The sequence below is a fragment of the Desmodus rotundus genome, chromosome 2 (assembly GCF_022682495.2).
Source record: "Desmodus rotundus isolate HL8 chromosome 2, HLdesRot8A.1, whole genome shotgun sequence".
Taxonomy (NCBI): domain Eukaryota; kingdom Metazoa; phylum Chordata; class Mammalia; order Chiroptera; family Phyllostomidae; genus Desmodus; species Desmodus rotundus.
This window is the reverse complement of record NC_071388.1, coordinates 109,582,812-109,726,990: the sequence shown is the minus strand read 5'-3', so window position 1 is coordinate 109,726,990 and position 144,179 is coordinate 109,582,812. Positions and strand designations below refer to the sequence as shown.

Genomic DNA, 144,179 nt, shown 5'->3' with positions numbered 1-144,179 from the left:
GCTCCTCAGATCAGCTAGGTGTTTCACTGGCATTGAGGGGAAGTGGACTCTGCTCCCACCTATCTTGCCGCCATCTTCCCGTCTCCAACTCCTTGTTTTGTTTTTTAAGTAATTATTTTTTTATTATTTGTTCTTTTAATACCTTCTTCCTCTCTTTCCTTCTTTCTTGTTCTACTCCTTTCTCTCCTTTTATATCTCTTCTTCCCTCTGTCTTTTTTTTTTAATCCCCACAAGTGAGACAATAAAACCTGGAACTGTGAAAAGACCAAAGTTGGACCCAAAGAGGGGGCATCCCAACAGTTGAGACAGTGAAACAAATTTCACTTGGCTACTCCAGAGAACTTGCCAGATATTGCATATCTGCAATATTTTTTTCATTATTCTTACATCACTCATTTTATTAGTATTTTTGTATCTCTCTTCTTTCTGTTTAGTCTTCTTTGCTTGACTGGGTAATTTGCATTGTTTGACTGGTTTCCACTTTTTCTCTCTTTCACAGTATATTGTTAATTAACTGTCTTTCACTTCACTTGGGTTCCATTAACACACTACTCTAGGACCTCTACTCACTATTCCAGCTATCCAGATCACATAGATTCTGTCATATGATTGTTGCTTCATTACTATTGTAAATAATAGCTCTTCCATACATTTGTAAATACTACACAGAACTTCTCCTAGATCTCAGCCCACTACACTGTTTCCTGAATTTTATTACTGTGTGGTTAAATCTGCTCTCTCACACATTACACCTATTTTCTACCCTTTACTCTCACTTTGCCTCATACATTGACCTCCCACAAGCTCACAGTTTTCTGGATCCAACTCACAATCCTTCCCCCACACACACACCACAAGAGTCTTATCTTCTTTCCACTCTTTCTAAAAAGTGGCTAGGTAGGTGAATTTCCATGGTTAACACTATACATATCCAAAGGATCTCCTATCTATTATCTAAGGTCTGGTACTTTAAATATCATATAACACACTCCTGCTCTCTTAAACCATTTCACCTTCCCCCTACAAACTACCATAAAAAAGAGTAGGTAGGAGCCGTGAACACCAGGATATTTCCTGTAAGAGGAAACCCACCAAAAAGGTAACAATGAAAATTAAGAACAGGAGAAGTGAAGGAGGGAGTGGAAGACACACTAACACAACCCAGGACATATATGGAAATACAACTAAATAGTGAAGAAATTACTAAGAACAAAAAAATGAACAAGAGCAACAGAAAAATTTCAAAACCTTGTAGATACAAAAGAACCAGATCCAACACCACCAGCCCACACCTGCACAACAGAAAACAAGAGAAGGGGGACAGACTGACCCTCAGATAACCAGCTGGTAGGATAGACCCACCAAAGAAAGACCCAACAGGAACCAAAAACCAAAGACATACACAGAGACAACATAAACGAAAGCCCAAGACAGTAAGATCGGAAGATCAAGGAGACTGTAACACTGAATCTCACAGGTGTTCCAACAAAGAAGTTCACACCATAAACCCAGGGGGACAAAACAGAGCAACTTAGGATCAGAGGCTAACAGGAAGAGTCTCACAAACAATGGGAAGACAAAGAAACAAGCCCCAGATGAAAGGAAAGGAGGAAGTCTCAGAAACAATGCTAAATGAAAAAGAGGCAAGTCAACTATCAGATACTGAGTTCAAAGAATTGGTTATAAGGAAGCTTAATGACCTCACACAGAATTACCAAAAACTACAGGGAAACTACAGTGAACTCACTGAAAACTATATTAACATGAAAAAGGAAATAGAAACTATCAACAAAGACCAAGAGGAAATGAAGAATACAATTTCTGCACTGAAGAACACAGTAGAAGGAATCAAAAGCAGGCTCCATGAAACAGAAGATCGGATCAGCAAACTGGAGGACAAGGTAGAAAAAAACACCTACATTGAGTAAGAAAAGGAAAAGAGGCTCAGAAAGCATGAAGAGGGGTTAAGGGAAATGTGGGACAATGTAAAATGAAATAATATCCATACAATAGGGATACCAGAAAGAGAAGAGGAAGACCAAGGAATAGAAAACCTGTTTGAAAAAGTAATGATGGAAAATCTCCCTAATCTCATGAGGGAAAAAGTCACCCAAATCCAGGAATCACAGAGAGTCCCAAGCAAGAGGAACCCAAAGAGGCCCACTGCAAGACACATCATAATTAAAATGGCAAAATTCCAAGACAAAGAGAGGATCTTAAAGGCAGTAAGGGAGAAACAGGAAGTAACATACAAGAGAGCCTGGAAAACGTTACTACCTGACTTCTCAATGGAAACGCTTCAGGCCAGAAGAGAATGGCAAAAAATATTCCAAGTAATGAGAACCAGAGGACTGCAACCAAGGCTACTTTACCCAGCAAAGCTCTCAATCAACATAGAAGGCCAAATAAGGAGTTTCCGAGAAAAAGAAGTCTAAGAGAATACACATCCACAACACTAGATCTGCAAGATATGTTAAAAGGACTACTTTAAGGAACGGAAGGAAAAGAGAAAGAGAGGAAAATAGGTACAAAAAATCAGCAATGAATAACTACCTATCAATAATAACCTTAAATGTAAATAGATTAAATGCTCCAATCAAAAGACACAGAATAGCTGAGCGGATAAGAAAGCATGACCCACACATATGCTGCCTATGTACCCACCTCGGGACAAAAGACCTACACAGACTGAAAGTGAAGGGCTGGAAACAAATTTTCCAAGCAAACAGACAGGAAAAAAAAAGCAGGGGTAGCAATACTCATATCAGACAAAATAGACTTCCAAAGAAGGGCCATAAAGAGAGACCCAGAAGGTCACTTCATAATACTCAAAGGAAGAATCCACCAAGAAGACATAAACATTGTAAATATATATGCACCCAACATAGGAGCACCCAAACAAATAAAGAAAATCTTGGAGGACTTCAAGAAAGATATTGACCGCAACACAATTATACTAGGGGATTTTAACACCCCACTGTCAAAAATGGACAGGTCTTCCAAACAAAATATCAAAAAGGATATTGTGGCATCGAACTAACCAAGGAGGTAAAAGACCAGTACTCAGAAAACTACACAACACTGAAGAAAGAATTCGAGGAAGACACAAACAAATGGAAACATATACCGTGTTCCAGGTTTGGAAGAATTAACATCATCAAAATGGTCATTTTACCCAATGCAATTTGTAGATTCAATGCAATCCCTATTAAAGTATCAATAATATATTTCACAGATACAACTAACATAGCAAAAATTTGTATGAAAACATAAACGACCCTGAATAGCTGCAGCAATTTTGAGAAAGAAGAAGAAAGCAGGAGGGATTACAATACTTGATATAAAACTGTATTACAAGGCCACTGTAATCAAAACAGCCTGGTACTGGCATAAAAACAGGCACATAGACCAATGGAATGGAACAGAAAGCCCAGAAATAAACCCAAGTCTCTATGGTCTATTAATATTTGACTAAGGGGGAAGAAGCAGAAATTGGAGTAAAAATAGCCTCTTGAACAAATGGTGTTGGGAGATCTGGATAGATACTTGCAAAAAAATGAAACCTTACCACCAACTTACACCATATACAAAAATAAATGCACAGTGGAGAAAAGACTTAAATATAATTCATAACACCATAAAAGTACTAGAGGAAAACATTGGCAGGAAAATCTCAGACATTCCACACAGCAACATCTTCACAGACATGTTTCTTCAACCAAAGAACATAAAGGAAAGAATAAACAAATGGGACCTCATCAAAATAAAAAGCTTCTTCATAGCTAAAGAAAACATCATTAAAATGAAAACAGAACCAACTGTATGGGAAAACATATTTGGCAATTATACCTCAGACAAAGGTCTGATCTTCAAAATATATAAAGAACTCACACGACTCCATTCCAGGAAGACATACAACCCAATTAAAAAATGGGCACAGGACTTGAACAGACACTTCTCCAAGGAAGACATACAGAGGGCCCAGAGACATATGAAAAGATGCTCAGAATCACTAGCCATCACAGAGATGCAAATTAAAACCTCAATGAGTTACCATCTCACACCAGTCAGAGTGGCTAACATAAACAAATCCACAACCCAATGTTGGAGAGGATGCAGAGAAAAGGGAACCCTAGTGCACTGTTGGTGGGAATGAAGACTGGTGAGGCCACTGTGGAAAACAGTATGGACTTGCCTCAGAAAACTAAAAATGGAACTGCCCTTTGACCCAGTAATTCCACTGCTGGGATTATACCCTAAGAACCCTGAAACACCATTCCAAAAGAACCTGTGCACCCCAATGTTCATAGCAGCACAATTTACAATAGCCAAGTACTGGAAGCAACCTAAGTGCCCATCAGCAAATGAGTGTATCCAAAAACTATGATATATTTACACAATGGAATTCTACGCAGCAGAGAGAAAGAAGGAGCTTTACCCTTTGCAACAGCATGAGTGGAACTGGAGAGCATTATGTTAAGTGAAATAAGCCAGATGGTGAGGGACAAATGCCATGTGATCTCACCTTTAACTGGAACATAATAAATAGAAGAAAAAAGGAAACAAAATATAACCAGAGACATTGAAGTTAAGAAGAATATAACAATGGGCAGGCGGGAGTGGGGAGGGGACAGTGAGGAGAGGAGATTACAGGAACTACTATAAAGGACACATGGACCAAATCAAAGGGGAGGGTGGATGTGGGGGAGGGAGGGGAGTTCAGCTCGGTTGGGGTGGAGGGATGGGGAGAAATGGCACACAACTGTAATTGAATAACAATACAAAATTAAAATTTAAAAAAAAAGAGCAAGAACTTGAACTTTTTCTGCCCAACATTTATCAATACCTCAGCTATAGAGCACAATATTTAGGGACTTTTGCCTGTCAATCTCAGCCTATTTATTTATTTTTATGTACTTTATTTTTTTAGAGTTGGGAAGGGAGAAGTAAAGAGAGGGAGAGAAACATCAATGTGTGGTTGCCTCTCATGACACCCCCCACCAGGTACCTGGCCAGCAACCAAGGCATGTGCCCTAGACTGGGAGTCGAATTGGTGACTCTTTGATTCGCAAGCCAGCACTCAACCGCTGAGCCACACCAGCCAGGGCTATTTATTTTTTTTAATACCAGAACTCACAAACTGGTAGCCCAAAGTGTAGGTTGGTCCTCAAGAGTATTTCATTTTGTCTTTATAGAATTTTTAAGTGTGACTAATGACTAATGTCCTTACCCAATCCGGCATTCCCCACAACTCCCTGTTGTCACACTCTAGGCATAGATATTGTTACTGCCTGCCACATCCTAAAGGCCTTTGTGTTTAGATACCTCCTACTTAGATACTCTGTATGTTATCTTCAGAGTAAGTCCAAGATCAGACTGCTTCATGCCTGGCTATCATTGTTTTGGCACTTTATGAATATGCCTTTATTGAACAGAGTTGAGATGAGGTATGCAGGACATGAGGTATGCAGGAAAAATAGTCTGGTAAAAGGCACTCTCCCCTGTATTTGTGTGAGGGTGGTTTTGGTAATCTGGTCCTTGGAGTGAGGGCCTTATGAGCTTTTAGAAGAACCCACTGGAGACATTGTACCAACAATGTCTGTCCTCATGGAATTCCATAAATCCTGTAAAGCTGACCATGTCAATGATTGCATTTTCCTCTTGGGTTAGTGCTCAGAATCATACAGAACTACAGTTTTGGTCCATCTCCAGAAAACTATCTGAAGATATATTTTAGGTAAAAAAAATATTTTTCTGCTTTTATCACTTTCCATTTTCTTCACTTCTTTTTCTGTATGATTGAACTGCAATGTATCTTTCTAATCCACTTTTTTAAAAGAATGTAAATTTAAAACAGTGCTATTAAATAGTCTACTAATTGATGTCCTGGGAGCTATTAAAAGGACATAGCAGGTGAAGAGTAGGAAAAGACACTAAACCTTATCAACACCTAGGGGAGAACCCAAAGCCTTACAAGGGGCCCAGCACCACAGTAGGTGCTCACTGTACATCTATTAAACTTTTTAAATTACTTATTAAATAAATAAATAACCCCCCAGAACTAGACATAGCAAGAGTTGTCTCAGACAGATCTGGCTCACAGTAAGAAATCAATAAATGTTTGTTGAATAAACAAGTGAATAGGTAAATGAACAAGTGAATATGCAGGGCAGTGAAGGTCTGGAACTTGGAACTGATGAACTATGCAGACTTACAGAACAGGAAGTAACAGCTACATCACTATGACAAAGGTAAGTCCATAGGAGTAACAACAAGTAGACAAGAGATTTTCATGCACTTTCACATAAAACCAGCCCAGGACAGGCAACACCCAGCACAAAACTGGAACAGCGGGGATGGTGGTAGAACCAGAACAGCAGAAACCTTGACCAAGCAAGCCCAATCTCAGTACTTCATCACTTCCTTACACCTTGCTCAATGCAGTTATCATATGGAATTACTTTCCTTAGATTTGGCCAACAGTTTCTCTGAAATCTTCCAGAAAAGTTATACCAAAGTTGTTATGGCAACACTATCAGTTCAGAATTTCCCAAAAGCTCCCTGTTCCAACTGATGATGATGTTCTCCTGAGACATTAAATAATCCTAAAATTTCTGAACACCCATAGCATACAATATCCCCATTAAATGTACAAAGTATAGCCAAACCACAAAACTTTTTAAACTCTTAGTGAAGATTATTGTGTACTCCAAAATAAGAAAACAAAACACCAAGACTGGAGAACTGTGATGGTACATGTTTGGCTGGGTTCACTCACCAGCTCTTCTATGGCAGCTTCAGGTTAACTGGGACTCACATTTTGTCTCAAAATGACCATTTATCATGTTAAGGGTCCTTTTGGAGTGTTTTGCAAATAAGTAGTTGAAACCACAAATATTAAATCAGCCAACATTAAAGGTGTAAAGTCATCCTTACTCCAAAATTAATTTCCCATACTCTCCTTCCTTTATCTCTCCTCCTCTCTCCCCCTCCCCACACTCCTTCACCCCAGCCTCAGAAGAAAAGCTGTTAATGTGAAGACATGAAATACTGAGCAACATTCTTAGCAATGCTGGAGAGGTGAGCACCTTGGAAAAGTACTAGAGATAGCATCAAAAAGAAATCAGAATACCAATCACAATTTTTATTTCCAAATTATCAACATAACTCACCTCTCACTCAAATTCATTTGTTTCTTCACTAACTTTAAAATTTATCTCACTTCATTTCCTTTCCTCCTCTCAAACACTTCTGTATCGCTCTGTCAAAAAGTGATATGAAGTGAAAATTCAGACTTCTAATATTGAATCTGAGATTCACAAATAGAGTAGTAATGGAAAAGTCTGACAGAAAACCTTTATAATTGACTGAGACAAAAATAAAGCTCCCAAATCAGCAAAAATAGTTAAATCAAAATTGTTTACACACTCAGTTATGCTCCTAGGGCCTCTGATTTGGGCTCATGTGATGGGGGATGGGGTAAGAGGGGAGCTTGACCACCTGGCTTTTGAAAGCTGCTGCCTCTGGAACACAACCAGAGTCATCATCAGTTTCCCTTTCTCCCTGCCCACTCCCTAGTCGTTACTTCCCTTACTTGTCTAATTACATCTTTAACTTGCTTTGCATTTGGTGCCATAGACTTCTGGTCTTGTTCTAGCCTGCTCTGAAAGTGGCTTCTAAAATGGTGATGTCTTCTGCTTACAAAGAAGGCCTCTTGAGGTTTATGGCCTGAGGGCTAGAAGGATCTGCTGAGAGACAGGGAAATAAGTATATTTTCAGAATACGTTTTATCACTAGTTGGTTCTGCATATAGTAACCATGACAAGTTAACCAACTTCATTAATTTATTTAAAATTCTGACTTAGAACAGTACAGTCCAATAGTAATGGGATTCCAGGCACATGTTTAGTTTTCATTAAAAAGTGAAAAGAGACTCCGGCCAAGATGGAGGAATAGGTAGACACACTGTGCCTCCTCGCACAACCAAAAGAAGGACAACAACAAATTTAAAAACAAAAACCAACCAGAACTTCCAGAAAACCAAACTCTATGGAAGTCAGACAACCAAGGAATTAAAGAAGGAACATTCATCCAGACCGGTAGGAAGGGCAGAGAGGACTTGCAGCAAAGCAGCAGCTGGAGGACCAGATTGGGCAAGGCAGATGCTGGTGAAGCGGGTGGTCCCACATTTGCCTGCAGATAAATGGGGAGGAACAACTGGGGAGACAGAACACTCAGTCTGGGGTCCCAGCTTGGGAAAATAAAACCTCAAAACCTCTGCCTGAAACACCTGTGAGGGTTGTGGCTTGGAGAGAAACTACCAGCCTCACAGGAAAGTTTGTTGAAGAGACCTACAGGGTCCTAGAATATACACACCCACCTACCTGGGAATCAGCACCAGAAGGGCCCAATTTGCTTGTGAGTAGTGGGGGAAGTAACTGAAAGCCGGCAGAGAGCAGAGCAAGCAGCACTGTTCTCTCTTGGACCCCTCCCCTACATGCAGTATAACAACACAGCGACATGGGCTTCCCCACCCTGGTGAACACCTAAGGCTCCACCCCTTACTAGTTAACAGGTGCACTGAGAAGAAAGAAAAAAAAAATGACCCAAATGAAAGAACACATCAAAGCTCCAGAAAAAATAAAACTAAGTGATGAAGAGATAGCCAACCTATCAGATGCACAGTTGAAAACACAGGTAATCAGGAAGCTCACAGAATTGGTTGAGTATGATCGCAAAATACAGGAAAAAGTGAAGGCTATGAAAAGTGAAATAAAGGAAAATGTAAAGAGAACCAACAGTGACGGGAAGGAAACCGGTACTGAAATCAATGGTTTGGAGCAAAGGGAAAAAGAAACATTGAACCAGAACCGAATGAAGAAATAAGAATTCAAAAAAATGAGGAGAGGCTTAGGAACCTCCAGGACAACTTTAAACATTCCAACATCCAAATCATAGGAGTGTCAGAAGGCGAAGAAGAAGAGCAAGAAATTGAAACCTTATTCGAAAAAATAATGAAGGAGAACTTCCTCAGTCTGGCAAAGGAAATAGACTTCCAGGAAGTCCAGGAAGCTCAGAGAGTCCCAAAGAAGTTGGGCCCAAGGAGGAATACACTAAGGCACATCATAATTACATTAGCCAAGATTAAAGAGAAGGAGAGAGTCTTAAAAGCAGCAAGAGAAAAGGAGACAGTTGATGCAGATCCCGGCCCAGAGGATCCGGCCACATTTCCCACGCTTGGAACAGTTCCCCACAGACAGTTACCTACAAAGGAGTGCCCATAAGACTGTCAGCTGATTTCTCAAAAGATACCTTGTAAGCAAGAAGGGGCTGGGAAGAAGTATTCAAAGGCATGAAAGGCAAGGACCTACATCCAAGATTACTCTATCCAGCAAAGCTATCACTTAGAATGGAAGGGCAGATAAAGTGCTTCCCAGATAAGGTCAAGTTAAAGGAGTTCATCATCGCCAAGCCCTTATTATGTGAAATGTTAAAGGGACTTATCTAAGAAAAAGGTCAAAATATGAACAGTAAAATGACAACTCACAACTATTAACAACTGAACCTAAAACAAAAAACAGTAACAAAAATGAAGTAAGCAAACAACTAGAGCAGGAACAGAATCACAGAAATGGAGATGACATCAGGGTTATCATTGGGGGAGTGGAGGAGGGATAGAGGGGGAAAAGGTATAGGGAATAAGTAGCATAAATGGTAGGTAGGAAATAGAGAGGGGGAGGTTAAGACTAGTATAGGAAATATAGAAGGCAAGGACCTTATATGTATGACCCATGGACATGAAGTAAAGGGAGGGGGTGTATGCAAGTGGGAGGGGGTGTGCAGGTCAGAGGGGAATAAAGGGGAGAATGGGACAACTGTAATAGCATAATCAATAAAATATATTTTTAAAAAGTGAAAAGAAACAGGTGAAATCAATTTTTTAAATATTTTTATTTAATCCAATATATCCAAAATATTATCACTCCATCATGTAACCAATATGGCTCCAAATATAGGGTACATTTTATACATCAGGCATATCTCAATAGGGACAGTTATTTGCATCAGAAATACTTGTTCAGTCTTTAGAGTTTGTCAAATTTACAGTTGAAAGAGTAGATTCACAAACCCAAGTTGTTACAAACACACATAAAAGTTCTCCAATAACTCATTTGAATAAAAATGTATTAGGTTTTTATTTTAAATTTAAATTAATTAGAATTCCAAATAGGTAAAAATGTGTTCAGTCACACTAGCTACCGTTCAAGCGCTCATGGCCACATGTGGCTAGTAGCTGCAGTCAGGCAGAACAAGTTTAGAGTGGGGATGCCTTTAGAGTGTACCTTTACAACTGGGCTGTGAAGTCAGTCCACTTTAGATTGAAATTCCGGTTAGCACACTATCTGGGTGATCTTGGGCAACTCAGTTAACCTCTCTGTGTCTCCTGCTTCCCTTCCAGTAATTGGAGTTAACAATGCTCACCTCACAGACTTGTTAAATGAAATTCCAGGTATAAGAGGGTCCCTGCTGTAGATATTTAATAAAGGCTACATCCCAATCATCCACTGAAACCTCCCCTCCTTCTTTTTCCAAAACCTGATTTTGTGAGTAGATAAGGCAATTAACATATAAATTAAATTTAATCAATCAGAAAGACTTTTTAACCAAGGACTGTGAATATTCTATTCAGTCTTATGAGCACCAGGAGAAGTAGGGTCATGTTAGGCCCTTTGGGCCCCTCCATTGAGCAGGTGCCACTGGAACTTAACTGTCCACTTACACATCCACTCTCCTGCACAACCCAGGAATTATCAAAATATAGTTTTTGAATAAAGGAATGAATGACCCCATGAGACTATTTGTGAAAAAGGAGTAGGGAAAGCTTTGCAAAATATGTAAACTCTATCCTAGCAGCATCTTCTACGAGTTGGGAATGATAAATTCTAAATTAGCAGAGACCCATATTGTCCAAAAAATATTCCCTAAACACTCTGGGCCACAGTATGTTCAAAAGCCTAAAGTCCTGCAAATTTTGGAGGACAACCCCCTAATTGTTTACATAATGCCATGAAATTGTTTTCCAGGACTCCAATAAGCAGCACCACCTCTCCATTTTTGTCACAGTCTGGCTCCTGTGCTGGAAAATCCTTTTCTACCTTCTTACCACATCTAATAATCCTTCAAAATTCAGCTATTTCATTACTTCCCCAGAGAAGCCTCACCTGCATCTTGCTGTTCTGCCTACCCTATGTTCACTATGTCACTTTGGGATGTGTACATAGTTCCATGTGGCAATAAAGAGTCCTTTGTTTCAGATGTTCACTGAAATGGTTGCCCCTTCTTCGAGGACATGAGTGTGAGCATCATGAGACAAGAGTTCCGCATCCCCTGTATCTAGTTCAATGTCAGGTGAAGGACTACAGGGCCAGTGTTTGGAGAACTGAACAGAATTGGATTGGATTCAAATTTTACAATTCTTGTGTATGAAATACTTAATGACTGAGGTTCAAGAACTGAGTTTTATAGTTTTATTTATGGTTTTCTAGAATTCCATATTTTTGGCATTTCATCTTTCAAGAATCAGGACTCCATATGTGTGGGACCCCAGATCCCAAGAGAAAGACATAGAGAACTGAAAACTGTCCAACCTGACAAAGGAAATGACACACAGGCCTAGGAAACACAGAGTTCAAACAAAATAACCCCAAAAGACCCAAACCAAGATATATTGAAATGCTAAAATTAAAGACAGAGAGGCAATTTTGAAGGCAGCTAAAGGGAAACACCTACTTGCATACAAAGAAAACATTAAAAGACCATCAGCTGATTTCTCAGCTGCAACTTTATAGGCCAGAAGGGAGTGGCAAGATATCTTTAAAGTGCTTTAAAAAGAGGGGCAGGGGGGAAATACAATATAAGATAATCTACCTGGCAAAATTGTCATTCAGAATTCAAGAGGAGGTAGTGTCTCAAACAAGCAAAAACTGAAGGATTTTATCACAATTAAATCAACCAGCTTTATACCAAATATTAAAAGGTTTTCTTTAAGCAGAAAGTAAAAGCCCATAATTAGAAATAAGAAAATAAACAGAATTTAAAAATCTCACAAATGTCCATACTACCCAAAACAATTTACAGATTCAATACAATTATTATCAAAATACTAATGGCATTTTTTTACAGAACTAGAACAAATAACTAAAATTTATATGGAACCACACAAGACCCCAAATAGCCAAAGCAATATTCAGAAAGAAGAACAAAGTTGGAGGTATTATGCTACCTAGCATCAAACTACATACTACAAGGCTTTGGTAATCAAAACAACAGGGTACTAGCATAAAAACAGGCACATAGATTAACGTAACAAAATAGAGAGAAAAATAAACTAAATAAACCTGTGCTTATATGGTCAGTTAATCTATGACAAAGAACACAAGAATATACAATGGGTTACAGACAGTTTCTAAAATAAATGGTGTTAGGCAAACTGGACAGATACAACAAAAAGAATGAAACTAGACTACTTTCTCACACCTTATGCAAGAATAAACTCAAAGTAGATGAAAGACTTAAATGTAAAACCTGAAACCACAAAACTCCTCAGTGAAAGCATATGCAGTAAACTCTATTACATCTCTCTTAGTAATACTCTTTTTGATATATTTCCACAGACAAAGGCAACAAAAGAAAAAAATAAACAAATGGGACTTCATCAAACCAAAAAGTTTTTGCACAGCAAAGGAAACCATCAACAGAATGAAGTGACAACCTATTGAATGGGAGAAAATATTTGCCAATGATGCATCCAATGTGGAGAAAAGGCAACCCTCCTGCACTGTTGTAGGATTGCAAATTGGTGCAACCTGTCTGGAAAATAATATGGAGCTTCCTCAAAACTTTAAAAACAGAACTACCATATGACCCAGCAATGCCACTCTTGGTATTTATCTGAATAAAATCCAAAACACTAAATGGAAAAGATATATGCACCCCTACAGGGTTTTTTTTTTGTTTGCTTTTTAATTTTATTTTTATTTTTTAAATATATTTTATTGATTATGCTATTACAGTTGTCCCATTTTCCCCCTTTACCCCCCTCCCCCCTATAAACCCCTTCCCACCCACATTCCCCCCCTTTAGTTCATGTCCATGGGTCATACATATAAGTTCTTTGGCTTCTACATTTCCTATACTATTCTTAACCTCCCCCTGTTTATTTTCTACCTACCATTTATGCTACTTATTCTCTGTACCTTTTCCCCCTCTCTCCCCCTCCAATTTCCTTGTTGATAACCTTCCATGTGATCTCCATTTCTGTGATTCTGTTCCTGTTCTAGTTGTTTGTTTAGTTTGCTTTTGTTTTTGTTTTAGGCGTGGTTGTTATGTTTATTGCAGCGTTATTTACAATAGCCAGGACATGGAGCAACCTAAATGTTCATCAATAGACAAATGGATAAAGAAGATGTGGTGCATATACACAATGAAATATTACTCAGCCATAAAAAATGATGTATGTCCAACTGCAACAACATGGATGGACCTAAAGTGTACTGTGCTAAGTGAAATAAGTGACACAGATAAAGACAAATACCATATGATTTTACTTATATGTGGAACCTAAAAAGACAAAATAAATGAACAAACAAAACAGAAATAAACTCATAGATATGGGAAAAATATGGTGATTGTCAGATGGGACTGGATTGGGGAGGTAGATGACAAAGGTGAAGAGATTAAGAAATACAAATTACCAGTTATTAAAATACTCATAAGGAATCTGGGGGGTGGAAGATGGCAGCAAGGTAGGTGGGATCAGAGCCTACATCTCCCTGTGCACAGGTGGAACACCTAGCCAATCTTCTGAGGAATGGAATGAACAGCCAGCAGTATGCCAGCATATATGAAGGTTGGAGGCCAAAATTGTACAGGACATTGAAAAACACATGGTAAGGAGATTGCTTTAGGATGGTAAGGTCCCTGGGACAAGCGTGGGGACCAGGGCAGCTGAAGCTCCTGACCCAGCACCTGCTGGTGCCTGCCACAGAATCCTTGGAAGAAAGCCAAATCAACAACTCCCTCCCCTGCCAAGCAGGGAGTATAGAGTGACACAAGAATGGACCTGGATGGTTGAAGTTGCTGGAGGGAATAAAGACAAAGTGGGAGATGCACAGGGGTGGTGTTAAACCACTGAGCTTATGGATGCTGGCTGGGTCATTACCAGAGAAATTGGGGAGCTGGGTGATGCCTAGAGAATGGACAAGTGTTGGGCCATGATGGACCCTGACCCAAATAGTCTCCAGTCTGACTGGAAGGTTGGGCTGTGTGAGAGGCCAGGCTTATTAGGAGTGGCAGACTTGAACAGGATAATATTGTTCAAAACACAGGCTATCCATGGCTGTTTAGGGAACTCTCCTAAAGTAACTGCCCTGGCTGCCATGGCCAAGCCCCCAAGCCATGCTGCCACCATCGCAGCCACAGCCTCGGCCATGTACCCACCCCTGCCACCTCAGCCTTGGATGCATGCCTGCTGTTGCTGCAGCATCCACAAGCATGTCTCCGCCCCCATGCCTTAGTGGAAGGCCCACATGCACACCCACATCTGTCCCCGCCATTGCCACACCCCCATCCTGCATGGCCCCACTGGCTCACTAAGAGGAAGGAGGAAGCCCTCCCAAAAGAGGAGAGCAGCAGGACTCAGGGAGTTAGCAGTCCCCAGAAAGATTTAACTCAGTGGTGGAGCTGAATTATCCTGAAGAGACTTTGAGAGTTCCTAGCACCTATGACAGCAAACACTGAGAAGGTGGTGTGTGAGGTGGCCCTTATTAGTACACCTCAAACACGGCACAACTGGTAGATTGAAGGCATTTGCTTGGTGCAGACAGGCAGTGAGTGCCTAGCAGTGAAGAGAGGAAATGGGCTAAAGGCTGGGCAACTGTGAAGAGTGTAGCCTAGACCTGGCCCCATCTTCAAAAAAACCATAGGAAGGGAGAAAAGCGAAGCCCAACACACATTGGCAGCCAGGAAGATGAGCAGAACTCGCTTTAATGGTTAAAACTCAGCAAGATGCTACCAAGTGAGGCCACTGCCTTTTGACCCAGCAATTCCACTGCTGGGATTATACCCTAAGATCCCTGAAACACCAATCCAAAAGAAATTTTGCATTCCGATGTTCATAGCAGCACAATTTACAATAGCCAAGTGCTGGAAACAACTGAAGTGCCCATCAGTAAATAAGCAGATCAAAAACCTATACTACATTTATACAATGGAATTCTACACAGCAGAGAGAAAGAAGGAGCTCCTACCCTTTGTGACAGCATGGATGGAACTATGCTAAGAGCATTATGCTAAGTGAAATAAGCCAGGCAGTGACGGACAAATACCATATGATCTCACCTTTAACTGGAACATAATCAACAAAAGAAAAAGAGCAAACAAAATATAACCAGAGACATTGAAATTAAGAACAATCTAACAATAGCCAGAGGGGAAGGAGGAGGGGACAGTGGGGGGAAAGGTTTTCAGGAACTACTATAAAGGACACATGGACAAAACCAAGGGGGAGAGTGGAAGCGAAGGAGGGAGGTGGGATTGCTTCGGGTGGAGGGGGATGGTGGGGGGGGGAAATGCAGACAACGGTAATTAAAAAACAATAAATTTAAAAAATGTTTAAAACGACAACAGGAGATTCTTTCTTTCATTCCTTCTTTCTTTCCTTCTTTTTTTCTTTCCTTCTTTTTTTCTTTTTTCCCCCAACTGAGACAATAAAACCAGAAGCTGTGAAAGGACCAGAGTCAGAACCAAAGAGGGAACACAAGGCTAATCCCAACAACTAAGACAGTGAGACAAATTACACTTGTATTCCAGAGAACTTGCATGTTATTGTTTATTTGTATTATTATTTTTTTCATTATTTTTACTTCCATTATTTTATTAGTATTTTTTACTCCTCTTCTTTCTATTTAGTTTTCTTCATTTTGCTTGTTTAATTCCATTGTTGGTTTTCCTTTTTTCTGTTTCATAGTGTATTTAATTTTCCTTCTTTCACTTCACTTGGGTTCTAATAGCACACCACTCTAGGTGGTGTACTTCCTATTCTTGTTATTCAGAACATATAGTACCTGTCATATTATTGTTGTTCCATTATTATTATAAATAATTATTATTCCATATAATTGTAAATACAACACAACACCCCTCCCGGATCTTAGCCCATTTCACTATCTTCTGGAGGTACTGTTCTTCTGGAGCTTTTGTTACTGTTCTGGTTAACTCTATTCTCTAACACACTATGCTTATTTTCCATCCTTTACTCTCATTATATCTCATAATCTGAGCTCCCACAAGCACTCTGTTTTCTGGATTCAGCTCACAAGACTTTGACCCTCTATCAAGAGCCTTATCTCTTTTCCACCCTTTCTGAAAAAGAGTCAGTTGGGTGAAATATCATGGTTAACACTATACCTAAACAAAGGATACCTTATCCCTTCTCTACAAGTTGGTACTTTAAATCCCATAGAACATACTCCCACTGTCTTAATCCATTTTACCTACTCCCTTGAACTGATCACATAAAAGGGTAGGTGGGAGTTGTGAACACCAACATACTTGCTGGAAGAGAGAAACCAACAACAGAGGAACAACCATCAGAAAATAAAGGACGATTGTGAAAAAGTAAGTGGAAACCACACTAAATTCCACTCAGGACCAATCTGGAATTACAACTAAATGGTGGAGAAATTACTCAGAAAAAACAACTGAAAAATAGTGAGAGGGAAACCTCATAACCTCAGAGAGATGGAAGAACCATCTTGGACAAACCTGTCTGCACTTGAACAACAGCAAACAAGACATGGTGGGGAGAGTGACCCACAGTCAAACAGCTGTTGGAAAGGACCTACCAAAGAAAGATCCAAGAAAAATAAAAACTTGAACACATCCATGGAACCAGCATAAATGGCAGCCAACAACAGCAAGTTCAGGAGATCAAGGAGACATCACCACTGAATCTCACAGGTCCCCTCCATAGAAGTTCACACCACAAACCCAGGAATACAGAACAGATGAATTTAAGAAGCAGAAGCTAACAAAAAGACACAAACAATGAGAAGACAAAGAAAAAAAACCCTAATGAAAGGAGAGGAGGAAGCCTCAGAAAGAATGCTAAATGAAATAGAGGCAAGTCAACTATCAGATATTGAGTTCAAAGTAATGGTTATAAGGAAGCTCAATGATCTCACAAAGAATTACTAAAAACTAAAGGGAAACTACAATGAACTCACTGCAAAATATATCAACATGAAAAAGGAAATAGAAACTATAAATAAGGATCAAGAGAAAATGAAGAATACAATTTCTTTTTTTTCTTTTTTTTATTATTATTCAACTACAATTGTCTTCATTTTGTCGCCATCCTGCCAACCCACACGAGCGAAACCCGCCTCCCTCCCCCACCTCCACCCTCCCCCTTGATTTGGTACATGTATGCTTTATAGCAGCTCCTGTAAGGCCCTCTCCCCACTATCCCCTCCCCACTCTCCTCTGCCTATTGTTAGATTATTCTTAATTTCAATGTCTCTGGTTATATTTTGTTTGATTTTTTCTTCTATTGATTATGTTCCAGTTAAGAGTGAGATCATATGGTATTTGACCCTCACCGCCTGGCTAATTTCACTTGGCATAATGATCTCCAGTTCCATCTGTGCTGTCACAAAGGGAATAAGCTCGTTCTTTCTCTCTGCTGCATAGAAATCCATTGTGTAAATGTAACATAATTCTTTGATCCACTCATTTGCTGATGGGCACTTCGGTTGCTTCCAATACTTGGCTATTGCAAATTGTGCTGCTATGAACTTTGGGGTGCATAAGTTTTTTAGATTGGTGGTTCAGGGAACTTAGGGTACAATCCCAGCAGTGTAATTGCTGGGTCAAAGGGCAGTTACATTTTTAGTTTTCTGAGGAAATTACATAATGTTTTCCACAGTGGCCTCACCACTCTGCATTCCCACCAACAGTGCACTAGGGTTCCCTTTTCTCTGCATCCTCTCCAACATTGGTTTGTGGATTTGTTTATGTTGGCCACTCTGACTGGTGTGAGATGGTACCTCATTGTGGTTTTAATTTGCATCTCTCTGATGGCTGGTGATGCTGAGCATCTTTTCATATGTCTCTGGGCCCTCTGTATGTCTTCCTTGGAGAAGTGTCTGTTCAAGTCCTTTGCCCATTTTTTAACTGGGTTGTTTGTCTTCCTGGGGTGGAGTCATGTGAGTTCTTTATATATTTCAGAGATCAGGCCCTTGTCTGATGTATCATTGGCAAATATGTTTTCCCATACTATTGGTTCTCTTTTTATTTTAATGCTGTTTTCTTTGGCCATACAGAAGATTTTTATTTTGACGAGGTCCCATTTGTTTATTCTTTCCTTTATGTCCCTTGCTTTAGGGGATGTGTCTGTGAGGATGCTGCTCCATGGAATGTCTGAAATTTTCCTGCCAATGTTTTCCTCTAGGACTTTGATGGTGTTACGACTTATATTTAAGTCTTTTATCCACCTTGAATTTATTTTTGTGTATGGCATAAATTTGTGATTGTTTCATTTTTTTGCACGTACCTGTCCAGATCTACCAACACCATTTGTTCAAAGGTGATTTTTGCTCCATTTTATGCTCCTGCCTCCTTTGTCAAATACTAATTGACCATAAAGACGTGGGTTTATTTCTGGGCCCTCTATTCTGTTCCATTGGTTTATGTGCCTGTTTTTATGCCAGCACCAAGCTGTTTTGATTACAGTGGCCTTGTAATACAGTTTGATATCACGTATTGTGATCGCTCCTGCTCTGTTCTTCTTTCTCAAAATTGCTGCAGCTATTCGGTGTCATCATGGTTGCACATAAGTTTCTGAAATGTTTGTTCTACATCTGTGAAATGTCATGGGTACTTTAATAGGGATTGCATTGAATCTATAAATCACTTTGGGTAGTATGGCCATTTTGATGATGTTAATTCTTCCAATCCATGAGCATGGTACATGCTTCCATTCGTTTGTGTCTTCCTTCATCTCTTTCTTCAGTGTTGTGTAGTTTGCTGAGTACAGTTCTTTGACCTCCTCGGTTAGGTTTATTCTTAGGTACTTTATTTTTCTTGTTGCTATATCAAATGGGATTTTTTTTCCTGATTTCTGTTTCTGCAGTTTTGTTGTTGGTATACAGCAATGCTTTAATTTCTGAGTATTGACTTCGTATCCAGCTGTTTTGCCAAATTCATTTATTAGGTCGAGTAGTTTTTTGGTGGAGGCTATAGGATTTTCCACGTACACTATCATGTCATCTGCAAACAGTGACAGTTTCATTTGCTCCCTTCCAATTTGGATGCCATTTATTTCTTTTTCTTGTCTGATTGCTGTGGCTAGGACTTCCAGTACTATGATGAATAGGAGTAGTGAGAGAGGGCATCCTTGTCTTGTTCTTGATCTTAGTGGGAAAGCTCTAATTTTTTGTCCATTGAATATGATGTTGGGTGTAGGTCTCTCATATATGGCCTTTATTATGTTGAGGAATGCTCCCTCTATTCCCACTTTGTTGAGGGTTTTTATCAGAAATGGGTGCTGTACCTTATCAAATGTTTTTTCCACATCTATTCATATGATCAAGTGGTTTTTGTCTTTGTTTTTTTTTATGTGGTGTATTATATTTATTGATTTGCAAATATTGTACCATCCTTGCATCCTTGGGATGAATCCCACTTGATTATAGTGTATGATGTTTTAATGTATTGCTGGATGCGGTTTGCCAATATTTTGTTGAGGATATTAGCATCTATGTTCTTCAGCAATATTGGCCGGAAGTTTTGTTTCCTCGTTATGTCTTTATCTGGTTTTGGGATTAGGATGATGTTGGCTTCATAGTTTGGGAGGCTTCCATCTTCTTGAAATTTTTGAAATAATCTGTGGAAGAAGGGACTTAGCTCCTTCTTAAATGCTCTATAGAATTCTCTTGTGAAACCATCTGATCCAGGGCTTTTGTGTGTCAGAAGCTTTTTGATTACTGTTCAATTTCATCAGGTGTTACTGGTCTGTTCCAGCTTTCTGCTTCTTCTTCATTGAGTTTTAGAAATTTATATTTTTCTAGAAATTTGTCCATTTCATCTAGGTTTTCAAATTTCTTGGCATACAGTTCTTTATAGTAATTTCTTACAATCCTTTGTATTTTGGTAGTATCAGTTGTAGTCTCTCCTCTTTCATTTCTGATTGTGTTTATTTGGGTTCTCTCTCTTTTTTTCTTCATGAGCCTGCTTAAGGGCTTTACTATTTTGTTTATCTTTTCAAAGAACCAGCTGCTGGATTCTTTGATCCTTACAATTGTGCTTTTAGTCTCTATGTCATTTAACTCTGCTCTGATCTTGGTTATTTCCTTCCTTCTATTTACTCTGGTTGTCTTTTCTGTTGTTCCTCAAGTTCTTGTAGGTGTACGGTTATGCTGTTTATGTGAGATGTTTCTATCCCTTTTAGGTAGATGAACTTCCCTCTCAGGACTGCGTTTGCTGTGTCCCATAGGTTTTGGGTTGTTGTGAGTTCATTTTCATTTGTTTCCAGAAAGGTTTTGATTTCTTCCCTAATCTCATTCTTCACCCATTCATTGTTTAATAGCATACTATTCAATGTCCATATTTTTGAGTGTTTGGTGTTGTTTTCCTTGAGATTTGTTTCTAGTTTCAGTCCCTTGTGGTCAGAGTAAATGCTTGATATGATTTCCATTTTCTTGAACTTGTTGAGCCTTGTTTTGTGCCCTATAATGTAGTCCATCTTTGAAAATGTTCCATGTGCTTTTGAAAAAAATGTGCATTTTGCTTCTTTGGTATGGAAAGCTCTTTATATGTATCAGTCAGGTCCATTTCATCAAGGGCGTTGTTCAATGCCACAATATCTTTGTTGATATTTTGTTTGGAAGATCAGTCCATCTTTGACAATGGGCTATTAAAATCCCCTACTATAATTGTGTTGCTGTCAATATCTTTCTTGAAGTCCACCAAGATTTTTGTTATGTATTTGGGTGCTCCTAGGTTGGAACCAGACCTGCCTGGTTTCAGAAGCTGTAACCCCCCATGGTTAAGGCTGAATCAAAGTTGGGACCATAAGCCACTAAGGAGACAAAGCTTATCTCCCTGGCAGGTTTGCCACATCTGCCCACTTTACCCTGCTTGGCCCTGAGCTTGACCAGTTAGCCATTGATGGGTAAGATTCCTCAAGGTAGGAACAGCCTAAGACAGGCATTGGTCACCAGGAATAAACACACAGGGAATAACTTGGGGGGCTAAAGAAAAAGGGGATGATGGACCCTCGCCCCTCGGCTTTGAAGTAGCCTGAGTCCTCATTCTTTCTGCAAAAAGTCTCCTAATCTCTTGGCTGCCTTACTTCCCTTGCCTGACTTAAGCCTGAAACAATAACAGAGGGCAGTGCAGTCTTGTGCTGGAAGGGGCGGATTCCCTGGGGAATCGGGCCTAAGAAACAAATGCATACAATCCTGTGAAACCTACTTAATTTATTACCTCAGATTAAAAGATAAGGGTCCAGACCTGAGATGAGTCTGGTGCTCAAAGTTTTATGGCCCTTTAACTAATTGATCATAACTCAGAATAAGCCCTCAAGGTTCTCTACAAGTTATGTATTGTTTAACCCTTACTGCCTGACAATGATGGATGAGCTTTATCTGTATTCCTGTGGGAATGAACCTAATAAAAGCCCATAGAGGAAAAGGCTCAGGGCCCTTCCCATTTGAGAGATTGCCACATTTCCTCCCCAAGCAGATCATGTCTTGGTAGACTTATTCTTCATCCATGGTGGACGCAGGGCTCAGACATAAAGCTCCGCAACATGGGAGCATATATATTTACAATGTTTATGTCTTCTTGCTGGATTCTTCCTTTGAGTATTATCAAATGACCTCCAGGATCTCTCTTTATGGCCCTTCTTTGGAAGTCTATTTTGTCTGATATGAGTCTTGCTACCCCTGCTTTTTTTTCCTGTCCATTTGCTTGGGAAATTTGTTTCCAGCTCTTCACTTTCAGTCTGTGTATGTCTTCTGTCCTGAGGTGGGTCTCTTATAAGCAGCATATGTGTGGCTCATGCTTTCTTATCCATTCAGCTATTCTATGTCTTTTGATTGGAGCATTTAATCCATTTACATGTAAGATTATTATTGATAAGTACTTATTTATTGCAAATTTTTTGTACCTGTTTTCTTCTCTCTCTTTCTCTCTCTTTTCCTTCCTTTCCTTACAGCAGCCCCTTTACCATCTCTTGCAGAGCTGGTTTGGAGGAGGTATTTTCTTTTAGACTTCTTTTGTCTGGGACGCTCCTTATTTGGCCTTCTATTTTCATTGAGAGCTGTGCTGGGTAACATAGTCTTCATTGCAGGCCTCTGGTTCTCCTTACCTGGAATATTTTTTGCCATTCTCTTCTGGCCTGAAGTGTTTCCATTGAGAAGTCAGGTGGCAATGTTTTCCGGGCTCTCTTGTATGTTACTTCCTGCTTCTCCCTTGCTGCCTTTAAGATTCTTTCTTTGTCTTGGATGTTTGCCATTTTAATTATCATGTGTCTTGCAGTGGGCCTCTTTGGGTTCCTCTTGCTTGGGACTCTCTGTGATTCCTCTCTGTGATTTGTGTGACTTTTTCTTTCATCAAATTAGGGAAATTTTCCATCATTACTTTTTCAAACAGGTTTTCTATCCCTTGCTCTTCCTCTTCTCCTCTGGTATCCCTATTATATGGATATTATTTCGTTTCATGTTCTCCTGCATTTCCCTTAACCCCTCTTCATTCTTTCTGATCCTCTTTTCCTTTTCTTGCTCATTCTGAGTGTTTTTTTCTACCTTGTCCTCCAGCTCGCTGATCTGGTCCTCTGCTTCATCAAGCCTGCTTTTGATTCCTTCTACTGTGTTCTTCAGTTCAGAAATTGTATTCTTCATTTCCTCTTGGCCCTTGTTGATAGGTACTATTTCCTTTTTCACGTTGATATAGTTTGCAGTGAGTTCATTGTAGTTTCCCTGTAGTTTTTGGTAATTCTGTGTGAGCTCATTAAGCTTCCTCATAACCAATTCCTTGAACTCATTATCTGATAGTTGACTTGCCTCTTCTTCATTTAGCATTGTTTCTGAGACTTCCCCATTTCCTTTCATTTGGGACTTGTTTCTTTGTCTTCCCATTGTTTGTGAGACTCTTCTTGTTAGCCTCTGCTTCTTAAGTTGCTCTGTTCTGACCCCCTGAGTTTTTGGTGTAAATTTCTGTGGTAGAATACCTGTGAGATTTTGTGTACAGTCTCCTTGATCTCCTGAGCTTACTGATCTTGGGCCGTGGTTTATGTTGACTCTGTGTATGTCTTTTTTTTTTTTGGTTCTTGTTGGGTCTTTCTTTGGTGGGTCTTTCCCACCAGCTGATTAACTGAGGGTCAGTCTGTCCCCCTTCTCTTGTTTTCTGTTGTGCAGGTGTGGGCAGGTTGTATTGGAACTGGTTCTTCCTTGTGTACAAGGTTTTGAGGCTTTTCTCGTGCTCTTGTTCAGTTGTTTGTTCTGAGTAATTTCTTCACTATTTATTTGTATTTTCAGATAGGTCCTCGGTTGACTTAGTGTGAATGCCACTCCCTCCTTCCCCTTCTTCTCTTCTTATCTGTTGGCATTTCCTTTGTTTCCTTTCTCGAAAAGAAAAAGGGAAAAAATAGAGGCACTCGGCAGCTAGTTAGAGAACTCTCATCAACAGCCACAGCCTCTGACACCCCGCCCTCCTCAGCACCTGGACTGTGAAATAGGATAAGCAGCCCCACCACACACCTGAAGCCGGGTTGGCGCACACCCAGATGAGTGGACTGGGCGCCCACAACTGAAACCGCGGGTGGGCGCATGCCCTGATAAGCGGCCTGGCTGTCTGGGCGCACAGACACAAAGTGCCTGGGTGGGTGTGCACCTCCATCAGTTGTCTGGGTGCCCACACCTGAAACTTCTGGTGGATGCGCACCCAGATCAGTGGCTGGCTGACCCGCCCACATCCCCAAAGCCAAGGATTGGTGTGCAACTCGATCAACAGCCTGGCTGCCAGCGGGCGACCACACCTAAAAGCACTGATTCTGAACAACTCCTACCTAGCCCCTGCACACAGAGCTCTGCAGGGCCTACTGGCTCCCTAGGAGGAAGGCAGAATGCCAAGCAGAGGGGAGCTTCAGGGCTAGGGGAGACTGCATTCCCCAGAAAGACTTGACTCACTAGGGGGCTGAACTGCCCCGAAGGAGCACGGAGAGCCCCTAGCATCTAAGACAGCAAATACCAAGAAGGTGGAGTGTGAGTTGCCCCTAACTGGTGCAATTCAAGACAGCACAACTGTTGAACTAAAGGCCTAGGCAGAGCAGAAGGACCCTGAGGAACTGGACTGGAGGCTTAAAAACTGCAAAGAGTGTGGCTCAGGAAGGGAGAAAAGTGAAACCAATCCCTCCAACCATCCCCTCCATTTCACAGAAAGGAAGACCAGCAGATCTAACCTGACCAGTCTAAAGCCAGAGAAGTTTTTTCTTTTTCTCTTCTCTTTCTCTCCTTGTTTTTCCCCATTCACCCTAAAATCCTTCTTCCTTTCTGTCCTTCTTTCTTTTTTTATTCCTTCTTCTGTCCAACTTTTACAGTTTTTATTCCTTCTTCCTGCCTTCCTTTATTTATTTTTTTTTGCTTTAATTTTTGTTAAAATTCCTTCTTCTTACCTTTCCTCAGTTCTTTTTCAGTTCCTTCTTCCTTCCATTCCTTTTCTATTCCCTTTTTGTCTCCTTCCCTTCTCATTTTTTGTTCTTCTTTCTCCTTTTCCCACATGTGAGAATAAAACCTAGAGTGCTGAAAAGACCAGAGTTAGACCCTGTTAGACCCATAAACGTCAGCTCAAGACCAGTAGGCACAAAAGATTAAAGAGACGGCACCACTAAATCCCACTGGCATTCTGCCATAGAAGTTCATACCATAAACCCAGGCAGTAAGAACACAGCAATTTAAGAAGCAAAGGCTAACAAGAAGAGTCTCACAAATAATGGGAAGACAAAGAAACAAGTCCCAAATGAAAGGAAAGGAGGAAGCCTCAGAAAGAATGCTAACTGAAAAAGAGGCAAGTTAACTATAGACACTGAGTTCAAAGCAATGGTTACCAGGAAGCTCACTGAGCTCACAGAGAACTACCGGGAAAACAGGGAAACTACAATGAACTCACTACAAACTATATCAAAATGAAAAAGTAAACAGAAACTATCAACAAGGGCCAAGAGGAAATAAAGAATACAATTTCCGAACTGAAGAACACAGTAGAAGGAATGAAAAGCAGACTTGATGAAGCAGAGGGTCAGGTAAGCGAGCTGGAGGACAAAGTAGAAAAAAACACCCAGAATGAGCAAGAAAAGGAAAAGAGACTCAGAAAAAATGAAGAGGCATTAAGGGAAATGCAGGAGAACATGAAACGTAATAATATCCGTATAATAGGGATACCAGAGGGACAAGAAGAAGATCAAGGGATAGAAAAGCTGTTTCAAAAAGTAATGATGGAAACCTTCCCTAATCTGATGAGAGAAAAAGTTACCTAAATGCAGGAAACACAGAGAGTCCCAAGCAAGAGGAACCCAAAGAGGCCCACTGCAAGAATATCATAATTAAAATGGCAAACTTCCAAGACAAAGAAAGAATCTTAAAGGCAGCAAGGGAGAAGCAGGAAGTAACATATAAGAGAGCCCGGAAAACATTGCCACCTGACTTCTCAATGGAAACGCTTCAGGCCAGAAGAGAATGGCAAAATATATTCCAACTAATGAGAACCAGAGGCGTGAAACCAAGACTACTTTACCCAGGAAGGCTCTCAATCAAGACAGAAGGCCAAATAAAGAGTTTCCCAGACAAAAGAACTATAAAAGACTACACCTCCACCAAACCAGCTCTACAAGAGATGCTAAAGGGACTGCTTTAAGGAAAGGAAGGAAAAGAGAAAGACAGAGGAACACAGGTAGGAAAAAATGGCAATGAATAACTACCTATCAATAATAACCTTAAATGTAAATGGATTAAATGCTCCAATCAAAAGACATAGAATAGCTGAATAGATAAGAAAACATGACCCACACATATGCTGCCTCCAAGAGACCCATCTCTGGAAAAAAGACTTACACAGACTGAAAGTGAAGGGCTGGTAACAAATTTTCCAAGCAAACGGACAGGAAAAAAAAGCAGGGGTAGCAATACTCATATCAGACTAAATAGACTTCAAAGGAAGGGCCATAAGAGAGACCCAGAAGGTCACTTCATAATACTCAAAGGAAGAATCCACCAAGAAGACATAAACATAGTAAATATATATGTACCCAACATAGGAGCTCCCAAATACATAAAGAAAATCTTGGAGGACTTCAAGAAAGATATTGACAGCAACACAATTTTAGTAGGGGACTTTAACACCCCACTGTCAAAAATGGACATGTCTTCCAAACAAAATATCAACAAGGATATTGTGTCACTTAACAATACCCTAGAGGAAATGGACTTAACTGATATATAGAGAGCTTTTCATCCCAAAGAAGCAAAATACACATTCTTTTCAAGTGTCCATGCAACTTTTTCAAAGATAGACCACATGATAGGACACAAAGCAAGCCTCAACAAATTCAAGAAAATTGAAATCATATCAAGAAGCAATTTCTCTCACCAGAAGGGACTGAAACAGGTAACCAATGCCAAAGGAAAAAACCCAAAACACTCAAAATCATGGAGACTGAATAGCATCCTAGTAAAAAATGAATGGGTCAAGAACGAGATTAGGGAAAAAATCAAAAACTTTCTGGAAACAAATGAAAATGAACTCACAACAACCCAAAACCTATGGGACACAGCAAAAGCAGTCCTGAGAGGGAAGTTTATAGCAATAAAGGCCTACCTTAAAAAGATAGAAATGGAGAACCAAGATGGCGGTGTAGGTAGACACACTGTGCCTCCTCGCACAACCAGAACTGACAGAAAATTGAATGGCAAGGGGGTCCAACACCAAGGAAATAGAAAATAAACACTCACCAGACCGGTAGGCGGGGCGGAGACAGGCACCAGAGTGGAGAGGACTCGCGTGGCTGTGGCGGGACTGAGACTGGTGGAGTGTGGGACTAACGGGGCAGGCAGTCCAAGCACTAGCAGACCCTGCAACCCTATATTTGTGAAGATATACCGAGAGGGCCGGACTCGGAGTAGTGGAGAGAGGGGCAGGCAGAGCAGTGGGTAGCACCCCGGGTCCCACGATCACACACAGATAAACCGGGCAAACGGCAGGGAGCGAAGCAGACTGCGCAACCCAGAGCTCCAGCTCCGGGAAATAAAGCATCAAACCTCTGATTGAAAGCACCCCTGGGGGTTGGGGCAGCAGCAGGAGAGACTCCCAGCCTCATGGGAGAGGTCGTTGGAGAGACCCACAGAGGCCTAGAGTGTGCACAAGCCCACCCAGTGGGGAACCAGCACCAGAGGGGCCCAGTTTGTTTGTGGGTATGGGAGTGAAAGACTGAAATCCACAGGAGAGTGAGGGGGGCGCCATTGCTCCCTCTCGGCCCCTCCCCCACTTACAGCCTCACAGCACAGCCACCAGCATTACCCCGCCCTAGTGAACACCTAAGGCTCCGCCCCTTAAAGTAACAGAAGTGCCAAGAACAAAAAAATAAAAAAAAAAAATGGCCCAAATGACAGAACACTTCAAAGCTCCAGAAAAAATACAACTAAGCGACGAAGAGATAGCCAACCTATCGGATGCACAGTTCAAAGCACTGGTTATCAATATGCTCACAGAATTGGTTGAATCTGTTCAAAAAGTAGATGAAAAAATGAAGCCTATGCAAAGAAACAAAGGAAAGTGTACAGGGAACCAATAGTGATGCGAAGGAAACTGGGACTCAAATCTACGGAGTGGACCAGAAGGAAGAAACAAACATCCAATTAGAAAAGAATGAAGAAACAAGAACTCAGAAAAATGAGGGGAGGCATAGGAACCTCCAGGACATCTTGAAACGTTCCAGCATCCGAATTATAGGGGTGCCAGAAGGAGAAAAGGAAGAACAAAAAATTGAAAACTTATTTGAAGAAATAATGAAAGAGAACTTCCCTAATATGGCAAAGGAAATAGACTTCCAGGAAGTCCAGGAAGCTCAGAGAGTCCCAAAGAAGCTGGACCCAAGGAGGAACACACCAAGGCACATCATAATTACAATTACCCAAGATTAAATGCAAGGACCTACATCCAAGATTACTGTATCCAGCAAAGCTATCATTTAGAATGGAAGGGAAGATAAAGCGCTTCTCAGATAAGGTCAAGTTAAAGAAGTTCATCATCACCAAGCCCTTATTATATGAAATGTTAAAGGGACTTGCCTAAGAAAAAGAAGATAAAAAATAGGAACAGTAAAAATGACAGCAAACTCACAGTTAGTAACAACCACACCTAAAACAAAAACAAGAGCAAACTAGGCAAAGAACTAGAACAGGAACAGAACCATAGAGATGGAGATCACATGGAGGGGTGTCAATAGGGGAGTTGGAGAGGAAGAGGGGGGGAAAGGTACAGAGAATAAGTAGCATAGATGATAGGTGGAAAACAGACAGGGGGAGGGTAAGAATAGTGTAGGAAATGTGGAAGCCAAAGAACTTATAAGTATGACCCATGGACATGAACTATAGGGGAGAATGTGGGAGGGATGGGGATGCGCAGGATGGAGTGGAGTGGGGGGGGGGGAATGGGACAACTGTAATAGCATAATCAATAAATATATTTTTTACAAAAGATATAAACATTTCAAACACACAAGCTAACCCTATGACTACAAGAAATTGAAGAATAACAACAAAGACAGTCCAGAGCAAGTAGAAGGAGGGAAATAACCAAGATCAGAGCAGAGTTAAGGACATAGAGACTAAAAGCACAATTCTAAGGATCAATGAATCCAGGAGCTACTTCTTTTAAAAGATAAACAAAATTGATAAGCCTTTAAGTAGGCTCATTAAGAAAAAAAGAGAGAGGATCCAAATAATCACAATTAGACATGAAAGAGGAGAGATTACAACTGATACCATAGAAATACAAAGTATTATAAGAAATTACTATGAAGAACTGTATGCCAAAAAATTTTAAAACCTAGGCGAATTGGACACATGTCTAGAAAAATATAATATTCCAAAACTGAGTGAAGAAGAAGCAGAAAACCTGACCAGACCAATAACAGCAGACGAAATTGAAGCAGTCATCAAAAAACTCCCAGAACACAAAAGCACTGGACCAGATGGTTTCACAGGAGAATTCTACAAAGCCTTTACGGAAGAGCTAACCACTATCCTGCACAGACTATTCGAAAAAATCCAAACTGATGGAAGACTCCCAAACTCTTTTTATGAAGCCACCATCAATCTAATCCCAAAACCAGATAAAGACACAAGGAAGAAAGAAAACTTCAGGCCAATATCGTTGTTTAACACAGACGCTAAAATTCTCAACAAAATATTGGCAACCCGCATCCAGCAATACATTAAAAAGATCATTCACCATGACCAAGTGGGATTCTTCCCAGGGATGCGAGGATGGTACAATATTCGCAAATCAATAAACATAATACCTCACATAAACAACAGCAAAGAAAAAAATCACATGATCATATCAATAGATGCACAAAAAGCATTTGATAAGATATAGCACTGATTTCTGATAAAAGCACTCAGCAAAGTGGGAATAGAGGGAGCATTCCTCAACATAATAAAGGCCATATATGAGAGACATACAGCCAACATCACACTCAATGGACAAAAACTTAGAGCTTTCCCACTAAGATCAAGAACAAGACAAGGATGCCCTCTCTCACCACTCCTATTCAACATAGTGTTGGAAGTCCTAGCCACAGCAACCAGACAAGAAAAAGAAATAAAGGGAATCCAAATTGGAAAGGAGGAAATGAAACTGTCACTGTTTGCAGATGACTTGATAGTGTACATGGAAAATCCTATAGACTCCACCAAAAAAACTACTCGACCTAATAAATGAATTTGGCAAAACAGCTGGATACGAAGTCAATACTCAAAAATCAAAGGCATTCCTGTACACCAACAATGAAACTGCAGAAACAGAAATCAGGACAAAAATCCCATTTGATATAGCAACAAGAAAAATTAAGTACCTAGGAATAAACCTAACCGAGGAGGTAAAAGAACTCTACTCAGAAAACTACACAACACTGAAGAAAGAAATGAAGGAAGACACAAACAAATGGAAGCATGTACCATGCTCATGGATTGGAAGAATTAACATCATCAAAATGCCCATCCTACCCAAAGTGATTTATAGATTCAATGCAATCCCTATTAAGGTACCCGTGACATATTTCACAGATGTAGAACAAACATTTCAGGAATTCACATGGAAGCATAAATGACTCCGAATAGCTGCAGCAATTTTGAGAAAGAAGAACAAAGCAGGAGGGATCACAATACCTGATATCAAACTGTATTACAAGACCACTGTAATCAAAACAGCCTGGTACTGGCATAAGAACAGGCACATAGACCAATGGAACAGAACAGATAGCCCAGAAATAAACTCAAGTCTTTACAGTCAATTAATATTTGACAAAGGAGGCAGGAGCATGAAATGGAGCAAACATAGACTCTTCAAGAGATGGTGTTGGGAGATCTGGACAGCTACATGCAAAAAAATGAAACTCGATCACCAACTTATGCCATACACGAAAATAAACTCAAGATGGATAAAAGACTTAAATATAAGTCATAACAGCATCAAAGTCCTAGAGGAAATCATTGGCAGGAAAATTTCAGACACTCCATGCAGCAGCATCCTCACAGACACATCCCCTAAAGCAAAGGACATAAAGGAAAGATTCAACAAATAGGACCTCATCAAAATGAAAAGCTTCTGCATGGCTAAAGACAACAGCATTAAAATACAAAGAGAACCAACAGTATGGGAAAACATATTTGCCAATGATACCTCAGACAAGGGCCTGATCTCTGAAATATATAAAGAACTCACACGACTCCACTCCAGGAAGACAAACAACCCAATTATAAGATGGGCAAAGGACTTCAACAGACACTTCTCTGAGGAAGATATACAGAAGGCCCAAGGACATATGAAAAGATGCTCAGCATCACTAGCCATCAGAGAGATGCAAATTAAAACCACAATGAGTTAACATCTCACACCGGTTAGAGTGACCAACATAAACAAATCCACAAACAAATGTTGGTGAGAATGTGGAGAAAAGGGAACCCTAGTGCACTGTTGGTGGGAATGCAGACTGGTGAGGCCACTGTCGAAAACAGTATGGAATTACCTCAGAACACTAAAAATGGAATTGCCCTTGACCCAGCAATTTCACTGCTGGGATTGTACCCTGAGAACCCTGAAACACCAATCCAGAAGAACCTATGCACACCAATGTTCATAGCAGCACAATTTACAATAGCCAAGTACTGGAAGCAACCTAAGTGCCCATCAGCAAACGAGTGGATCCAAAAACTATGGTATATTTACACAATGGAATTCTATGTAGCTGAGAGAAAGAAGGAGCTTGTACCCTTTGCAACAGCTTGGATGGAATGGAGAGCATTATGCTAAGTGAAATTAGCCAGGCGGTGAGGGACAAATACCATATGATCTCACCTTTAACTGGAACATAATCAACAGAAGAGAAAAGGAAACAAAATATAACCAGAGACATTGAAGTTAAGAATAATCTAACAATAGCCAGGGGGGAGTGGGGAGGGGACAGTTAGGAGAGGGGATTACAGGAACTACTATAAAGGACACATGGACAAAATCAAGGGAGAGGGTGGAGGTGGGGGAGGGAGGTGGGTTCAGATGGGGTGGGGTGGAGGGATGGGGAGAAAAGGCATACAACTCTAATTGAATAACAATAAAAATTTTTTTAAAAAAGAAAAAAGAATACAAGGATTAATAAATAACAACACAAGAATAAACTCCGTTTTGTATACTTACAATTATAAATTCACTTTTGCCTCACCCTGTATTTCTATGCCTGTACAGTGTTCATTCACATTAGACGCATATATAATTTCACCAGGAGAATTATCAGGGAGGTATTCTTTAAAATGTTAGCCCAAGATGGCTCCTTTATAATTGATATATGCAGAAAAATGCACCAAAATTATATAAAGTAGAAGACCAATGCATGGCTAACAAGGTATTAACTTCATTATTATAATAAATCATGAAAATATTATTGTCTAGTAGAATGGAAAGTTTAGCAGGTACCCAAGTTAAACCTTTTACGTTCAATAATGGAAGGATTCTGAAGAGACAAATTGTTTTATTAGGAAACTATAAGAAAGATAGCAACAATATAAAAATCACTTTATATATCTTCATTGGTTATTAAAAATTAATATAAGAATAAATTTTGAGAAAAGTTCAAAGGACAAATACAACTGTTATTATTGTCAGGCAAAATGAAAAGGTTAAGAAATATTTTTGAGTTCAACATCAAGTTGTGGGTGTACAGGCCTTGTCTTGGGATAGTTGTCTGCCTTTGATATTGGTGGCTTCTCACCCTCAAAAAGTCTTTAATGTCCCTAGTAGGTGGACATACATGTCAGAGGCTAGAGTAGATATGTGTCCATTAATGGTTAGTAGGTTTTTAAAAATGAGACATGTGAATCCATGAGTTAATTTCTTTAAGTTTAGCTGCATGTGGATTAGTATATCTAATAAGGTCCATTCTATAAAGTTCAGAATAGTCTTTTATTTGATGTCTTTTCCATTAGACAGAATATGGTTTTTGTGCTTTGTCTCCTAGAAGTACACTGTAAAATAGACCAGTTACTAATTTATCAATTTCTTTAAGCTGGTTAATAAGCCCTGGACAATGATGCAGAATGTCTCCTTTTAGTAAGGTTGGTTTGTATGCTCCTTCATCTTCGTGTGTAGGGCAACCAATGACTATTTCATAAAAAGAAAGACTGCATTTACCAAAAGGAGTCGATCTCAGGTTGAGGAGAACTCAAAGGGCTTTTGGCAAAAGGAGATTAGAAGGCTCAGAAATCTTAGCTAGTTGAGTTTTGATTATACCATTGGTATGTTCCACGAAACCAGAAAAATGGTAGTAATAAAATCAATGGGCTTTTGGCAAAAGGAGATTAGAAGGCTCAGAAATCTTTGCTAGTTAAGTTTTGATTATACCATTGGTATGTTCCATGAAACCAGAAAAATGGTAGTAATAAAATCAATGAAAATGCTGTACGATAGGCTAAATGTTACAGATGGATTGCATTATTTGCTCAGTGAAATGTGTCCTTTGGTCACAATGTAATTCAGAGGGAATTCCTCAACTCGGAATTATTTTTTTTAAATAACAATTTATCTATCATTAAGACTGTTGCTCTCCTGCAAAAAAAGTCTCAACCCAATGAGATACACAAATCATAACTAACACATACTTGTGTCCTTGAGATAGAGGTGTTTGAATAAAATCTAATTGCCATACTGTTACAGAGCAGAGGCAGGGGGTGGTTCCTTCACGATAAATTATTACAGAAAGGATTCCCCCTTTCTGTCTCTGGAGGTTCCTTCCCCCACGCCCACCTGCTAGGATCGCAATGACCGCCGCCAGAGGAAAGACGTCTCTCAATGCCAGAGACTGGTGAAAAGGAAAGGAATTGTTTATTTAAAAGTTACACAAACTTAGAATAATGACCTAATGTCTTCAATAAGATACTAAAGTCCTCTAGAATACCCACAGATGCACCGTCCTTCCCTCTCCCTGTGCCCAGTCTGGGGTACCGTGTCTCAGGAAAAGAAGTAGAAGTCCGTGATTCAGGCTCCTGGCACCATCAGCTGTGTGGCTGCTGCAATCTCCAGTTAATCCAAAGCCATGTGGCACCTTCTCATGGCCCACCAGCAAGAGTCCTCTCTCCCCTTTCTCTATGGCTGCAAAGTCTCTCCTGCTGCCTAAGCCGCGTGGCAAGAAGAAGCACTCCAAAACCTCGTGGTCCTCTTCCTTTCCCTCAGAACCGCGTGGTCCTTTTCCCCACTTCAGAACCTCGTGGTTCTCCTCTTTTACTTCAGAACCACATGGACCTTTATCTATCTACTTGCTTCAGAGCCTCGTGGTTCTCCCCATTTACTTCAGAGCCTCGTGGTTCTCCCCATTTACTTCAGAGCCACATGGTCTCCTCTCCATTTACTTTGGAGCTGCGTGGTCTCCTCTTTCCTTCCCCAAAACCTTTTGGTCCTCCCTACTACTATGGAGCCGCGTGGTCTCCTCTTTTTCTATGGCTGCCGGGCCTAGGTTTAAATCCGAGTGCCCATCTTCCTTTGCAGCCCCATTTCTGACTCCTCCTACAGTCAGCTACACCTGCCAGCATCCCCGTATTCTTCCAGCTTTACTGGGCTGCCATAGTAAGTCTGGGCAGGTGTGGCCCCATGGCATGGAGCCAATCATCTCCAAGCTCTCACGCAGGCCCTGTAACCAGGGGGAGTTGCTTCCCAGTCCCATCTTGGGTGGAATTTGGTCCCTCCCCCTGGCTCAAAGCATGGCCACAGCTACCCAACACATCCATGAAACCAGATAAAGGTTATAGATACGTTAAATGACTGTGCCAGGGGTTAGCTGCAAAGCTCTTGCTACCCAAAACAGCTCTGAATGGCCCTGTTTCATGTGTCCCATCCCCCTCTTGGCTCAGGCCTGTGGGGGTGAGGACATCCAATACACATTTTTCTAATATTTCCTGGACACCCCGAGTCCTGGACCCCATTACAAATCCCTTCTTGGGGCCCTCCTCTTGGCTGCACCCTGCTTCAATACCTCAAATGGACATAAAGGAAATGGGAAAAGTCCTTGGGGCCCATGGAATGGTTTTCCTGGGCTATATTTTGGACAGATAGAACATCTTCTATACACTTTCTGAGCTATAGTGTGAGAAAAATTCCATTAGCATTGTTTACTGTATGCAATTATCTTTTGAGGACCTCAATGTGTTACCTTCATGTAAGTTGAAGTATACATGATTAAGCCCCTAAGGTAAGAATGGTTTGTGAGTGGGTCTGTCTCACATTTGTTTGTCTGGGTCAAATGTTCTCCCACTTTTTTTTTTTTTGCCATTATCCTCTTTTCTTTTTCTGTAGCTGTCCACTGGAACTGTAAAAGGGAGAATTTTACTGATTTAATAGGAATTACAGAACATTATCAGTCTGGATAATTTGGCTGCATAGTGTTATAATTACAAATCATAATTACATTAGACAAGATTAAAAAGAAGGAGAGAATCTTAAAAGCAGCAAGAGAAAAGGAGCCAGTTACCTACAAAGGAATGCCCATAAGACTGTCAGCTGATTTCTCAAAAGATACTATGGAAGCAAGACGGGGCTGGGAAGGAGTATTCAAATTCATGAAAGGCAAGGACCTACATCCAAGATTACTGTATCCACCAAAGCTTTCATTTAGAATGGAAGGGCAGATAAAGTGCTTCCCAGATAAGGTCAAGTTAAAGGAGTTCATCATCGCCAAGCCCTTATTATGTGAAATGTTAAAGGGACTTTTCTAAGAGAAAGAAGATCAAAACTATAAACAGTAAAATTACAACAAACTCACAATTATTAACAACCACACCTAAAACAAAAACAAAAACAAACTAAGCAAACAACTAGAACAGGAACAGAATCACAGAAATGGAGATCACATGGAGGGTTATCAGTGGAGGAATGGGAGGGGGAGAGAGGGGGAAAAGGTACAGGGAATAAGTAGCATAAATGGTAGGAAGAAAATAGAGAGGAGGAGGTTAAGAATAGTATAGGAAATGTAGAAGCCAAAGAACTTACACATAAGTCCCATGGACATGAACTAAAGGGGGCGAATGTGGGTGGGAGGGGGTGTGCAAGGCAAAGGGGAATAAAGGGGGGAAATGGGACAACTGTAATCGCATAATCAATAAAATGTATTTTTAAAAAAGTTATGTTACATTGAGTTAAAGTAGTATTAGGCACAGGAAGCATGAGTACTTTATAACAAGTTCATCTACTGACAGAGATGTGTTGAGAGTCATGAGAGTTGAGTAAAGATTCCACAGAATGAGGGACACAAATAGTTAGAGAAGAGTCCATGACTATTTCTTCTGTTTCTTTGCATAATATGGGTGTAATAGAGATGGCCCTCATACAGAGAGAGAATATTTTCTTTGGCTACTGAGTTTTATTGTTAGCTACAATATCCTAGAGATCTATGAAGATATGAGTTAAAACTCCTAACGCATTTCTTTTATTCTGTGTGTGAAAAAGAAGCCAGGAAGTTTATAATTAGGATGTCCCAGAGTGGGACTTTTAGGTAATTCTTTTTTAGAACTTCTACTTCTTATTTTCCATTGGTTTTCCATTGATTTTGATGATGTTGATCTGATTGTAATAAAACATATAAAGGCTGGATTGTGAATAAACAATCTGGAACCCAAATGTGACAATTTCCAGTCAGATCCAATACTCATATAAGTTGCTTTATGGGTTTTGGGGGGGGAGTTTGGGGGGAGCTTTTGGAAGAGAAAAGAATGGGATTTTCTCTTTTTTTAAATTTTTATTGTTATTCAATTAGAGTTGTATGCCTTTTCTCCCCATCCCTCCACCCCACCCCATCTGAATCCACCTCCCTTCCCCACCTCCACCCTCCCCCTTGATTTTGTCCATGTGTCCCTTATAGTAGTTCCTGTAATCCCCTCTCCTCACTGTCCCCTCCCCACTCCACCATGACTATTGTTAGATTGTTCTTAACTTCATTGTCTCTGGTTATACTTTGTTTCCTTTTTTCTTCTGTTGATTATGTTCCAGTTAAAGGTGAGATCATATGGTATTTGTCCCTCACCTTCTGGCTTATTTCACTTAGCACAATGCTCTCCAGTTCCATCCATGCTGTCCCAAAGGGTGGAGCTCCTTCTTTCTCTCAGCTACATAGAATTCCATTGTGTAAATACACCATAGTTTTTTGATCCACTCATTTGCTGATGGGCACTTCGGTTGCTTCCATTGCTTGGCTATTGTAAATTGTGCTACTGTGAACACTGGGATGCTGGGGTGGAGGGATGGGGAGAAAAGGCACACAACTGTAATTGAATAACAACAACAACAACAAAAATATTGGGATGCATAGTTTGTTTTGGATGGTGTTTCAGGGCTTTGAGGGTATAATGCCAGCAGTGGAATTTCTGGGTCAAAAGGCAGTTCCATTTCTAGTTTTCTGAGGAAATTCCATACTGCTTTCCACAGTGGCCTCACCAGTCTGCATTCCCACCAACAGTGCTCTAGGTTCCCTTTTCTCCATATCCTCTCCAACGTTTGTTTGCTGATTTTTTTATGTTGGCCACTCTGACCATTGTGAAATGGTACCCCATTGCGGTTTTAATTCGCATCTCTCTGATGGCTAGTGATGCTGAGCATCTTTCATATGTCTCTGAGCCCTCTGTATTTCTCCCTTGGAGATGTGTTTGCTCAAGCCCTTTGCTCATTTTTTAATTGGGTTTTTTGTCTTCCTGGAGTGGAGTCATGTGAGTTCTTTGTATATTTGGAGATCAGATCCTAATCTAAGGTATCATTGGCAAATGTGTTTTCCCATACTGTTGGCTCTCTTTGTATTTTAATGCTGTTTTCTTTAGCCATACATTTCTTTTTCTTTTGATGAAGTGTCATTTGTTTATTCTTTCCTTTATGTCCCTTCTTTAGGGGACATGTCTGTGAGGTTGTTGCTGCATGGAATGTCTGAGATTTTCCTTACAATATTTTCCTCTAGAATTTTATGGTGTTACAACTTATATTTAGGTCTTTTATCCACCTTGAATTTATTTTTCTGTATGGTGTAAGTTAGTGATCAAGTTTCATTTTTTTTTTATGTAGCTGTCCAGATCTCACAACACCATCTGTTGAAGAGGCTATGTTTGCTCCATTTTATGCTCCTGCCTCCTTTGTCAAATATTAATTGACGGTAAAGACTTGAGTTTATTTCTGGGCTCTCTGTTCTGTTCCACTGGTCTATGTGCCTGTTTTAATGACAGTCACAGGCTGTTTTCATTACAGTGGTATTGTAATACAGTTCGATATCAGGTATTGTGATCCCTCCTGATTTGCTCTTCTTTCTCAAAATTGCTGCAGCTCTTCTAGGTTGTTTATGGTTCCGTATAAATTTCTGAACTATTGGTTCTATATCTGTGAAATATGTCATTCATACTTTAATACAGATTGCATTGAATATATAAGTCGTTTTCGGTAGTATGGCCATTTTGATGATGTTAATTCTTCCAATCCATGAGCATGGTACAAGCTTCCATTTGTTTGTGTCTTCCTTAATTTCTTTCTTTAGTGTTGTGTAGTTTTCTGAGTACAGGTCTTTTAACTCCTTGATTAGGTTTATTATTAGGTACTTTATTTTTCTTGTTGCTATACCGAATGGGATTTTTTTTCCTGATTTCTGCTTCTGATGTTTCATTGCTGGTGTGTAAGAATGCCTGTGATTTCTGAGTATTGATTTTGTATCTGGCTGTTTTGACAAATTCATTTATTATTTTGAGCAGTTTTTTGGTGGCATATATAGGATTTTCCATGTACACTCTCATGTCACCTGCAAACACTGACAATTTCATTTGCTCCTTTCCAATTTGGATGCCTTTTATTTCTTTTTCTAGTCTGATTGCTGTGGCTAGGACTTCCAATACTATGTTGAATAGGAGTGCTGAGAGAGGGCATCTTTGTCTTGTTCTTGATCTTAGTGGGAAAGCTCTAAGTTTTTGTCCATTGAGTGTGATGTTGGCTGTAGGTCTCTCATATTTGGCCTTTATTATGTGGAGGAATGCTCCCTTTATTTCCACCTTGATGAGTGTTTTTATCAGAAATGTGTGCAGTATCTTATCAAATGCTTAATTATGCATCAATTGATAGGATCATGTGATTTTTGTCTGTGCTTTTGTTTATGTGGTGTATTATGTTTATTCATTTGTGAATATTGTACCATCCTTGCATTCTTGGGTTCAATCCCACTTGATCGTGGTGTATGATCTTTTTAATGTATTGCTGGATGAGGTTTGTCAATTTTTTTGTTGAGGAGTTTAGATTCTATTTTCATCAGCGATATTGGCCTAAAGATTTCTTTCTTTCTTATGTCTTTATCTGGTTTTGGAATTAGGATGATGTTGGCTTCATAAAAAGAGTTTGGGAGTCTTCCATCTTCTTGAATTTTTTGAGATAATCTGTGGAGAATGGGGGTTAGCTCTCCCTTAAATGCTTTGTAGAATTCTCTTGTGAAACCATGCGGTCCAGGGCTTTTGTGTGTCAGAAGCTTTTTCATTACTGTTTCAATTTCATCAGCTGTTATTCGTCTGCTCAAGCTTTCTGTTTCTTCTTCATTGAGTTTTGGAAGGTTGTATTTTTTGTACAAATTTATCTATTTCATCTACCTTTTCACATTTCTTGGCATATAGTTCTTTGTAGAAACTTACAATCTTTTGTATTTTGGTGGTATCCGTTGTAGTCTCTCCTCTTCATTTCTGATTGTGTTTATTTGGGTCTCTCTCTTTTTGTCTTGATGAGCCTGCTTAAAGGCTTGTCAGTTTTGTTTATCTTTTCAATGAACCAGCTCCAGGATTCATTGATCCTTAGAATTGTCCCTTTTGTCTCTATGTCTTTTAATTCTGCTCTGATCTTGGTTATTTCCTTCCATCTACTTGCTCTGGGCTGTCTTTGTTGTTCTTTCAGTTCTTGTAGGTGTAGGGTTAGTTTGTTTATTTGAAATATTTCTATCTTTTTTAGGTAGGTCTGTATTGCTATGAACTTCCCTCTCAGAACTGCCTTCACTGTGACCCATAAGTTTTGGATTGTTGTAAGTTCATTTTCATTTGTTTCTAGAAACTTTTTGATTCCTTCCCTTATCTTATTCTTGGCCCATTCATTGTTTAACAGCATGCTATTCAATCTCCTTGAGTTTAAGTGTTTTTGAGTTTTTTCCTTGAGTTTGGCTTCTAGTTACGTCCATTTGATCTAGGACATTGTTCAATGCTGCAATATCTTTGTTGATATTTTGTTGGAACGATCTACTCATTTTTGAAAGTGGGGTGTTAAAATCCCCTACTGTAAAAGTGTGGCTATCTAAATATTTCTCAAAGTCTTCCATGATTTTCCTTATGTATTTGAGTGCTACTATTTTGGGTGCATGTATATTTACAATGTCTATGTCTTCTTAATGGATTCTTCCCTTGAATATTATAAAGTGACTGTCTGGGTCTCTCTTTATGGCCCTTTTTTTGAAGTCTACGTTGTCTGGTACGTGCATTGCTACCCGGCTTTTTTTTTCCTGTGCATTTGCTTGGAATATTTGTTTCCAGCCCTTCACTTTCAGTCTGTGTAAGTCTTTTGTTCTGAAGTGGGTCTCTTCTATGCAGCATATGTGTGGGTCATGATTTCTTATCCATTCAGCTATTCCATGTCTTTTGATTGGAGCTTTTAATCCATTTATGTTTAAGGTGATTTAAAAATATATATATTTATTGATTATGCTATTACAGTTGTCCCATTTCCCGCCCCCTCACTCCACTCCATCCTGCCCACCCCCTCCCTCCCACATTCCCCCCCTATAGTCCATGTCCATGGGTCATACTTATAAGTTCTTTGGCTTCTACTTTTCCTACACTATTCTTACCATCCCCCTGTCTATTTTCCACCTATCATTTATACTATTTATTCTCTGTACCTTCCCCCCCCCCTCCACCTTGCACTCCCCTATTGACAACCCTCCGTGTGATCTCCATTTCTGTGGTTCTGTTCCTGTTCTAGTAGTTTACCTAGTTTGGTCTTGTTTTTGTTTTAGGTGTGGTTGTTACTAACTGTGAGTTTGCTGTCATTTTTACTGTTCCTATTTTTTATCTTCTTTTTCTTAGGTAAGTCCCTTAACATTTCATATAATAAGGGCTTGGTGATGATGAACTTCTTTAACTTGACCTTATCTGAGAAGCACTTTATCCGCCCTTCCATTCTAAATGATAGCTTTGCTGGATACAGTAATCTTGGATGTAGGTCCTTGCCTTTCATGACTTGGAATACTTCTTGCCAGCCCCTTCTTGCCTGTAAGGTCTCTTTGGAGAAATCAGCTGAAAGTCTTATGGGAAGTCCTTTGTAGGTAACTGTCTCCTTTTCTCTTGTTGCTTCTAAGATTCTCTCCTTCTGTTTAATCTTGGGGAATGTAATTATGATGTGCCTTGGTGTGTTCTTTCATTGCGTCCAGCTTCCTTGGGACTCTCTGAGTGCCTGGACTTCCTGGAAGTCTATTTCCTTTGCCAGATGAGGGAAGTTCTCCTTTGTTATTTGTTCAAATAAGTTTTCAATTTCTTGCTCCTGTTCTTCTCCTTCTGGCACCCCTATAATTCGGATGTTGGAACGTTTCAAGATGTCCTGGAGGTTCCTAAGCCTCTCCTCATTTTTCCAAATTCTTGTTTCTTCATTCTTTTCTGGTTGGATGTTTCTTTCTTCCTTCTGGTCCACTCCATTGATTTGAGTCCCAGTTTCCTTCGCATCACTATTGGTTCCCTGTACATTTTCCTTTGTCTCTCTTAGCATAGCCTTCCTTTTTTCATCTAGTTTTCAACCAAATTCAACTAGTTCTGTGAGCATCTTAATAACCAGTGTTTTGAACTGTGCATCTCATAGGTTGGCTATCTCTTCCTCGCTTAGTTGTATTTTTTCTGGAGCATGGAAGTGTTCTGTCATTTGGGCCTTTTTTTTTTTTTTTTTTTTTTTTTGTCTTGGTGCATCTATTACTTTAAGGGTCGGAGCCTTAGGTGTTCACCAGGGCGGGGTAACACTGGTCGTTGAGCTGTGATGCTGTACGTGGGGGAGGGGCCGAGAGGGAGCAATGGCGCCCGCTTCACTCTCCACTAGACCTCAATCCTTCACTCCACTACCCACAATCAAACTGGGCCCTTCTGGTGCTGGTCCTGAGTGGATGGGCCTGTGCATGCCCCAGGCCCCTGTTGGTCTCTCCAACGACCTCCCCCACGAGGCTCGGAGTCTCTCCTGCTGCCTCCCCAACCCCCACGGGTGTTTTCAATCAGAGGTTTGAGGCTTTATTTCCCCGCACTGGAGCCCTGGGTTGCGTGGTCTGCTTTGCTCCCCGCCGTTTGTCCGGTTTATCTGTGCGTGAGTGTGGGGCCGCGGGGTCTGCCCGTGGTCAGACTGCCTGCCCTGTTGGTCCCACACTTCGCCAGTCTGGGTCCCGCCATGGCACCTCGAGTCCTCTCTGCCCGGGCTGCCTGTCTCCGCCCCTCCTACCGGTCTGGATGAATGTTTATTTTTTATTTCCTTGGTGTCGGACTTCCTTGCCATTTGATTTTCCATCAGTTCTGGTTGTGCGAGGAGGCGCAGTGTGTCTACCTATGCCGCCATCTTGGTTCTCCTTAAGGTGATTTTTGATAGGTACTTATTTATTGCTGATTTTTTGTAGTTGTGTTCCTCTCTCTGTCACTCTTTTCCTTCTTTTTCTTAAAGCAGACCCTTTAGCATCTCTTGCAGAGCCAGTTTAGTAGAGGTACATTCTTTTAGAATTCTTTTGTCTGGGAAACTCCTTATTTGGCCTTCCATTTTAATTGACAGCCTTTCTGGATAGAGTAGTATTGGTTGCAGGCCTCTGGTGTTCATTACTTGGAATACTCCTTAGCATTCCTTTCTGGCTTGGAGTGTTTCCATTGAGAAGCCAGCTGCTATTATTATTGGGGCTTCCTTGTGTTTTACTTCCCGTTTCTCACTTGGTGTCTTTAAGATTCTCTGTTTGTCTTGGAATTTTGCCATTTTAATTATGATGTGTCTGCAGTGCACCTTTTGGGTTCCTCTTAATTGGGACTCTCTGTGATTCCTGGATTTGTCAGATTTGGGAATTTTTTCATCATTATTTTTTCAAACACTTATTCTATTCCTTGCTCTTCTTCTTCTCCTTCTAGCATCCCTATTATATGGATATTATTATGTTTCATGTTGTCTTGTAGATCCCAAACACCTCTTAGTTCTTTCTGAGTCTTTTTTCCTTTTCTTCCTCTTTCTGTGTTTTTTTCTACCTTGACCTCCCCCCTCACCAACTGATTGAATCCTCTGCTTCATCTAGCCTACTTTTCATTCCTTCTACTGTGTTCTTCAATTCAGAAATTGTATTCTTCATTTCCTCTTGGCCCTTGTTGATAGTTTCTATTTCCTTTTTCATGTTGATACAGTTTGCAGTGAGTTCATTGTTGTTTTCTTGTAGTTTTGGTAATTCTCTGTGAGCTCATTGAGCTTCCTGATAGCCGTTGCTTTGAACTCAATATCTGATAGTTGACTTGCTCCTATTTCATCTAGAATTTTTTCTGAGTCTTCCTCTTTTCTTTTCATTTTGGGTTTGTTTCTTTGTCTTCCCACTTTTTGTGAGACTTTTCTAATTAGCCTATGCTTCTTAAACTGATCTGTTCTGGCTCCCTGGGTTTATGGTGTGAACATCTATGGTAGGAAAACTGTGAGATTCAGTGGTGCAACTCCTTGATTTCCTGAATTGCTGCTCTTGGGCTGTTGTTTATTTTTGCTTTCTAGATGTCTTTGGGTTTTGATTGTTGTTGGGTTTTTCTTTGGTGGGTCCTTCCCTCCAGCTGTTTGACTGTGGGTCACTCTGCCCACCACATCTTATATAAAGTTGTCTGAGTTCAGACAGGTTGTGCTGAAGCTGGTTCTTCAGTCTGTTCAAGGTTTTGAGGTTTCTTTCTCACTGTTGTTCAGTTATTTGTTCTGGTAATTTCTCTGCCAGTTAGTTGTAATTCCAGTTTGATCCTGGGTGGAGGTTAGTGTGACTTCCACTCATTCTTTCACCTTCTTCTGTTATTATCTGTTGGTGCTTCCTTGTTGGTGGGTTCTGTCTTCCAACAAGTATACTAGAGTTCAGAGCTCCCACCTACACTTTTAGGTAATCAGTTGGAGGGGTAAGGCAAAATGGATTAATACAGTGGGAGTGTATTCTATGGGATTTAAAGTACCAACCCATAGAGATGAGATGGGAGATCCTTTGGATATGTATGGTGTTGACCATGATATTTCACTCAAGTAGCCACTTTTTAGAAAGGGTGAAAAGAAGATAAGACTCTTGTTAGAGGGGGGAAGGATTGTGAGTTGGATCCAAAAAACAGTGAGCTTGTGTGAGGTCAGATTATAAAATATAGTGAGAGTAAAGGATAGAATATAGGTGTAGTGTGTGAGAGAATAGAGTTAACCACAATAGTAACAAATTTCCCAAGACAGTGAATGGGCTAAGATCCGGGTGCTGGGTATTATTTACAATTGTATGGAATGACAATTATTTACAATAATACTGGAACAATAATAATATGACACAATCTATGTGATCTGAATAACAAGAATAGGAAATACATGACCTAGAGTAGTGTGCTATTGGAAAACCAGTGAAGTGAAAGAAGGAAAAATAAAAATACACTATAAAAGAGAGAACAAGGAAAACCAGTCAAACAATGTAATTAAACAAACACAATGAAGAAAACTAAATGAAAAGAAGAGAAATAAATACTAACGAAATAAAAGAAGTAAATATAATGAAAAATAATAATAGTACAAATAAACAATAACTTGCAACTTCTCTGGAATAGCAAAATGGAATTTGTCTCAGTTTCTCAGTTGTGAAGATCCCTCTTTGGATCTGACTCTAGTCCTTCACAGCTCCATGTTTTATTGTCTCACTTGTGGGATAAAAAAAAAAAGAAAGAAAGAAAGAAAGAAAGCCTCCTGATATGTTTAAACCTGCCGAGGGAGTTCTTCTGGTCTTCCTGGATACAGCAGGCTGAGGGGCATTGGATTTCACTTATCTCCCTTCCTGCGGTTTTGCAAGGATGGGAGCCAGGTCTGGGCTACACTCTTTTCAGTTGCCCTGCCTCCAGCTCAGTTCCTCAGTTTGTTGCTGGGCCCCCAGGTCCCCCCTGTGCAAGGTCTACACCTTTACTCCACCAGTTGTGCTGTCCTTGTGGTGCACCAATTAGGGGCAACTCACACACTACCTTCTTGCTCTTTGCTCTCCTAGGTGCTAGGGACTCTCAAAATCTCTTCAGGTTAGTTCAGCTTCCCCACTGAGTTAAGTCTTTCTGGGGACTGCTAACTCCCTGAGCCCTGTTTCTCTCCTCTGCCTGGGACACCTCCTCCATCTTTTAGCAAGCCAGTCCAACTCCACAAGGCAGGAGCTCTGCAGTGGCTACTGGGGAGGGTGTGGGCACACACCTCTGGTGCAGTGGTCGGGGGTGCTTGCAGATGGGGCTGGGGTTGTGGGCAGGCAGCCTCTGCTGCTGCAGCACAGCCTTGGGGCAGTGGGGTCAGGTGCGCACCTCTGGGGCCCCAGGCATGGGTGGGCTCCTTTTCCAGGTGTCACCTGGCTCCCCAATTTCTCTGGTAATGACCCAGCTGGCATCCACAGTGTCAGTGGGTGGATACAGCCCCTGTGCATTTGGCACTTCATCTTTATTCTCCCCAGCAACTTCAAGCATCCAAGTCCACCCTGGTGTTGCTCTATCCTCTCTGTTTGCAAGGGAGGGAGCCATTGACCTTGCTCTTTTCCAAGAATCCTGCAGCAGGCCTGCAGGGGTCAGGCCAGGTGCTGCAGCCACCCTGATCCCCACGCTTGTCCCAGGGATCTTATCATCCCAAAGCAATCTCCTTACCATCTGATTTTTCAATGTCCTCTACAAGTTTTGGCTTCCAGCCTTCATATACACTGGGATAACATAGGCATTCAGTCTGTTCCTCAGAAGACTGACTAGGTGTTCCACCTGTGCACAGGGGAAAGTGGACTCTGCTCCCACCTATCTCTCTGATAAGATACCACATTCATTTATGATAAAAACACCTAGCAAAGTAGGAGTAAAGGTAGCATACTTCAACATAATAAAGGCCATATATAAAACACCTAGAGCCATCATCATATTCATAGGCAAAACCTAAAAGCTTTCCCACTAAGATCAGGAACAAGCCCCAGTTGGTGTGGCTCAGGGGATTGAGCATGTGCCTGTGAACCAAATGGTTGCCAGTTCAATTCTCAGTCAGAGCACATGCCTGGGTTGTGGGACAGGTCCCTGGTAGGGGGCACATGAGAGGCTACCACACATTGATGTGTCTCTCCCTCTCTTTCTCCCTCACTTCCCCTCTCTCTAAACAAATTAATAAAATCATTTTTTAAAAAGATCAGGAACAAGACAAGGATTTTTGCTTTCACCACTTCTGTTCAAATAGTATTGGAAGTCCTAGCCACAGAGATCAGACAAGAAAAGGAAATAAAAGGCATCCAAATTGGAGAGAAGAAAGTAAAACATTCATTGTTTTCAGATGACATGATAATATATATAGAAAACCATACGGACTCAACCAAACAGTGAATTTGGCAAAGCAACAGAATACAAAGTCAATATTCAGAAATTGGAGACATTTTTCTACACCAACAATGAAATATCAGAAATAAAAATCAGGAAAAAATTCCATTTTATATAGCAAACAAAAATATAAAATACATAGGAATAAACCTAACAAGAATATAAAAGGCCTGTACTCAGAAAACTACACAACACTGAAGAAAGGGATTAAGAAAGACAAAAATAAATGGAAAAATATACCATGTATTTGGATTAGAAGAATAAACATCATCAACATGTCCATGTTACACAAAGCAATTTATAGATTCAAAGCAATCCTTATTAAAATACCAAATACATATTTCTCAAATACAGAAAAAACATTCCAAAAATTTATATAGAACCATAAACAACCCAAAAACAGTCTCAGCAATTTTGAGAAAGAAGAACAAAATAGGAGGGATTACAATACCTGACATCAAACTACATTACAAAGTCACTGCAATCAAGAAAAGTCTGGTACTGTTACAGAGCAAGACGGGGGGCGGGGGGGGGGGTTCCTTCACGATAAATTATTACAGAAAGGATTCCGCCTTTCTGTCTCTGGAGGTTCCTTCCCCCCACGCCTACCTGCTAGGTTCGCAATGCCCGCCGCCAGAGGAAAGACGTCTCTCAATGCCAGAGACTGGTGAAAAGGAAAGGAATTGTTTATTTAAAAGTTACACAAATTTAGAATAATGACCTAATGTCTTCAATAAGATACTAAAGTCCTCTAGAATACCCACAGATGCACAGTCCTTCCCTCTCCCTGTGCCCAGTCCGGGGTACCGTGTCTCAGGAAAAGATGTAGAAGTCCGTGATTCAGGCTCCCGGCACCATCAGCTGTGTGGCTGCTGCAATCTCCAGGTAATCCAAAGCCATGTGGCACCTTCTCATGGCCCACCAGCAAGAGTCCTTTCTCCCCTTTCTTCCTGGCAAAGTCTCTCCTGCTGCCTAAGCCGCGTGGCAAGAAGAAGCACTCCAAAACCTCGTGGTCCTCTTCCTTTCCCTCAGAATCGCGGGGTCTCTTTTCCCCACTTCAGAACCACATGGACCTCTATCTATCTACTTGCTTCAGAGCCTCGTGGTTCTCCCATTTACTTCAGAGCTGCGTGGTCTACTCCCTATTTACTTTGGAGCCGCGTGGTCTCTTCTTCTCCCCCAAAACCTTGTGGTCCTCCCTACTACTTTGGAGCCGCGTGGTCTCTTCTTACTTCAGAGCCGCATGGTCTCTTCTTTTCTCCCCCAAAACCTTGTGGTCCTCCCTACTACTTTTGGAGCCGCGTGGTCTCTCTTTTACTTCAGAGCCGCATGGTCTCTTCTTACTCTATGGCTGCCGGGCCTAGGTTTAAATCCCAGTGCCCATCTTCCTTTGCAGCCCCATTTCTGACTCCTCCTACAGTCAGCTACACCTGCCAGCATCCCTGTATTCTTCCAGCTTTACTGGGCTGCCATAGTAAGTCTGGGCAGGTGTGGCCCCATGGCATGGAGACAATCATCTCCACGCTCTCACGCAGGCCCTGTAACCAGGGGGAGTTACTTCCCAGTCCCATCCTGGGTGGAATTTGGTCCCATCCCCCTGGCTCAAAGCATGGCCACAGCTACTTAACACATCCATGAAACCAGTTAAAGGTTATAGATATGTTAAATGACTGTGCCAGGGGTTAGCTGCAAAGCTCTTGCTACCCAAAACAGCTCTGAATGGCCCTGTTCCATGTGTCCCATCCCCCTTGGCTCAGGCCTGTGGGGGTGAAGACATCCTACATACATTTTTCTAATATTTCCTGGACACCTTGAGTCCTGGACCCCATTACAAATCCCTTCTTGGGGCCCTCCTCTTGGCTGCACCCTGCTTCAGTACTGGCATAAGAACAAACACGTAGACCAATGGAACAGAATACAAATTCTAGAAAAAAACCCAAGTCTCTGTGGTCAATTAATATTTGACAAAAGGGAGAGAAGCATAAAATCGAATAAAAATAGCCTCTTGCAAAAAAATGAAACTCAACCACCAACTTACATCATACACAAAAGTAAACTCAAGATGGATAAAAGACTTAAATATAAGTTGCAACCACATAAAAACCCTAGATGATAACATAGGCAGGAAAATCTCATATTGCATGCAGCAATATTTTCACCAGTAAGTTCACTAAGCAAGGGACAGAAAGGAAAGAATAAACTGATTCTGTGTTGTGGCTGCAATAGACAAATACACATGGACTACAGAAATCCTGTGGAGAAAAAAGGACTGTGTGGCTGCTCAGAGAGAGGGCCCTGAGACCCCCGCCTGGACAGGCTTCTATTGTTTTTCTAGGCACATAAAGGATGGTCCTCATTTACTATGCACATATTTGTTTTGGGTGGTTACCTTTTACAGACAACAAAGGAGAGGATGTTGCTAAATACATCAAAGAAGGATATTTGCAAATGTAAAGGGAAAAGTGGTTGAACTGGTTATACTCCATACTTGGGAGGTTTAGCTCAGATTTTAGGAAGTTAAAGATACTCAGTAAACATTTGCTGCCTCTATTCAGGGTGAGGGAGTTTTAGTAAGAGCAAGTCTCATAGCGTCTAGGTACAATGCAGGCCTAATTTCCCACGGGAGAACTTATCTGTGGGTGTGGGTCCTGCCACCCAAACTTCTCTCCCCACTGGGTTTTCCAAGTGGGGGCTGGCCCACATTTCCCACACTTAGAACAGTTCCCTATAATAAACAAATGCAATCTCATCAAAATAAAAATATTTTGCACGGCTAAAGAAAACATCAGCAAAATGAAAAGGGAGCCAAGTGTATGGGAAAATATACTTTCCAATGATGCCTCGGAAAAGGGTTTGATCTCCAAAATATGTAAAGAACTCACATGACTTCACTCAAAGAAAACAACCAACCCAATAAAAAAAAATGGGACTTGAAAAAATGACTTGAACAGACACTTCTCCAAGGCGGACATTCAGAGGGCCCAGAGACATGAAAGTATGCTCACCATCACTAGCCATCAGAGATATAAATTAAAACCACAATGTGATACCACTTCACACAGGTCAGAATGGCCATCATAAACATATCAATAAATAATAAGTGCTGGAGAGCTTGTGGAGAAAAGATAATCCTATTACACTGTTGGTGGGAATGCAGACTGGTGCAGCCACTGTGGGAAACAGTATGGAATTTCCTCAGAAAACTAGAAATGGAACTGCCCTTTGACCCAGCAATTCCACTGCTGGGATTATACTCTAGGGGTTCTGAAATACCAATTCAAAATAACCTATTCACCCCAATGTTCATAGCAGCACAATTTACAATAGCCAAGTGCTGGAAGCAACCTAAGTGCCCATCAGTAAATGAGAAGATAAAAAAATGCTACATTTACAGAATGGAATACTACACAGCAGAAAGAAAGAAGTAGCTCCTACCCTTTGTGACAGCACGGATGGAACTGGAGAACATCATGCTAAGAGAAATAAGCCAGGTGGTAAAAGACACATACCATATGATCTCACCTATAAGTGGTACCTAATCAATAAATCAAACAAGCAAACAAAATATAACCAGAGACATTGAAATAAAGAATAAGCTGAGAGTAACCAGAGGGGAGGAGGACAGGAATAACAGGGGAAAGAATGGGAAGTGTCATCAAGGAACATGTATAAAGCACCTATGGACCAAGTCAAAGGGGGGAAGGATTGAGTGTTGAGCTGTGGAAAGTGGTGGCTGGAAAATGGAGACAACTGTACTTGTACAACAATTTTCAAAAGAAGGAAAATAATTAAAAAAAAAAAAGTTCTGTCATGGAAACTGCCCCCCCAAAATAATAATGTATATATGTGTTATGTGTATATTACCAGGAAGCCCAAGTCAGAGGACTCCCCCTCCTCAATTCTTGCCATGTTTGTAAGAGAACAATTCAGGCAAGAGACAAAAACATATAGTGGAATTGAGATAGAGAATTTATTTATGAAATACACTGAAGCATGAAATTACAGGCTGATGCAGTCACCAGCAAGCAGTGTCTTTGGCATTGTGGCTGAGACGAGACAAATTCACATGGACTACTGAGTCCTGTGGAGGAAAAAGGACAGCACAGCCACTCTCTCAAAAGGAGCATGCCAACCCTTGCTTTGACAGGCTTTTATTGGCTTAATCTTCATAAGAACACAGGGCATGAACAGCTTATCAATCATTGTCAGGCAGTAATAATCAAATAGATAACATTCAAAGAACTCTGAGGGCTTATTTTAAGTCAGGGTCAGATAGCTAAAGGACCATAAAACTTTGGGGAAAACAAACTCATTTCATGCTTGGACTCTTATCATTTAAATTGAGGATATTAGCAAAGCAGGTTTCACAGAATTTTATGCATTCTTTCTCAGGCCTGATTGCCCCAGGGAACCCACCCTTTCCAGCACAGGGCTGCACCCACCTCCAGCATTGTTTCAGGCTTAGGTCAAGCAGGGGCCAGGAGATTAGGAGACTTCTTGCAGACAGAATGAAAACTCAGGCTATGTCAAAGCCAAGGGGTGACGGTCCATCACCCACTTTCTTCATAGCCCCCCAAGTCCTTCCCTGAGGGACCCCTCATGACTGTGCCTGTCTTAGGTCATCCTTCCTTTGAAGAATCTTACCTGTCATTGGTAACCAGTCATCCACCTAGGGCCAAGCAGCGTGAAGTAAAGTGGACAGAGGTGGTGCCCCTGCCAGGGACATACGCTTTGTCCTCTTAGTGGCTTAGGGTCTCAAGGTCTCTCACTCAGCTTTAGTCATGGGGGGTTACAGTCTCTGAAACCATGCAGGGAGGTTCCCAACAACAGGCAGTCACCCAGCTACTCTTAATACCCCACATATAGAGGAAATAAAGTTGTTAGTAATTTTATTAGTAAATTTGTTACTACATTTGTTCTGTGTACTTGAACCAAGGCTACAAATAGGCATCAGCTAATCTGAATTCCCCAACTATTGGGGTTCAGGGGTTATACACTTTACTCAGCTTCTAGGTTCCTCCTCCTTCTTTCCTTTCTGACCTTTGGATTAATATACAGTTATAAAGACTTTCTTTCTCAACTACTGAAATTGCTACGGAGGCTTCCTTTCCCAGCTAGAGAAATAATTACAAAGGTTTTCTGTGGAAGTGATATACACAGAATTTCAAAGGCTCTCCTTCTTGTGCTATCAAAGTTCTGCTTGTGATTCTCAGAACACCTGGCAATCTTATGGGACCAGGCTCAGGACTGCTGGGTGAATGGGTAAGACATGTCTTCCTTCTCCTTCCTGTCTTAATTTACTACCTATCCTACCTTAATTTTCCCCCTTAAGCATTAGGGAACTTTGGAACAATGACTCCTATGGCTACTTCATGCTGTTGAGGGACATTGAAACTTCTCTGGGTTCCATCTGCTTGCTAACTATTGGTCAGAGGCAGAGGAAGGTGTTGGCCCATGGTCCATGATAGATGTCCAGAGCCTGGGGTTCCAAGAGTTGATAGTAATTGTTGTACCTTGGAGGTGAAAAAATTGAGAAGAAGGTTGGTGGAGTGGAGCACCTGGGAATTTATTTAATAAGGGTTAAATTCAACAGGAATAGAAAAAAATTTTCTGGGGAAGGAGGCTGAGCATATTGACAGACTGGTAGAAAGAGTGTCAGAACTATGAGAAAGACAAATATATTAAGTGCTAGTTATAATGTCACTTATCTGTAACAGGCTTTTGTTTTTTTGAGGAGTTTAGGATCCTCTACCAGCTCATAAGAGTAGGTAGTATTGTTCTGCTCTTTTGGAGTATCCTTCTGAGTAGAGGGGTTGGGCACTCTGGGACTAGAGAAAAGAATGTGTAAAGTAATATCCATCTTACAGGCAACCCAAGGGAGGAGTGAGATTTCTGTTTGTAGCCTTTTCTGCTACTCCTAGGATGGTGTGAGGATTGTGAGGAGAGTGGTCTGGAGAAGGAAGGACGGAGTAGGTGGCCTTAGTATCCAGTAAGAAAGCTACTGTCCTACATGCCACATCCATGTGTACCCTAGGTTCCAACACAGTAACGGTGACCTCTTGAGGTGAGGCTGACCATGGCAGGCAGCTTTAGTCCTGTGCAACCATTTGCAGAGCAAGTGCAGATCCCTGCCCAGGAACCCTTTAGCTTGAGAGACAGAGTGCGGCCCAGTGGCCTGTCTCCTTGTACTTATAGCATGGTTCCTGAAGTGGCTTGTCATGGTTCCAACACTTCTTAGCCCAGTGCTTCATCTTTTGGCACACATGATACTTTGTGTCCTTTGGAGCAATCCATGTAGAACCTGCAGGATGTGCATGAATGTCCTACAAGTGTGGCTAAAACTTGTGTGTGTCTAACCTCCTTCCTTTTTCCTTCTACTGAGCCTTGGCTTCTCTCTCTTGATCCTCGCTGTAGAAGATTGTATTGACTGTGGTTAATATTTTATTTAAGGGGACTCCAGGTTTCTGGATAAGTTTCTGAAGTTTTCTCCTAATATTAGAGGCAGATTGGGTTAGAAATTTACCTTTTAGTATGACCTGGCCTTTATATGATTCTAAATCCAGGTTGGTGTGTTTGATAAGTGCCTCTCTTAGTCTTTCTAAAACTGTGGTGGAATTCTCAACCAGGCTTTGGTTGACAGCAGAGACCTTGAAATAATTAATGGCTTTTTGTCAGCCTGTCTTAAGGCCTGCTTTAATGCAAATTAGAAAGTAATCACTCCTCTCCTTTTTTCACTTCCTCAATTCCTTCCCTTTTGGTTCCTTCCTTCTACACAATACCTTTTCCTTTTGGCTAGGAGCCATTGTAGTCACATTCAGGGTCTGCCAGTGGAACTGCTATCTCTCCTGTGTAGTATTTGCTATCAGATAGGTCTAAGTGATTAGCAAACTTTCTGGCTTCCTTTATACCTTCTCCAGTTCAAGATCTGATAAGGTCTGCCCCAAGGTAATTATAGTATCTTTCCAGATTAACTTCTAGGCTAGAGGAAGGTATTGAAATGCATTTATGAACTTATCTGGAAAGAGAGTGAGAGAGAGAAAGAGAGGGAGAGAGAGAGAGAGAAGGGTTTGTATACTAGCTGTGGACCATGCTCTCCTGCAACCTCAATCAATGGTAAAAGCTTAGTCAATGGAGATGATCTAGGGCTGGGAGGTATAAGGGTTTCTAATTGAGTTGGAGGTCCCAAATATGTCAGTAATAATGAAGATATTGAAAGTGCTTCTTTTTTTAAAAAAATATTTTATTTATTTATTCTTAGACAGAGGGGAGGGAGGGAGAAAGAGACAGAAGCATCAATGTGTGGTTGCCTCTCATGTGCACCCTATTGGGGACCTGGCCCGTAACTAAGGCATGTGCCCTGACTGGGAATCGAATTGGTGACCCTTTGTCTCACAGGCCTACGCTCAGTCCACTGAGTCACAACAGCCAGGGTGACAGTGCCTCTTCTAATGGGGTTTATCCTAAAGGTGGGGATGTGGACAGGAAGGTGCCAATGGAATGGCCACTAAATAGCATTGTGGTAGGAGTTAGATTATATTGTAGTATGGATTCCTCGTGCCCCTCAAATAGAAGAATACCTACATGTAGGGGATTTCTGATTACCTTCCTATTCATTTGTAAAAGAGATCAAGTTGGTAGCTTATGTGTAGTGGCCGGGATTCCCTATCAATTACCTGATTGAAGCAAAGAAATGTTGTAAAAGAAGTCAAATTGTGTCCAGCTGGAAAACATATAGCCCAGTGGAGTGCTGCCTGGAATGAACTCCTGATTTCCCATCTGGAAGGAAGAATCACCAAAGACATTGGAGATCCCAGCATCCTGGGCTCATAACCTGAGGGTTTGGGATCCCAGTACCCAAGATCCTGAGTATACAGAACAGACATCTCTTTTATGGGCGAACCCTTTCAGGGATGAGGGTGTTTGTCTCTACCTTCCTTTGGCTGATAAGACTGAGTTTACTAATCTGCAGGATCTCCACAGTCCAATGGGCAATTCTGGGAGCCCGAGAGGCTCAACTGAGGGGAGAGGAAGAAGGTAAAGGTTGGAATGTAAGAAAATGCTAGCAGTGTAAGGTGTAGCACCAGTATTAGGATATTTCTCCTTTGTTCTATTCATGCTTATGTTGGAAATTAGAGATCTGATTTGAATGCATTTAATTTGGAAAATTAAATGGAGGTCTTAGCTTTTTCATTTGTCATTAAAATTATGTTTACTATTTATCTATGTGCCTTTCCTTTTCTTTCATTCTTCCTAGTTATCCTCATTTCTGTGTCCCTTCTTCAGTTTCCTACTCCAATGTCCTTTCTTCCTGTACATTTCTTTCCTTTGTCCTTCCTCTCCTTTTTTCACTTCCTCAATTCCTTTCCTTTTTGTTCCTTCCTTCTACACAATCCCTTTTCAACTTGCACAGACACTCTTTGAGTTACACAACCCCCTTGCAACATACACAATCCTTCTGTAACTTTCCTAGTACTTTCTGCAAGACACAACATTTTTTTAAAATATATATATTGATTATGCTATTACAGTTGTTCCATTTCCTGCCACCCTCACTCCACTCCATCCTGCCCACCTCCTCCCTCCCACATTCCCCCCCTATAGTTCATGTCCATGGGTCATACTTATAAGTTCTTTGGCTTCTACATTTCCTATACTATTCTTACCCTCTCCCTGTCTATTTTCCACCTATCATTTATGCTACTTCTTCTCTGTACCTTTCCCCACCCCTCCAACTCCCACTCCCCTATTGACAACCCTCCATGTGATCTCCATTTCTGTGGTTCTGTTCCTGTTCTAGTTGTTTGCTTAGTTTGCTTTTGTTTTGGTTTTAGGTGTGGTTGTTAATAACTGTGAGTTTGCTGTCATTTTTACTGTTCCTATTTTTTATCTTCTTTTTCTTAGGTAACTCCCTTTAACATTTCATATAATAAGGGCTTGGTGATGATGAACTTCTTTAACTTGACCTTATCTGAGAAGCACTTTATCCGCCCTTCCATTCTAAATGATAGCTTTGCTGGATACAGTAATCTTGGATGTAGTTCCTTGCCTTTCATGACTTGGAATACTTCTTGCCAGCCCCTTCTTGCCTGTAAGGTCTCTTTGGAGAAATCAGTTGACAGTCTTATGGGAAGTCCTTTGTAAGTAACTGTCTCCTTTTCTTTTGCTGCTTCTAAGATTCTCTCCTGTTTAATCTTAGGTGATGTAATTATGATGTGCCTTGGTGTGTTCCTCCTTGGATCCAGCTTCTTTGGGACTCTCTGAGCTTCCTGGACCTCCTGGAAGTCTATTTCCTTTGCCAGACTGGGGAAGTTCTCCTTCAATATTTGTTCAAATAAGTTTTCAATTTTTTGTTCTTCCTCTTCTCCTTCTGGCACCCCTATAATTCGGATGTTGGAATGTTTCAAGATGTCCTGGAGGTTCCTAAGCTTCTCCTCATTTTTCCGAATTCTTGTTTCTTCATTCTTTTCTGGTTGGATGTTTCTTTCTTCCTTCTGGTCCACACCGTTGATTTGAGTTCCAATTTCCTTCGCATCACTATTTGTTCCCTGTACATTTTCCTTTGTTTCTCTAGGCATTGGCTTCATTTTTTCATCTGGTTTTTGAACAGATTCAACCAATTCTGTGAGCATCTTGATAACCAGTGTTTTCAACTGTGCATCCGATAGGTTGGCTATCTCTTCTTCACTTAGTTGTATTTTTTCTGGAGCTTTGAAGTGTTCTGTCATTTGGGCCCAATTTTTTTTTTTTTTTTTTTTTTTTGGTCTTGGCGTGTCTGTTACTTAAAGGGGCGGAGCCTTAGGTGTTCACCAGGGCGGGGTAATGCTGGTCGCTGAGCTGTGATGCTGTACGTGTGGGAGGGACCGAGAGGGAGCACTGGCGCCGGCTCCACTCTCCACCTGACCTCAATCTTTCACTCTGCTACCCACAATTAAACTGGGCCCCTCTGGTGCTGGTTCCCGAGTGGGTGGGCTTGTGCACACCTTAGGCCCTTGTGGGTCTCTCCAACGACCTCTCCTGTGAGGCTAGGAGTCTCTCCTGCTGCCGCTCCAACCCCCACAGGCGTTTTCAATCAGAGTTTTGAGGCTTTATTTCCCCCCACGCTGGAGCCCTCGGTTGCGTGGTCTGCTTTGATCCCCACCGTTTGTCCGGTTTATCTGTGCGCGAATGTGGGGCCGAGGGGTGCTACCAGCCACTCTGCCTGCCCAGTTCTCCACCACTCTGAGTCCGGCCCTCTCCATTTATCTGCGCGAATGTGGGGCCGCAGGGTCTGCTGGTGGTCACACTGCCTGCCCCTTTCGTCCCACACTCCACCAGTCTCGGTCTGGCCATGGCCACTCGAGTCCTCTCCACCCCGGCTGCTCTCTCCACCCCTCCTACCAGTCTGGATGTATGTCAGACTTCCTTCCTGTTTGATTTTCTGTCAATTCTGGTTGTGGGAGGAGGCAAAGTGTGTCTACCTATGCCGCCATCTTGGTTCTCTAAGGCCCAACATTCTTAAAAGATCATCAGAATTGTAAACGAATGTATATTAGAACTTTCTAGACTCTTGGAGATTTTTATATAATCTATTTATTTGCTAGAGGTTTTTTCCCATGTATTTTAAGTATGTTAAATAAGCTTGATTCACCTAAAATTTCTTTTTCATAAGAAAAAAGAATAAATCCTTGAGATCTTTCATGAGCCATTTGAAATACCTCAAAGCCATTTCTAAGTCAATAAAATGCCTTTAAAATTTAAACCTTGGAAATCTTATCAAACAAAGTAGACCTAAAGGATATATATTATGAAATGAAATTTGACTATTTAAGGTAATAATAAAAGTTATGAAACATTAATATAAGCTGACACAGAGAACCAAGATGGCGGCGTAGGTAGACACACTGCGCGTCCTTACACAACCAGAACTGACAGAAAATCGAACAGCAAGGAAGTTTGACACCAAGGAGATAAAAAAGAAACATACATCCAGACCGGTAGGAGGGGCGGAGACAGCAGCTGGGGTGGAGAGGACTCCGGTGGCAGTGGCCAGACCGAGACTGGCAGAGTGTGGGACGAAAGGGGCAGGCAGTGTGACCACTAGCAGACCCTGCGTCCCCACATTCGCTCACAGATAAACTGAGAGGGCTGGACTCAGAGTGGCGGAGAACGGGACAGGCAGAGCAACAGGTGGCACCCCTCGGCCCCACATTCGCTCACAGATAAACCAGGAGGAACGGTGGAGAGCGAGGCAGATCGCATAACCCAGGGCTCCAGCGTGGGGGGAAATAAAGCCTCAAAACTCTGACTGAAAACGCCCATGGGGGTTGGGGCGGCAGTGGGAGAGACTCCCAGCCTCACAGGAGAGGTCGTTGGAGAGACCCACAGGGGCCTAGAGTGTGCACAAGCCCACCCACTTGGGAACCAGCACCAGAGGGGCCCAATTTGATTGTGGGTAGCGGAGGGAGTGACTGCAATCCAGAGGAGAGTGGAGCAAGAGCCATTGCTCCTCCTCAGCCCCTCCCCCACATACATCATCACAGCACAGCGACCAGCATTACCCCGCCCCGGGAACACCTAAGGCTCCGCCCCTTTAAGTAACAGACGCACCAAGAAAAAAAATATGGCCCAAATAACAGAACACTTCAAAGCTCCAGAAATAATTCAACTAAGCAGCGAACGGATAGCCAACCTATCAGATGCACAGTTCAAAACACTGGTTATTAAGATGCTCACAGAACTGGTTGAATTTGGTCGAAAACTAGATGCAAAAATGAAGGCTATGCTAAGAGAAACAAAGGAAAATGTACAGGAAACAAATAGTGATGCGAAGGAAACTGGAACTCAAATCAACGGTGTGGACCAGAAGGAAGAAAGAAACATCCAACCAGAAAAGAATGAAGAAACAAGATTTCAAAAACATGAGGAAAAGCTTAGAAACCTCCAGGTCATCTTGAAACATTCGAACATCTGAATTATATGGGTTCCAAAAGGAGAAGAGGAAGAACAAAAAATTGAAAACTTATTTGAACAAATAATGAAGGAGAACTTCCCTAATATGGCAAAGGAAATAGACTTCCAGGAAGTCCAGGCAGCTCAGAGAGTCCCAAAGAAGCTGGACCCAAGGAGGAACACACCAAGGCACATCATAATTACTTTCCCAAGATGAAACAGAAGGAGAGAATCTTAGAAGCAGCAAGAGAAAAGGAGACAGTTACTTACAAAGGACTTCCCATAAGACTGTCAACTGATTTCTCCAAAGAGACCCTACAGACACGAAGGGGCTGGCAAGAAGTATTCCAAGTCATGAAAGGCAAGGGCCTACATCCAAGATTACTATATCCAGCAAAGCTATCATTTAGAATGGAAGGGCAGATAAAGTGCTTCTCAGATAAGGTCAAGTTAAAGAAGTTCATCATCACCAAGCCCTTATTATATGAAATGTTAAAGGGAGTTACCTAAGAAAAAGAAGATAAAAAATAGGAACAGTAAAAATGACAGCAAACTCACAGTTATTAACAACCACACCTAAAACCAAAACAAAAGCAAACTAAGCAAACAACTAGAACAGGAACAGAACCACAGAAATGGAGATCACATGGAAGGTTATCAATAGGGGATTGGGACAGGGAGAGAGGGGGGAAAGGTACAGAGAAAAAGTAGCATAAATGATAGGTGGAAAATAGACACGGGGATGGTAAGAATAGTGTAGGAAATGTAGAAGCCAAAGAACTTATAAGTATGACCCATGGACATGAACTCTAGGGGGGGGAATATGGGAGGGAGAGGGTGGGCAGGATGGAGTTGAGTGAAGGAGAGAATATGGGACAACTGTAATAGCATAATCAATAAATATATCAAAAAAAGTTATAGTAAAAAAATAAAAAATAAGCTGCAAAACTTTAGTTGATAGGATTGAGAGAGATAATTTTTTTAAAGTTAATCAAGCATCTGATTAACACAATATGATACAAAATTATTTTAAAAAAGAGAACCTTTATTTTTTTAATTTTTTTCACATTTTTATTGTTCAAGTACAGTTTTCTCCATTGTCACCTCACCACTCCACCCAACCACACCCATCCCCACTTCCCACCCTTGATCTTACTTCCTTGGTTTTCTCCCTGTGTTCTTTTTTTTAAAATTTTTTATTGTTATTCAATTACAGTTGTGTGCCATTTCTCCCCACCCCTCCACCACACCCCACCTCCCTCCCCCACCTCCACCCTCCCCCTTGATTTGGTCCATGTGTTTTATAGTAGTTCCTGTAATACCCTCAACTCACTGTCCCCTCACCACTCCCCCCTGCCCATTGTTAGATTGTTCTTAACTTCAATGTCTCTGGTTATATTTTGTTTCCTTTTTTCTTCTATTTATTATGTTCCAGTTAAAGGTGAGATCATATGGTATTTGTCCCTCACTGTCTGGCTTATTTCACGTAGCATAATGCTCTCCAGTTCCATCCATGCTGTTGCAAAGGGTATCAGCTCCTTCTTTCTCTCTGCTGTGTAGAATTCCATTGTGCAAATGTACCATAGTTTTTTGAAACACACTGTCTTTTCAGGTGATTCCTTAACATCCCACTTTCCCATAGAACTCACTGCCAAAGCAGGAAGCAGGAAGTGAAAGGCAAATACAAGAGGAGCTGTAGGGACTCTACCCACCTAATCTTCTCACCAGGCACTGGAGCCTCTCCTGCCAGTTCTTCAGAAAATGCTAGCTATAAAAGGGGGGTCTGCAGGATCACTGCCTCCCTTCAGCTACCAGCAGTTCCCACAACCCCAGCCTCCACCAGAGCAAAGGCTCAACCCAGACTACTCAGGTTCACACCTTGAGGGTTACTGTCCAGGTAAGTAAACTGAAGTACACATTCAGATGGCTGATTCCAGTGACTTTGCATTTCAAATTTGAACAAAAAAACATCTGCACCCTGAGGTAGAATGCAATAAGGTGAGATTTCAAGCATGTACTACAAATCATTATTGGGGTGTTGTTAGGGATTTTGGTTTGTGTTTCTACAGTGTTTTCCTGGTTTGGGATGATCTTTTATTTTTTATTTTTTTATTTTTTAATCCTCACCTGAGGACGTTTATTGATTTTAGAGAAAGAGGAAGGGACACAGAAATAGAAACACTGGTATGAGAAAGAAATATCAATAAACTACCTCCCATATGCATCCCCCTTGGGGATGGAACCCAAAACCCAGGCATGTGCCCTGACTAGGAATCTACCCCACAACCTTCTGGTGTATGAGACAATTCTCCAACCAACTGAGTCACATAGCCAGAGCAGGGAGGCTTTTTAAAATAAAATTGATGCAATTTTAGTCCCTTACATTACCATGCATCTAAGTTAACAAGTTGCCTATGTATAGAGCTGACCTTGGTAATACCAGTTGGTTAGAAAAGGGTTAAAATCAGCTCTGACTGGTACAGCTCTGTGGCTATAGTCTTGCAAACCAAAAAGTCTCCAGTTTGATTCCCTGGACAGGGTGTAACCAAACAAATGGGGGCCCATTCAAGTGGTGCTTTAGCGTATGAGCCAACAATTAGTATTGGAAGAAATAGGTTTTTATTTACAATATTCCAACCTTCTGGGGGTGGAGGGACACGCTGGAGCACTTCAGCTCGGACCTGTCCTCCCACAAGACCCAGCACTTCCTTTGCTCCCCCAAAAGCTATAAGACAAAAGCCCCAATAGTTCCCCATCTCCTTATCTGTGCTTAAGCCGGCTGCCCAAACAGTCTTGCAGCTGCTCTCTCCTTCAGGATCTGGGGTATGTTACCCTCAGCCTCTGTGTTATAGTCCAGGAAAGCATGTGCCATGTTGCACTGGATCATGGTGAAGTCCAGGAAAGACACACATTCCAAAGTGTGGATTTTCCTTATGTCCCAAGTTCCAAGAGTCCAGATAGATTCCAGATCTGCAAGGCAGCAGGTCAGTGTCTTACAAGGCAGGTTCCTTGGTGGCTTCAGAGTCAGCTAGAATGGACATGATCAGAGCAACAGCATGCCGTTCTCTCACTTACTACACATGCTGCATGACCAAATCCCAACTACAAACTTCCAAGCTGCTACATGATGGCTCTTTCTTCTCTACACACACTGCCTACATGGCTCTTATCTCACTACCTGCAGTATGACTAAATATCTCTCACGTGGTTACCTTCTTCACTATAAACCAACATGGCTGCTAGCTATTCTCTCAGCCCACATGGCAAACCAGCCTCTCCCTCTCTCTGTGTGGTCTTAGTTTAAATCCTGACCCGGAGTTTCTTATATGACCTCTTGTGCAGCTTCTCCCACAATGAGCTACATTTGCCAGTTTCCCATATTGTTTACATTCTCTCAGCTGCCACGTTAGTCAGGAAAAGCATGACTCAGTAACGCAGGGGCCTCCACCTTTCTGCCTCTGGTGCAGGTGCTGTACAAACCCCTGGTTACATCATGAGTCACCATAGATTCTGAAAGTCACATACACTCTTTTTGCCCCATGGGAGCACCACAGCTATTATCTTGTCTTTTGTTATGCAAACTATCCCAAACACTGTATCATTTCCTTCCCTCATTCCCCAACCCCCAACCATTGGCTGTGAAGGCTTTGGGGACCCCTCACTGGAAACCCTGTTTCAAGGGCACATGTCTGGGTTGCAGGGCCAGGTCCCTGACTGGGGGTGTACAAAAGGCAACTGATTGATATTTCTCTCCCTCTCTGTTTCCTTCCGTTCCTCTCTTTTTAAAAATAAGTAAATAAAATCTTTATTTTAAAAAAAGAAATGAAAAGTATTAAAATCAAACAAGAATGTCCCAGAACAGAGCCCAACAGGGAGTAATCATTCAACAGAGATTTATAGAATGCACATAAACCACTTTTTTAAGTCTTTTCTATCACTTACCTTTAATTTTACAACAGGGAAAACAAGCTGAGAGAACTCTTTACCACCTGCTTAAGTCATTAAGCACACCCTCAGGCTCCCAGTTGTGCTTCCTAGAGGTGCCCAGCATGGGAGTTTGCTGTGACTCCTCTGACTGGGACTGTACGAAATGCCAATGCAAGCCCCTTGTGGGGCCCACATGCATGGGGACAGTGTGGTCCATAACAGCCTCTCTGCAAGCTACATCCCCACCTGCCTGCAGCTCAATGAGATGAGACACCCTGAGAAACTGCATACGTAAAGTAAGGGAGCAGAGAGGGGCACAGAGAGGGCCAGCAGGCCAGGCACAGAGATATCTTCAGCTGACTCTTGTTAGAGGCAGTTAGATGTAAAGCTGTAATTACAGAGATCATGACCCTTTATTTACATTTACTCTTTGCTCATGTCTTTAGTGATCTTCCACTAATGGCATATGTGAATTGAAAAGGTTCTTTCTACATCTTGTCATTTTTATGAGCCAATTAAAAGGAACTACTCATTGCTGAATGCAACCAACTGCATGCTCATTATGCTGAACATGTGTCTCACCAATAATAATGATCATTATAACCTCCTACAGACAAAATGGAAGAAAGGAATGTAAAGCCAATGGAAGAATGGCTCTGTGCCCTGCTAGTGGCAACTGCAGGTGTGTGGTGCCATCTTCTGAACCCTCCACCCTCGATCATACAAAGGGCTCTCCTCACTCTTTGAGTTACTGTGCTAGCTAAAAATTATGATATTTTGTTGTCCTCAAGAGGCACAGCAAAGGGAAAACCATCACTTTGCTTACTTCCCCTTTTGAAAAGCCATTGAGCATGGTGCTTGCCATACATTTCCCATGCAGTCCTTACCAGACATTATGAGGTGAGAGTAGCACTCCCATTTTACAGACAAGAATCCGAAACTGTTTGTCCAACTTTAGAGACATCAGAAACACCTGGAGAGCTGATTAAACTATAGATTGCTGGCCCTAGCTGGGTGGGTCAGTTGGTTGGAGCATTGTCCTATACACCAAAACATTGCTGGTTAGATCCTCAGTCAGGGCACATACCTAGGTTCTAGGTTCTATTCCTGATCAGGGCACATATGGGAAGCAACTGATAGATCTCTCTTTCTCTCTCTCTCTCTCTCTCTCTCTCATCAGTAAATGTATCCTGGGGTGACGATTTTAAAAAAAAACATACATTGCTGAGCCCACCCTCAGAGTTTCTAATTTAGTAGGTCTGGCGTGGGTCTGAAGTGGAATCAGATCAAGAATTTGAATTTCCAACAATTTTCCAGATGAGGTTGATGCTGCTGGACGTGGTTCATATTTGAGAACCACTGGAACAGAGGAACCATATGAGCTGGGGTTTGACATAGACTTAGGTTGAAATTATTACCTCAGCATGATAATTATCTCAGTATTACCCTATTTATTACCTCATTATGATAATTGGCAGGTCGCTAAATTTACTTGAGTTTGACTCTAAAACGAAGATGAAAGCATCTACTTTGCATTGTTGCTCAGAGGATTAACAATAATGTGTGTAAAGGGCTGGAGAGGTGGGGCCTCTTGATGCTCTGCCCTAAACAAGAATGACAGCCGGAACTGAATCCCAAGTCCTGCTTCAGAATTTGGCTTTTCTCCTCTTGAAGCTTTCCTGAACCCTCTTATCCCCACCCCTTGTCCCCAAAGTCCTAGGGGACATACCACAAAATGTCACTCATGTTCTAAACAGTGCAAATCAACCAGTGTTGTTTCCTACATGTGTATCACTCCCCAGCTGAGTGTACGTCACTTGTGAGGGAAACATGCTGCATATTGCTCTACATCCTCCTCTCAATGAAGACTAACATCAACTTCCCAGGATAGTCCTATTCCCCCAAACTCCATACCCAGGGAATGGTTCCTCCTTTGTCTCCAGTTGCACCTGTGTTTGTCAAAGCACTTAACATACTGTATAGTCATCAGTTATCCACCAGCCACCACACACACAGAGACTATAAGCATCAAAACTGTAGGTCCTCAATAAGTACCTGTTAGAAGAACAAAGTCCCTAAGTGAGTTCATAAGACAGGTTTTCCTCTCTCTTGTATTTAGTAATGGAAAATTCTAGACGTAAGGAGCAGACCTAAAGCTCTCAAAGCTGGTATTGAATATTCAAGGTCACTGTAAGATATCTACACATCCCCGTTTGCCCAAGACAGTCCTGGGTTTCATCTGGACTGTCCTGTTCACCTAGAACAGTCCTATGTCCCATGTAATGACATTCTGTTTCACTCTCAAAAGTGTCCACATTTGGCCCTGGTTGGTATAGCTCAGAGGATTGAGAGCAGGCTGTGAATCAAAGGGTCACCAGTTCAATTCCCAGTCAGGGCATATGCCTGGGTTGTAGGCCAGATCCACGGGGCACATGAGAGGCAACCACACATTGATATTTCTCTCCCTCTCTTTCCCCTTCTGTTCACCTCTCTCTAAAAATGAATAAATAAAATATTTTTTTAAAGTGTCAACATTTGGAGACTAAGGTATATGCCCATTTTATCAATGGGCTAAATGAGATCTAGTGACAACACAGTTTGGGGATTCAAAAGACGGTCATTCTGACCTTCAAGGTCCCAGCAGAGCATATTTCTCAGAAAGAGAGGATTCTCTGAGGTGATTGGCAGTGACAGAGAAGTTCAGAGGTACAAACTCTCTCATCCCAATGCCTAACCCTCTGCCCTTCACATCTTTTTAAAAATAGTATTTTATTTATTTTTAGAGAAAGGGGAAGGGAGGTTGAAACATAGGCAGAGATACATCATTGTGTGGTTGCCTCTCATGGGCTTCCTGCCAGGGACCTGGTCCACAACCCAGGCATGTATCCTGACTGGAAATTGAACCAGTGACCCTTTGGTTCACAGGCCATCACTCAATCTACTGAGCCACATCAGCCAGGGCTGCCCTTCACATCTTTAAAAGAAAATGCAAACCATATACTCATCCTCACTTGTCATCTCTGAGCTAGAAAGGTCACTGAATGAAATTATGAGCTGCTTCTAATATATTAGCATGGACCATGAGCTGATGGTGAAGTCTTTCTGATTATAGTGCCTGACACCTCAAAGAAGTAAGGCACATTCATCAATGGTTTTATGTCCCCTGCCCTCTCTCCCTATTGTATAGTCTATAAATTACAGAACGGGAGAGGGATGGAGAAGGGGAAGCAGACTGCTATTTACTTGGAGCAAGTTGACCCTATCTCCACCATACATGAGACTTTTTCCAGCAAAACCGTTGAGGCAGCTGGGAATATGGGAACTTCATGTGCAGCCTGACCCTGCAGACCTGCCCAGAATTGTGCCCATGGCCAATACACCATCAGGCAATCTCCAAATGCTCAGGGTGTGTGCGCAAATGGGGGTACGGCTGGGAAAATACTGGAGAATTATAGCCTGCACCTGAGATGGCTTCACTCTAGTTTGGACAAGATGAACACACACATGAAATGGGTGGAGCAAAATCCAGTCCTTGTGGGCTTTTACTGATTGAGTAAAAACATTATGATATTCAAAGTGTGTCTTAGCTTGGACAGTTATAAGAAAATATCAGTTCTGGAGGTTGGGAGTCTAAATCCAGGTGCTGGCAGATGCCATGTCTTGTGATGGCTCACTTCTTGAGTTGTAGATGGTAACATTCTGTCTGCTGTGTCCTTACATGGCCTTTTCTTGGTACATAAGCACATAGAACAAGAGAGAGCTCTCATGTCTCTCCCTCTTCCTATAAGGACACTAATCCCAGCATGAGATTCTCACCCTCCTGAATTCATCTAAACCTAATTACCTCCCAAAGGCCCCACTTTCTAATGTCATCACAGTGAGGGGTAGGGGTTCAACATATGAATTTGGGGAGGATACAAACATTCAGCCCATACCTAAATGCCTATATTAGGAGACTATGTCATTCAATAAAATTTATCATGCACCAGCACCATGTCAGGCTCTATTCTGAGCACTGGAGATTGAGCAGTGTCTATAAGAAACTCCCTGCCCCACAGAATGCACATTCCAGTGGAAGGGCTGGAAACTGACAAGCAGCAACTGCTGCTCCTCACGTTTGTGGATTTGCAGACAAAGCAAGTCCCCCAGAATCACAGTATTGGACACCACTCCCTTCAGGCGCTGTCAGAGGGGTTCACCTTTATTCTTTTATCACCACCTTTATTCCCATCACACTTAGTAGTAGCCAGGCATGGGAAAGAAAGCTGTCAAGGTCAAGGGTGCTGGAGAGAACTTTAGGTAAACTGTCTCACCTATTATTACAACTGCTCTAGCTTTAATACCTAATAACTCTGATCTTAACTGTCAAAATTCTGAACAAAATTTCCATGTAGATAAGTCTATGGTCCCACTGGGCTTCTCGGGATAAGGCTGTTTAGCACATGACCATTACTTTGAACAGATTTGAAACCATTAATAGTTATATTATGCTCTTGGAGGAAGGTAAATTGAACAATGAGGTACACAGATGACTAACTGAAAGCCATGTAATATTTACTCTACTGAAAACCCAAGTTCTCATTCACTCTAGCCCTTTTTGTCAACATCAGGCATAGTATAGTGTTGTAGCAGATCTAAAGCTTTGGGGACTCAGGCTTGAGGTCATGCATTGACGTGGCCTTGGGCAAGTTACATATTCTCCCTGAAACTTTGTTTCCTCCTTTGTGAAATGAAAGCAGAGACCTTACAAGTTTATTGAACTACTATATACAAAGTGCTCTGCACAATACAATCACAAAACAATTGGTACTGAATGACAATGCTAATGCTATTGTCATAGTTGTTAATAACCATCACTAGTGACCATAGAAGAATAATCTTGTCCACACAATTGTATAGACATATCCCTTACAATATTATGAGCAGCATAATATAATTAATATGTATACAAGGTAACCAAAATTAATACACAGAGGTGGGTGAAGAATATTTGAATCATTTCATCATAACTCCACACTCCATAAGTGAATAACACCTTGCCTTTTAGTGTTTTTATCTACCAGTATAAACTCACACACATCAGAAATCGTACCCAGTATCAAGACTTACCAATAATTTCAAGAATATAAGTAATTGGGAGGCACAGGTAGAACAAACAGAAGTGTGGGACCCCAACATAATTCCACAGGTCCTTCCTTGCTACATTAACATGCACTCTGAGGTCTCCAAGCATTGCATGTGGCTCCATCATCTTTGTTTGTATACTCAAATTGTCATGTACTTACATGACACTTTCCAGGGAACCATGGGCCATAAATCCATAGATTTCAAGTTTCCTCACTATAACCAATCTCACACAGACCAGCTATATGCTGCTATAAACACTCCTGTCAGGTGCCATTAGTGTTATCATTAGTGGCACCACTAGTGGTTTTTCAGGTCTCTTACTTACCTTCTTCCTTTCCCAGAGCATCCCAGAGTCCCTATAAGAAATGAAAGGACTAGATTATAGGCCTCTTATCAACCATCATTTCCTCAATGTTAAAAACACATTTCACTGGTTATATGAATGGTGCTCAAGGAATGTGGCTGACTAGAAGGACTGGCAGATATTACTGCACTTGCAAAAATGAGGTGTAATGAATCATCTGTCAAATCCCATAGGCTTCACCTGTGGACTAGTGTTCCAGGCCTCAACTTAACGTAGAATTCTGTCACCTGATCAGAAAGTTTTCTGATTCCACCATCAGAATACTGTGGCCTCTGCCTCCAGGTAGAACTTTCATGCAAGGTGCTTGTTAAAGAGCCTAAGAATGGAGTATGGGCTTGACCTGAGCTTAGAGAAAGAGGTTGTAGAATTTTCTTTGTTGCTTCTAATCAATATGGCTTGATAATAAAAGTAGTAACTGTCATAGAACAAGATGTGACACTTGTTTTCATTCTAATGCACCATCTGATGGCAAAAGTGGAGGATAAGGGAGATAAAGTCCCACTGTCCACAAAACATCACATTTGCCAAAGACCCTAGAAATGATCAAAAGAACTAGCTTAGATCAGTTGGCAGGAAATTTTGGAGCCCCTGGTTCTTAGGCTGCTCTGCCACTATCTAGCTGTGTTGTCCTGGCCCAGACAATGCCCCTTCTGGCCTCAGTTTTATCACTTGGACAAAATTCTATTCAGATATCTGTTCACACAGTGATTTTTCTCTTTTTTTCTGACAGCTTTGTATCATACTAGAAGGTAATATGATTAAAAAAATAGAGAAGGAAGGAGGAAAACAGAAATTTTCTTACTGAAAAATTAGTAACAAAAGGAGAAAACTAACAATGGCTATGTGGGTATAGGAGAAGTCTGGATGGATGGGGAAGAAGCTTGTTCTTCAGTGTCCCTCTCTTGTCTTTGCAGAAGTTGAAATAAGGTACATGAGGAAATCTGAATAAGAAGGGGAAAAAAACCTACTACTATCTAGGGTGATGATATACATTATATTCTTATAGGGCCACCATATTGCTTTATTCTTTTGGCTTAATTCTTAGCCCTTTTAAAATTCACCCATGGCATAAAAAGCTCTTGCTACCACACCGTGTAAGAGAGTTATTAAAAAGAACAGGCTCTGGAGACAAGTTTAGGGGTTCAAATCATGGCCCTGCCACTTACTTGTATGTGACCTTGAGAAAGTTACTTACTCTCTTCCTGAGTCTAATTTCCTCATTTGTGCAATGAAGATCATCAATACTTTCTTCATAGGCCTTCTGGAAGTATGAGATGAAGAAATATGTGAGTTAATTAGCATAGTGGCTGACATGCAGTAAGCAATCAATAAATGTTAACTAGCATTAGTCTTTGATACTCAAATATGTTAGTCTATCAGCTCTGTTTGTTGGAAGATGACAGAAATTTAGACTTTGGTTGGTTTTAAATTAACTGAACCAAGAGTAAGTGATTTCATCATCCCTCAGTTGTTGCCTGCCTTTTCTCTAATGTCACCCTATCTCAAGATGATGTCCCCCTCCCTTCCTCCAGGGTCAACCATCCTTGCTGCAATGCCACCACTTTCTTCCTGCCTCTTGGGGCCAAGGTCCCACACATATGGGGAAGAAGCTTCACCTGGTCCAAAGTGTAGCCAGTGGCCTGCCCTTGGCTTTGACCAGAAACTGAAAGTTGTTGGAAAAACAAGTTCAGGGCACTTCACTGAGGGCAAGATGAATATGGCCGAAATCCTGTCCCTCTGAAGTGGCTGTAAATTTTATATAATCAAAAAACATGGGTTAGGGGGGAAAATGCAGACAACAAAATTGAACAACAAAATAATTCTTTTTAAAAAGAAAAGTGAACTACTATAAAGGACACATGGACAAAATCAAGGGGGAGAGTGGAGGTGGGGGGGGTTTGGCTGGGGTGGGGTGGAGGGATGGGGAGAAAAGGCATACAACTGTAATTGAATAACAATAAAAAATTAAAATTATAAAAAAAGAAAAGTGATACAAACACAGTTCTTTTAGGTGAGTAATAAAAACTTCTCATTCCCAAAAAAAAAAAAAAAGCATGGGTTAAGGACTTAATGGAAACCCATCTCTGGCTTGAAAAGCACAGTAAAAAGAGCAGTTATTGACATTTTTACTGCCTGGCAGGAGATGCATGTCTGGCCCGAGCGAGTGAATCAGGGAAGTGGATGAGATGCCAATCAATCTCTCTCCCACTAAAATGGCAGTGTCACCCCTCAGGCTGTTCACCAGGTGAGCACCATGTCTAGTCCTAGACTTACAGAATCAATAAGGACACAGCTGGACTGAAACTTGGTTGAAAATCTATGGCAGGAATTTTTTCTGTCCCTTCCCTCAAGATTTGAAGCTGCATCTCCCTAGCACATAGATGAATGTGTGTTCCTCTATAAATCATATGAAGATCACAGGAATCCCCCTTACTCCAAACACCTCTTCTACCATTAGTGTTCTCAGGTGGGCTACCTTCCCATTCCTCTTTTTTATTCACATTTTCTTTAATTCTTGTTCAAGTACAGTTTTTTTTTCCTTTTCTCCCCACCCTTCCCTACCACCCCAGCCCTCCCCTTTTAAAAATTATAAATATTCTGGAGTGATAATGAAAGGAAATATTATTTAGTGACAGAGGGTGAATTGTTTACCCCACAGTGGTGAGTCAAAACTGGTTTTGGGGAAGGGATTTGGCATTAGGTGGAATAGCAGAGATGGTCACATGCCACCTCCATGGCATCAAGTTATTGCAGGAGAAGCCAGATGACTATATTTCCCAGCTCCTTTGGCATTTGGGTGAAACTGCACACCTTGCCAAGAGAATGTTAGTAGAAGTGATATATATGTCACTTCTGAAATGACATGGTTAAGTACGAGGTGCTTGATTCTCCACACTCTTCCTCCATCTGCCAGCTGGGTACCACAAGATTTGCCTTGTTGTAGCACAAGATGGTGAAGCCAGCAGGTGGAAGTAACATGGTTCCCTGAGCCATCCTTGGAAGAGAACTGCCTGACACAGTATGGACTGTGATGGCGAGATTTGGGGGTGGTTTGCATGGTTGTTAATAACACTTCAAGGGAAAGGCATTGGCAGAGAACAGGCCTACGTGAAGTGTTGTCACAGATATGGTTGTGGGGAAGAGGGCCATGGGCACATTAGGAGAAAGAGAAGAGTACATTGCAATTTATTCATGCTATTGTCAGGAATTCTCAGACTATAGCTACCTCAGCCAAGTTATATGAGGTCATTTGACAGGAGAAACAAGAATCCAGTACCTCCAATAGAAGCTATTTTGTCAGCAAAACTATTTTCTGTACTTGGATGAGAAAAACAAACTCTTATAATATTTTTGATTGTTTCATAAATTACTTTATTGTTGTTCAATAACAGCTGTCTGCATTTTCTCCCAAACACTCTCCCCTACCCCAGCCAAACCCACCTCCCTCCCTGGCTTCTACCCTCCCCCTTAGTATTGTTCATGTGTCCTTTATAGTAGTTCCTGAAAACCTGTCTCTCCACAGGCCCCTCCATCCTCCCCTCTGGCTATCGTTAGATTGTTCTTAATTTCAATGTCTCTGGTTATATTTTGGCGCAGATCCTGGCCCACAGGATCTGCTCTTGTGGCTGTAATATACAAATACACACGGACTACAGAAATCCTGTGGAGAAAAAGGAAGGGCATGGCCACTCTCTAAGTGAGAAAGGGCAAGAGGGCTAGAGAGAGCCCGAGAGAGAAAGCCGACCCCCGCGTGGACAGGCTTTTATTGTTTTTCTGGGAACATTACATGGAGGATGGTCCTCATTTACTATGCACAGGTTCATCACAGGTGATTACCTTTTAAGGACAACAAAGGACAGAATACTGCTAATTACTTCAAAGACAAGGATGTTACAGCTTAAGGGGGAAACCCGTCACACCCCACACTTGGGTGGTTTAGCACAGACTTTAGGAAGTTAAAGATACTCAGTAAACATTTGCTGCCTCAATTCAGGGTGAGGGAGTTTTAGCAAGAGCAAGTCTCATAGCAGTCAAGGTACAATGCAGGCCTGATTTCCCACTGGAGAACCTATCCATGGACATGGGTCCTGCCCACCAACCTTGCTCCCCACTGGCTTTTCTGAGTGGGGACTGAGCCACATTTCCCACACTTGGAATGGTTCCCCACAATATTTTGTTTCCTTTTTTCTTTTGTTGATTATGTTCCAGTTACAGGTGAAATCATATGATATTTGTACTTCACTGCCTGGCTTATTTCACTTAGGATAATGCTCTCCAATTCCATCCATGCTGTTACAAAGGTTAGAAGCTCCTTCTTTCTCTCTGCTGCATAGAAATCCATTTTGTGTAAATGTACCATAGTTTTTTGATCTACTTATTTGCTAATGGACACCTAGGTGGCTTCCAGCACTTGGCTATTGTAAATTGTGCTGCTATGAACATTGAGGTGCACAGGTTCTTTTGGATTGGTGTTTTAGGGCTATTAGGATATAATCCCAGCAGCAGAACTGCTGGGTCAAAAGGCAGCTCCATTTTTAATTTCGTGAGGAAATTCCATACTGTTTTCCACAGTGGCCTCACCAGTCTGCATTCCCACCAACAGTGCACTAGGGTTCCCTTCTCTCCACAACCTCTCCAACATTTGTTGTTTGTTGCTTTGTTTATCATGGCCATTCTCAATGGTGGGAGGTGGTATCTCATTTTCGTTTTAATTTTCATTTCTCTGATGGCTAGTGACACTGAGCATCTTTTCTGGGCCCTCTGTATGTCCCCCTTAGAGAAGTGTCTGTTCAAGACTTTAACCCATTTTTAACTGGTTTTTTTGACTTCCTGGAGGAGAGTTGTGTGAGTTCTTTATATATTTTGGAGATCAAACTGTTGTCCGAGGTATCATTGGCAAATATGTTTTCCCATAGAGTTGATTCTCTTTTCATTTTAAAGCTGTTTCCTTTACCCATGCAGATGCTTTTTAATTTGATGAGGTCCCATTCGTTTATTCTTTCCTTTATGCCTCCTGATGTTGCTATGTGGAATATCTGAGATTTTCCTACTGATGTTTTCCTCTAGAACTTTTATTGTGTCAAGGCTTATATTTAAGTCTTTTATCCACCTTGAATTTATTTGTGTGTATGGTGTAAGTTGGTGGTCAGGGTTTTTTTGGGGTTTTTTTTTTTGCATGTAGCTGTCCAGATCTCCCAAAACCATTTGTTGAAGAGGCTATTTTTACTTTATTTGATGCTTCTTTGTCCTTTGTCAGATATTAATTGACCATAGAGACCTGGGTTTATTTCTAGGCTGTCTGGTCTGTTCTTATGCCAATAGCAGGCTGTTTTGATGACAGTGGCCTTGTAATACAGTTTGATATCAGGTATTGTGATCCCTCCTGCTTTGTTCTTCTTTCTCAAATTTGCTGCAGCTATTCGAGGTCGTTTATGGTTTCATATAAATTTCTGCAATGTTTGTTCTACATCTGTGAAATATGTCACGGGTACCTTAATAGGGATTGCATTGAATCTATAAATTGCTTTGGGTAGTATGGCCATTTTGATGATGTCAATTCTTCCAATCCATGAGCATGGTACATGCTTCCATTTGTTTGTGTCTTCCTTAATTTCTTTCTTCAGTGTTGTGTAGTTTTCTGAGTACAGGTCTTTTACCTCCTTGGTTAGGTTTATTCTTAGGTACTTTATTTTTCTTGTTGCTATATCAAATGGGATTTTTTTCCTGATTTCTGTTTCTGACATTTCATTGATGGTGTACAAACATGCCTCTGATTTCTGAGTATTGACTTTGTATCCAGTTGTTTTGCCAAATTCATTTACTAGGTCCAACAGGTTTTTGGTGGATTCCATAGGATTTTCTATGTACACTATCATGTCATCTGAAACAATGACAGTTTTACTTCCTCTTTTCCAATTTGGATGCCTCTTATTTCTTTTTGTTTTCTCTTTGCTGTGGCTAGGACTTGCAATAATATGTTGAATAGGAGTGGTGAAAGTGGGCATCCTTGTCTTGGTCCTGATCTTAGTGGGAAAGCTCTAGTTTTTGCTCATTGAATATGATTTTCCCTGTTGGTCTCTCATATATGGCCTTTATTATATTAAGGAATGCATCCTCTATTCCCATTTTGCTGAGTTTTTTGATCATAAATGTGCGCTGTCCCTGACAAATGATTTTCCCGCATCTATTGATATGATCATGTGTTTTTTGTCTTTGCTGTTGTTGATGTGATGTATTACTTTTATTCATTTGTGAATCTTGTACTATCCTTGCATCCCTGGATGAGTTCCACTTGGTCATGGTGTATGATCTTTTTAATGTATTGCTGGATGCAGTTAGCCAATATTTTGTTGAGGATTTTAGCATCTATGTTCATCAGCAATATTGACCTGAAGTTCTTTTTCTTTCTTATGTCTTTATCTGGTTTGTGGATTAGGATGATGCTGGCATCATAAAAAGATTTTGGGAGTCTTCCATCTTCTTGAATTTTTTAAAATAATCTGTGAAGGATAAGGTTTAGATCATCATTAAATACTTTGTAAAATTCTCCTGTGAAACCATCTGGTCCAGGGCTTTTGGCTGTTGGAAACTTTTAGATTACTGCTTCAAATTCATCAGCTGTTATTGGTCTGTTCAAGCTTTCTGCTTTTCCTTCTTTCAGTTCTGGAAGATTATAATTTTCTAGGACTGTGTCCATTTCACCTACGTTTTCAAATTTCTTGGCATATAGTTCTTCATAGTAATGTCTTACGATCCTTTGTATTTCTGTGGTGTCAGTTGCAATCTCTCCTTTTTCATTTCGGATTGTGTTTATTTGGGTCCTCTCTTTTTTTTCTTCCTGAGTCTGCTTAAAGGCTTGTTAATTTTGTTTATCTTTTCAAAGAACCTGCTTCTGGATATATTGATCCTTAGAATTGTGCTTTTAGTCTTTATGTCCTTTAATTCTGCTCTGATCTTGGTTATTTCCTTCCTTCTACTTGCTCTGGGCTGTCTTGGTTGTTGTTCCTCCATTTCTTGTACATTGTTTATTTGAAAGGTTTCTGTGCTTTCTAGGTAGGCCTGTATCACTATGAACTTCCCTCTCAGGACTGCCTTCACAGTGTCCCATAAGTGTGGATTGTTGTGAGTTCATTTTCGTTTGAATACAAAAACTTTCTGATTGCTTCCTTAATCTCATTCTTGACCCATTCATTGTTTAATATCATGCTATTCAGTCTTCATGAGTTTGAGTGTTTTAGGGTTTTTTCCTTGAGGTTGGTTTCTAGTTTCAGTCCCTTGTGGTCAGAGAAAATGCTTGTTATGATTTCATTTTTCTTGAATCTGTTGAGGTTTGCTTTGTATCCTATCATGTGGTCTATCTTTGAAAATGTTCCATGTGCATTTGAAATGAATATGTATTTTGCTTCTTTGGGATGAAAGGTTCTATATATTTCAGTTAAGTTCATTTGATCTAGGACATGGTTCAATGTCGCAATATCTCTGTTGATATTTTGTTTGGAAGATCTATCCATTTTTCACACTGGGGTTTTGAAATCCCCCACTCTAATTTTGTTGTTGTCAGTATATTTCTTGAAGTCCTCCAAGATTTTCTTTATGTATTTGTGTGCTCCCATGTTGGGTGCATATATATTCACAAATTTTATGTCTTCTTGATGGATTCTTCCTTTGAGTATTAAGAAGTGACCTTCTGGGTCTCTCTTTATGGCTCTTTTTTTGATGTCTATTGTGTTTGATATGACTATTGCTACCCCAATTTTTTCTCATCCATTTGCTTGGAATATTTTTTTCCAGCCCCTCACTTTCAGTCTTTGTAAGTCTTTCATTCTGAGCTTGGTCTCTTTTAGGCGGCATATGTGTGGGTCATGCTTTCTTATCCGTTCAGCTCTTTTGTGTCTTTGATTGGGCCATTTAATCCACTTATATTTAAGGTTCTTATTGATAGGTACTTATTCATTGCCATTTTTTTGTATCTGTGTTCCTCTATCACTGTTTTTTCTTCCTGTTCTTAAAGCAGACCCTTTACTACCTCTTGCAGAGCTGGTTTGGTGGAAGTATTTTTTTGAGGCTTTTTTTGTCCAGGAAGCTCCTTATTTAGCCTTCCATTTTAATTGAGAGACTTTCTGGGTAGAGTACTCTCGGTTGTAGGCCCTTTGTTTTCATTACTTGGAATATTTCTTGCCAATCCCTTCTGGCTTGGAGCATTACCTAGCTGCTAACCTTATCGGGATCCCTTGTATGTTACTTCATATTCTTCCCTTGCTTCCTTTATTCTCTCTTTAACTTGGAATTTTGCCATTTTAATGATGATGTGTCTTGAAGTGGGCCTCTTTGGGTTCCTCTGGTTTGGGACTCTCTGTGTTTCCTTGATTTGTGTGACTTTTTCTCTCATCAGATTAGGGAAGTTTTCCATCATTACCTTTTCAAACAGGTTTTCTACCCCTTGTTCTTCTTCTTCTCCTCCTGGTATCCCTAGGATACAGATATTATTTGTTTCATGTTCTCCTACAGTTCCCTTAACACCTCTTAGTTCCTTCTGAGTCTCTTTTCCTTTTCTTGCTTTTTCTGGGTGTTTTTTTCTACCTTGTTTTCCAGCTTGCTGATCCCATTCTCTGCTCCGTTGAGCCTGCTTTTGATTCCTTCTACTGTGTTCTTCAGTTCAGAAATTGTATTCTTCATTTCGTCTTGGCCTTCTTGATAGTTTCTATTTCCTTTTTCATGTTGATATAGTTTGCAGTGAGTTCATCCTCATTTCCCTGTAGTTTTTGGTAATTCTCTGTGAGCTCATTGAACTTCCTGATAACCATTGCTTTGAACTCAGTATCTAATAGTTGACTTCCCTCTATTTCATTTAGCATTATTTCTTAGACTTCTCCCTTTCCTTTCATTTAGGGATTGTTTCTTTGTGATTCTCTTCTTCTTAGCTTCTGCTTCTTAAATTGATCTATTCTGATCCTGGGTTTATGGTGTGAACTTCTATGATAGAAGACCTGTGAGATTCAGTGGTGCAGTCTCCTTGACCTGCTGAGCTCACTGGTCTTGGGCTGTCATTTATGTTGGCTTTCTTATTTCTTTGGGTTTTGATTGTTATTGGGTCTTTCTTTGGCAAGTCCTTCCCTCTAGTTGGTTAACTGAGGGTCATTCTGTCCCCCACCTCTTGTATTTTGTTGTGCAGGTGTGGAAAGGTTGTGTTGAAGCTGGTTCTTCTGTGTGTTTTGAGGCATCTCTCTCATTATTGTTCCGTTGTTTGTTCTGGGTAATTTCTCCACCATTTAGTTGTATTTCCAGATCAGTCCTGAGAGGAGGTTAGTGTGGCTTCCACTCCTTCCTTCACCTTCTTCCATTGCTATCTGTTGGTGGTCCTTTGTTGGTGTGTTTACTCTTCTAGCAGGTGTACTGGTGTTCACAGCTCCCACTTATTCTTTTTTGTGATCAGTTGAATGAGGATGGCAAAATGCTTTAAGACAGTGCAAGTGTATTCTATGGTACTTAAAGTACCAACCCATAGAGAAGAGATAGGAGATCCCTTGGATACTTATATTGTTAACAGTGATATTTCACCCAACTAGACACTTTTTAGAATTATTGGCAAAAAGATAAGATTCTTTTTAGGGGTGGGGAAGGATTGTGATTTGGATCTAGAAAGCAGTGAGCTTGAGGGAGATCAGATTATGAGGTAAAGTCAGGGTGAAGGATAGAAAATAGGTAGTAGTGTGTGAGAGAGTGGAGTTAACCACAACAATAATAATGCTCTGGAAACAGTGAAGTGAGCTAAGATTCGGGAAGGTTGCTGTGTAGTATTTACACTTGTGTGGAACAGCAGTTATTTACAATAATCATGGAGCAACAATTATCTTACAGAATCTATATGATCTGAATATTAAGAATAGGAAGTACGGGACCTAGAGTAGTGTGCTATTGGGACACACGTGAAGTGAAATAAGGAAAATTAAAAATACACTATGAAAGAGAGAACAAGGGAAACAAGTCAAACAATGCAATTCAACAAACCAAGTGAAGAAAATTAAAGATGAGAATTTTTTTAAAAAACCTATAAAATAAAATATAAAAGAAGAAAATGCAGACAAATGTAATTAAACAACAATAAAATTTTAAAAAAATAATAATAAAAATATACAACAACTTGCAAGTTCTATGGAGTAGCAAAGTGAAATTTGTCTCACTTTCTCAGTTGTTGGGATGACCCCTCTTTGGTTCTAAGTCTGGTCCTTTCACAGCTCCAGGTTTTATTGTCTCAGTTTTGGGAATAAAAAAAAAGGAAGGAAGGAAGGAAGGAAGAAAGGAAGGAAGGAAGCAAGCAAGGAAGGAGATGAAGGAAAGAAAGAAAGAAAGAAAGAAAGAAAGAAAGAAAGAAAGAAAGAAAGAAAGAAAGAAAGAAAGAAAGAAAGAAAGGAAGGAAGGAAGGAAGGAAGGAAGGAAGGAAGGAAGGAAGGAAGGAAGGAAGAAGGAATAATTTTAAAAAATAAAAGCCTCCTGCTGGCTTTAAACAAGCCAAGCCAGTTCTGCTTGTCTTCCTAGCTGCAGCAGGCTGAGGGTGATTGGTTTTGCTTTTCTCACTTCCTGTGGTTTTGTGGGGATGGGGACAAGGTCTGAGCCTCACTCTTCACAATTGCCCAGCCTCCAGCCCAGTTCCTCAGTTTGCTGCTGTGCTCCCAGTGCCCTTCTGCACCCAGTCTAGGCCTTCAGTCCACCAGTTGTGCTGTCCTTGAGGTGCACCAGTTAGGGGCAACTCACACTCCACCCCTTCACTCTTTGCTGTCCTGGATGCTAGGGACTCTCAGAGTCTCTTCAGGGTAGTTCATCCCCCCCACTGATTAAGTCTTTGTGCAGATTGCTGACTCCCTAAGCCCTGCTACTCTCCTCTTCAGGGGCATCTCCACCTTCCTCTTAGAGAGCCAGAGAGCCCTGCAGGGTGGGGGCACAACCATAGCCTCTGTGGCAGGTGCAGGCCTTCTCTGTGCCTTCTCTGCTGCTGTACCCAGGGCAGTGGGGTTGGGTACAAGGTGTCTCTGGGTTGGGGGGTCAGGCACACTCTGTGTGGGGGTTGTAGGTGTGAGCGCTGGCCTCTACTGCTGGGGAGACATGGGCAGCAGCTGGGCCATGGGTTCAGGTGCACACTTCCCCTAGGTCTGCTGGTGTAAGCGCTCAGTCTTGCTGCTGGAGCGGGAGTGCAGTTGCTGGGTGGTGATGTTGGGCATGGTGCCAGCCTCCTCTGCTGAGCAGCAGCCACTGGCAGTTTGGGGGACACCTGGTTGGAGGTGCACCACTAGGGTGGCAGACATGGTTGGCTGCCCTCTGCCACTATGGCCGGGGATAGGGGAGTAGTCATTGTCCTGGTAGCAGAGGTGGGCCCATGGCTGAGGCTGTGGAGACTGCAGGGGCGCAGCCGGGGGATGTGGGGGCAGCTGCTGTGGGAGAATTCCCTGAACAGCTGCTCAGTACCTCTTTTTTTTCTTTTTCTTTTTGAAAAATTCCTTTTATTCAAGTGTGCCTCTCCAAACAAGCTCCTGGCCTCTCACACAGCCCAATTCTCCAACCAGACTGAGGACTACCTGGGTCAGGGTCCATAACAGCCCAACTCTTCCCAGCAGGCATCCAGTCTCATTGGTGCACACCGCCCCTGTGTGTTTGCCACTTCATCCTTATTCCCCCCAGTGACTTCAAGCATCCAGGTCCATCCTGGTGTTGCTCAAACCTTGTTTGGCAGGGGAGGGAGCTGTTGACCTGGCTCTCTCCCAAGAATCCTGTGGCAGACCCAGTGGGTGCTGGGCCTGGGGCTGCAGCCACTCTGGTTCCCCCGCTGGTCCCCGGGAACTTACTGTCCTGAAGCACTCTTCTTACCATCTGATTTTTCAATGTCCTCTACAGTTTTGGCCGCCAATTTTCATATATGCTGAGATACTGTTAGCTGTTCACTCTGTTCCTCAGAAGATAGGTTAGGTGTTCTACCCATGTGCAAGGGGAAGTGGACTCCACTCCCACCTATTTCACCGCCATCTTCGAAAATCCACCATTGGCATCTTGATAGAAATTACATTGAATCTATAGATTGCTTTGGGTGGTATGGACATTTTAATAACATTAAATCTTCCTATCCATGAATGCAGTATATGCTTCCACTTATTTGTATTGTCTTCAATCTCTCTTCAGAAGCTTATAACTTTCTGAGTACAAGTCCCATGAGTACATTTAAACTGTCTCTGAAGATGTTTTCACATCTGGCAAATGAGACGACATTTAAGATCCATCTCTCAGAGTGGCCATGAGATTTCCATGCATTCCAGTTTATTCTACAGCCCTGTTCCTCTCCCACTATCCACCACACACATAATTTTAATGCCCTCTAAGCCAGCCAGTCCACCCTGAAGCATGTGGCCACCACTCCACAAGAATGGATGCTGCTCAAAGCTGCCATCTTGGTTGTGGCCAACATCCTGCTTGCCAGCTTTATGCTCTGCCTTCCTGCTTCTTCTCCAGAAGGCATTTGCCTGTGCTCCTTGGGTATTCTCCTAGCTGCATCTTGATGAAACCCTTCCTTCCTGGTGTGTGACTGACCCCACCAGTTCTGCACTGCTGGGACTCTCAGGAGCTCCTGGGATGGTGTGTTTCTAGTGGCTCTGGGTTCCTCCCTATGGGTTTGTAGGGCCTGTGTTTTGCTAGGTACACTACAGTCCTCTGCAAAGAGGAACCAGAAACTAACTTAACTTCTTGTCTCTAAGGTCTTCCAATTCTGGACTGAGCCATGAGCATAGACCCAGCTCCCTGAAGCTGTGGAGGACTGAGGAGATCAGTGTCCTGTGTGCTTCACGGGGTGGCCAGCAACTAGTGTAGAATAATTTCAGGGGCACGATAAAGCTTACACACCCCAAAATACCTCCCTTACTTGTTCACTGATGCCTGAAATTACTTCAACAGAAGACAATGTACCTTATCCCACAATTAGAAGCCTTTAACATAGATTTCTCTGGTTGACAAAACACAATGATTGCACTCATAATGAGGTATAAATCAATGATTCTCAAGGAAATAAAAAATGTTTCACAATCTCTCAGGGTAGAGGATTTAGGACACATACAATTTTCAAAAACAACATTCAAAACATCATCCAGGTTCAGACTTTACAGAAGGCAGTTTGGTAGCATATATTAAATGTTAAATATGAATAGCCTTTGACTCAAGGAGTCTTCTTCTGAGTCCCTCCCTAGAGAAACCACTGTGTATGTGCATTAAGAGGTATGTTTCAGAATGTTCCCTGAATCATAGTTTGTAACAATAAAAAAATAACCAATTTACATGCTCATTAATAGGCACCTAGCTTAATAACTTATAGTGTTTCTGTACTATGAAATACCATGTATCAGTTAAAAGAAAATGAGGTAGAGCTATCTGTACTGACAACATGGACAGACCTTCAAGATTGTTTGTAAGTGGCAAAAATAGCCAGCTGCAAAGCAACACACAGAGAAATAAGCATTCACATAGAAAGAAAGCAAATCTACTTATTTCTACAGATAGTTGTGTCATGATATAAATCCATAAGGAAAAGATCTTGGAAGACACAGATTAGAGATAAGCACAGTCCCCTCTTCAATGGTCTTGGAGTTGGAGTTGGTATTTAAAAGGGAATTCATTTTTATCTAAATTTTATTTATAATGATAACACATTTGGGAAATACTTGCATAATTAAGATATTTTCCATAGGGTTACATAATCTTATATTTGGAAGAAACTCTTTATAATCATAATATAGACTACAATATTAAAGATAGACAAACATGTTTTTAGGCAATGGGTCCTGGGTTAAAGAATAAAAAATTGACAAACACTGAAATAATAGCAATGTAACAGGAATAATGTTTTGAAAATTATTAATTTTCTCTTTTCCCTTCCTGACTACATTTATCTTTATCCTAGCCAGATGCATTCATTCAATCAGGACTCATATTTGTTACATACAAAATGCAATTTTACAACAAGGCAAAATGCTGACAAAAAAGGATTTGTTAGAGTGGACAGCTTCTAATTCCTCTAACTCTGAGTCAGTGTATTAAGAGCAAAACCTGGAGGGTCGATCATGTGGAGTGTCCCTTAAAGTCCCCACAGACAATGGAAAATAGTCATGGGCACATGACAACCAAGTCATGAAGGTCACTGCCCAATTCCCTCAGCTCCAGGCAGCCACAAAGCTTTCTGTCTCTCAGATAGTTGAATGTGTGGCCTTTTGTGACCAGCTTCTTTCACTCAGCATAATGCTTTCAAGTTTTATTCATGTTGCAGCATGAATCATTACTTCAAGTAACATTCCATTATGTGCATAAATCATATTTTATTTATTCATTTATTTTTATGGATGTTTGGGTGTTTTTTGGTGTTCTGTCTGTTATGAATAATATTGATATGAATATTCTTGTGCAAGCTTTTCTGTGGACCTATGTTTTCACTTCTTTTGGATGTATACTGAGAAGAAGAATTGTTGTGTGTCGTGAGTGTATTATTGTGATATAGTCTTTCCTATAAGTCAGCTGGACAACTGCTTAGTTAGCTTCCAGCTGAGCAGCCTGTCACCAAGGAAAAGACAAGAGTTACACACAGTAGCTATGCTATTCACTTAGCTTTTATTAAAGGCAAGTTCACTCAAAGTAGAACATCAACATATGTTAATATCCTACTCACACTCTGACAATCTGAGAGAATTATAACTCACACACACACAGAGCAATCAATGGGGGATAACAAATCTGAGTCCTAGAGTCTCAGTCTGCAGGTCTGGAGACAGCACAGTTGGCAAGGAAGTCATCAGCATCTTGCAAGGAAGGATCTCCCCAGCCAGGTGAGCAGCAGAGCAGATGAAGTCCAGCAGGCCAGAGCCTCCAGCAGCTGATGCCAAAGGAGATCAGTGTGGCATGGAGCAGCGCTCTGCTCTGTGGAGCTTGTCTGTCTCAGCAGTGGTCTGTAACTGGCCTCAGTTATATCTTCATCCTTCTGAGTCTTTTCAATAAATGTCTTGGCACCTCTGATGCCAAGTGTGGAATTTGCCCAGGAGCCTGCGGATGATACATGGCTGTTCTGCTTAACACCCTTGCTAGCAAGCATGGAATTTCCCCAGGAGACTATCTATGGGTGGTCCCACTCTGCAGACATGGCTACTTTGACCATATGTGCAGATATCTTAAATGTGTTACCTTGCCAGACGTGTCTGCTCTTACCACATGGGTAGATATGTCTCCTTGCCAGATGTGTTTACTCTGACTTAGGTAATTTTCCTCTTGAACTAAAGTGTCATGGCTGACTGAGAGCCATTTTAGTTGACATAAGTGACTTCACTTTGTTTTATATACTTTATGCTATCTTGATAGGATCAATGCCATTTTATTGGTCCTGCTCTCCACATTGTGTCATAAGGTAATTCCATGTTTGATATTTGAGGAACTGTCAGACTGTTTTCCATAGCAGCTTCACCATTTTACATCCCACCACCACTTTATGAGGGCTCCCATTTTTCCCACATCCTTACAAACTTGTTATTATTCATCTCTTTGTTCAGTGTCCTTGAAAACAATTGCCCAGGTCTCAGGTTTCTCTGGTTTGCTGTTTCTCATGGCCCCTCTCCAAGATGCCTATGGAGTGAGGTGAGCTTGAAGGAGGCTTACTTGCCCCCCCCAAAAAAAACCACCTCAAACTATCTACTTCCTCATTCTCCTTTTCCTGTTTTGGATAGTACTAAAACATTCTGGAATCAATTGTGGTGATTGTTGCACAGATCTCTAAATACAGTAAAGATCATTAAATTATATACTTTAAGTGGGTGATTTATGTCTCCATAAAGTACTTAAAAATAAAAAGAAATAAGTATAGTAAAGGGAGAAAGGAGGAGTACATTGTTTGGAGGCTGTTCTTGGAGCGAGTTAGCCAAGACAGACCTCAAGAGACCAGGAGACTCTGGGTGTTCATGGTTTCCACCCTTAGAGTATTGCTAGTCACAGGTCCATGACATATTAGCATGACATCTTCCTGAGTCACTAATTGAAACATCACACACTCTAGGCTGCCTTGAGAGAGGAAGTTACTAAGCCTGTGAGCAAATGATTATGTTCATCGACTTTCACTGTAATATACACAATAGTGATGAACACTTTTATTTTTTGTGAAAAATAGAGAGCCAACTGCAAGTAGGAGTAAGGCACTGAAGAGAACATGAAAAGATCTAATGATAAAATACATATTTTTAACAGTAGTCCTTTTATAATGAATGGCAAAGATCTTAAGACATAAGTTTCCAAAATGACAAGGATTTGCTCTGATGGAAATAGATAAATTAAGAGAAGCAGAAACTGGGAGACCAGAGACACAGAGACATTAAACAAGAAAACCATGTTTCCTGGGTCTTCCTGAAGGCCAGCACTATTCTTGGCCCCACCTGTAGAAATTCAGGTCACCCTGCCATTGGGGACTTGAAACCTGCACTGTAACATAAAACCATAACTCTTGAAAATTCAAATAAGAATTCAAGAGAGAAATCAACTTTAGAAGGGCAGTAGGAGAGATACCACAAGGCAGGACATGATTAAGTGCTAAATGAATTGTGAGCTAGAGGAGTTCAGAGGCAGGAGCAGTTACCACAGGGCAAGCTGAATTCTGCACAGAGAGAAGAGGCCATCATTTGGGCAAGACAAATATAATAGGCTTTAAGAAGATTGCTTGAAAACATTTTATCTTTTGATACCTTTAATTGACCTTCTCCTTCTCATTGCAAGTTCAGTTCCTTCTCATGAATTCTGGGATCTGTTTTACAGCCTGGACTCCCTAGTCCTCCATGAGCTGGACACTCCTTAACAGGGATGGGTACAAGGGAAAGCAGAAGGACTCATGTTAATTCCAGCACATGTCCCCATCAAAGCTTATTGCTGCTTCAGATCATCATCCTTCACCCTCCTGCTAAAGATGGCCAAGATAACATCCCTTTGAAATCCCACTACACTCCCCAAAGCTCTTAGGGACTTGATTCAGAACAACTCATGATGCTATCAGTCTTTATAACCAGCCTCATTGCATGATCCCTGCTGGAAAATGCCATGAAAATTGCACAATGGTCTTGAGAAGTTAGCTCTACTCCCTTAGTCTTTAAACTAAGGGAGTTTAGTTCAATGCTCCCAATGTCAGCATTCCTGGGAAAGGCCACTTCTTGGACAAGCAGACTGTGCCTTGCTCTGGGACAACTTGCTGGGGCAACATGCAGGGAAGCAAAAGGAAAGGAATTACCCATGTGCCATTATACTTTCTAGGACCTTGACAGGCTCTTTTAATCTTCATAATAAGCCTGCAAGTTAGATTAAATTATCCACATATTACTTGTAGAAACAGATTTAGAGTGATGAAATGGTGTGCACTAACACATCATAAATTCAGGCTCAGTTGGGTTATGACTCCAAGTCTGTTTGATGCTTTTTTAAAATAAATCACCAGTGTTTTCTTTTCTTTTTTCATTGTGTTCAAGTAAAGTTGTTTCCATTTTCCCCCCACCACTGTCCCTGGCCCTACCCACTCCCACCTCCTACCATCAATCCCACCTCCCTTTGGCTTTGTCCTTGGGTCTTTTATACATGTTCCCTGATGACCCTTCACCTTCCTTCCCCCATTATCCCCTCTAGTTACTGTCAGTTTGTTCTTTTTGTCAATGTCTCTGGTTATATTTTGCTTGTATGTTTGGTTGATTAGGTTCCAATTACAGGCAAAATCATGACATATTTGTCTTTCACTGCCTAGCTTATTTCACTTAGCACTCCAGTTCCACCCATGCTGCCATGAAGGGTAGGAGCTCCTTTCTTTCAGCTGCATAATATTCCATTGTGTAAATGTACCATAGTTTTTTGAAACACTCATTTACTGATGGACACTTACATTGCTTCCAGCACTTGGCTATTTCAATTTGTGCTGGTGTGAACACTGGGGTGCATAGGTCATTTTGAATTGGTGTTTCAGGATTCTTAGGGCATATTCCCAGCAGTGGAATTTCTGGGTCAAAAGGCAGTTCCATTTTTAGTTTTCTGAGGAAAGTCCATACTGTTTTCCACAGTGGCCACACCAGTCTGCATTCCCACCAACAGTGCACTAGGGTTCCCTTTTCTCCACAACCTTGCCAGCACTTGTTATTTGTTGATGTGTTTATGATGACCATTCTGACTGGTGAGAAGGCATACTTTCATCTTATCGTACTACTTTATAACAAGTCACAGCCTATCAGACTTCATCTTTTAACTGTGCTGCAGATAACAATAAGAATGATCATTATTTTAATACCAGTGATTTTGTTCTGGAGCAGATGCTGTGCCAGGAACTCTACTGGTATCATCACCAAACTTCAAAAAAGAAACCTTTTGAGGACTGATTATCACTCCCATTTTACAGCCAGAGAAACTGAAGGTTGCATTAGTGAGGTTGAGCTAGCCTTGGTTGCAGTACTATAATCCAAAATCTCACTAGCTTCAGAAAATCAACATTTATTTTTCACTCATCTAAAGTCCAATATGGTTTGTAGAGGGTTCACCATGTTGTAGATTTGTCACTTGGAACACTGGCTGCCTCACCATCAAGGCAACAAAGTCAAGTATGGTGAACTCACAACTGTTCTGCTATGTTTCAGCACAGAATTAACCCCCACCAAAATGTAAGGAAGCAGACTGGGATCTGCAAAGGAACACATAGATATTTAGTAAGCATTAACTTCACTACCACAAGTATCAATTAGGTTAAGAATATTGTGCCAAACCCCCAAGCTGAGACTTAATATTGGTCTATGTCTCTCTCAGGTCAAGGATTCATTGTGGAATCTGGAAAGTAACTTGTCTAAATCCATCAGAATTGTGGTGTGGAGTCAGTTCTTTGATCCATCCAATTTAGGATTTTTAGTGTCTGGCAGGCACAGCAGGCTGCAGAAAACTAAATATCCTTCCTGGCTTCAATCATGGACTTTTGTATCAATTTCCCTTAATTCTCCAGCATGAGACGGGGTTCATGAAGGTTGGTCCCATCTCTATGGAACTGCATTTCTTTATGGCCTGTGTTGCCTCTACAGGCAAAAAGTTTATGCTGCTTGTATCTTCTTTTGTATGTTTATATATCACCACATTCTACAAAGGTTGGTTACAACATTAACAAAAATGCACAGAAAATAAGTTTAAAAGATAGTGACATTGTTCTTAATTTCAATGTCTCTGGTTACATTTTGTTTGCTTTTTTCTTCTGTTGATTATGTTCCAGTTAAAGGTGAGATCATATGGTATTTGTCCCTCACTGCCTGGCTTATTTCACTTAGCATAATGCTCTCCAGTTCCATCCATGCCATTGCAAAGGGTATAAGCTCCTTCTTTCTCTCTGCTGTGTAGAATTCCATTGTGTAAATGTACCATAGTTTTTTGATCCACTCATTTGCTGATGGGCACAAATTAAGAACAATGTAACAATAGCCAGAGGTGAGTGGGGAGGGGATAGTGGGGAGAGGCGTCTACAGGAGCTACTATAAAGGACACAAGGACAAAATCAAGAGGTAGGATAGAGGTGGGGGAGGGAGGTGGGATTGGCCTGGGTGGGGTGGAGGGATGCAGAGAAAATGCAGACAATTGTAACTGAATAAAAATATAAATAAATAAATAAATAATTCTGTTTCACAATCTAAAAAAAGATAAATAGTGAGAAAACAAAGTTTGAAGAAAATAAACATAGGAAAACTAAGATGATGTTAAAAATAATATTATACAAAGTTCTTACTGTTGGGTTCAATGCGCTTGCTTGGGAAAAGTAAAATATGTTTTCTGAGCTTCCAGGCAGCCAATGAAAGAGTAAAACTGATCTGGTCAGGATGTGGTACTGGCATCGTCCCACAACCACATCAAAATTACAATTAAACTACGGAACCACCACAATTCACAATTACCTGAAATCTAGCCCTACAACCAAGGATATAAAGAAGAAGCCACACTGAGACTGGTAGGATGGGCCAAAGGGCTGGTCCTGCACCCATTGTTGGTAGTTAAAAAATCAGGATGACTATCTCAGCTTTGGAGGGCCCCCTGAGGAGCGAAAGGTCCCAGCCCTACATCAGGCCCACAGCTCTGTGTTTCAGTGCCAGGAAGAGACGTCCTCTTAATTTCTGGTTGTAAAAGCCAGTGACAATTGAGGTTGAGTGAGACAGAGGGTTTCTGGAGTCTCAGGCATTCCTCTTAAAGGGACCACACATGAACTAACTTGGGCTTATTTTCTCTGAGCCCCAGCATTGGGACAGCAGCTCAATAGGCACTAGGAACATATAAGGAGAAACTGAAGTGTCTGGTTTGGGGGCAAAGGCTGAAAGGGAAGCTTCCCCCAGGACAGAGGTGCTGGTAGAAGCCATTGTTCATTTACTGAACCCTCCTCCCACAGAGCTTGCAGGTGGGCACCATATCTGAGTTTCCATCAACCTGTCTAACACCATTCACCTTGCCTGGTGATTTCCTGAGATCCTACACCACTCAAATTGCAGGTCCACCCAAACCACTTCCAGTAGTATTTCCATACAAATGGCCAGTCTTCATTCATGCTGCAGATACTCCTAAATTCTATCAAAAATCCAAAAACTCAAAACAAGCAACATCTGGTCTCAACATAGCCCATTGCTCCTGCTCTGTAGCCCCAGAACCTGGCACTAGTGGCAACTGAACTTGGTTTATAGTTAAGCAGCACCTCCAAGCCCAGCACAAGTAGTAGCCATCTGCAGGTTACTTTGCAACTCACACTCCAGGAAGGGCACAAGTGGCAGCTGACCTTAGCCTGCACCTGCCAGGAAGCCCCAGAGCCAGCACATGGTGGACAGTTCAGATCACCACAGAGCACCACTTAACCACCAACATGAGTGACACACTCTAGGGATGGACTCATCAAGCACCAGAACCCCACTGAAATGAGTCCTGTTTCATGAGGTTAAGCCCTACACAGCAGCACCTCCACTGTAGTCACAGTTAATCCTCACAGCCAACTGACCTGGGGGTAAATTTCTACCACTGATGCACCAAAAGCAATCAAGTTTCAACTACAACAAGAGGGCAGACACAACTCACATGAGAGTCACACTTTGAGCTCCTGGCTTGGATGACCAGGGAGGCTGCACCACTGGGCCCCAAAGGATTAATGCTACATAAAGTCACTCTACCAAGACTGAGACATATAGAAGATTTAATACATAGAAGAAAACACAGAGACAGTCAAAATGGGTATACAAAGAAACATGTCCCAAATAAAAGAACAGGAAAAATCTCTAGAAAAAGAACTAAATAAAATAGATACAAGCAATCTAAAAAATACAGAGTTTAAATCAATGCTTATAAGAATGCTTAAGAAATGTGAAAACTTCAACATCATAGAAAAGATAGAAACCATAAAAACAGTCAGAAATTAATAATACAATAACTGAAATTAATAATACACTAGAAGAAATGAACAACAAATTAGATGAAGCAGAGGATCAAATCAGCAATTTGGAAGACCAGGTAAGAGAAAACACCAATCAGAACAGAAAAATGAAAAGAGAAATTTTTGAAAATGAGGATAGTTTAAGGAACTTATGAGACAACATCAAGTATAGCAACATCTACATCATAGGGGTACCAGAAGGAGAACAGAGAGAGCAAGGAATTGAAAACCTGTTTGAAGAAATAATAACTGAAAACTTCCCTGGTGAAGGAAAAAGACACACAAGTCCAGGAAGTGCAGAGAGTTTCAAATAAAATTAACCAAAAGTGGCCCACACCAAGACACTTCATAATTAAAGTGGCAAAGATTAAAGACAAAATGTGAATCAGAAAAGCAGTTACATTTCCTACAAGGAGGTCTCATAAGACTTCAAGCTTAGAAACTTTGCAGGCCAGAAGAGATTGGCACAAAAATTCAAGGTGATGAAAAGCAAGGACCTACAACCAAGATTACTTTACCCTGTGAAGCTATCATTTAGAATCAAAGGACAAGAAAAGCCCCCAGACAAGAAAAAGCTAAAGGACTTCATCACCACAAAACAAGTATTATATGAAATGTTAAAGAGTTTTCTGAAGAAAAAGAAGAATCAAAAATATGAATAATAATTGAAGGTTGGAAGATGGCAGTGAGATATGTGAAAGCCGAGCCCACTTCCCCCTGCACATGGGTAAACACCTAGCCAGTCTGAGGAACAGAGTGAACAGCCAACAGTACCCCAGAATATATGAAGATTGGAGAACAAAAGTTGTAGAGGACATTGAAAAATCAGATGGTAAGAAGAGTCCTTCAGGACAATAAGTTCCCAGGGACCAGCGGGGGAACCAGGGTGGCTGCAGCCCCAGGCCCAGCGCTCACTGGGTCTGCCACAGGATTTTGGGAGAGAGCCAGGTCAACAGCTCCCTCCCCTGCCAAACAAGGTTTGAGCAGCACCAGGATGGGCCTGGATGCTTGAAGTCACTGGAGGGAATAAGGACAAAGTGCCAAACACACAGGGGCCGTGTGCACCAATGAGACTGTGGACACCTGCTGGGAAGAGTTGGGCTGTTATGGACCCTGACCCAGGTAGTCCTCAGTCTGGTTGGAGAGTTGGGCTGCGTGAGAGGCCAAGGGTTTGTTTGGAGTTGCAGGATTGAATAGGAGGAAATTTTCAAAAGCAAAAAGAGAAAAAAGAGGCGCTCAGTAGCTGTTTGGGGAATTCTCCACAGAAGCAGCCCTCACCTCCTGCCCTTACCCCCGCCCGGCCACAATAGCACACCCGAAGTCCCAGGACAGTGGGCACCCGATTCTGCTGCCGGGCAGCTGCCCATCCATGCTCATGCCCACAGCCCCAAGAAGGGTGAGCAACTGACCACGTGACCTGGCGCCTGCCAGTCCAGCCTGACGAGTGAGGCCAAGTGCTCAGGCCTGGCCCACAGCCCCAGCACTAAGTGCGACTGACTACGCCTCCCAGAGACACTTCCCACCTGGCTCCAGGGCCCAGGGAACTGCAGGGCTCACTGGCTCTCTAAGACGAAGGTGAAGATGCCCACGCAGAGGAGAGCTACAGGGCTCAGGGAGTCAGCAATCCCTGGAAAGACTTAACTCAGTGAGGGGGCTAAACTACCCTGAAGGGGAGCTGAGAGTCCCTAGCATCTAGGACAGCAAAGAGCAAGAAGGTGGTGTGTGAGCTGCCCCCAACTGGTGCACCTGAAGGACAGCACAACTGGTGGACTAAAGGCCTAGATGGGGAGCAGAAGGGCGCTGGGGACCTGGCAGGGAACTGAAGAACTGGGCTGGACGCTGGGCAACTCCTAAGAGTGCTGCTAAGGAAGGGAGAAAAGCTAAACCAATTCAACTTCAGCCTGCTGCACCCAAGAAGACCAGCAGAACTGGCTTGGCAGATTTAAGCCAGCAGAAGGCTTTTTTTTAATTTTTTAAATTCCTTCTTCCTCTTTCTTCCTTCCTTCCTTCCTTTCTTTTTGTATTCCTTTTTCCATCCTTCCTTTTTTGGTCTTCCCACAAGTGAGACAATGTCGGGGGGCTTTAACGCAGCCCCCCAGGTTCCGCCACAGACGAAGAAAAAGACTACCAAGACATGATCTGCTTGGGGAGGAAAGGTGGCCGTTTCTCTCAAGGGGAGAAGGGCCCCGAGCCTCTCTCTCCAGGGGCTTTTATTAGCTTCATTCGCATAGGAATACGGATAAAGCTCATCAATCATTGTCAGTCAGTAAGGGTTAAACAATACAAGATTTACAGAGAACTCTGAGGGCTTATTCTGAGTTACAGCCAATTAGTTAGAGGGCCATAAAACTTTAGGCACCAGACTCATCTCAGGTCTGGACCCTTATCTCTTAAACTGAGGGTACAAATTAAGTAGGTTTCACAGGAATGTATGTATTTTTGTTCGGCCTGATTCCCCAGGGAATCCGCCCCTCCCAACACAGGACTGCACTGCCCTCTGTTATTGCTGCAGGCTTAAGTCAGGCAAGGGAAGTAAGGCAGCCAAGAGATTAGGAGACTTCTTGCAGACAGAATGAGGACTCAGGCTATTTCAAAGCCGAGGGGTGAGGGTCCATCACCCCCTTTTTCCACAGCCCCCCGAGTCCTTCCCTGCGGGCCTCTTCCGTGACCAGAGCCTGTCTTAGGTTGATCCTCCCTTGAGGATTCTTACCCGTCATTGGCTAACTGGCCAAGCTCAGGGCCAAGCAGGGTGAAGTGGGCAGAGGTGGTACACCTGCCAGGGAGACAAGCTTTGTCTCCTTAGTGGCTTATGGTCCCAACTCTGACTCAGCCTTAACCATGAGGGGTTACAGCCTCTGAAACCAGGCAGGGCGGTTCCCAACAAGACAATAAAACCTGGAGCTGTGAAAGGACCAGAGTTAGACTCAAAGAGGGGCCATTCTACCAACTGAGACTGTTTCATTTCTAAACACAATTAGAAATGAAAGAGGAAAGATTACAACTGATACCACAGAAACAGAAAGGATTGTGAGAAATTACTATGAAGAACTATATGCCAAGAAATTTGAAAACCTAGGTGAAATGGACAGATTTCTAAAAAAACATAATCTTATAAAACTGAAAAAAGGACCAGCAGAAAGCCTGAAGACTAATAACAGCTGATTGAATTGAAGCAGTAATCAAAAAGCTCCCAACACACAAAAGCCCTGGGCCAGATGGTTTCACAGGAGAAATTTACAAAGCATTTAAGGAAGAGCTAACTCCTGTCCTTCAGAAACTATTCCAAAAAATTCAAGAAGATGGAAGACTCCCAAACACTTTTTTTTCCCCAAAACCTTTTTATGGAGCCAGCATCACCCTAATCTGAAAACCGGATAAAGACATAACAAAGAAAGAAAAATTCAGGCTAATATTACTAATGAATATAGATGCTACAATCCTCAACAAAATATTGGCAAACGGAATCCACCAATATATTAAAAAGATCATATGCCATGACCAAATGGGATTCATCCCAGGGATGCAAGGATGGTACACTATTTGCTAATCAATAAACTTGATATATCACATAAAAAAAAGCAAAGACAAATAATCACATGATCATATCAATAAATGAGGAAAAAGCATTTGATAAGGTACAACACCCATTTATGATAAAAACACTCAGCAAAGTGGGAGTAGAGGGAGCATTCCTCAACATAATAAAGGCAATATGCGAGAGACCTACACCCAACATCATACTTAATGGGCAAAAAATAAAAACTTTCCCACTAAGATCAGGAACAAGACAAGGCTGTCCAGTTTCACCACTTATTTTTAACATAGTATTGGAAGTCCTAGCCACAGCAATTGGACAAGAAAAGGAAATAAATGGCATCCAAATTGGAAAGAAGGAAGCAAAACAGTCATTGTTTGCAGATGACACGATAGTGTACATACAATATCCAATAGGCTCCACCAAAAAACTGCTCAACCTAATAAATGAATTTGGCAAAACAGCTGGATACAAAGTCAGTCCTCAGAAATCAAAGGCATTCTTTTATATCAACAATGAAACATCAGAAACAGAAATCAGGGGGAAAAATCCCATTCAATATAGCAATAAGAAAAATAAAGTATGCAGGAATAAACCTAACCAAGGAGATAAAAGACCTGTACTCAGAAAACTACACGACACTGAAGAAAGAAATTAAGGAAGACACAAACAAATGGAAACACATATGATGTACATGGATCAAAAGAATTAACATCATCAAAATGTCCATACTACCCAAAGCAATTTATAGATTCAATGCAGTACCTATGAAAGTACTAGTGGCATATTTCGCAGACATAGAACAAACACTTCAAAAATGTACGTGGAATGTAAACAACCGCAAATACCTGCAGCAATTTTGAGAAAGAAGAGCAAAATAGGAGGGATACAATACCTGATATCAAAATGTATTACAAGACCACTGTAATCAAAACAGACTGCTACTGGCATAAGAACAGACACATGGACTAATGGAATAGAATAGAGAGCCCAGAAATAAACCCAAGTCTCTATGGTCAATTAATATTTGACAAAGGGAGCAACAGCATAAAATGGAGTAAAGATAGTCTCTTCAACAAATGGTGTTCGGAGAGCTGGACAGCTACATGCAAAAAAAAAAATGTAACTCAAACACCAACTTACATCATACACAAAACTAAATTCAAGGTGGATAAAAGATTTAAATATAAGTTGTGACACCATGAAAGTCCTAGAGGAGAACATAGGCAGGAAAATCTCAGATATTCCACACAGCAATATTGTCACTGATATGTCCCCTAGAGCAAGGGACATAAAGGAAAGAATAAACAAGTAGGACCTCATCAAAATAAAAAGGTTCTGCACAGCTAAAGAAAACAGCATTAAAATGAAAAGAGAACTAACCGTGTGGGAAATCATTTGCCAGTGATACCTCAGACAAGGGCCTGATCTCCAAATTATGTAAAGAACTCACATGACTCTACTCTAAGAAGACAAGGAACCCAATTAAAAAATGGGCAAAGGACTTGAACAGACACTTCTTCAAGGAGGACATACAGAGGGCTCAGAGACATATGAAAAGATGCTCAGTATCACTACCTATCAGAGAGATGCAAGTTAAAACCACAATGAGATACCACCTCACACCATTGAGAATGGCTATCAGAAACAAAGCAACAAACCACAAGTGTTGGAGGGGATGTAGAGAAAAGGTAAACCTGGTGCACTCTTGGTGGGATTGCAGACTGGTGCAACCACTATGGAAAACAGTATGGAATTCTCTCAGAAAACTAAAAATGGAACTGCCTTTTCACTGTAATTTCACTGCTAGGATTATATCCTAAGAATCCTGAAACACCAACCCAAAAGAACCTATGCAACCCAATGTTCATAGAAGCACAATTTACAATAGCCAAGTGCTGGAAACAACCTTGGTGCCCATCAATAAATGAATGCACCAAAAATCTATGGTACATTTACACAATGGAATTCTATGCAGCAGAAAGAAAGAAGCAGCTCCTACCCTTTGCGACAGTTTGGATGGAATTGGAGAGTATTATGCTAAGTGAAATAAGCCAGGCGGTGAAAGACAAATACCATAGGATCTCACCATTTACAGGAACCTAATCAACAAAACAAACAAGCAAACAAAGTATATCCAAAGACATTGAAATTAAGAATATGCTGACAATGATCAGAGAGGAAAGGGGATGGGATAATGGGGGGAAAGGGTGAAGGGTTTACAGGAACAATTATAAAGGACACATGGACAATAACAAGGGGGGGTGGAATTGGGGGTGGGAGGTGGAGAGGGCTGGGGTAGTGCGGAGGGGTTGGGGAGCAAAGGCAGAAAAGTACTTGAACAATAAAAGAAAATTAAACAAAAACATACGCAGTTTTCTCTACATGCCAGACAGCATCATTTCATTGTTGGGCTGAGATTTATTTTGTAAATTGCATGCACAAATAACCCTTCTTTCCTGAGAAACAGAAATCATGGTTAGGAGTCTTGCCAGAATATGTTCTCCAGCTCTAGGTACTCCTGACTTGCCTGGAATGACCCAGAGGTGAACTCTTCCCACTTGAGATCTACAATCAGGTCAAGTCAGCCATTTGGGCCTATAAAACCCCAGCATTCAATGAGAAAATGAACCATCATTCACTTCAGAAATCTCCCAGAAGATAGGACAGTCACTACAGATTCAACACACCCATATGCATCTTGGAGACCCCAATTCACAGGGAAAACTGAGAAAACAAACCACACAATAAAGAAGACCTTAATGAAAATATGCCAAGAAACACATTTGAAATGGGACCAGGCACTCTTTATTGCCTTGCTCCAGATTAGAGCAGTGCCCCAACACAGGCTTAAATTAAGTTCTTTTGGAATAGTTTATGAGGTATCCTTCCAATTTTGTTTTAGAAACATCCCCTTTAAATTTAGAACATGAATTTTAAAAAACATATATGTACAATACTTAGGGCAAACAGTAACAACTTTCATAAGTTTGTTCATTGCATGACTATCTACCCATCTGTTGAGCTCTTACACCTGTTCTAGCCTGGAAACCAGGTCTTACTAAAGACCTGGAAGACTCAAGGTTTTGAACTTTTGAACAGTAGTTAGTCAAGCAATAATCTAGTCCCTATGATGTCCTGCTAACAGCACACTCCTCCTAATGCTCACAGAAACCAAGCCTTGGATCCACCACGCATGGATAAAGTGGGTGCCACCTGAGGACGACTTAGATCTTGCTATTGCAGTTGATACTGTAAGGAAAAGCTATACCTGAACTCCTGAAGGGGATTTAAAATTCATCTTTAAGAAAGAGGCAGCACTTCCCAAAGCTGAGTGACATGTGATTTTTTATTCTGCATTTTCCAGGCAGTGGCTTCCTCAGCAAACCTATCTTGCTATTAGGTGTGCCACCTACCCAAAGCCCCACTCAAGGTTAGAACATAGAGACCTTCTAGTTTCTTCAATTTCATATTTCACTACAATTTTGGGTATACTAGAATTACTAGGCGTACCTGACACGGATCCCGGCCCACAGGATCCGGTGTTGTGGCTGCAATAGACAAATACACATGGACTACAGAAATCCTGTGGAGAAAAAGGAAGGGCATGGCCACTCTCTAAGTGAGAGAGGGCAAGAGGGCTAGAGAGAGCCCGAGAGAGAAAGCCGACCCCTGCGTGGACAGGCTTTTATTGTTTTTCTGGGAACATTACATGGAGGATGGTCCTCATTTACTATGCACAGGTTTACCACAGGTGATTACCTTTTAAGGACAACAAAGGACAGAATACTGCTAATTACTTCAAAGACAAGGATGTTACAGCTTAAGGGGGAAACTGGTCACACCCCACACTTGGGTGGTTTAGCACAGACTTTAGGAAGTTAAAGATACTCAGTAAACATTTGCTGCCTCAATTCAGGGTGAGGGAGTTTTAGCAAGAGCAAGTCTCATAGCAGTCAAGGTACAATGCAGTCCTGATTTCCCACTGGAGAACCTATCCATGGACATGGGTCCTGCCCACCAACCTTGCTCCCCACTGGCTTTTCCGAGTGGGGGCTGAGTCACATTTCCCATGCTTGGAACAGTTCCCCACACATACCCCTCACTAAATACTTTATTGCTTGTCTACACTCTAGGTCTCACCTTGGATACCCGTCCGCAACACTCTTGAAATATGAAAAAATCTGCCAGCTTTACTTGTTCAGCATTCCCATCTTCTAGACACCATGTATGCCACCTTGCAAAGACAGCAGTCCTTCCTCATGTAAAGATTTCCCTCCATTCTTTACCTGCCTATTCCTTTAATAGCAAGAATCCCTGAACCTGGAGATAGGTAAAACTACAACCCTAAGGCAGCAGAAATAAACTACAAAAGATGAGACCTCCATCTGTTTACACTGGTAAGATTACAAGGGTTTAGAGTTTTGAAGGGAGAAATTGTTACCATAGGCAGTCAGTTGGAGTGCTGGGTAGCCTTCCCATTGGCTAAGATGGCAATAGGGGAAGATTCTTACACTGAGCACGCCAAAAGCTAAAAATATAATTGTATAGAAAAAAAGCCCTCCCCTCTCTATACCTAAAGAATGAAGGACTTCAGTGAGAAAAGGGATGGTCTTTGAGACAAAAGTCCACCATTCTCCCAGGTCTTGGCCCCTGAATAAATTTCTTTCCTTTTGCACCAGTATCTGCCTCATGAGTTTGGCTTTTGTTGCAGCATGTAGCTGCACCTGCATTTTCATATACATAATCACTGGGTTGTGCACCTGAAACTACTATAATATTGTATGTCAACTGTAATTAAATATAAAAATATCTTTTAAAAACAGTGAACATACTATATAATTCATAAGTACCCAAAGATAAAATTTAGTCAAATATTCATGGAACGCTCAGCTATTTCTGATACTCACTCATGATAGACATCTTCCCATCAGTCCACCCAAAGGAGATATAACATGAAAGAGTAGAGGGAGAAAACTTTAAAGACAATTTCAGAAAATAAATGGCATAGCAGATCTGAATGAAACTTTGAAGTCCTTGGGGAACAGTGAAAACATGGATTTGGTACAATTAGAAAAACCTCCTCTGAGGGCAGGAAGGAGTCACTTCCACCAAAAAGGGAGGGATATGTCAAAAGAAGATCAGAGAAGAAAGAAGAAACAATGGAAACCTCAATCAAATTTAAATAAATTCAGCTCTTCAATGCAGTACGAGTGAGTGAGCTGCACAAGAGACTTAATTTAGAAATAAGAAGCAAAACAATATGGTCAGGAATTTCTTTGCACACTTCAAAATCCAAAAGCATGGAAATCAAGTTGCCCCAAGGGGGACTGAGCAGAAATACTAGGAAAGCAAATTTCCCTTACTAGCCACCAAATACGTGTGACCCATTCTTGATGAAACACATTAATAAAATTCTGTGTGGAATGTTGGTCCTAAATCTGAGAGTCTTGGGAATGTTAGGGAAAAAAAATATGTCAAAGAAAACATATTGAAGGGTCAAGGTAATTTATCTACACTTTATTTAATTCACATCACAACCCTAAATGGTAGATATTATTACTTCCCAATGACTACTTCAAAGTGACTGTCCTGAGGTGAAGAGTATAAACTAACCCAGTCCATGCCATACAGCTCATAAGTGGAGAGTGAAGAATTCTAAATTATCACTGGCTGGTGCATGGGTCATGCTTTTCCAAAATAGAATACTCCCTCTAGACTCCAAGGTAAATGGAATACATAAAAAGTTAAATAAAAAAATGCATTGACATCCAAGTAAATTTAGGAAAGTGAACATATGATTTCAGTTTGTTTCCCTCTTAAATCCCCTAAAGTTATAGTACATAAATTTTTGAAGACATAAACTCATGAAAACAGAGAGAACAAAAGATGAAATCACTGGATCAGAATTTTGGAAACTGAAAAGCACATGAATGAGTGGGAACTGATTTGGACAGTTCAAGAACACTGAATACTTTGCTAGCTGCAAGTACAGCAAAAAAGCACCCAAATTACCCTGCATCGCCCTTAAAAGATTCTGGAATTGGAGCTGTCTAATGCTACTGGAGGTAGGGGTAAAAGTAAGACTAAAACAGGATTATAAATGGTCTATATATAAGCCAATGCAAACTGCCTCTCACACTGCAGACTGCCTGGGAGTGCTCCCCCTCACTGGGCAGAAACCTGGAGGACTGTTCCCTGGAAAGGATAAAACTCTCTGAACCAAGTGCACCAGGTTTCCTGGGTGAAGAAACTATTTTAAAATAAGTGGTTTAAGTGCACATTTGCAAGTAGAATTCTGACGGTGACAGAGAGCAGTCAGCTATTCACCAATACTCTAAGCTAGAAATTAGAATGGGGATTGGGGAGAGGAATAATGGTGGAAAGAAGGTGAAAGGACTAGTCAAAAAATCTATATGAATGACCCATGGACATGTATAACAGTGTGGGGCTTGACTGTGGGAGCAGGGGGTGGGGTGGGTGGAAGAAAGAAAAGGGGGAAAATTGGGACAACTGTAATAGAATAACAATGAAAAAGAAAAAAGAAAAGAAAGGTCTTCTCTAGGGAAAATTCCCAAAGATGCTGACATTGGAGGTCTCTTAGTAGGATAGCCAGTTTTCTCAGCCTATGATGAGTACTACTCATAGTGTTTAAACTGTCATTTTGCAGACCCTCTATTGATTGTTAGTGAACAATGAAGGGTCACCAGACATCTGAGGGAAGCATTCAACATGGGTGCCAGATACCAGGACCAACAGGAAAAAACAAGTTGGAAGAAACAATGAAATTCAAGAGAAAATAACATCAAAACAAACTGGCCAGTGTGGCTCACTTTGTTGGAATGTCATCCAGTAATCAAAGAGTTGCAGTTTTGATTCCCAGTCAGGGCACATACATAGGCTGTGGGTTCGATATCTGGTTCAGGTGTGTACAGGAGGCAACCAATTGATGTTTTTCTCTCCAATTGACATTTCTCTCCTCTTTCCCTTGCTTTCTCTTCAAAAGCAATTTTTAAAAAATCCTTTGGTGATGATTTTAAAAAACTATTAATATCTTCAAATATTGCATTCATAAAAGAAAATTGTGTTTGTTTTGTTTTGTTTTGCTTTTTTAGCTTCCATTCAGAAAACAAAAAATAGCTCCTGGAAATTAAAAATATGAAAACATATATGAGAAACTCAATAGAAGGCCTGAAATATAAAGAAAATATTCCATATGCAACAGAAAGAAAGAAGAAACTCTTACCATTCACGACAGCATGGGTAGAACTGGAGACTACTATGCAAAGTGAAATAAGGCAGGAGGTGAAAGGTAAATATCACATGATCTCACCTATAAGTGGAACCAAATCAACAAAACAAACATGCAAGCAAAACAGAACCAGAGACTTGAAATAAAGAACAGACTCACAGTGACCAGAGGGGAGGAAGAAGGGGGATAATGGAGGAAAGAGGGGGAAGAGTCAAGGAACATGTATAAAGGACACCTGGATGAACACCACAGGGTGGAGGGAAGGATTGAATGTTCAAGATGGGGGAGGGGAGGGCAAGGGAGAGTAATGGGGGAGGGGAATGAGGACAACTGTAGCTGAACAACAATAACAAAAACAAAGAAAGAAAGAAAGAAAGAAAGAAAGAAAGAAAGAAAGAAAGAAAGAAAGAAAGAAAGAAAGAAAGAAAGAAAGAAGAAAGAAAGAAAGAAAGAAAGAAAGAAAGAAAGAAAGAAAGAAAGAAAGAAAGAAAGAAAGAAAGAAAGAAAGAAAGAGAATATTCCAAATTAGAGTAAAAAGACAGTGGGAGATATAAAATGTTAGATTGTTGAAATGACCACATGTCAAAGATTTTATTTAACTCACCAGTTAATGAGGAACCACTGATTTGTTACAAATGGTTTGCAAAATCAAAGAGTAGACACATAAATGGAATACTGAAATAAATGTGTTGACGGGGGAAAAGAGTCTTCTTGGAAAAAGGGGAGACTGAGTAGGCACCTGCACCAGACAAAACATATTTCCATCTCTATGGAAAAGACTGTTTGCATTACTATCAGTTTTCTACAACTACAGGGTTGTAAAATAACTTAAAGACAATGAAAAAGATGAGGCCCTTTCTAGACTCAGATAACCCAGAAGAGTGAACTAACTAGAATACTCAATACCATTCTTCTTACCAAAGAGAAAATAAAATAAAATTAGAAGACACTTCCAAGGTGTCCAATTAATAATAAATATTCCAGAAAGAGAAAATAAAATACAAACAGTAGGTTCCACATATAAGCGAGATATGGTATTGTCTTTCTCTGACTAGTTTATTTTGCTTAGCATAATAATCTCCAGGTCCATCCATACTGTCCCAAAGGATAACAGTTTCTTCTTTTTTACAGTCATATCCAGAGGTGTGAATACATGGAACAGACAGACAGATCTCAGAGAAGAGGAGTGAGGGGGACTGGAAGAGATTAGCCAAAGAACATATATGCATTTATGCATATATGCATACCCTATGAGCACAGACAACAATGTGGGGAAGGTCAGGGTAAGGGACTGAATAGAGGTGGGCAAAAGGGGAGAAATGGGTGACATCTGTAATAGTGTCAGCAATTTAAAAAATTAGAATAAAAAAAGAAAACAGTAGACAGAAAATCACCAAAGAAATAATTCAAAAGATTCTCTCAAAACTAAAGGATTAAAGAAGTCCATCTTTTATACATTTATCAAAACTTATGAAACAGTTAACTTAAAATGTTTGGAAGATAGAGGCATAGGTAGATACACTGTGCCTCCTCGCACAACCAAAAGAAGGACAACAACAAATTTAAAAACAAAAAACAACCAGGACTGACAGAAAAGTGAACTGTATGGAAGTCCAATATCCAAGGAGTTAAAGAAGAAACATTCATCCAGACTATTAGGAGGGGCCAAGACAGGAGCTGGGTGGACAGGGCAGCAGCTAGAGGACTGAGGCAGGCAAGGAGACAGCTGGCAGAGCAGGCAGTCCCACATACGCGTGTGGATAAACTGAGAAGAACAACTGGGGAGTGAAACAGACCGCGCAACCCAGGGCTCCAGCTCAGGGAAATTAAGCCGCAAAACCTCTGACTGAAAAACCCCCTTAGGGTTGTGGCAGCAGAAGATGCTCCCAGCCTCACAGGAGAGTCCTTTGGAGAGACCCACAAGGTCCTAGAATGTACACAAACCCACCCACCTGGGAATCATTACCTCAAGGGCTCAATTTGCTTGTGCATACCAGTGGAAGTAACTGAAAGCTGGTAGAGAGCTGAGCAAGTGACATTGTTTCCTTTTGGATACTTCCCCACATACAACACCACAATGCAGCAATATGGGTAGCCCCGCCCTGGCAAATACCTAAGACTCTGCCCCTTACTACCTATCAGGTGCACTGAGACAAAAAAAAAAAAAAAAAAAGGTCCAAAATGAAAGAACAGATCAAAGCTCCAGAAAAAATACAACTAAGCAATGAAGACATAGGCAACCTATCAGATGCACAGATGCACAGTTCAAAACACTGGTAATCAGGAAGCCCGCAGAATTGGTTGAGTATGGTAAAAAAAAAAAAAAAAAAAAAAAATAGAGGAAAAGGAGAAGGCTATAAAAAGTGAAATAAAGGAAAATGCACAGGGAACCAACAAAGATGGGAAACAAACCAGGACTCAAATCAATGGTTTGGAGCAGAAAGAAGAAATTAACATTCAACCAGAACAGAATGAAGAACAAAAATTCAAAAAAATCAGGAAAGGCTGAGGAACCTCTGAGACAACTTTAAATGTTCCAACATCAAAATCATAGAGGTGACAGAAAGAGAGGAGGAAGAGCAAGAAATTGAAAACTTATTTGAAAAAGCAATGGAGAACTTCCCCAATCTGGCAAAGGAAATAGACTTTCAGGAAGTCCAGGAAGCTCAGAGAGTCCCAAACAAGTTGGACCAAGGAGGAACACATCAAGGCACATCATAATTGAATTAACAAGATTAAAGATAAGGAGAGAATCTTAAAAGCAGCAAGAGGAAAGGAGACAGTTACCTACAAAGAAGTTCCCATAAGACTATCAGCTGATTTCTCAAAAGAAACCTTGCAGGCAAGAAGGGGCTGGGAAGAAGTATTCCAAGTCATGAAAGGCAACAACCTACATCCAAGATTACTCTATCCAGCAAAGCTATCATTTACAATGGAAGGGCAGATAAAGTATTCCCAGATAAGGTCAAGTTAAAGGAGTTCATCATCACCAAGCCCTTATTATATGAGATGTTAAAGGGACTCATCTCAGGAAAAGAAGAAGATCAAAAACTATGAACAGTAAAATGACAACAAAGTTGCAACTATCAACAACTGAACCTAAAAAAAAATAAAAAACAGAAACAGCCCTGGCTGGTGTAGCTCAGTGGATTGAGTGCAGGTTGGGAACCAAAGGGACACCAGCTCAATTACCAGTCAGGGCACATTCCTGGGTTTCGGGCCAGGTCCCCAGTGGGGGCCACATGAGAGGCAACCGCACATTGCTGTTCTTCTCTCCCTCCCTTCCCCTCTCTATAAAAATAAGTAAATAAAAATTTTAAAAATCTAAAAAATGGGTTCTTTAAAAAAAAACAAAAACAAACTAAGCAAACAACTAGAACAGGAAGAGAATCACAGAAATGGAGATCACATGGATGGTTATCAGTGGGAAAAGGGGGAAGGGTACAGGGAATAAGAAGCATAAATAGTAGGTACAAAATAGATGGGGGGAGGCTAAGAATAGTATAGGAAATGTAGAAGCCAGAGAACTTATACGTACAACCCATGGACATGAACAAAGAGGGGGCATGGAATGTGGGTGGGCAGGGAGTTGCAAAGCAGAGGGGAATAAAGGACGGAAATGGGACAACTGTAATAGCACAATCAATAAAATATATTTTTTAAATGTTTCCATTTGTTGTGTGCAAATTAAATTTAATAAACTTGATTCTTTTAAAAAGGGGCCTCAACTAGTACCTATCATAGTGAATGAACTAAGACCCATACAGACATTTTTCATGAAATTTTGAATATCCAGACATAAGAGATGAGTCCACAAACTTTTACAGAATAAAAATATCACATAAAATGTGATTTTAAAGGCAAGTGGGCCCTAGCTGGTATAACTCAGTGGATTGAGTTTAGGCCTGTGAACCATAGGGTCACCAGTTTGATTCCCAGAGTACATGCCTGGGTTGCAGGCCAGGTCCCCAGTAGGAGGCATGCAAGAGGCAACCACACATTGATGTTTCTCTCCCTCTCTTTCTCCTTCCCTTCCCCTCTCTAAAAATAAATGAATAAAATATTAAAAAAGTAAAATAAAGGCAAATGATTTCAAACTTTTCAAAAAGAAGAGGAAAATAATAGGGTAATGCCCCCCCTAAAATTGTTCAAGAACATGATTTCCAATTTAGAACTGTATACTCAGCTAAGCTGTCATAAACATGTACAAAATCCCCCCAAAAAACTACCTTTCTTGTACCAATTCTCAGTAAGTTGATGGAGGTTTTATCCCACCTAATTAAGACAGCACACACAGAGAACAGGCTGGGGACACAGCACCAGAGAGAAGTGGGGGTCCCTGGATGATTCTGCAGAAACTGCACAGTGATGCCAAACACAGAGCACCAGGGACAAACAGAGTCCATGAGAGCGGGTGAGCAGTACCAGGACATAGTCCTTCCAGAAATTAAACTTAGAGGATGGCTAATGCATCTGAACACCTTGAGGATAAATTTAGAGAATTGGTAAAGTTTTGAAATTGAACAAATGATAAATACACCAAACAAAGAAACCCAAAGCAAGACCATTCCTACCTCCTAGAAAAACAAAGGCAACACAGGAAAGTAAATGTAATCTTAATGTACTAATTTATCAGCTACAGATACCCATCCTTACATGTTCATAATAATGGAAATACCAAATAGGTTGTAATCAAAATTCTAATGTAATTACATTGGAAATATAGAGGACATGAGAAAGGCATATGTGTTTATGTAGGAGTGTGAAAAAGTCAAAGATGTATCTTCTACAAAGGAGATTCAATAGATACTTTGAAAATTTTTTAAAAGATTTTATTTATTTATTTTTAGACAGAGGGGAGGGAGGGAGAAAAAGGGAGAGAAACATCAATGTGTGGTTGCCTCTAGTGTACCACCCACCAGGGACCTGGCCTGCAAGCCAGGCATGTGCTCTGACTGGGAATCAAATTGGTGACCATCTGGTTCACAGGCAGGTGCTCAATCCATTGAGCCACACCAGCCAGGGCTACTTTGAACATTTTTTAAAGAAAGAAGTGGCAATAGAAGTATGTTATTTGGTCATAGGAAGTTATTACAAGAAGAATTGGCTAAAAGAGGTTGAAAATGTTCACATATGCAAAAGATAAAGTGGAGGGACTCAGGGGTCATAGGAGATGCAGTTTTTCTTACAGACCTATTTGTCTCTTTGTTTTGTACATATGCAACTTTGATGAATATAAAAGTTTAAGAAGTCATTGATGAAGCTGTTATTGCAAGTTTTCTACAGTCAGAGAAAGTAGGATTTCCTTTTATTGGTTCCAAACATTCATCTACCAAGTTTCCAGGGCACTCAATATTAATATTCTAGATTATCTCTGAGCCATAGCTGGCCAAAAACTGTTATGTCCCAAGCAGAAGCAAAGTTACCCATTCTCTGAATTTTTGCTTTAATAATACAAGACAAAAGCCCCTTTGGGTGGCTAGAAGCCTGATGTGTGGCTTAGAATATCAATATTTTATTTCCCATCCATCAAACTTTCACCACCTGTGGCAAAGAGCGCCTCCCAGAAGGCATCTCTTGGTCTTCACCCAACACCGGGACCATCAATATTTAATTGTTAGAAGATAATATGGCTACATAAGCACATTATCCCCTGCCCAGGAAGCATGCAGAGAAAGATCTTCTTTTTCCAAGTAACTCCTCCAGGAGTTCAGGGCAAGCAATATCATCCTCACATAGCTCCAGGCCTCCTGTGAGCCCCAGACTGTAAACATCTTGATGCACCTGCAGAGTTGTCTGTGCTTCCATAAAGGGTACTTGGGCAGCTTTACAAGTGACCCCCATATTGTCCCTGCATTGCTCACAGTGTTTTCCCCAAACACCTTCCTCTTTCTGACCTCAGGCCATACATAAATCTCTCCATTCATCAAAACACATTTACTGAACAACAATGTGCCAGACACCCAGAGAGGTGCTAGAAATAAAAGTATACATAAGACATGTTTGGGCATAGGCAGCCTATCTTCATGGCAGTAACAGGAATGTCCATCCCTTATTTTTGACCACCTGCGTATACCAGTCACTGTCTAGAACGTTTTACACATGTCACCTTCATTTTTTATATCAAGTGAAGAAGTAATTAAATTATGATGGCCATTCTGACCCATGTGAAGTGGTGTCTCATTGTGGTTTTAATTTGCATCTCTCTGATGGCTAGTGATGCTGAGGAACCTTTCATATGTCTCTGGGCCCTCTGTATGTCTTCCTTGGAGAAGTGTCTGTTCAGGTCCTTTGCCCATTTTTTAATGGGGTTGCTTGTCTTCTTGAAGTAGAGTCCTGTGAGTTCTTTATATATTTTGGAGATCAAAACCTTGTCCAAGGTATCATTGGCAAATGTATTTTCCCATACAGTTAGTTTCCTTTTTATTTTGCTGATGTTTTCTTTAGCCGTGCAGGAGCTTTTTATGTTGATGAACTCCCATTTGTTTATTCTTTCCTTTATATCCCTTGCTCTAGGGCACAGGTAGCAAACACAAGGCCCGCGAGCCAAATCCGGCCCTCCACCTTGTTTTATCTGGCCTGGCACCTTGTTTCTAACCGAGGGGCAGCACCAATCTCTCGCTTAACTGTTAAGGAGTAGTTATAATTACAGAGTCCTAAAATTACATTTGGCCCTTTGAAGGCAACTGCAAGGCTGATGTGGCCCCCAGTAAAAATGAGTTTGACACCCCTGTTCTAGGGGACATTTTGGTGAAAATATTGCTATGTGGAATATTTGAGATTTTCCTGCCAGTTTTCCTCTAGGACTTTTATGATATTACAATTTATATTTGTCTTTTATCCATCTTGAGTTTAGTTTTGTGTATGGTGTAAGTTAGCAGTCCAGTTTCATTTTTTTGCATGTAGCTGTCCAGATCTTCCAACACTATTTGTTGAAGAGGCTATTTTTACTCCATTTTATGCTTCTGCCCCCTTTTTCCAATATTAATTGACCATAGAGACTTGGGTTTATTTCTGGGCTCTACATTTTGTCCATTGATCTATATATCTGTTCTTATGCCAGTATCAGACTGCTTTGATAACCAAATCAACAAACAACAAGTGTTGGCAATGTTGTGGAGAAAAGGGAACCCTAGTACACTGTTGGTGGGAATGCGGACTGGTGCAACCACTGTGGAAAACAGTATGGAATTTCCTCAGAAAACTAAACATGGAACTGCCTTTTGACCCAGCAATTCCACTGCTAGGATTATTCCCTAAGAATCCTGAAACACCACTTTAAAAGAGCCTATGCACCCCAATGTTCATAACTGCACAATTTACAATAGCCAAGTGTTGGAAGCAACATAAGTGCTCATCAGTAAATGAGTGGATCAAAAAACTATGTTGCATTTACACAATGGAATACTAAATAGCATAAAAAAAGAAGGAGCTCCTATCCTTCACAACAGCATGGATGGAATTGTAGAGCATTATGCTAAGTCAATAAGCCAGACAGTAAAAGACAAATACGATATCATCACCCCTATAAGTGGAACCTAGTCAACAAAACAAACAAGCAAGCAAATATAACCAGAGACATTGAAAAAAGAACAAACCCACAGTAAACAGAGGGGAGGGGAAAATGGGGGTGGAGAGGGGAAAGGTTCATCAAGGAACATGTATAAAGGACACATTGATAAAACCAAAGGGGGTAGGATTGATGGGGGAGGTGGGGATGACTGGGGTGGAGGGAGGGAGTAGTGGGAGGAAAATGGAGACAACAGTACTTGAAAAAGAATTTTTTAAAAGTAATTAAATTAGATTCCAAGGTAAATAAATAGTCACTCCAAGAGATTTCAGTAAAGACTTACTTTTTCTTACCAAAACTATTGACAAATAATTTCCACCCAATAAACTGCATTAATAAAGAGTAAAGTTCTATGAGTTTCAACAGTTGTACACACCCCTGAAACCACCTCCACAATCTAGAGGTAACACCTTTCTAATACCTCCAGAAGATTCCTCCTGCCCTTTTAGAGCCCACCCCTGCCCTGCCTCCATCCCAATGTTTCTCATCACTGTAAATTACATGTATTTTATATCAATGGAATCATACAGAATGAATTCTTTTGTGTCTGGCTTCTTTCATTCAGTGTAATGATGTTGAGATTCATCGATGTTTTTGCAGGCATCAGTATTCATTCTTACTTCCTGCTTAGTGGTTTTCCATTGCATGGAGAGGCCTCATAATGTAACCCTGCACCTACTCACGGACACTTGCACTGTTTCCAGTACTTAGTTATTGTGATAAGCTGCTGTGAACATTCATTTCCTAGTCTTTGTGTGGATATTGTTTTATTTATCTTTGGTAAATATCTAAATGTAGAATGACTCAGCTGTATCATAGATATATGAAGTCTTTTCTTTTTAGTATTTTTTTATTATTGGACATATAATTTTTTGAATGAAACACCAAAAATAGAGAGGTTTTAAAGATGCCCAGTGTTATTTATATTGCATGATCAATAACAAACTATTAGGCACTAAAATTAAATAAATATGTGTCTCCAAATGTTATTAGTTGTTATAACAGTGTTTATTTGCATCATTAAGGAATAAATGGACTTTAGGAAGATGGTGGCGAGATAGGTGGGAGCAGAGTCCACTTCCCCTCAGAACCAGTGAAACGCCTAGCTAATCTGAGGAACAGAGCAAACAGCCAACGGTATTCCAGCATATATGAAGATCGGAGACCAAAGATAGAGGACATTGAAAGATCTGACAGTAAGAAGAGTGCTTAAGGACAATAAGGTCCCTAGGACCTGCGCAGGGACCAGGGTGGATAAAGCCCAGGCCCGGGCACAGGGTCTGTTGCAGGATTCTTGGGAGAGAACCAGGCTGGACTGTGTGAGCAGCCAGGTGCTTGTTTGGACCAGGGGGGCTTGAATAGGAAGAATTCCTCAAAAAGAAAAAGAGAAAATAGAGGCACTCAGCCGCTAGTTAAAGAACTCTCCTCAGCAGCCACCACCTCTGGCTCCCCTCACCCCTCAGCCGCTGGACTGTGAACACGGGATAAGCAGCTGCAGCTCTCACCTGAAGCCTGGCTGGCGCACACGCAGATTAGCGGACTGGGCTCCCACAACTGAAACCTTGGCTGGCACCCACACCTGAAACCCCGGCTGGGCGCCCACACCTGAAACCTCGGGTGGGTGCACACCAGGAGCGGAGGCTACCTACTCCACACACAGGCCCAAAGTGGCGGACCCAAAGGCCGCTCGACCCAGGCTGAAAGCAGCAGACTCGCCAGCCTTGCAACCCAGGCACAAAGCGAGATTGGCTCATCAACTGCCTGGCTGCCTGCGGCGACCACACCTAAAAGCACAGCTTCTGAACAACTCCTACCTAGCCACTGTTCAGAGCCTACTGGCTCTATAGGACTAAGGCAGAACACCTACCAGAGGGGAGCTGCAGGGCTAGAGGAGACTGCATTCCCCAGAAAGACTCGACCCAGTAGGGGGCTGAACTACCCCATAGCAGCACCCAGAGCCCCTAGCATCTAAGACAGCAAAGAGCAAGAAGGGGGAGTGTGAGTTGCCCCTAATTGGTGCAACTCAAGCACAGCACAACTGGCGAACTAAAGGCCTAGTGGGGAGCAGAAGGACCCGGAGGAACTGGACTGGAGGCTGAACAACAGCAAAGAGTGTGGCTCAGGGAGGGAGAAAAGTGAAACCAATCCTTCCAACCACCCCCTCCCATTCCACAGACAGGACCACCAGCAGAACTAACCTGACAGTTTTAAAGCCAGCAGAAGCCTTTTTTTTTTTCCCTCCTTTCCCCCTAAATTCCTTCTTCCTTTCTGTCCTTTCTTTTTTTATTCCTTCTTCCTTCCATCCTTTACCTTTTTTATTCCTTCTTCCTGCCTTCTTTTATTTATTCTTTTGCTTTAATTTTTGTTAAAATTCCTTCTTATCTTGCCTCTGATCTTTCTTTATTCCTTCTTCCTTCCTTCCTTTCCTTTTCTATTCCCTTATTCCCTCCTTTCCTTCTCCTTTTTTTCCCCCCTTTCTCTTTTTCCCACAGGTGAGACAATAATACCTGGAGTGCTGAAAGGACCAGAGTTAGACTGTGTTAGACCCATAAATATTAACTCAAGTCCAATGAGCACAGGAGATTAAGGAGACAGCACCACTGAATCTTGTTGGTATTCTACCATAGAAGTTCATACCATAAACCCAGGGAGTCAGAATAGATCAATTTAAGAAGCAGAGGCTAACAAGAAGAGTCTCACAAACAATGGGAAAACAAAGAAAGAACCCCAAATGAAAGGAAAGGAGGAAGTCTCAGAAAGAATGCTAACTGAAAAAGAGGCAAGTCAATTATCAGATACTGAGTTCAAAGCAATGGTTATCAGGAAGCTCACTGAGCTCACAGCGAACTACCAGAAACTACAGGGAAACTACAATGAACTCACTGCAAACTATATCAACATGAAAAAGGAAATAGAAACTATCAACAAGGGCCAAGAGGAAATGAAGAATACAATTTCTGAATTGAAGAACACAGTAGAAGGAATGAAAAGCAGACTTGATGAAGCAGAGGATCGGATCAGCAAGCTGGAGGACAAAGTAGAAAAAAACACCGAGAAAGAGCAAGAAAAAGAAAAGAGGCTCAGAAAAAATGAAGAGGGATTAAGGGAAATGCAGGACAACATGAAACGTAACAATATCCATATAATAGGAATAGCAGAAGGAGAAGAAGAATAGCAAGGGATAGAAAACCTCTTTGAAAAAGTAATGATGGAAAATTTCCCTGATCTGATGAGAGAAAAAGTCACCCAAATCCAGGAAACACAGAAAGTCCCAAACAAGAGGAACCCAAAGAGGCCCACTGCAAGACACATCATAATTAAAATGGCAAATTTCCAAGACAAAGAGAGGATCTTAAAGGCAGCAAGGGAGAAACAGGAAGTAACATACAAGGGAGCCCCAATAAGGTTAGCAACTGACTTCTCAATGGAAGCACTTCAAGCCAGAAGAGAATGGCAAAAAATATTCCAAGTAATGAGAACCAGAGGCCTGCAACCAAGACTACTTTACCCAGCAAGGCTCTCAATCAAGATAGAAGGCCAAATAAAGAGTTTCCCAGACAAAAGAAGTCTAAAAGAATACACTTCCACCAAACCAGCTCTGCAAGTGATGCTAAAGGAACTGCTTTAAGGAAAAGAAGGAAAAGAGAAAGACAGAGGAAAACAGGTAGGAAAACTTGGCAATGAATAACTACCTATCGATAATAACCTTAAACGTAAATGGATTAAATGCTCCAATCAAAAGACATAGAATAGCTGAATGGATAAGAAAGCATGACCCACACATATGCTGCCTACAAGAGACCCATCTCAGGACAGAAGACCTACACAGACTGAAAGTGAAGGGCTGGAAACAAATTTTCCAAGCAAACGGACAGGAAAAAAAAACCAGGAGTAGTAGACTTCCAAAGAAGGGCCATAAAGCTAAGGTTCTATGACACGAATGTTGGACCTGTTGAAGTTGTCCCAGAGGCTGCTTAGAATACCCTTGCTTTTTTGGATTACCTTTTGTTTTTGTTGTTCTGATTGGTTATTTTTGCTTTCTTATGTTCCAAATCATTGATTGATTCTTGGCTTCATCCACTCTACTGTTGTTTCCCTATAAATTGTTCTTTATTTCAATTAGTGAATCCTTTGTTTCTGACTAGATCTTTTTATGTTGTTGAGGTCCTTACTAAGTTCCTTGAGCATCCTTATTACCAGTGTTTTGAACTATGCATCTGACTGCTTATCTCCATTTAATTTAATTTTTTTCTGGAATTTTGATTGGTTCTTTCATTTGGGCCATGTTTCTTTGTCTCCTCTTTTTGGCAGCCTCCCTGTGTTTGTTTCTATGTATTAGGTGTAGCTGCTATGACTCCCTGTCTTGGTATTGTGGCCTAATGTAGTAGACGTCCTATAGAGTCCAGTGGCACAGCCTTCCTTATCACCCAACCTGGGTACTTGAGGTGCACCCTTTGTGTGGGCCGAGTACACCCTCCTCTTGTAATTGATGTTTGATTGCTATTGGAAAGTCAATGGGAAATATTTACCCAGACCAGTGAGTTGCAAGGACTGGCTGTGACCACTGAAACCAACCTTCGCCCTCTGTGGAAGGTTAGCTAGCTATGCAGAGGCAGGGTGGTAGTGCTCTGATGTGGTCTGTAGCTGTTCAGTGGGTGCACAGGTTATGGGGTTTCCTGAGTGGTACAGGCCAAGATCACATGTGTCTTGCCTAGGGCCACACTGAGGTGGCTGCTATTTGTGCTGGGCTTAGAAACTCTCAGGCAAAGCCAAACTGTTAATCTAGGCCGCCTCCTGCTAATACCTGGCCTGTGGCTACTTAGCTAGGGGTTCAAGGGCTGAAGGCTCACTGAGGCCAGCCTTTGCTTGTTTGAGAGAATTTAGTATGTTGTGAGTCATGTGCCAAGACAATCCATTCATATGCAAAATTCTCTGTTAACAGTTTGGGCGGGCCCATTAGTTCAATGGGAAGGAGTCTTAGGGGATCTCCAGGGCAAGGAGGTCAGTGTTAGCCAGGGTGATGGAGTCTCACGTATGGCACAAGCCTGCCAGCTTTGTGGCTCTGTGGAAAGAGGGTTCAAAAAAGGGACAGTGGCCTCTGCTCATCTTTCTATATGGAGAAAGCTGCTCCCCAGCTCTCTTCTTGATACCAGACATTTCAGTTTCTTCCTGTATGCCACTGGTGCCCTGCAAGCTGCTACCCCAGTGGTAGAGCTCAGAGGGAGTGAGTGTGAATAAGTCTGTGTGTGGTTTCTTTAAAAGGAACTACTTGGGACGCCAGAAGTTTCTTCCACTGACTCAAACCCTGCTGGGTTTTGCAGCCATAAGTTATGGGTCTTATCTTCCTGGCACTTCCTGAGCTGTGGAGCCTGGTATGGCTCTGGGACTCCTCACTCTTGAGATATCCCTGCTGAATTTTTACCCACCACACATGGATATGGGATCAGCCCATTCCACATCTCCACCTCTCCTACCAGTCTGGATGGATGTGGTTCCTTTAATTCTGTAGTTGTCAGACTTCCATTAAACTTAATTTCTAATGGTTCTGACTAATGGTCTTCTATATTTTAGCTGTAATTTTGATGTGGTTGTGAGATTGGTGAGTCATGTTTACCTATACCACCATTTGACTGGAAGTCTTATAATACATCTTCCACCTTTAAATTCCTTTAAACGTCACCTGTTTCTTATAAAATAAGTTTATTAGCATTCCTAATCCTTTAGAAATCATTCTCAAAGTTTTACTGCCTTATTAAAGTGTGAACTGTCTTACTGTCCTATGTCAATCTACAGCTCACTGTGCTGCCTGCCCAGTGCTGTCCAGTTGGCCTGCTCAGCTGTTTCCCCTGTGCTATGGTGCTGAGGTAGCTGTGCAGGTTCATCTGCTGCTAGAAATGTGCCACCTTTGACCTACTCCAGACCCTCAGTTCTCTCAATTACTAATAAACCTATCCACTCTACACACATGCCTGCACACACATGAAATTCTTCTAAGCTCTTGTTAAGTTTCCAAATGGGCTAAGAAAGCAAATGAACAAGGTGTGGAATTTAGTCAAAAGAAATATTTGTGCACACAGCAGTGTTGTTTATAGAGCAAAGGGGAAAAAAGAAACAATCAAAAGGTTTATTCATAGGGAAATGGATTCATGAGATCAATACTAAATCAGTAGTTTTGACTGAGATGGCAAGAGATAATTGATATCACACAATCAAGAGAGATTATCTGCAGGAATCATCAAAGTACATACCTAAACACCAATCACAGGATCTTTAGACCTCTCCCCAAACACCAAGGGCATATAGAGGAGCTGAAAGAAGGATTTTGTGAGCAGGATTTTGTTGGCAACCATCGAAGTCCGTAAGACTGACCTGTCCTGGGAAGGTGAGTACTACCTTATTACCCTAGAGGCAAATCTAGAGAGAGGTTTTCACATGAACACTCAGAGAGCTTGATGTGTGTTCCCTCATATAGGGAACTGTTCCACGTGTGGGAAACGTAGCGCAGCTCCCACTCGGAAAAGCCAGTGGGTGCTAGGTCCAGAACACAGGACCCATGCCCACAGACAGGTTCTCCTGTGGGGAATCAGGCCTGCATTGTACATAGGCTGCTATGAGGCTTGCTTTTGCTAAAACTCCCTCACCTTGGATTGAAGCCACAAATGTTTACTGAGTGTCTAAAGTCTGTGCTAAACCTCCCAAGTATGGAGTGTAACCAGTTCAACCACTTTCCCTCTTGAGCTGTAACAGCCTTCTCTTTGAAGTAATTAGCAGCATTCTTTCCTTTGTTGTCTGTAAAAGGTAATCACCTACAGTGAACCTGTGCATAGTAAATGAGGACCATCCTCAATGTAATGTGCCCAGAAAAGCAATAAAAGCCTGTCCAGGCAGGGGTCGGGCTCTCTTGGGCTCTCTCTGGCCCTCTCACCCTCTCTCTCACTTAGAGAGTGGCCATGCCACCCCTTTTTCTCCACAGGATTTCTGTAGTCCATGTGTATTTGTCTATTGCTGCCACAGCACATGGATCCCACAGGCCAGGATCCACATCACCCGAGTTTGTGAAGCACATCCTAAATCCTGCCCCAGACATTGAGAAGGCAAGAGAAGTAAACAAGCAGCTTGAGAAATGGGGAGTGGGGCAGTGGCTGCATAAGGCTGGCCAGTGTTCACAGATGTGTCAGGTGGGGGGTGTACAAGGGCTTCCTGTGGATTGGATGTGGATTTTTGGTAGACAAAGTCAGCCTCAAGGATCTCTAGCAAACCAGCAAGAGGGACTGATGGAAACTGGGGTCTGAATGGGAAACAGCAGTGAGAGGAATCCAACATTCTGTCCTTGTCAGAGGAGTTGCAATTGGAAGAATGCATGCAAGCAAGTTCAGATCCATCTTGAGATGTACCAATCAATGTGGAATTTACCCTCCTCCTCTCTGTTTTTTACCCTATATAAAGAGAAGGTGAAGAGTGGCCACTCTCCCCACACTCTCTTCCAAAGTCTGATAGCCCTACTTCACCTATGCCATTGCCTGGAGGAGATAGTAGACAGAGAGAATTAGAGAGGTAATGTGTTGGGCCTCAAATGCTCATTTCTGCATTAAGACAATACTTTGATGCTTAAAGTGATTTACAAGTGATTAGACCACCTGAATTTTTATCTAAATCATGGAGAAAAATTCTCCACTGAGAACATTTTAAGAAACAGTGGAAAATAAAATGAAGTTGCATTTTGATTACATCCCTACAGTCATGCTTGTTCAACAAACTGGTTGCATAAATTATCAACTACTAAACTTAAAAAGAATAAGTATTAGCATGGAAGAGCTCCAAAACATTACGTGGAGGAAAAAACTAGTTGAAAAGCAATACTTAAGTCAAATTATGTTTATGTTTTTTTAAAAATTGGAGAGCATTAAGCTAAGTCAAATAATCCAGATGGTGAAAGACAAATACCATATGATCTCACCTGTAAGTGGAATCTCACCAATAAAACAAATAGGCAAGCAAAATATAACCAGAAATATTGAAATAAAGAACAAACTGATAGTAACCAGAGTGGATGGGGGAGGGTGCTAATAGGGGAAAGAGGGGAAGGTCATCAAGGAACGTATATAAAGAACCCATGGGCAAAACCAAAGGAGGGAAGGATTGAGGGTGGGAGTAAGGGTGGGTGGGGCGGGGTAAGTGATGGTGGGAAAATGGAAACAATTGTACTTAAACAACAATTTAAAAAAGCAAAGAAGAAAAACCAAGATGGAGGCGTAGGTAGACACACTGCGCCTCCTCACCCAACTGAAAGACAACAATTTAAAAACAAAAAACAACCAGAACTGACAGAAAATCTGAACTGCATGGAAGTCCAACTACCAAGGAGATAAAGAAGAAACATTCGTCCAGACCGGTAGGACGGGTGGAGATGGGCAGCCAGGGCAGACAGGACTCACAGCGATGTGGCCTAACCCAGAGACTGGCGGATTGTGGGATGAATGGGGCAGGCAGTATGACTGCTAGCAGACCCCACGGCCCCACATTCATGCATAGATAAACCAGGAGGAACAGTGGGGGAATGAAGCAGACCATGCAACCCAGGGCTCCAGGGCGGGGAAATAAAGCCTCAAACCTCTGATTGAAAACACCCGTGGGGGTGGAGGAGGCAACAGGAGAAACTCCCAGCCTCACAGGAGAGTTCGTTGGAGAGACCCACAGGGACCTAGAGCATGCACAAGCCCACCCACTCAGGAATCAGCACTAGAGGGGCCCAGTTTGATTGTGGGTAGCAGAGGGAGTGACTGAAATACGGCAGAGTGGAGCAGGCACCATTGCTCCCTCTTGGCTTCTCCCCCATGTACAGCATCACAGTACAGCGACCAGTGTTGCCCCGCCCGGGTGAACACCTAAGGCTCCGGCCCATTACATACAAGGCACACCAAGACAAAAAAAGGAAAAAAAAAAAAAGGCCCAAATGAAAGAACAGATCAAAGCTCCAGAAATAATACAGCTAAGCAATGAAGAGATAGCCAACCTATCAGATGTACAGTTCAAAACACTGGTAATTAGGATGCTCACAGAATGGGTTGAATTTGGTCGAAAACTAGATGAAAAAATGAAGGCTATGCTAAGAGAAACAAAGGAAAATGTACAGGGAACCAATAGTGATGCGAAGGAAACTGGAACTCAAATCAACGTTGTGGACCAGAATGAAGAAAGAAACATCCAACCAGAAAAGAATGAAGAGACAAGAATTCAGAAAAATAAGGGGAGGCTTAGGAACCTCCAGGACATCTTGAAACGTTCTAACATCTGAATTATAGGGGTGCCAGAAAGATAAGAGGAAGAACAAAATGTTGAAAACTTATTTGAAGAAATAATGAAGGAAAACTTCCCTCATCTGGCAAAGGAAATAGACTTCCAGGAGGTCCAGGAAGCTCAGAGAGTCCCAAAGAAGCTGGACCCAAGGAGGAACACACCAAGGCACATCATAATTACATTAGCCAAGATTAAGCAGAAGGAGAGAATCTTAGAAGCAGCAAGAGAAAAGGAGACAGTTACCTACAAAGGAGTTCCCATAAGACTGTCAGCTGATTTCTCAAAGGAGACCTTACAGGCAAGAAGGGGCTGGCAAGAAGTATTCCAAGTCATGAAAGGCAAGGACCTACATCCAAGATTACTGTATCCAGCAAAGCTACCATTTAGAATGGAAGGGCAGATAAAGTGCTTCTCAGATAAGGTCAAGTGAAAGGAGTTCATCATCACCAAGCCCTTATTGTATGAAATGTTAAAGGGATTTATCTAAGAAAAAGAAGATGAAAAATAGGAACAGTAGAAATGACAGCAAACTCACAGTTATTAACAACCACACCTAAAACAAAAACAAAAGCAAACTAAGCCAACAACTAGAACAGGAACAGAACCACAGAAATGGAGATCACATGGAGGGTTATCAATAGGGGAGGGGGAGAGGGAGAGAGGGGGTAAAGGTACAGAGAATAAGTAGCATAAATGATAGGTAGAAAATAGACAGGGGGAGGGTAAGAATAGTATAGAAAATGTAGAAGCCAAAGAACTTATATGTATGTCCCATGGACATGAACTAAAGGGGAGGAATATGGGAAGGATGGGGTGGGCAGGATGGAGTGGAGTGAAAGGGTGGAAATGGGACAACTTAATAGCATAATCAATAAATATATTTTCTAAAAAAGCAAAAAAACTATACAAATGTGTGTGCATGTGTATTTATGTGTATGTATATGAGACAACATAATTCACTGTTCCCTTCAACCACTTTGCTCAATCCCATCCTCACTCTTAATGGGAAAGAGGTCTTTGCATTCAACAACACACCAAAGTTGTGTATGAAAGGCAATCATAGAACAAGAGAGTTTGTCTGGCAGGTAGGTGCTCTTTTCAGAAGGATGAGGATATAACCCACTGTTACCATCCAAGGATGCAGTCAGGAACAGGGCTCCCCGGTCTGATCAGGGAATTGGTGGTAGCAGATGGAACATCCTGAGTGAGAGCAGATAAAGGGACTCAGGGGCCCTCCAAGAGGCACACCACCTGCTAATAGGCCACAGTAGTTTGGGCAGTAGAGGGCAGAAACATGATCAAGGGAGAAACATGAAGGAGCACTTTACCTCTTCATTGTTTGTGTTGTTTTATTTTTCTCTAGTATTTTTAATTTTTATGAAATATAACTGGCATATAATATCTTAGTTTGATGTATACATCTTAGCAATTCAATATATACATACATTACAAAATGATCAACACAGTAAGTCTAGTTACCATCTGTCACCCTATAAAGTTATTATAGTATTGTTGGCTACATTCTCCATGCTGTATATTACACCTTCATTACTTATTTTTTTAACCTGAGGTTTGTAACTTAATCCTCTTCACCTGTTTCACAGTCCCTATACTGAATTTTAAAGATGAAGTTGTTTGTGTTGTTTTAAGATTTACAACAAATGTGGGCAGATGCTGCTTGTATAGTTTTTATTACATGGTAAATTTGAATCAATAAACTGGAGCTTGAAGGGGGGTCCTTCCATGGCTCTCCTCAGGTCATTAGAGGCTGAGCTTTCACTGGCTATTCTGGCCAAACTAGATTTAAATTTACAGGTATGTCTGATCCCACAGTTGTGTTTCTTCCAGGAGACTGAGTCTGGGAGAAACCTGACTTGGCAGTGCCTAGGGCATTGCAGTGCAATGCATTTATACCAAGGAGCATTTGCACTGAAGGTGCCTGCTGAGGACATGCAGGAAGCAAAGGAGTGAAAAAATCCCTACTGTAAATTAGGCCCTTTGGGCTTCCCCAAAACCCGGCATCACTTTAGAATCAAACAGTATTAGTCAGTAAATAAATGCTGCTGAATTTGAAAGACACTCCCAGATAAGGGCACCACTCAGCCTTCCCAATTAAAGTGGGTTTGATAATCTGTGTTGAATTAATTCCACAGCACTGAGTACCAGTACTGATGAACAGACCTTTCATTTTTTTTTGATAAAATTCTATTCAAAAAGTCTTATATCTCAGAGAAACAATTAAGACTGCCTTACTATATTAACCTTAGAAAAATCATGTCTTAAGAGTAGAATTTAGGAAGGTGGCAGCGAGATAGGTGGGAGAGGAGTCCACTTCCCCCTGCACACAGGCGGAACACCTAGCTGATCTTCTGAGGAACAGAGTGAACAGCCAACAGTGCCCCAGCATATATGAAGATTGGAGATCAAAAATTGTAGAGGACATTGAAAAATCAGATGGTAAGGAGAGTGCCTCAGGACAATAAGGTCCCTGGGATGAGTGCAGGGATCAGGGTGGCAGCAACCCCAGGTCTGGCGCCCAGCAGGTCTGCCACAAGGTTTGTGGGAGGGAGCCATTGACCAGCTCCCTCCCCTGCCAAACAAGGCTCGAGCAGCACTGGGAGAGACCTGGTTGCTTGAAGTTTCAGGGAGGGGAATAAGGATGAAGTGGCAAACACAGGGGGGACTGTATGCATCCATGGAGACTGTGGACACCAGTGGCAGCAGCCACCCAGCCTCCTGCACCCCTACCCCTGCACTCACACCTGCAGCCCCAGGGAGAATGAGCACCCGAACCTGAGGAACAATGGCTGCCTCTCCCACCAAACCAATAGGCACAGGACAGAGCATGCCTGACACCGCTGCCCAGAGTCACCACACACCCAACCCCTGCCCCTGCTGGGGAAGCAGCACAAGAGACGCGCGCCTGCATCCAAAGCGGCAGCCACAGCAGCACCCCTCTATCTGAGAGGAAGGTGGAGATGCCACTGCAGAGGAGAACTGCAGGGCTCAGAGAGTCAGCAATACCCAGAAACACTTAACTCAGTGTGGGGGCTGAACTAGCCTGAAGGGGCACTGAGAGTCCCTAGCATCTAGGACAGCAAAGAGCAAGAAGATGCTGTATGAGTTGCCCCTAATTGGTGCACCTCAAGGACAGCACAACTGGTGGACTGAAGGCCACTGCTGGGCACAGAAGGGCACTGGGGGCCTGGCAGCAAACTGAAAAACTGGGCTGGAGGCTAGGCAAGTGCCACTCAGAAAGGGAGAAAAACGAAACAAAGACCCCCTCAGCTTGCTGCAGCCAGGAAGACCAGCAGAACTGGCTTGGCCAGTTTGAAGCCCACAGGAGGCTTTATTTAAGTAATTTTTTCCTTTTAATTTCATCTTCCTTTCTTTCCTTCTTTCCTTTTTTATTCCTTATTCCCTTCTTTCTTTTTTCCCTTTACAGCTCTTCTTCCTTTTTTTTTTTAATTCCCACAAGTGATACAATAAAACCTGGAACTGTGAAAAGACCAGAGCTGGACCCAAAGAGCGTTCATCCCAACAGCTGAGACAGTAAGACAAATTTCACTTTGCTACTCCAGAGAACTTGCAAATTATTGTATATTTATATTATTATTTTTTCATTATTCTTACATATTTTATTTTATTAGTATTTTAGTATTTCTCTTCTTTCTGTTTAATCTTCTTCTCCCGGCTGGTTAAATTGCATTATTTGATTGGTTTCCTTTGTTCTCTCTTTCACAGTGTATTTTTAATTTACTGCCTTTCACTTCACTTGTGTTTCATTAGCACACCAAACTAGGTGCTATACTTCCTATTCTTCTTATCCAAATCACACATATTCGGTCATATGATTCTTGCTCCATTATTATTGTAAATCATTGCTCTTCCTTACATTGTAAATTGCAACCCTCTCAAATCTTAGCCACTTCACTGTTTCCTGAACTTTATTACTGTTGTGGTTAACTCTATTCTCTCAAACACTACACTTATTTTTTATCCTTTACTCTCACTTTACCTCATAATGTGACCTCCCACAAACTCACTGCTTTCTAGATCCAAAACACAACCTTCCCACACCGACCACGCTAAAAAGAATCTATTCTTCTTTCCACCCTTTCTAAAAAGTGGCTAGTTGGGTGATATATCACAGTTAGCACTACACATATCCAAAGGATGTCCTATTTTTTCTCTACAGGTTGGTACTTTAAATATCATAGAATACACACCTGCTATCTTAAACCATTTTGCCTTCCCCCTCCAAATGATCATAAAAACACTACGTGGAAGCTGTGAACACCAGGATACCTGCTGGAAGAGGAAACCCACCAACAAAGGAACCACCAACAGATAACAACAGAAGAAGGTGAAAGAGGGAGTGGAAGCCACACTAATTCAACCCAGGACCTAACTGGAAATACAACTAAATGGTGGAGAAATTACCCAGAACAAACAACTGAACAAGACCAAGAGAGAATCCTCAAAACCTTGTACACATGGAAGAACCAGCATCAACACAACCTGCCCAAACCAGCAAAACAGAATACAAGAGGTGGTGGATGGAGTGATCCTCAGTTAAAAACCTGGAGGGAAGGACCCACCAAAGAAAGACTCAACAACAAACAAAATCTAAAGACATACAGAGAGCCAACATAAATGACAGCCCAAGACCAGCGAGCACAGGAGGTCAAGGACACTGCAAGACTGAATCTCACAGGTTGTCTACCATAGAAGTCCAAACCATAAACACAGGGAGTCAGAACAGATCAATTTAAGAGGCAGAGGCTAACAAGGAGTCTCACAAACAATGGGAAGACAAAGAAACAATCTACAAATGAAAGGAAAGGTGGAAGCCTCAGAAAGAATGATCATAGAAGCAGTCAACTATCAGATATTGAGTTCAAAGCAATGGTTATCAGGAAGCTAAATGAGATAACAGAGAATTACCAACAACTGGAAGGAAACTAAAACAAACTCACTGCAAACTATATGAACATGAAAAAGGAAACAGAAACTTTCAACAAGGGCCAAGATGAAATGAAGAATACGATTTCTAAAATGAAGAACACAGTAGAAGGAATCAAAAGCAGGCTCAATGAAGCAGAGGATCGGATCAGCGAACTAAAGGACAAAGTAGAAAAAAACAGCGAGAAAGAGCAAGAAAAGGAAAAGAGGCTCAGAAAAAATGAAGAGGGATTAAGGGAAATGCAGGACACCATGAAAGGTAGTAATATCCATATAATAGGAATGCCAGAAGGAGAAGAAGAGCAAGGGGTAGAAAACCTGTTTCAAAAAGTAATGATGGAAAACTTCCTGAATTTGATGAAAGAAAAAGTCACACAAATCCAGGAAACACAGAGAATCCCAAGTAAGAGGAACCCAAAGAGGCCCACTGCAAGACACATCATAATTAAAATGGCAAAATTCCAAGACAAAGAGAGAATCTTAAAGGCAGCAAGGGAGAAACAGGAAGTAATGTACAAGGGAGCCCCCATAGGGCTAGCAGCTGACTTAATGGAGATGGTCCAAACCAGAAGGGAATGGCAAGAAATATTCCAAGTAATGAGAACCAGAGGCCTGCAACCAAGACTACTTTATCCAGCAATTCTCTCAATTAAAATGGAAGGCCAAATAAGGAGCTCCCAGACAAAAGAAGCCTCAATGAATATACCTACTCCAAACCAGTTCTGCAAAAGATGTGAAAGGGCTTGCTTTAAGAACAAGAAGAAAAACAGTGAAAGAGAGAGGTACACAGGTACAAGAAAATGGCAATAAATAAGTATTGATCAATAAAAACCTTAAATGTAGAGGGATCAAATGCCCCAATCAAAAGAAGCAGAATAGGGGAATAGATAAGAAAACATAAACCACACATACGCTGCCTACAAGAGACCCACCTCAAAACAAAAGACCTACACAGACTGAAAGTAAAGGGCTGGATACAAATATTCCAAGAAAATAGACAAAAAAGGAAAGCCAGTGTAGCAATACTCATATTAGACAAAATAGACTTGAAAAAAAGGGGATATAAAAAGAGACCCAGAAGGTCTCTCCAACTACTAAAGGGAAGAATCCATCAAGAAGACATAAATATTGTAAATATATATACACCTACATAGGAGCACCCAAATACATAAAGAAAATCTTGGAGGACTTCAAAGAAGATATTGACAGTAACACAATTAGATTAGGGGATTTTAACACTGCACTGTCAAAAATAGATAGATCTTCAAACAAAATATGAACAGAGATGTTATGGCATTGAACAATTCCCTAGATCAAATGGATTTGAAAGATATATACAGAGCCTTTTATTCCAAAAAGCACAATACACATTCTTTTCAAATGCACATTGAACATTTTCAAAGATAAACCACATAATAGTATACAAAGTAAGCCTCAACAAATTCAAGAAAATTGAAATCATATCAAGCATTTTCTCTGACCACAAGGGACTGAAACTACAAACCAACGCCAAAGGAAAAAATCCAAAACATTCAAAATCAGGGAGATTGAATAGAATGCCATTAAACAATGAATGGATCAACAATGAGATAAGGGAAAAATCCAAAAATTTCTGGAAACAAATGAAAAGGAACTCACAACAATCCAAAACTTATGGGACACAGCAAAGGCAGTCTGAGAGGGAGGTTCATAGCAATACAGGCCTACTTAGAAAGAATAGAAACATCTCAAATAAACAATCTAACCCTAAAACTACAAGAACTCGAGGAATAACAACAAAGACAGCCCAGAGAAAGTACAAGGAAGGAAATAACCAAGATCACAGCAGAGTTAAAAGACATAGAGACTAAAAGCACAATTCTAAGGATCAATGAATCCAGGAGCTGCTTCTTTGAAAAGATAAACAAAATCGACAAGCTTTTAAGTAGGCTCATCAAGACAAAAAGAGAGAGGATCCAAATAAACACAATTAGAAATGAAAGAGGAGAGCTTACAACTGACACCACAGAAATACAAAGGATTGTAAGAAATTACTATGAAGAACTGTATGCCAAGAAATTTGAAAACCTAGGTGAAATGGACAGAATTCTAGAAAAATATAATCTTCCAAAACTGAATGAAGAAGCAGAAAACCTGAACAGACCAATAACAGCAGATGAAATTGAAGCAGTCATCTAAAAACTCTCGACACACAAAAGCCCTGGACCAGATGGTTTCACAGGAGAATTCGTCACAGGACAAAGCATTTAAGGAAGAGCTAACCCCTATACTGCACAGACTATTCGAAAAAATCCAAACTGATGGAACACTCCCAAACTCTTTTTATGAAGCCAACATCATCCTAATCCCAAAACCAGATAAAGACACAACGAAGAAAGAAAACTTCAGGCCAATATCGATGATGAACATAGATGCTTAAATTCTCAACAAAATATGAGCAAACCGCATCCAGCAACACAATGAAAAGATCATCCACCATGACCAAGTGGGATTCATCCCAGGCATGCAAGAATGGTACAATATTCGCCAATCAATAAACATAATACATCACATCAATAACTGCATAGGCAAAAATCACATGATCATATCAATAGATGCAGAAAAAGCATTTTATAAGATATAGCACCCATTCCTGATGAAAACACTCTGCAAAGTGGGAATACAGGGAGCATTCCTCAACATAATAAAGGCCAAATAAGAGAGACCTACAGCCAACATCACACTCAATGGACAAAAACTTAGATCTTTCCCACTAAGATCAGGAACAAGACAAGGATGCCCTCTCTCACCACTCCTATTCAACATAGTACTGGAAGTCCTAGCCACAGCAATCAGACAAGAAAAAGCAATAAAAGGCATCCAAATTGGAAAGGAGGAAATGAAACTGTCACTGTTTGCAGATGACATGATAGTGTACATGGAAAGTCCTATAGCCTCCACCAAAATACTACTCGACCTAATAAATTAATTTGGCAAGAGAGCTGGATACAAAGTCAATACTCAGAAATCAAAGGCATTCCTGTACACCAACAACGAAACTGCAGAAACAGAAATCAGGAAAAAAATCCCATTTGATATAGCAACAAGAAAAATAAAGTACCTAAGAATAAACCTAACCGAGGAGGTCAAAGAACTGTACTCAGCAAACTACACAACACTGAAGAAAGAGATGAAGGAAGACACAAACGAATGGAAGCATGTACCATGCTCATGGATTGGAAGAATTAACATCATCAAAATGGCCATACTACCCAAAGCAATTTATAGATTCAATGCAACCCCTATTTCACAGATATAGAACAAGCACTTCAGAAATTCACATGGAACCATAAACGACCCCGAATAGCTGCAGCAATTTTGAGAAAGAAGAACAAAGCAGGAGGGATCACAATAGCTGATATCAAACTGTATTACAAGGCCACTGTAATCAAAACAGCCGGGTACTGCCATAAGAACAGACACATGGACCGATGGAACAGAACAGAGAGCCCAGAAATAAACCCAAGTCTTTACAGTCAATTAATATTTGACAAAGGAGGCAGGAGCATGAAATGGAGCAAAAACAGCCTCTTCAATAGATGGTGTTGGGAGATCTGGACAGCTACGTGCAAAAAATTGAAACTCAATCACTAACTTACGACATACACAAAAATAAACTCAAGATGGATAAAAGACTTAAATATAAGTCGTTGCACTATAAAAGTCCTTGAGGAAAACTTTGGCAGGAAAATCTCAGACATTCCACGCAGCAACATCCTCACAGACACGTCCCCTAAAGCAAGGGACATAAAGGAAAGAATAAACAAATGGGACCTCATCAAAATAAAAAGCTTCTGCATGGCTAAAGAAAACAGCACCAAATTACAAACAGAACCAACAGTATGGGAAAACATATTTGCTAATGATACCTCAGACAAGGGCCTGATCTCCAAAATATATAAAGAACTCACACGACTCCACTCCAGGAAGACAAACAACCCAGTTAAAAAATGGGCAAAAGACTTGAACAGACACTTCTCCAAGGAAGACATACAGAGGGCCCAGAGACATATGAAAAGATGCTCAGTGTCACCAGCCATCAGAGAGATGCAATTTAAAACCACAATGAGGTACCATCTCACAAAAGGCAGAGTGGACAACATAAACAAATCCACAAACAAATGTTGGAGAGGATGCGGAGAAAAGGGAACCCTAGTGCACTGTTGGTGGGAATGCAGACTGGTGAGGCCACTGTGGAAAACAATATGGAATTTCCTCAGAAAACTGAAAATGGAACTGCCCTTTGACCCAGCAATTCCACTGCTGGGATTATACCCTAAGAACCCTTAGCAGCACAATTTACAATAGCCAAGTACTGAAAGCAACCTAAGTGCCCATCAAGAAATGAGTGGATCCAAAAACTGTGGTATATTTACACAATGGAATTCTACGCAGCAGAGAGAAAAAAGGAGCTTATACCCTTTGCAACAGCATGGATGGAACTGGAGAGCATTATGCTAAGTGAAATAAGCCAGGCGGTGAGGGACAAATACCTTATGATCTCACCTTTAATGGAACATAATAAATAGAAAAATTAAAAAAGGAAACAAAATATAACCAGAGACATTGAAGGTAAGAACAATCTAACAATGGTCAGGGTGGAGTGGGGAGGGGACAGTGAGGAGAGGGGATTCCAGGAACTACTATAAAGGACACATGGACAAAATCAAGGGGGAAGGTGGAGGTGGGGGAGGAGGGGGATTTGGCTGGGGTGGGGTGGGGGGATGGGGAGAAAAGGCACACAACTGTAATTGAATAATAATAAAAAAATTTTAGAAAGAGCCATTGAAGTTAAGAACAATCTAACAATGGTCAAAGGGGAGTGGGGAGGAGACAGTGTGGAAAGGGGATTACAGGAGGTACTATAAAGGACACATGGACAAAATCAAGAGTGAGGGTGGAGATGGGGGAGGGAGGGGAAATAAAAAAAAAAATAACCACAATGAGATACCATCGCAAACCAATCAGAATGGCCATCAAAAACAAATCAACAAACAAGTATTGTAGAGGATGCAGAGAAAAGGGAACCCTAATGCCCTATTGGTAGGAATGCAGACTGGTGAGGCCACTGTGGAAAACAGTATGGAATTTCCTCAGAAAACTAAAAATGGAACTGCCTGTTGCCCCAGCAAATCCACTGATGGGATTTTACCCTAACAGCCCTGAAACACCAATCCAAAAGAACCTATGCACCCCGATGTTCATAGCAGCACAATAACCAAGTGCTGGAAGCCACCTAAGTGCCCATCAGTAAATGAGTGGATCAGAAAACCATGGTACATTTGCACAATGGAATTCTACATAGCAGAGAGAAAGAAGGAGCTCCTACCCTTTGGGACAGCATGGATGGAACTAGAGAGCATTATGCTATGTATAATAACCCAGGCAGTGAGGGACTAATACCATATGATCTCACTTTTAACTGGAACATAATCAACAAACAAAAAAAGCAAGTAAAATATAGCCAGAGACTTAAAAATTAAGAACAATCTAACAATAGACAGAAGGGAGTGGGAGGAGACAGTGAGGAGAAAGGTTTTTAGGAACTGCTAGAAATGACACATGGACAAAAACCAAGGGGGAGGATGGAAGCCAAGGAGGGAGGTGGGTTTGGCTGTGGTGGAGTGAGTGGTGGGCAGAAAATGCAGACAACTATAACTGAACAATAGTAATGTAATTTAAAAATAAATAAATTAATTTTTTTAAAAGTAGAATTTTAAGACCATTCAAGTCCTAAGAATCACCAAAATGCTGCAGCCTCTTCGGAAAACAATGTGACAGTTTCACTGAACGTTAAATGTATAGTTATCACATGACTGAGCAATTTTACTCCTAGGTTATATGCCAAAGGAAAATAAAGTATATAGTGACACAAAAATGTTTAATTATATGTAAAGTATTAACATATTAACCAAAATGTGGAAACAACATAAATGTTCAACAAATGATGGATGGATAAACAAGATGTGGTCCATTAACACAATGGAACAGTATTTCAACCATCAAAGGGGGTTAAATACTAATTTATGCTACAACATGATGAACCTTGAAAACAAAAATAGTAACTCACAAAAGGCCACATATCATATAATTGCATTTATGTGAAATGTTATAATAAGCAATAAACAGACATGGAAAATAATGGTTTCCAGAGAATGGAGGAGAGGGGGAACTTGGAAAGGGGAGTGATGGCTGAGGGCTGAGGAGTTTCTTCTGAGTGATGAAAATGTTCTAAAATTGACTGTGATAATGGTTGCACAAATCTGCAAGTATGCTAAAAATCATTGAATTTACATTTTAAGTGAGTGAATTGTATGGTATGTGGACTATGCTTCAATAAACCTGTTTCTTTTTTTAAAAAAGGGAAGAAAAGAAAAAAAGAGAACAAGATTTTTAGGAAAGGTCCAGGTCACTCACTATACTGTGGTCTCAAGATAATTTTAGATACCAGCTAGAGTGAAACCCAAGGGTTTTGTCAATCATTTGTTCATTTATGATCCCCACATAAGAGACAGGCATTGTCCTGGCCCTGAGGACATAGCAGTGAACAGCAGAGATAAAATTACTGCTTTGTTAGGGAAGCAGGGGTCATGCTCAAGAAATGTAACTGTCAGATGGTGAGAAGTCACATATGACAAAAGGGTGAGGCATTGCTATTTTTTCTTGGGGTGGTCAGACAATTTTCTCACATGAGGTGTTGGAGCAGAAGCTTGAGGGGAACAGCCATTGCAGGTGTCTCAGGAAGCGAAATTTCAGCCAAAGGAAGACCAAGTGCCATCCCTCCAGTAGGAGTGTGTTTCTATGTCATCTTCATATTCTTCACTTGAAGGTGAAACACCTGAGGTTAAAGGAGGTTAAATAATATGCCTTATCAGTGGCAACTCTGATGCACAAACCTAGTTATCAAAACCCAGTTATCAATTAAGGGCTGGTGTAAATTCAGTTTCCATAAAAAAACTGAAGATCTTTTCACATTTCTCTCTATTCTTTTCTTCACAATTGTCTTCTATTCTTCCTAGACATGTTTGTTCATTAATCCTGCTAACAAAAGAAGCAGTTTTATCAGAGGAAGCTTGTTTGTGGAGAGAGTGAAGGATCTGGTTTGCTACTAGCCCTTCTTAAGCCATCTGACTCCAAAGGCACAAGAGAAAGATCCTGATTTAAATTGAGACATGTTTGAATTGGTTCTTTGAAAATATAAAACAATATTGATAAACCTTTAAACATACTCATCAAAAAAGAGAGAACCCAAATAAATAAAACCAGAAATAAAAGAGTACTGTATTTTTTGGACTATAAGACTCACTGGCCCATAAGACACACCTAGGTTTTAGAGGAGGGAAAATAGGGAAAAAAAAAACATTCCACCGCCGCACCCCCCCACCCCAGTAAGCCAGGTAATCTACATTTGGACTATAAGACTCACCCCCATTTTCCTCCCAAATTTGTGGGGGGAAAGTGCATCTTATATTCCAAAAAATATGGTAACGACATAGCACAGAAGTATGAAAGATTATTTTAAAAATACTACACACAACAATATACCAAAAAATTGCACAATCTGGAAGAAATGGATAAATTCCTACAAACATACAATCTCCCAAAGCTGAATCTAAAAGAAAGAGAAAATCTCCTTCTTGAAGGAACAGGTGGTTTTGGAACCCACTGTTTACCTGAGCCCTGACCTTCCCTCCTGTGATTCTTCCTTTTGAGAAAAGATGGAGATGTGTAATAGATCTCCCTGGTAACATCCATCCTTGCCTGACTTCTGCAGCAGGCTCTCCTGGGATTTCCCAGGGCTACCTCGTGCTTGTCCCTTGAGAAAAAATATTTGGTTGCCAATACTCCTGGAACAGTCCAAGTGTGGTCAGTAATCAGACAGGGAGCTTTTCTCCACAAGTATTTCTTTCAAGATTAAAAATAAGAAGATCTGTCAAGATAGTAGCAGAGTGAGGGAATACATCATGCATGGCCTCACAGAACCAGACTGAAAATAAAATTAAAGAGGAGAACAATCACCTGAGTTAAACCAAAGGTGATGTGAAAAAGACTTTTAAATAAAGATGGCCAAAAAGTTCACCCTAACAGGAAGGGCAGGAACGTCTTTAAGGGGCCAGCCATTCACACACAGGTGGCAGGCCAAGGCAGTGGGGCAGTGGGCCAAGGTAGCAAGGCAGCTGTGGGAGCTTCCGCTCAAAAACAGCGAAGCCAGGAGCATACACCAGATCCCAAACATGAAGAACCAGTGCCAAGATCAGCCTATCACATAACATCCAGCAGTGAAAGGCCACAGGGGCTCTCTCTGCTGGGGAGAGATGAAAACCACTGGAGACAAAATGTTTTTCCTTAAAAGGGCAAAGCTCAGATTTTGTGTTTGTGGCCACTCACCTAGGGCTCCAGTAAAGGGGATGAAGCATGGACTGGGATTGTGCGAGGAGAAGCTGGAGTAGGAGGCACTGGGGAGAGATTTAGGGGAGCAGTTGTGGGATTTGGGGGCCAGGGTATACCTGGGCTCAAAATCAGCCATCTTTCTTGAGAAGAGCTAGCCCCTCCCAGGGGACAATCAATTAACTTACCCGGTGGGTTACTACTCCCCCAAACCTCTAGAATTCGCTCACCATACCCCCTGAAATCCTGTTCACTCCACTGTGCATGTTTTGTTCTTTTTTCAGTTTTGCTCTGTCTTGGTGTTTTGATTTTTTTTAGTTGTTTTTTCTTTTTCCTTTTTCTTCCTTTTCTCCCATCCTGAATCTTGACTCTTGCTGAGGAGACAACAACATAAACAGACGAAGGGGTTGTCAGAGACTGACTATAGAGTGCAGCCACTCACTTTCCTGGGAAATAGACTGGTGCTTCCTCCTCACAGGAGAGCCACAGAAACACCCTGCTGGCACCTGGAAAACCCAAAACTGGGACTCTGTAGGCCTACTAAGGGTCCTGCCCTGCAGAGAAGAGGGAAATAATCCCAGACAGACTCAGACTAGTGGCTTGGGAGGGGGAGCAAACCCACCATCTTCCATGAAGTCTGAAAGACATCTGCTACCTGAAATCTAGGAATCATAGACCCCTGTTTCCACCAAAAGCCCTCTCAGAAATAGTTGAGTCTGTGTCTAGTGTAAAAGTGACAGCAAGCCAGAAACAGAGACAGGCAGAGGCCGATTCTCTATGACTTGGGACATTTGCCAACACATCCCTTAATCCAGTGCTGATAAAAGCAAGGTCTGAGGAGCAACTTGGCCCACCCTGGGAGCAGCCAAGCCTGGAGAAGTCAGACACAAACTGTGGATCACTTGTAGTTTCAAAAAGGCTGCCAAGGGCCAGATATGGACAGCACCTGACATTGGCTTACACGAGACTCAGACATCAGAGCAATATCCAAAGGGAGATACCAGAGGCAACAACTAAACTCTGCTGAGACAAATCTACTTGGTTCTTTGTTTAATGTTTTCACCATTTTCCTTTTTCATAGCCTTTTCATAATTTTTTGTCTATTTTTTCTTTTTCTTTATTATTAGTGCTCTAATTTTTCTTTCACATCTCCTATTTTATTCTTATTTGATTACTCCAATGTTCCACTCTCTTCTTTTTATTATTTTTACCATTTTCCTCTTTCAATTCATCACTAGTATTAGTTCTCTTTCCCATCCTCCTCTCATAATTACTTTTCTTTATTTTGGTCTTCCCATATTCTTTTCCTTTTCCTCTTTCTCTACTATTCCATTTCACTTTCTGCTTTTATTATTCCTTGGTCTCTTGTTGTTGATATTGCTATTGTGGTTGGGGGTTGCTTGTTTTGGTGTTGCTTTGTGCTGTTTTGCTTTGCAATGCCAGCACCAATGCAACAGAGTATAACACATGGTAGGCGTTGAGCCTATTAGCCAGCAGGAGGGGAGTTCCCACCAATGAATGGACAAATAACAATCAAGATCCAAATATAAATGGAGAATCTACATAACACACACAAAAAGGACATTCCTAATGAATTCAGATTAGGAGATCAAGGAGTGTGCACCATGGAATCCCACATGACCCCTAATAGATAAAGCCACTCCACAATGAAGAGTCAAAGCAAATCAATCTAATGCATAAAAACATACACAAAGAGAAAACTAAAATGGGGAGAAAAAGAAAAGCCTCAAATGAAAGGAGAAACCTCCAGAAAAAGAACTCAATGAAATAAAGGCAAGCAATTTATCAGACATGGAGTTCAAAGTAATGGTTATAAGGATTTTCAAGGTACTTAGTGGGAACTACATCAGCATAAAAAAAAAACAAAAACAGAGAAACCTCGAATAAGAACAAGGTGGAAATGAAGACTGCAATAGCTGAAATGTAGAATACAATTTTAAAAAATTGTAAAGCAGGCGAGATGAAACAGATAATAGAATCATCAGGTTGGAAGGCAAGGCAGAAAAAAACACCCAGTCAAAGCAATAAAATGAAAAAAGACTCAAGAAGAATGAAAATTGTTTAAGAGAGGTTTGGAACAAGATAAATTATAACAATATTTGCATCACTGCGATACCAGAAAGAGAAGAAAAGGAACAAGGGAGAGAAATTTGAAAAAATAATGACAGAAACATCCCTAATTAGGTGAGGGAGAGAGTTACACAGATTCAAAGAGCACAGAGTCCGAGTTAGAAGATGGCGGCAAGATAGGTGGGAGCGGAGTCCACTTCCACTCAACGCCAGTGAAATACCTAGCTGATCTGAGGAGCAGAGCAAACAGCCAACAGTATTCCAGCATATATGAAGATCAGAGACCAAAGATAGAGGACATTGAAAGATCTGACGGTAAGAAGAGTGCTTAAGGACAATAAGATCCCCGGGACGCGCACGGGGCCCGGGCGCAGGGTCTGCTGCAGGATTCTTGGGAGATAGCCAGGCTGGGCTGTGTGAGCAGCCAGGTGCTTGTTTGGACCAGGGGGGCTTGAATAGGAAGAATTCCTCAAAAAGGAAAAGAAAATACAGGCACGTAGTAGCTAGTTAGAGAAGTCTCCGCAGCAGCGTCAGCCTCTGGCACCCCTCCCCCCTCAGCCCCTGGACTGTGAAGGCGGAAAAGCAGCCCCGGCGTTCACCTGGCACGCACTCAAATTAGTGGACTAGGGGACCAGACCTGAAACCCCAGGTGAGCGCGAGCCCTGATAAACGGCCCAGCTGCCAGGGCGCCAGACCCAAAGAGCCCCAGTGGGTGCGTACCCCAATCAGTGGCCTGGGGCCCAGACCTGAAACCCCGGGTGGGCGGGCACCCTGATAAGTGCCCGGCTGCCTGGGCGCACAGACAAAAAGCTCCTGGGTGAGCACGCAACGTGATCAGTGGCTGGCTGCCCCCGCGCAGAGACCCAAAGCGGGGGATTGGCAACCAACCGAAGTTGAAAGCGGAGATCGGCCACAAAACCCGATCAATGGCCTGGCTGCCTGAAGGCGACCACAGCCAAAAGTACCAGTTCTGAAAAACTCCTACATAGCCCCTGCCCAAAGAACTCTGCAGGGCCTACTGGCTCTCTAGGACTAAGGCAGAACACCCAGCAGAGGGGAGCTGCAGGGCTACAGGAGACTGCATTCCCTGGAAAGACTTGACCCAGTAGGGGGCTGAACTACCCCATAGCAGCACCCAGAGCCCCTAGCATCTAAGACAGCAAAGAGCAAGAAGGGGGAGTGTGAGTTGCCCCTAATTGGTGCAACTCAAGGACAGCACAATGGGTGAACTAAAGGCCTAGTGAGGAGCAGAAGGACCCGGAGGAACTGGACTGGAGGCTGAACAACAGCAAAGAGTGTGGCTCAGGAAGGGAGAAAAGTGAAACCAATCCTTCCAACCACCCCCTCCTGTTCCACAGACAGGACCACCAGCAGAAATAACCTGACCAGTTTAAAGGCAGCAGAAGAACTTTTTTTTTTTCCTTTCCTTCTTTCCCCCTGAATTCCTTCTTCCTTTCTGTCTTTCTTTTTTTTTATTCCTTGTTTCTTCCATCCTTTACCGTTTTTATTCCTTCTTCCTGCCTTCTTTTATTTATTCTGTTGTTTTAATTTTTGTTAAATATACTTCTTATCTTTCCTCCGATCTTTCTTTATTCCTACCCCGTTCCTTCCTTTCCTTTTCTATTCCCTTTTTCCCTCCTTCCCTTCTTCTCTCTCTCTCTCTTTTTTTTTTTTTTTGCCACCATTCCTCTTTTTCCCACACGTGAGACAAGAAAACCTGGAGTGCTGAAAAGACCAAAGTTAGACCGTGTTACACCCATAAACATCAGCTGAAGACCAGTGAGCACAGGAGATTAAGGACACAGCACCACTGAATCCCATTGGCATTCTACCATAGAAGTTCATACCATAAATCCAGGGAGTCAGAATACATCATTTTAAGAAGCAGAGGCTAACAAGAAGAGTCTCACAAACAATGGGAAGACAAAGAAACAATTCCCAAATGAAAGGAAAGGAGGAAGCCTCAGAAAGAATGCTAACTGAAAAAGAGGCAACTCAACTATCAGATATTGAGTTCAAAGCAATGGTCATCAGGAAGCTCACTGAGCTCTCTGAGCTCAAAGAGAACTACCAGAAACTACAGGGAAACTACAATGAACTCACTGCAAACTATATCAACATGAAAAAGGAAATAGAAACTATCAACAAGGGCCAAGAGGAAATGAAGAATACAATTTCTGAATTGAAGAACACAGTAGAAGGAATGAAAAGCAGACTTGATGAAGCAGAGGTACGGATCAGCGAGCTGGAAGACAAAGTAGAAAAAAACACCCAGAAAGAGCAAGAAAAGGAAAAGAGGCTCAGAAAGAATGAAGAGGGGTTAAGGAAATGCAGGACAACATGAAACGTAACAATATCCGTACATTAGGAATACCAGAAGGAGAAGAAGAATAGCAAGGGATAGAAAACCTCTTTGAAAAAGTAATGATGGAAAATTTCCCTAATCTGAGGAGAGAAAAAGTCACCCAAATCCAGGAAACACAGAGAGTCCCAAGCAAGAGGAACCCAAAGAGGCCCACTACAAGACACATCATAATTAAAATGGCAAAATTCCAAGACAAAGAGAGGATCTTAAAGGCAGCAAGGGAGAAACAGGAAGTAACATACAAGGGAGCCCCAATAAGGTTAGCAACTGACTTCTCAATGGAAACGCTCCAAGCCAGAAGAGAATGGCAAAAAATATTCCAACTAATGAGAACCACAGGCCTGCAACCAAGACTACTTTACCCAGCAAGGCTCTCAATCAAGATAGAAGGCCAAATAAAGAGTTTCGAGACAAAAGAAGTCTAAAAGAATACAGCTCCACCAAACCAGTTCTGCAAGAGATGCTAAAGGGACTGCTTTAAAGAAAGGAAGGAAAAGAGAAAGACAGAGAAACACAGGTAAGAAAAAATGGCAATGAATAACTACCTATCGATAACACCCTTAAATGTAAATGGATTAAATGCTCCAATCAAAAGACATACAATAGCTGAATGGATAAGAAAACATGACCCACACATATGCTGCCTACAAGAGACCCATATCAGGACAAAAGACTTACACAGACTGAAAGTGAAGAAGGGCTGGAAACAAATTTTCCAAGCAAACAGGAAAAAAAAGCAGGAGTAGCAATACTCATGTGAGACAAAATAGACTTCCAAGGAAGGGCCATAAAGAGAGACCCAGAAGGTCACTTCATAATACTCAAAGGAAGAATCCACCAAGAAGACATAAACATTGTCAATATATATGCACCCAACATAGGAACACCCAAATACATTAAGAAAATCTTGGAGAACTTCAAGAAAGATATTCACAGCAACACAATTATAGTAGGGGACTTTAACACCCTACTGTCAAAAATGGACAGGTCTTCCAAACAAAATATCAACAAGGATATTGTGTCACTGAAGAATACCCTAGAGGAAATGGGCTTAATTGATATATATAGAGCTTTTCATCCCAAGGAAGCAAAATACACATTCTTTTCAAGTGTCCATGGAACTTTTTCAAAGATAGACCACATGATAGGACACAAAGCAAGCCTCAACAAATTGAAGAAAATTGAAATCATATCAAGCATTTTTTCTGACCACAAGGGACTGAAACTACAAACCAACCCCAAAGAAAAAAACCCAAAACATTCAAAATCAGGGAGACTGAATAGCATGCTATGAAACAATGAATGGGTCAAGAACGAGATTAGGGAAGAAATCAAAAACTTTCTGGAAACAAATGAAAAGGAACTCACAACAACCCAAAACCTATGGGACACAGCAAAGGCAGTCCTGAGAGGGAAGTTCATAGCAATACAGGCCTACCTTAAAAAGATAGAAACATTTCAAACAAACAACCTAAACCTACGCCTACATGAACTGGAGGAACAACAACAAAGACAGCCCAGAGCAAGCAGAAGGAAGGAAATAACCAAGATCAGAGCAGAGTTAAATGACATAGAGACTAAAAGCACAATTGTAAGGATCAATGAATCCTGGAGCTGGTTCTTTGAAAAGATAAACAAAATCGACAAGCTTTTAAGTAGGCTCATCAAGAAGAAAAGAGAGAGGATCCAAATAAACACAATTAGTAATGAAAGAGGAGAGATTACAACTGATACCACAGAAATACAAAGGATTGTAAGAAATTACTACGAAGAACTGTATGCCAAGAAATTTGAAAACCTAGGTGAAATGGACACATTTCTAGGAAAATATAATCTTCCAAAACTGAATGAAGAAGAAGCAGAAAACCTGAACAGACCAATAATAGCAGACGAAATTGAAGCAGTCATCAAACTCCCAACACACAAAAGCCCTGGACCAGATGGTTTCACAGGAGAATTCTACAAAGCCTTTAAGGAAGAGCTAACCCCTATCCTGCACAGACTATTCGAAAAAATCCAAACTGCTGGAAAACTCCCAAACTCCTTTTATGAAGCCAGCATCATCCTAATCCCAAAACCAGATAAAGACACAACGAAGAAAGAAAACTTCAGGCCAATATCGATGATGAACATAGATGCTTAAATTCTCAACAAAATATTAGCAAACCGCATCCAGCAATACAATGAAAAGACCATCCACCATGACCAAGTGGGATTCATCCCAGGCATGCAAGAATGGTACAATATTCGCCAATCAATAAACATAATACATCACATCAATAACTGCATACACAGAAATCACATGATCATATCAATAGATGCAGAAAAAGCATTTTATAAGATATAGCACCCATTCCTGATGAAAACACTCTGCAAAGTGGGAATAGAGGGAGCATTCCTCAACATAATAAAGGGCAAATATGAGAGACCTACAACCAACATCACACTCAATGGACAAAAACTTAGAGCTTTCCCACTAAGATCAGGAACAAGACAAGGATGCCCTCTCTCACCTCTCCTATTCAACATAGTACTGGAAGTCCTAGCCACAGCAATCAGACAAGAAAAAGAATTAAAAGGCATCCAAATTGGAAAGGAGGAAATGAAACTGTCACTGTTTGCAGATGACATGATAGTATACATGGAAAGTCCTATAGCCTCCACCAAAATACTACTCGACCTAATAAATGAATTTGGCAAGAGAGCTGGATACAAAGTCAATACTCAGAAATCAAAGGCATTCCTGTACACCAACAACGAAACTGCAGAAACAGAAATCAGGAAAAAAATCCCATTTGATATAACAACAAGAAAAATAAAGTACCTAGGAATAAACCTAACCAAGGAGGCAAAAGACCTGTACTCAGAAAACTACACAACACTGAAGAAAGAGATGAAGGAAGACACAAACGAATGGAAGCATGTACCATGCTCATGGATTGGAAGAATTAACATCATCAAAATGGCCATACTACCCAAAGCAATTTATAGATTCAATGCAACCCCTATTAGAGTACCCATGACATATTTCACAGATATAGAACAAGCACTTCAGAAATTCACATGGAGCCATAAACGACCCCGAATAGCTGCAGCAATTTTGAGAAAGAAGAACAAAGCAGGAGGGATCACAATAGCTGATATCAAACTGTATTACAAGGCCACTGTAATCAAAACAGCCGGGTACTGCCATAAGAACAGACACATGGACCGATGGAACAGAATAGAGAGCCCAGAAATAAACCCAAGTCTTTACAGTCAATTAATATTTGACAAAGGAGGCAGGAGCATGAAATGGAGCAGAAACAGCCTCTTCAATAGATGGTGTTGGGAGATCTGGACAGCTACGTGCAAAAAAATGAAACTCAATCACTAACTTACGACATACACAAAAGTAAACTCAAGATGGATAAAATACTTAAATATAAGTCGTAACACCATACAAGTCCTTGAGGAAAACTTTGGCAGGAAAATCTCAGACATTCCACGCAGCAACATCCTCACAGACACATCCCCTAAAGCAAGGGACATAAAGGAAAGAATAAACAAATGGGACCTCGTTAAAATAAAAAGCTTCTGCATGGCTAAAGAAAACAGCATTAAAATAAAAAGAGAATCAACTGTATGGGAAAGCATATTTGCCAATGATACCTCAGACAAGGGCCTGATCTCCAAAATATATAAAGAACTCACACGACTCCACTCCAGAAAGACAAATAACCCAATTAAAAAATGGGCAAAGGACTTGAACAGACACTTCTCCAAGGAAGACATACAGAGGGCCCAGAGACATATGTAAAGATGCTCAGCATCACTAGCCATCAGAGAGATGCAAATTAAAACCACAATGAGGTACCATCTCACAACAGTCAGAGTGGCCAACATAAACAAATCCACAAACAAATGTTGGAGAGGATGCGGAGAAAAGGGAACCCTAGTGCAGTGTTGGTTGGAATGCAGACTGGTGAGGCCACTGTGGAAAACAATATGGAATTTCCTCAGAAAACTAAAAATTGAACTGCCCTTTAACCCAGTAATTCCGCTGCTGGGATTATACCCTAAGAACCCTGAAACACCAGTGCAAAAGAACCTGTGCACCCCAATGTTCATAGCAGCATAGTTTACAATAGCCAAGTACTGGAAGCAACCTAAGTGCCCATCAGCAAACGAGTCGATCCAAAAACTATGGTATATTTACACAATGGAATTCTATGCAGCAGAGAGAAAGAAGGAGCTTATACCCTTTGCAACAGCATGGATGGAACTGGAGAGCATTATGCTAAGTGAAATAAGCCAGGTGGTGAGGGACAAATACCATATGATCTCACCTTTAACTGGAACATAATCAATAGAAGAAAAAAGCAAACAAAATATAACCAGAGACATTGAAGGTAAGAACAATCTAACAATAGCCGGGGGGCAGGTGGGACATTGGGAAGAGGGGATTACAGGAACTCCACTGGAGAATACATGGACAAAACCAAGGGGGAGGGTGGAGTTGGGGGAGGGAAGTGGGTTCATTTGGGGTGGGGTGGAGGGATGGGGAGAAAAGGCATACAACTGTACTTGAATAACAATAAATTTTTCTTAAAAAAAAGAGCACAGAGTCCAAATCAAGATGAATCCAAAGAGTCCTACACCAAGACATATCACAATTAAAATGGTAAAATTTAAAGACAAAGAGGGGATCATAAAGGCAGCAAGAAAGAAACAGCTGATTACCTATAAAGGAGTCCTATAAAGCTATCATCTGATTTTGCAACAGAAACACTACAAGCCAGAAGTAACTGGCCTGAGATATTCCCAGTAATGAACAACAAGGACCTGCAACCAAGATCACTCTATTCAGCAAGGCTCTCATTCAAAATGGAATGAGAAATAAGGAACCTTCCAGACCAAAAAATTAAAAAGAAGGCTAGAAGAGTACAGCTCTACCAAAGCAGCATTGCAAGATGCTAAAGAAAAGGGACTGCTTCAGAAGAAGAAGAAGTGGGGGGGGGGGGAGGCGGGGAGGAAAAGAGGTACAAAGAGGAAAATGGCAATGAAAATTACCTATCAATAATAACCTTAAACGTAAATAGGTTAAATATTCCAATCAAAAGACATAAAATAGCTGAATGGATAAGAAAATGCAACCCACAAATACGCTGTCTAACAAAAGACCCACTTCAGAACAAAAGATTTCCACAGTGTCAAAGTGAAGGGATAAAAGAAAAAGAAAAAACATTCCATGCAAATGGACATTTAAAAAACCTGGGATAGCAATACCTATGTAAGATAAAGTAGACTTCAAAACTAAGACCATAATGAGACAAAGAATATCACTACATAATACTTGAGGGAGGAGTCCACCAAGAAATATAACCATCATAAACATATGTGCACACACTATAGGAGCATGTAGATATATAAAGAAAATCTTGGAGAATTTTACAAAAGAGATCAACAGCAATACAGTCATTGTAGGAGATTTTAACACCACACTGTCAACAATAAACAAATCTTCCAGACAAAAATTCAATAAGGATATAGTGGCATTAAATGACACACTAAATAAAGTGGACTTAACTGATATTTAAATAAAATTTCACCACAAAGAAGCAAAATATATATTTTTCTTAAGTGCACATGGATCATTTTCAAAGATAGACCACATGATAAGTTAGAAAATAAACCTTAACAAATCCAAGAAAATTGAAATCATATCAAGCATCTTTTTGGACCACAATTGCTTAAAACTAAAAATCAACTTCAAGAAAAAAAAAACTCAAAAACATTCAAATATATGGCAGCTGAATAACATGTTATTACATAATGAATGGGTTAACAATGAGATGAAGGAAGAAATAAAAAAGTAAATGGAAACAAATGAAAATGAAGAGACAACATCCCAAAACTTATGGAATACAGTAAAAGCCGTCCTGAGAGGGAAGTTCATAGCATTACAGGCCTACCTAAATAAACAAATAAACAACCTAACCCTACACCTAAAAGAACTACAGGGACAACAACAAACAAAGCCCAGAGTGAATAGAAGGAAGGAAATAAGAGCAGAATTACACAACATAGAGACTTAAAAAAATTCAGAGGATCAATGAACACAGGAGTGGGTTACTTGAAACCATAAACAAAATTGACAAACCCTTAACAAAGACTCATTAAGAAAAAAAGAGAAAGGACCCCCCCAAAAAAATAAAATCAGAAATGGAAGAGGAGAAGTAAAAACTGATACCACAGAAATACAAAGGATTATAAGAAATTACTATGAACAACTAACTATGTTAAGAAATTGGACAACCTAGGTGAAATTGCTACATTTCTAGAAACATACAATATTTCAAAACTGAATCAAAAAGAAGCAGAAAACCTGAATAGACAAATAACAACTAGTGAAATTGAAGCAATAATAAAAAAAAATTCCTGGCACACAAAACCCCTGGACTAGATGACTTCACAGGAGAATTACACCAAATATTCAGAGAAGAACTGATACCTATTCTTCTCAAAATATTCCAAAGAATTAAAGAAGAGAGAAGACCCTCAAACACTTTTTATGAAGATAGTATTATCCTAATCCCAAAACCAGGTAAAGACACAACAAAGAAAGAAAATTACAGGCCAATACCTCTGATGAACTTAGATCCTAAATTCCTCAACAAAATACTAGAAAACTTGATCCATCAGTATTATTTAAAAGACTATGCCTCATGATCATGTGGGATTTATTCCAGGGATGCAAGGATGGTACAATATGTGCTAATCAATAAATGTGATACAAGACATAAACCAAATGAAAGACAAAAATCACATGTTCATGTCAATAAATGCAGAAAAAGCAAAGTCAGAAAAGAGAGCATACCTCAACGTAATAAATTCTATATGAGAAACCTATAGTCAACATCATAATCAATGGGCAAAATCTAAAAGTGTTTCCCTTAAAATCAGGAAAAGACATGTCCATTTTCACCACTCTTATTCAACATAGTAATGGAAATCTTAGCCACAACAATCATCGAGGAAGAAAAAAATAAAAGGCAACCAAATTGGAAAGAAGGAAGTAAAACTGTCATTATTTGAAGATGACATAATAGTGTACATAGAAAGCCCTATAAGCACCACAAAAAACTACTCAACCTAATAAGTGAATTCGGCAAAGTCGTGGGATACAAAGTCAACATCCAGAAATCAATGGCATTTTTGTACACCAATAATGAACTATCAGAAAAAGAAACTAACAAGAAATCCCATTTACTATCGCAACAAAACAGTACCTACAAATAAATTTAACCAAGGAGTTAAAAGACCTGACTTGGAAATCTATACAACACTGAAGAAAGAAATTGAGGAAGATACAAATAAATAAGAGCATATACCTTGTTCATGATTTGGAAGAATTAATATTATTAAAATGTCCATACTACCCAAATCAATCTATAGATTCAATGCAATTCCTTTCCAAATACTAATAGCATATTTATGGATCTAGAACAAATATTCCAAGACTTTATGTGGAACCAAAAAAAAAAAAAAAAAGGCCTTGAATAGCCTCAGTCATCTTAAGAAAAAAGAACAAGTTTGGAGGGATCACAATACCAGACATCAAAGTATACTATAAGGCCACTGTAGTCAAAATAGTCTAGTAATTGCATAAGAACAGACACATATATCTATGGAACAAAAGAGAGAACCCAGAAATAAACTCATGTCTTTATGATCCATTAATATTTGACAAAGGGGGCATGAGCATACAGTGGAGCAAAGACACTCTCTTCAGTAAATGATGTTGGAAGAACTGGACTGGTACATGCAAAAAAAAAATGAAACTAGACCACCACCTTACACCTTACACCAGAATAAAATCAAAATGGTTACAAACTTAAATATAAATTGGGATACCATAAAAATCCTAGTGGAAAACATAGGCAGCAAAATTTCAGATATCTCATTTAGCAATATTTTTCCAGTATATAGCCTAGGGCAAGGAAAATAAAAGAAAAAATAAGCAACTGGGATTATATCAAATTAAAAAGCTTCTGCATGACTAAAGAAACCATCATCAAATTTATAAGGGAACTGACTGTATGGGAGAACATATTTGCCAATGATACCTCAGACAAGGGCCTGATCTCCAAAATACATAAAGAACTCACACAACTCCACTCCAGGAATACAAACAACCCAATCAAAAAATGGGCAAAGGGCTTGAACAGACACTTTTCCAAGGAGGACATACAGAGGGCCCAGAGACATGTGAAAAGATGCTCAACATCACTAGCCATCAGAGAGATGCAAATTAAAACCACATTGAGATATTACTTCACACTGGTCATAATGGCCATCATAAACAAATCAACAAACAACAAATTATGGAGAGGTTGTGGAGAAAAAGGAATACTAGTACATTGTTGGTGGGAATGAAGACTTGGTGCAGCCACTGTGGAAAATATTATGGAAATTCCTCAGAAAACTAAAAATGGAACTGCCTTTTGACCCTGTGATTCCACTGCTGGGAATATATCCTAAGAAGCCAAAACACCAATTCAAAGGAATTTGTACAACCTCATGTTCATAGCAGTTCTATTTACAATAAGCAAGATTTGGAAACAGCATAAGTGTCTGCCAGTAGATGAGTGGATAAAAAAAAAACTGTGGTACGTTTATACAATGGAATACTACACGGTATAGAGAAAGAAGGAATTCCTGTATTTTGTGACAGCATGGATAGAACTGGACACTATTACGCTAAATGAAATAAGCCAGTCAGTGAAAGACAAATACCATATTATCTCACTTATAAGAAGAATTTAATGAACAAAGTGAACTCATGAGCAAAATAGAACCAGAGGAATGTAATCATACAATAAAATGACAGCTGTAAGAGAGGTAGGAGTAGGTGGGGATTGATTGAAAGAAGGTGAAGGGGTTAATCAAAATACATACGTGAAGGACTCATGGACATGGGCAATAGTGTGGGAACTGACTATGAACGTGGTGAAAGGGGACAGGCTGGATGAAGGGGGAACATGGGACAACTGTAATAGCAAAAACAAAACGTTTTCAAAAGATTTTAAAAAATGAAACAGAAAATCTGATCAGACTGATTATAGCTAATTAAATTGAAGCAGTACTCAAAAAAATGTGTAACAAACAGACATCCTGTATGGCTGCCTTCACAGTAGAATTTTATCAAATATTCAAAGAAGAAATAACAGCTATCCTTCTCAAACTATTTCAAAAAATTCAAAAGTAGAAAATACTCCCAAGCTCATTTTACGAGGCCATAATTATCCCAATTACAATACCAGATAAAGACACTATAAAGAAAGAAAATTATAGGTCAATATCCCTGATAAATATAGATGCAAAAATCCTTACGAAATGTCAGTGAAAAAATACAACAATACAATAAAAAGATCATACACC

General features: G+C 41.0%; 1 long non-coding RNA gene across 1 annotated transcript; it reads right to left on the bottom strand.

The window, feature by feature from the left end:
* Positions 1-82,455: 82,455 nt before the first annotated feature.
* Positions 82,456-128,749, bottom strand: LOC123480680 (uncharacterized). Its single transcript, XR_006656759.2, has 3 exons — positions 128,602-128,749; positions 84,537-84,641; positions 82,456-82,857 (listed from the first exon to the last, which is right to left on the bottom strand). It is a non-coding gene; the product is annotated as an uncharacterized lncRNA (long non-coding RNA).
* Between the last annotated feature and the right edge of the window lie 15,430 nt (positions 128,750-144,179).